Source organism: Sarcophilus harrisii, chromosome 4, assembly GCF_902635505.1.
Source record: "Sarcophilus harrisii chromosome 4, mSarHar1.11, whole genome shotgun sequence".
In the NCBI taxonomy this organism is placed as follows: domain Eukaryota; kingdom Metazoa; phylum Chordata; class Mammalia; order Dasyuromorphia; family Dasyuridae; genus Sarcophilus; species Sarcophilus harrisii.
Window position 1 is genome coordinate 416617826 of NC_045429.1, and position 144179 is coordinate 416762004.

At 40.0% G+C, this 144179-nt stretch overlaps 1 protein-coding gene across 7 annotated transcripts; it reads right to left on the bottom strand.

Moving 5' to 3' along the window:
• Positions 1-26301: 26301 nt before the first annotated feature.
• Positions 26302-94950, bottom strand: SYT6 (synaptotagmin 6). 7 transcript variants are annotated; one of them, XM_031967335.1, is made up of 8 exons: positions 93341-93520; positions 84076-84347; positions 81751-82309; positions 41129-41249; positions 37339-37510; positions 34493-34622; positions 29942-30008; positions 26302-27849 (listed from the first exon to the last, which is right to left on the bottom strand). In XM_031967335.1, the coding sequence occupies exons 2-7, from the start codon at positions 84336-84338 to the stop codon at positions 29991-29993; spliced, it is 1263 nt and encodes a 420-aa protein (XP_031823195.1). In that variant the 5' UTR covers positions 84339-84347; positions 93341-93520; the 3' UTR covers positions 26302-27849; positions 29942-29990. The 7 variants fall into 7 exon arrangements, with proteins under 7 accessions (XP_031823195.1, XP_031823194.1, XP_031823198.1 ...); XM_031967334.1 differs by having other exon boundaries at positions 34472-34622; XM_031967338.1 differs by having other exon boundaries at positions 84076-84430; positions 93341-93439.
• Between the last annotated feature and the right edge of the window lie 49229 nt (positions 94951-144179).

The window sequence follows — 144179 nt, forward strand, 5'->3', positions numbered from 1 at the left end:
ATTACTAAGTCTACAGATAGCAAAAAGAAGTAATCTGTACAATTCAATATAAATCAGCTGAACAACTGAGTACTGATTCTACTGATTCTCATGGGAGAAACAAGAGAATTATATTACAACATAGTCTTAGCTCTCAAAGAACTTTCAATCTTGTTGGGAAGTAAGGTTTACATGTAACAACTGGAGAACAATATAAAAATACCATATAAGACATACTCCATATCCTCAAGGAGATGACTAGACAAGATGATTAAACAGTCAAGGAATCAATAGAAATGCAGAGATAGAATAAGGAATAGCAATAGTCTAGTTCTAGCTGTATCATTAACTAGCTTGCCTTTCCTCATACAAATCATTTCCCTTGTCTGGGAGTCAGCCATTAATTCCTTCTCCTCTTCTTCCTCCTCATCTTCTGTAAAATGAGGGAATTGCACTAAATCACTTTCTAGCTCTAACATTTTGATTCAGTATAATTGTGAAAAATCAAGATAGTAGAGAGTGCTGAGCCAGGAGTCAGGAAAACTCATCTTCCTGAATTCTTGTATAACCTCAGTTGTTTACTAGCTGTGTGATCCTGGGCAAATCACTTAATCCTGTTTGCCTTAGTTTCCTGATCTGTAAAATGAGTTGGAGAGGGAAATGACAAATTAATCCACTATTTCTGCAAAGAAAACCCCAAATGGGGTTATGAAGAGTTGGACATGATTGAAAAATGACTGACTACACACACATACACACATATTGCATATGTGGATGTATATATATATATATATATATATATATATATGTATAATCTCTAACTTGCCCTTTCTCATCAGTATGTATAGGTTGGAGAAAAAGCTTGCTTAATCTAGAAAGGTATACTAAAGAAACTAGGCCCCATTAATGATATTGGGTGACTATTAGGAGGACAGAGACAGTTTCATCGATGTTGTTTGGAATATGAATTAGATAGGACATTGGACCTGGTGCCAGAAAAACACTACTGTGAATTCCATATCTCATACTTATAAGCTGTATGACTATGGGTTTAAACTTTCTGATCTTAAAATAAGAAGCATATAGGATCATAGGTTTAGAGTTGAGAGGAAATCTAGAGGCCACCAAATCCAACTCCCTCATTTTACCAGTGGACAAACTGAGTCACAGGGATTTTGAGTGACTGGCCCAGGATCGCACATTTCATAAGCATGAGACAAGATTTGAATGGTTGTCTTCCTGCCTTCAAATCCACCATATTGTACTGTCTCTTGTAATACCCATCTTACAGGGTTGTTTTGGGGTTCATATGAGATTATGTATATGTATATATACATACATATGATGTGCAATAGAAATATCAAGTATTATTCTTATTCTTATTTCTATTTTGGGTCACTCTGATGAAAAAATAAGGATAAGTCATAGATGGACTATGAGAAAATCAGTTTTATTGAAATGGGATGATTTAGGGATATAGTGGAGATAGTGGATTTGGGATCATGGTTGGAATCACGGAAAGCATTTTAATACTTAGCATTATATTTAGTATATGGAATTGCTCAGAAGTAGGAGACGACCTAGGTTTTAGTACTATCTACCATGAAGTATCTGAGTCACCCTGGCAAGTTCACGTCTCTCAACCTCAGTTTCTTCTTCTGTAAAATGAACAGAACAGTATATCATCATGCCAAATGATCTCTATCTTTCAGGTCCCCTGAAGCTCTTAAAATCTATGATTCTAAGTTAGAGAGTTTAAGCTTTTAAACTGTTTTCAGGCTTGGGCTCAAGTAAGCCTTGTGCCTTGTTTTGAGGACAGAATTAAATTGTTGTTTTGTTTTTTTTCCTCCAGACTGGCCCATCATCTTGCTGTGTGTCTCAGTGAAGGGCCCAGGAGCTCAGAGGCCAAATTCATTCTAGGCCAGATCAATTATGCAAATACCCTTCTAGCTTCTGGAGCTGCTGGGTCAGCACTTAGGGAGGTTTAATTCATTCAGAAGTACAGGGAGCACTTGACTGTTAGAAATCTGCCCCAAGGCAGTATTGTTTCTTCCTAGCTATTTGTTTTATGTTCTGTTTAGGGTGTTGGTTTTTAAAAAAAAAATCTGTACAAGGAGTGATACAGAAAGAGATGTTCATCTGTCACTGCAGACTTGATTAAAGAATTGGTTTGTGGGGCACAATTCATTTTCCACAATGAAGGATGGATGGATGGATTATTTACATGCATGGATGTATGTTGGATGGTGGTACAATGGGTTGGACAATGGATCAGACCAATACAAGCTCTGAAGGCTACCCTAGTCTGGCACAAACAGTCCATATGAACAGGAGATGTCTCTAAATTTGTGCACCTCACATTTCTCTTGAACTTCTGCAATTCTGCTTTGCTGACAGAACATCACACTTTCTTTGATGTGATCATTCTGTGCTGAATGGTCCTGTGCCAGTGTCTCCCACGTCTCATAATTGTATGTATGTATGACATGTCTATATGTATAAACAGCAGTGTAGTAAAATGGATAGAAAGCCCATGTTGACCAGGAAGTTCTGGGTTCAAATCCCATCTCTAAGACATACTAGTTGTATGACTTGGATGGGCAAGATACTTAACTTCTAGAGGGCCCTACGCAATTCCCCAAGACTAGTTGGAAAAAAAGTGCTGACCTACATTTGTAGAGGGAATTTCCTCATCTGGGAATTTTCTGTTTGTCTATACATGTGTTTATTGTCTATGTATTCTTAGCTAAGTAGCTAGGTACACAGTGCATACAGTATTGGGCTGATAGTCAAAAAGACCTGAACTCAAATTTGGCCTTCTACCCTTCCTAGTTGTAGGATCCTGGGCAAGTCATTCAACTTTGTCTGCCTGTTTCCTCATCTATAAAATTAACTAGAGAAGGAAATGGGAAACCACTCTGATATTTTTGACAAAAAAGCCCCAAATGGGGTCATAAAGAGTCAGACATCACTGAAAAATGACTGAACAACAAAACAAAGTTGTGCTATGGGAGCGAGATATTTAGATTTTTATAGACATGGGCCCTCCCTTCATGGGGAAGATTAAATAACACTCCTCTGTGTTTTTTCATGCTTGACCATGCCTTTTAGGACATCTTCCATGAAGGATCCAGGAAACAGATGCATTAAAAAACTTGCTGATTTTAGACTTATAGCTGGATGGGGCCTAAGAGATTATTCACCCCCCCTCCATTTATAGATGAAGAAATAAGCTCAGTGGTTAAGTGATCTGATGCAGGTCATTTTGAAAATGGCAGAGGAAGTATTTGAACCCAAGTAATTTGATTTCCAATCCAACACTGGATGCTGCATCACACCAGAATTCTTTCAATATCTCAAGAGTACTAATGTATATAAAACTGTTGATATGTTATGTAGCATCCTCCCTACATGACTGACCCACATTCATGTGGTGGTGGCCATCACCTACTTTTTGATGTTTTTCATGCCTTTCACTTGTATAAGTCATCTGCTTATACCCACCCTGTATCTTTCTAATGCCCTGTAGGCTGCTTATCATTTTCGTTCTTCTAAGATCATGGTGTTGTATGAGTCTCTCTCTCTCCTTTTCTTTTCTTTTTCTCTCTCTGTCTCTTTTCCTCTCTCTCTTTCTTTCTCTCTCTGTCTCTCTCTTTCTGTGTATGTCTCTCTTTCTCTCTCTCTCTCTCTCTCTCTCTCTCTCTATATATATATATATATATATATATATACATATATATATATATATATATATGTAATCAATCATTGCAAGCTCTGTATAATTTGCCAAATGCACTATAGAGACATCCTATTCAATGTCTAGTTCTACTTAATCACCTATTGAAGGTAATTATTGATAAAACTAATTCTATGAGGCATCTATCAAGTTACACATCACAGTCTGGGGGAAAAAAAATAGACTTTTCATCCACTTTGTTTTTTCAGTGTGAATAGTTAAATTGCTCTTCTTCACATTGTTGTAAAAGGAAAGTATCTCATGGAACAGAATTCCCTCTCTGTTGCTATTGTCTCAACATAGCCTGCTCACTTCCCCATGCATATTCCTTATTTGACTTGCCTTATTGTCCCCCTCACCCACCCCAAAATCATGTTGCCTACATCTATGAATCTTCTGTCACAAATTGTAATGGGCTGAAGTTTGAGTTGATGCACTGAGGTCTCAAGTACTTGAGGCTAAATAGTAATTGGGCTATACTCTATTAATATACATGATTGGATAAAGAATGGCCCCCGCCCACTCTCTGTGCAAGTCCTGATGTGTTGTAGAGGAAATGACGATTTTGGTGGGTGGAGGCAGAGAGAGACAGGAAGAGAAGCTGGGAGAGATTGGGCCTGGGTTCTATTCTCCTAGCTGCTGGTCGTGTGGCTGCTAATCTAGCTAGCTTCTTGACTCAGCTGCACACATTGCTATCGCCGATTCCCTTCCACCTCTGATCCTTCTTCACTGAGAATAAAGACTGACGATTTTCCCCTAACCTGAATTCCTGACTCCTGCTGATTTAAAAATACACGGTCTTCACAACAAATGATTTGAGGCTGCTGATTAGAACTTGCCTGGCATTCTGGTATAAGCTTAACTATTTATTTAACCGGAATAGGGTTAGCCCTTAGAAGTTTTTGTTTTTTAGGCAGTTAATTGAAGCCAATTCTGTGACTCCATTTAAGTTTTAATTGTTTGCCAGTTCCTTTTCCAGGTCATTTTACAGATGGGAAAACTGAGACAAACAAGTTTAAGTAAGTTGCCCAGAGTCACAAAGCTAATAAATGTCTGAGGTCAGATTTGAATTCAAGTCCTCCTGACTCCAGGTTCAACACATTATCTGTTTTACTATTTGGCTGCCTTTAACAAGACAAATGATCAATTAAACACCATAATTCCCTCTGGAGAGGTTGGATGCTCAAAGTCACATCCTTGTCTAGCCTCCAACTACAACACATTTGCTCTTGGAATGAGCCTGCTACTATCTGCTCCATACCTCACTGTCTATTTTGGGTCCTCAGAATTTAATGTTCCATGACATTTTCTTTCTGCATTCTACAATCCCTTACATTTCATCGCTACTTCTCACAAATTGGTACCTCCTGCTCCATATAAGACATCTATGAAGCTCCTTAGTAGTTTCTTCATTTTCACAATGAGAAAATTGGATGAGATGATTTCTAAAATCCCTTTCAGACCTAATACTCTAAAAGTCATAGAATCATAGACTCTCATAGTTACAGAAAACCTTGAAGGTCTCCCTATCTTAGTAAGAACTTTCTGACAATTGTGACATTTAGTCCTCCAGCCGTCTATCTGAAGACAGATTTTTGGATAATAGACACAAAATGTCATGAGGACCATACTCAAAGCCTTTCTAGCTTAGTTGAACTTGTTAGAACTCACTGTCCTAATTTATTTTTCTTAATATCTAATTAAGTATTTAAGGTTTCTCAGAGAAATTCCAAATGACCTGGCGGTCTCATTACTTGATTGTTCTGATTTCTGCACTTTTTTCTTAAATATTTGCCCTAGTCTCCTTAATGATCTATACTGTGTCACTTCAGAAAAGTGAGTCACAAAGTCCTCTACAGGACTCAAGTCCAGCTCCGACAGATAGCCAGGAGTCCTTTCCTAGTCTTAAAAGTCAGAAAAGGAACCAAGATGCTCTAAGGAATGACTGGCCTAATCCAGGGGAAAGACCTTTGAATTTGTGGAGTCTGGACATCTGGCTTTGACTCTTGGCCCTGAAACCTGATAATCATATGGACTTGGGCAGGTTACATTATAATCCTCAGACATGGTTTCCCCATCTTTAAATGAAGAAAATACAATTTGCAGTACCTACTTCATGGGGTTGTTACAAAGTCCAAATGAGATAACCGAAGTGAAGTAATTTACAAACATAGAAGTTAATCCACTTAGATGGAGCCTGACTCTTGGGTTCTGACTCTTTTCTACCCTACAGGATGTTGGTTGCCTACCCTTGGAGCCCTGTCTCCTTCAGGGACTTGCTTTGCTGGTCCTGTTCTGTGTTCTGGAGAAAACCTTTTACAGTTTTCCCAGTGAAGTTCTCCTGGCAAATTGACACCCTCTGTTTATTTTTGCACCCCTAATTACCCTTTAAACTCATTCTGGTTTATTTTTAGAGTTCTCCCTATCCACCTCGTTAACAGCTCCTGTCTCATATTTCTACCATTTATACCCTTAATTAAACACAGTGGCCTTTGTTATCACTGAACACTGGCCTTGTTAGAATTTAAATGGGCTTGAAACTACTGCCTGGATGATTTTTAAATATTTTGCACACTACCCCCCCCCCCTTTTCCTCCTTTGTCTGCCACAGATCCCTCATAAATCAGAGAATATCCTGTCCAAATTCCCTGAGGTTCTTTCTGTTCCCTCTTGGTCCCTTAGTTCCATCTTGATCAAAATATCGATGTGTAAAGAAAGGGTCAATTTTTAAGCTTTTGTGTCTAGCTGCTCTGTTTTTTTCCCTTGCAGGGGAGAGCCAAGCTGCAGAAACCCCCCAGGAGTTAGGAGGACAATGATTGGTTTTGATTTTTCAGGCTTCTCCATATATAGTGTGTGAACACATCCACACAGAACAGAGATATTTAATTAAATGTGCTCCAGGACTCAGATCCATGATCTTACACCTGCTGATCCTCCTATCTCATCAGAAAAGTGCTGCCTAATTACCTTTTCCTGCTGTCCCAGTTTATATCTAAACCTTCTTGGCAAGATTGGTCAAAATATTGAAAGGATCCATCACTGGCCTCCTGGCTCAACTGAAGTAGAATGCCTCAGATTAGGACAGAGTCAGCACTAGCTCCTTGTAAGTTGCTTGAGCAAAAGGAGAGAATTGTATTTATCTTTCTGTCTTTTTTAGGTCCTATCTCAGGGCCTTGGAAATCTTAGGGGCTTAATCAATGTTTTTTGGATGAATGGATGTTGCCAGAGTAATGGTCCAGCTTGCTTAGGATAGAAAGGGAATCCAATTGGATTTCTTTAACCCTTTAAATTCAATTAAACTCTCCAGACAACCCGAGTCATTATGCTAAGGAAATAAGGCATTTGTTGATCAACACTAACAATAGAGAGATCTTCGATCTTCCCAGGACAAGTATTTGGGATGTGACAGACATCTCCCAAGCTTTGTTGCTCCTGATGGCTATTGCTCACTTGGGATGATTCACAGTGGGGATAAATGATTCTAAAATATTACTAAGGATAATGATATCTTGCAAGAAACTGAAGAAGGATCTTAGGGGCCCTGGGGTATTTTCATCACTATTTCTAATAAAAGGGAAATTTTTCAGAAAAGGAAGGCAAATTGATGAATAACAAGCTAACAACTAGTTAAGAAGGTAGTGTTTGAAAGTGGGTTTTTAGTATCTGGGCTATAATAATCATAATAATATCTAGAATTTATATAGAACTTTAAGGTTTGCACAATACTTTACAAATATTTTGTCTTTGAGACAACCTTGGGAGGGAGGTGCTATTATAATTCTCATTTAACAAATAAAGGAACCAAAGCATATAAGAGGCAAAGGGTCATTAGGCTAGTAAATATCTCAGGCTGGATTTGAATTTGGGTCTTCCTTACTTTTGGTCTAGTATTTTATCCATTATGCCATCTAAATAGCTGTTATGGCTTACATTGTACAATATGGGAATGATAAACTCTTGGTCATGGATACCTGTCTTACAAGAGTGGATAAAAAAAAAGAAAAGAAATATTTGTTTGGGATCTTAAAAATCTATTTTAATGGACTTAAAACTCAAAAGGAAGGGGAGGGGAAGAAAAAATTGCCTGTGTATAGTTATCAAGCTGTATGACCACCATGAGAGTAGCTACAATGGAGAAACTAGAGACATCAGAAATTCACATAATGTTCAAAAAACATAAAGAATAAAACCCATTACCTTAGATGTACGTATATATATATATATATATATATGTATATACATATATATATATATACATACATACACACACATACATACAAAGTATATGTAACAAGCAAGGTAAGAAAAGTGGAAAGAAGTTAATTTGTTTTGATACCCTCATTATAGGATTAGATCCATGACTGGAGCATTATACATTATTCAAGGGAAAAGGAAAAGGACCATCAGATCATGATTTTACAGGTAGGGCACTCCCAGGCAAGGAAACTATAGATTGACACCTTCTTTGCAATTTATGGTCTTAGAAGGTTTCCCAGAGCACTAAGGGGTTAAATAATTGCCCAGGGTCTCACATCCTGTATGCATTTGAGGCATGTCTTGAATCCAGGCCTTCCTGTTTTGAGGCTGATACTTTATACCTTTCTGCCTTTTTTTCTTCAAAGGGAACAGGACTAATGGAAGAGAGTGTTGGGGAAGTATTATCACATATTAAGAAGATATATTCATATGAGAGAATTTAGGAACCAAGGTAGGAAAACATGGTGATGAGCATTTGGATGAATGTCAATAGAGAGAGAAACAGAAATAATATTGTCATTGAAGCATATTACAAATCAGTTGGACAGAAAGAGGAAATAAATGAGGAATTCAGGAAACAGATCACAATCCTGGCATGGAGGTCTAGTAGAGTAAAGATGAAGCACTTCAATTATCCAGACATCTGTTGAAGTTTTCTCTCTGCCAAAAGCAGAGCAGCCATTAATTCATTGGCTTGCTTTGATGATAATTTCATCCCTCAAAACCTGAAGGACGTATCAAGAGGAAGTCCTATTCTTGACCTTATCCTTATCAACAAGGAGGATTAGTTGCTCAAGTAGAAGTAATGGGAACCTTGAGATTGAGAGTAATGACTATCTCTTAGAATTTATGATAACTGAGAAGATAGCCAAGAATAGATTGAGAAACACCCTACATATCCCAAGAGTTCAAAGAAAGATAGGTAGGATTTTATCTAAAATTCTACCGGGCAAAAAGGTCTAGGGAAGGGAGATTCTTAAGAATGAAGTTCTGAACACACAAATATGATAAAATAAAATAAATAATAAAAATATAATATAATAAAAAATGACAAAAATAATTTTGACAAGGCAGAAAAATGGATGTTGTCTAAAGAAGACATATGTGGATGCACAAGGAACTCAATTAGCAACTAGATTTTTAAAAGTCATATACAGATAGAGGAAGCAGGGCAAGTAAGCAAAATACACACGATATCGTGGCACAATCCAAAACTCAGAATGAGTTGAGACTGGTGAAGAATTCTAAGAGTAATAAAAAGATATGGTGGTAGAGAAGGGCAACTATTATGGAACCAGGCTTTGAGACTATGCCATATGAGAACTGGTTGGTAGAACTGGGCATATTTAGGCTGGAGAAAAGGAAACTTAGGAAGGATATGATAATTGCCTTTAATTATTTGAAATAATCTCTTGTGGAAGAGGATCTGCACTTGTCCTACTCTTCTTTAGAGGGAAGAGCTAGGAACAATTCATTCTTAAGCACCTACTATTTGCCAGACATTTTTCTGATGGCCAGTGCAACAACTAACCCTTTCACAGGGTCCTGGAGAAAGCACCAGGGAACTAGTCTCCCTTTGGCTTGATCTCATGAGTATAAAATAATAATAAAACATTAAATAAGAAGGTGTTGGACTGAATTCACAAAATTACAGAAACAAAATCTCAGAGTTGGAAGAGATTTGAGATACCACCTAGTCCAACTTCCATTTACACCTTTATACCTTCCCTGAGAAGTGGTCATTCAACATTTCTTTGAGAACCTCTACTGAGAGAGAATATATTCCCTCCTGAGACATTTTTTTTGGGTTAGCTAGGTGGTACCATGGATAGAGCATGGACTGTGGTGTGAGGAGGACCCGAGTTCAAATCCAATCTCAGACACTCAGTGGACAAGTCACTTAGCCCTGTTTGTCTGTTTAATTTTAAAATGAGCTGAAGAAAAAAATAGCAAACCATTGTATAGTATCTTTGCCAAGAAAACCCCAAATGGGGTTTCTAAGAATTGGACATGATTGAAATAACTCAATAACAACAACATTTGAGAACTCTGCCTTTGTGAATGGTATCCCACTGTGGGTGGATTTGTGCTGGCTTTCCTAAACTGATCTAGCACAAGGAGAAGGAACGGGCACGGGGATTAGACCCAGTCCCATTGAGAAGGAGTCTTGATACATTTGGGAAGAATCCTCAAAATCTGATCTTCTTCCACATCCCCTCAGGTGTGGGTCTTACAGGATTGTGCTGCGAGGATGATGTAGGGTAATCTCAGGTTACCATGGTGATGTGGATTTTAGCCCAGAGGGGCAAGTCGGTGCTGCAAATCATCTCAAAGACATTCTCTCACAGGCTGAGACATTGAGGCTCAAGTAGCTGGAGGGACTTGAGTCACTGGGGTGGGCTGGGAGCAGTCAACCCCTTCGTGGGTGGAGATGAGGAAGCAGTCACCGGACCACGTTTCTCTGGGCCCTCCGGCTGCATTTGGATGCCTCTCTTCACTCACCCCCGGCTTGCTGCCTGAAGCAGATCATCTCATCCATAATCAACCTGTCAACTTCAATGTCCTCACCGAGGAGGCAGAGGAAGGGATCTGGCAATGGGGAGCAGATGGTTTGGCCTGCTGCAGCGAGGACAGCTCTCTAGTGGTGTCTGCTGCTGGACAAGGTCTCCAAGGGCTCAGCTCCTAGTTCCTCATGTCTCAGTCCCTGGTCAAGGTCACCAACTTCTGCTTACCTTGTTAACCACAAAGACTCTGCTAGATGGCTCTCAGAGGGAAGTCCCCTTAAAGGGACCCATAGTAGGTGGGGCATTGAAAAAATTCTAGAGACATAGTTTCTAGATCATTTCATTAATAAGGCTAGCATGTTTATGAATAAAGATGGTCATTTGGCCATCTCTCTTAGACCAAAGACCACTCCAGTGTCAGATTCATAGTTTATAAGCCCTTGGAAGAGGGTAGCAATCAACACTGATTGTTTAATAATTAATGAAAGAATGAGAGGCTGACATATATTACAATGAAGGTCTTAGGGTACAGGGCTTGAATCACTCAAATCTTGGTCAAAGAGACTTATCAACTTCCCTATCATCTGTTTAACAAAGGGGAGAATTGTGGCTTTTCCAGACCTGTCTAAGCAAACACAAGGAGCAGGAATCTTAGCATTAGCTCTTTCCTTCCTTCCTTCCTTCCTTCCTTCCTTCCTTCCTTCCTTTTCTTTTTCTCTTTCTTTCTTTTCTCCTTTTTCTTTCTTCTTCTTTCTTTCTTTTTTTCCTTCCTCCTTCCCTTCCTCCTTTCCCCCTCCCTCTTTTCCTTCCTTCCTTCTCTCCCTACTTCCTTCCTTTTCTTTTTGTTTCTTCTTTTTCCTTTTTCCTTCCTTCCCTTTCTTTTCTTTCTCTTTTTTCTTCTTTTTCCTTTTCCTTTTTTTCTTCCTTCCCTCCTTCCTTCCTTCCTTCCTTCCTTCCTTCCTTCCTTCCTTCCTTCCTTCCTTCCTTCCTTCCTTCCCTCTCTCCTTCCTTCCTTGCTTTCTTTCACAGAATTTCTTTTACTGTTTGATTAGATCTTAACCTGGGCAAATCTTTGAGCAAGATTTTTCCACACTGGTTGATTTCTGAACGAAGAAGTAGAAAAAGGGAAGATTCTTGGTCTTGATTCAATAATTAGTTATTAAAACACATTTCTTTCATAAGTCCTTGATGTCCTGCCCTATTGCACCTTGGTATAGTAGGGGGAAAAACCACAACAACAGGATTTGGAGTCAGGGATTCTGGGTTTAAAATTTTGCTTTATTGCTTGTATGACCTGTGGCAACTTAATCTCTCAAAGATTCTGAATTGTTTGTTAAATCAGAGGGTTAAGCTAAATAAGGTCCTTTCTAACTGAAAATTCTATGCTTATCTGCCCACTTATTATGAAAGGTATGGTTTTGTACCATACCTCCATCTTCCTAGATGATTCTGCTAAGTCAAGATTACCATTTTCACTCAGCAACACTGCTTAACTTCAACTCTGGAGAATGATATATCTCATAGCCGGTACTTTGTGTGCCCCCCATCCAACTTTCTTTTGTGTGCTGTCTTCCCCCACTAACTTGTAAGCTTTTTGAGAGCAGGGACTGTCAACTCATTGATCAAAGTCCAGCTGATAGTACTAGTTGGGAGGCAGCTTGGCATAGTGGATAGAGTACTGGACTTAGAGAAAGGATGAAGATTTGAATCTCACTTCATTTGCTTGCCAGCTGTGTCAAATCATTTAAGCTTGATTTACTTCAGTTTCTTTATCTGTAAAGTAGAAATTATCATAATACCTAAAGCACTTATCTTATAGAGGGGTAGTGATAGTCAAGTATTATATGTACAAAGCTCTTTGCAAACATTAATGAATGTATCAGTTGTGATTATGCCATATTAAATAGTATGTGCCACACTGGTACAGATGATGAATGAATAGATGGATGGATAAAGCATTTATTTAGCACTTACTATGTACAAGATATTATGTATTAGCACAGTGTGAGGCGGCAGATGGAAAAATAGGTAGGGATCAGGTCAGGAAGATTTGAATTCACGTACAACCTCAAATTCTTGGTTCTGATTGTTGTCCTTTAATCTTAAATAGAACCAAAATGACATCGGTATCTTAGAGTTGAGTTACATTGTGTCCCACTGTGGTTAATCAAACCAATGTGAGCTCAGAAAATTCTACCACAGGTCAGACAGAAATAGTCCATGTGAACATTTGGGGTGGATTCCCTAAATCTGCACATCTCATGTTTCTGTTGAGCTAATAGAACACAGCAGCTTTTAGCTGAATTTCTCCCATGTCTCCCATGTCATGTAATCAATTCCAAAGTTATTCAGAATGACTATGAGAATGTCCTTGTATAGCTTCTTTTGACCACTTTGTGAGTCTTTGCCTTGTGTGAGTTCTCCATAAAATAGTCTTTTAGGCAAATGTGCATCTGGCATTTGAATGACATGATCAGCCCATTGAGTTAATTTTTCTATAGTAGAGTTTGACCAAAAATGCTTAGCATTTAGCTTCAGTTTCCCTTTTCCCCAGGTTAATGACTGAAGGCACTGGGCCGGAGGCATGTTTATTCTCAAGGCTCTTGGGCTCCCTAGTAGAGTCTGGGGGTGATGGACAAGGTGGGGGTGGTGTGACTTGCCTGCACATACTGCCTCATTATGATATCCAGTTTAGTTCATAAACTACAGAATTGCCAAAATAAAAAAAATATATATATATATATATATATATATCCTTTATCTTAAATCTTCCCTGACCTGGGACATTTATCCTATAGAAGACAAGAGAAAATCTCCAACTCCTGGATCATAACTTACAGAGGAAGATCCTTCATCAGCTAGCTCAGTTTACCGAGAGCCATCTTCAGATATAATTGGATATTCCTAGTTCAGTGCAAACTCAGCCTTGGGAACCAGCCTTGGCCAATTTGACAACATTAAAGAATCATGGAGTCTCCGAGTTGGAAAGGATCTCAGAGATTCCATAATCCTTCCTAGCAAGTACTTTTCTTTTGAAGGAGGCTCTTTTCCTGAGAAGCCCATTTCTCTTTTGGACAGCTCTAATTGTTAGGAAGCTTTCCCTTACATTAAATCCAAATCTATCTCCCAGTAGTCTCCATCTACTGTTTCCATTTCTGTCCTTGGAGGCCAAACAAAGCAAATCCAATACCTGAAATATATAAGGAAATCTATTCCCATTTGACTCTCTTCTCTAGACTAATCATTCCCAATTTTCCCACCCAATTACTAGTAAAACATAATCTCCATGCCCTTTTCTATGGGATCGCTGAGTTTGGAGTTAGGAAGACCTGAGTTCAAATCTAGCCTGAGACACTTACTGTGACCCTGGGCAAGTAACTTAACCCCTATCTGTCTCAACTGTGAAATGAGCATAATAATAACACTTTCTTCCCAGAATTGTTGTGAAAATCAAATGAAATAATATTTGCAAAGTGCTAAGTGATTGGCACATAGCAGGCACTTAACAAATCTTCTTTTCTTCTTTCCTTCCTTTCTTCTTCCTCTCATCTGAGTACTTTCCAGTTTGTCAATGACCTTCTTTAAATTCTTCAGGTATAGTTTGACCAGGACAAATATTACAATATTATCAAGTCTCATATCTTGGACACTAGCCCTCTTAAAATTCATCCTGATATCATTCATTTTTTGAGTTGCCAGACAATACTATTTATTCTGTGGTTGTAAGAAACCAAGTATCACTGTAGGTAAGTTTGGTGGATCTCTTGGTCAGGAAGCCCTGAGTTTAAATCTTACCTTAGATATTTAGCTGTGTGACACTGAGAAAATCATTTAGACTTTCTCAGCCTCAGTTTCCTTATCTGAGAAATGGGGATAATAATAGCACCTACCTTGAGAGATTGTTGTGAGGATCAAATGAAATTATATATAGTGGTTTATCAACCTCTTAAAAATTCTATAATTATTATTTTAGTCTATTTAGAAATATCCCAACCAGAGCTATTTCCACAGATCATATGAAGTAACAGTAGGATATCTATCATGAAATACCCATCAGAAAGTTGAAATGTGGGTCTGGAGCTTAAGAAAGAGGTCACAGCCTTGGGTAGTCATTTACAATGATAGTAGAAGCCATGAAAAGGGGTGAAATGGCCAAAACAGAGTGAACAGAGAGAAAAATGGAGATTTGTGGCCTGTCTACATTTAAAGGGCTGGAGGAAGAAGACATAAAGCTAAAAAAAAGAAGTAAAGCTAATAAAATGGGCAGCAAAGGAATGGTCAGAGAGGGAGGAAGAGAATTAGGACAATGTCATGAGAACTAAGGAAAAAGGGCTTCAAGAAGTAGGTGGGGTGAGGGATAAGTGGATAACAACATCAAATGCTTCAGAAAGGTCAGAATGAATTAATATCGGGGGAAGTTTAACAAGTCAGGAACTCTGGATAGCTTTGAGAAAATAATTGGGACAGCGTCTAGTTTTGCTCAGCTTATTTAAGTGGGGTCCATTTTGGCATTTAGAGTTCTTTGAACCTGACTTTTAAGTCAGGAGTTGGTATTTGATGCTCTGGACAGACTGGACTGACTGTGTGAGGCAGCAGCCTTATCATTCTGATGTTGGAAGAATAATCTCTCCTTTAATTTATCACTGTTCTTGGCCCTATGAGCAGCAGTGCAGTGGCAAAGCTGATCTGTTAATATTTGTGTGGAAGGTGGGCTAAGACTGTCCTTCCCCACAGAGAACCTAGAATACAATGGTCCTGCTTTGGTCAGAATTGATCTTCTAACAGTGGAGGATTCTGTTCCATCCTCCTCCTTTTCTTCCTCTTCTTTCTCTTCTTCCTTCTTCTTTTCCTCATATTCCTCCTTTTTTCTCCTCTTCCTCTTCCTCTTCCTTCTCTTCTTCTTCCTTTTCCTCTCCCTCATCTCTCTTCTTCTCCTTCACTTCCTCTTCTTCTTTCTCCTCTTATTCCTCTTCTTTGTTTTCTTCCTTTTCCTTCTCTTCCTCTTCTTTTGCCTTCTCTTCCTCCTCTCCTTCATCTTTCTTTTTCACCTTCTCCTCTTCTTCCTCCTCTCCCTCATTTTCTTCTCCTTCACCTCCTCCTCCTTTTTCTCCTCTTTTTTTCTTCCTTTTCCTCCTCTTCCTCTTCTTCCTCTTCCTTTTCTTCCTACTCCTCCTTTTCTTCTCTTCCTCCTCCTCTTCCTCATTTTTCTCCTCCATCTCCTCTTCCTTTTCTTCCTCCTTCATCTCTTCCTCCTTTTCCTCCTCTTCCTCCTCTTTCTCTTCCTTATTTTCCTCCTCCCCTTTCTCTTCCTTCTCCTCCTCCTCCTCTTCCTCCTCCTCCTCCTCTGTCTTTCTCTCTCTCTGTCCCTGCCTCTGTCTCATTCTCTCAGATTTAATTCAGTGCAGTTTAAAGGGGCACAATCACCCAGGATATCCACACTAAAAACATCACATGACATCGTAAAGTTTTGATATGTTTCTTTTGGAATGGGTACTTTGTGCACTTTTATGACCAATAGTGTAGAATAACAATGGCCAGACTGGTAGACAGGAAGGCTGTCTTTTTCCTAAGCAAAGGAAGCGTGACAAAATTTGGGGGTCATGACATTGCATCCTTCCTGATTGGAATCAGAGCTATTGCCATTCCAAGAGTCCCAGGCTCTTAAAGACTATGGAATATGCTAACAAACTTCCTTGTCCTGGTCAGAAGCAGGATTTTGTTATTGTTGTTATTTGGGTGTTAAACCAGGCCTTGAAGCTGCAAGGAGAAGGAACTGTGAGATATTTGACATTTAACAAAGGCAGCTGGAATGAGTGAGATATCGACTGGCACATTCATTAAATGTCATCACTTTTGTCTCTCATCAACATCCAGTGCTTAAGTTATCCTAAATTAACTATGCATCAACTTGATTTATTCTTTACATCCCTCCCTGTGCTCATTCCTGCTTACTTTGGTCAAAAGAGCCTCATAACTCTACTTTCCTCCTTTTGTCTCTCCAGTTGCCATAGGATCATAGCGTCAAAAGATCATAAATTTCAAGCTGGAAAGCTCATAAGCTAGTAAGTGATGGAAGCAAAATTTGAACACAGATTTTCCTGAATCCACTACACTATGTTGAGAATCATAGGATGCCAGAGGTGGAAGAAGCCTTAGAATTCAATTAATCCAACCCCCTCATTTAACAGAAGAAACTAAGTCCCACCATAAACTTGTGAAAGGAAGACAATGATATTTGTGAATGAGATCACCTCATATTTATATAATTTTTGGGCTATCAAAATTCACTCATTTGAGCTTCTAAATCACCCTGTGATGCATATGGTACAAGTATAATAATCTCCCATTTTATGGAAGAGGAAACTGAGGCTATGTGAGATGAATGATCTGTTCAAGGTTACTCATCTAGGAAACAGGAGAGCTAGGATTGGATTTTCTTCAACTCCAGGGTGCTTTTTATTATATCTTGCTGCTTCTCAAGAAGAGAGATGTCACTCACAGTCAGAATACCTACATTTCAATGACTAGGAAATGTTTCTTGCACTCTTGCTAAATCTCAGCTTATATTCTAAGCCTGGAACTTTTGGTGCTGATCTAGTTCTGGGAGACTCTCCTTCCCCGGATCATTTCAGCTATGGCTAGTGGAGACTAAAGAGCAATGCATACAAGTTGGGTGATATAGGTATTTGTTTAGACAAGAGGGCCCCCTGGTAAGTCTGAAGGCTTTGAAACAGTCATTCAAATTAGCCCAGCCCCACAGGCCCAAATGTAAAAGAAAATAGAACAGAAGAAAATCAGACTCTGTGCGAGTGAGAACTTTAAGATCCACTTTGTGGATTAATACTGGCAAATGTTTCACCTCATTTTCTTTCCCTTGGCACTTAGCTACACATTAAGGCCATTTCCCTCCACCGTTAGTTGGTACAATTTCACTGTTAGTCTAAAATAAATATAATTAAGAATTCAATACTTGGAGGAACTGTGATTTCATTAGTGCAGTTATTATCTTTCATCATTCACATCATAAGCCTTCCGTGCCTTGATAGCTGGTCTTCGTGAATTGTTAGGGTCAAAAAATTCATCATTTTGTGGCCAACCCTTGGGGGATGGGTTCTTCTGAGCTTGTCTAGCTTGGTCAAGATACATAAGAGATCATATTTGGGTTCATCCAAGAAGTCTTTCCAGGTGTTAGTACCAAATTCCAGCTTATTCCCCACTGGCACAATCTGTGAGAACCCAGAATAATCTCCATGCCACGATATAGTATCAGAGTAATTCTTTCGTGAAAGAATTAAATTGGAATTTAATACATTTCAATACTTTGATGCAATAATAGTAGCAGCAGCATAGTAATAATAGTAGTAATGGTAGTAGTAATAGTAGTAGATAACATTTACATAGCACTTTAAGGTTTGCAGAATGCTTTACAAATATTAGCTCATTTGATTCACAACAATCCTGTTGGGGTAAGTACTGCTATTAGACAGGAAAAGCTGAGGGTTCAAAGACTTGTCCTATATCACCTAGGTAGTAGGTGTTTGGGGTAGGATCTGTGTTATTGTCCACAGTTTGCTTTCCGAAAGATCTATAATTAGAAATTCTTTCAACAGAGGAAGGAATAGTTGGGGGTATAGGTGGGGGTGCAGAGACTAGTCTGAGTACAGGACTGGCTGCCCTGGGAGGGGGTATGGTCAATGCTCAGAAGGGACAGCTCATGTTCCTGTAAATGTTGGAGGAGGTCACAAACCCCTAGGAGAGGGGTACCATGGTTACAGGATCTTGGCAACGGAGGCGGATAAGGATGCCCACCTTTGGTGGAGGACCAGGAGGCACTGGGATGGCAGTCTCTAGGCTCTTGTTGAAAGAAAGCATGCTCCCCTTGGATATTAGCAAACTGGAACAAAGCCCAGCTGGTCCACTCATGTGATGGCTCTGTTCTCTTCCATCAGCGTGGAATGGAATATAATTGAAAGTAAGGGAAGCTTAAATATGTCACCTCAAACATTTGTACGCCTTGTCCCTGTAGCAGAAGCAGCTCTGATAAGTAGGGTTCCAAGGCCTATCCTAATTCTACCTGGCTTGTATAGCCCCCCAGGGACTGCCTCTTAAACCAATCAAGGAGAATTGCAGAGGTTTATTTTGTGTTCCAGAGGAAGCTGACTAAAAGCCTCAGTGCCAGGGAAGGAAACGTATGACAGTTCCACCCCACAAACTACAGATCTGGAAAAGAGCAGTGAGGGTCTGGGGGCCACTGCAGATGGAAGCTGGCGCCCACAGCCTGGCCACGTACCACTGCCCCTTCCATAGAAGGTAGAGGGGTGGGGCTGGGTAGCTTCCATGAGGAAAATGTAGAATTTTTCCACACAGTAAATAAGACATGTTTGACCCATCTAGACGAGAAGCATATTTGTAATTTATGTGCCTGGTGAAAAGGTGACTTGGTACATGAAACTGCAGCTGGTCTTCCTCTTTGATTTCAGAACCAGTTTTAACTGCTCTGTATCACTGTCACTGATTTCTCCAGAGACATGAAAGGTGGTGGTACAAAGGAAGATAGCCCTTCAAACTCTGATTACCAAATTCTTTGCGTGCTTAGCAATTCAAATTTTTAGAAATAGTTCTGATAGCTTTTCCTTCTGAAGGTCACAGGATTTCTCAATTCCAATTCTTTAGACCTGAAAGGATCTCACTAACCTGGGCTTTTCACAGCATCTCAGAAGATGCCATAGAAGGAGAAATTGCACATTGTCTCAGGAAAGCCTCAGGCTGCCTGCCCACGTATGTGCGTCTTATGTCCTTGGTGCAGATATAGATAATCCTTGATATGTCACCAGATTTTCCAAGTCCATGTGAAAAAAAAGAGCCACCTCAGGGAAGAGACTCACAGCCCTCCCAGGTACTAATTTATTGTGAATTAGTCACCTCCAACTTGAGATAGCTGTGGGAGATTTTTGATGGGAAGCCAAAGCTGAAAGGAAAATAAGTAAGGTATGGCAAGAAAAGACAGCCAAAGGTATCATTTGTGTGTCCTTCTGAGATTGTTGATTATTCTTGGCCACGGCCCTCCATTAACATCATTCCTTCGGACCATTTCCCAAGCTCGATTTTTCTCTAAACTCAAATAGCACAAATGTATAATTGGGTACAACAGCCTTTCTATTGTTGTTCTCTAATAACTCCTTCCCTGTCTCCTCTTCTTCCTTAGTGCTTATATCACTCTATGCTGATGATTCTCAAATCAACTATTCTACCCTAACCTCTATGGGGTCCTCCAGTTTCATATTTCTAACTGTCCTTTAGAAATATGGAACTTGATGTCTGATCGATGTCTTAAACTCAACATGTCCAAATGGAACTCATTATATTAAACCCTCCCCTTCCTCACAATGGGGACTATTACTAATAAAGGCACCCCTATCCTCCCAGTTCCTCAGGTTTGCAACCAAGCCATCATCCTCAATTCCTCATTATCTCACAGCTCCCTATGTCCAATCTGTTGCCAATCTGTCACTTTTACCTTTGCAACATCTCTGAAATACACCTCCTTCTCTCTCCTAATACATCTATCACTCTGGTGTAGAACCTTATAATTTTCCTCTTGGACTATCGCAATAGCCTGCTAGTGGGTCTGCCTTCTCAAGTCTCCCCCCTTCAAACTATCTTCCATCCAGCCACTAAAGCCATTTTCTTAAAGGGAAAATTTGACTATGTTGTCCCCTTCCTAAATAAACTCCACTGGTTTCCTATTGCCTCCAGGATCAAATACAAAATGCTCTGTTTTGCATCTAAAACTCTTCTAATCCAATTATATCCTTCCTTTACAATCTTCTTACAACTCATTCCCTTCTATGTATTCTTCAGACTAGTGACATTGCCCTCCTGGCTGTTGGACAAACTCCATCTTTTGACTAGTCATTTTCTCTGACTGTCCCCACTCCAAGAATGCTTTCCCTTCTCATCCATTCTAACTAAAATCTTAACTTTTACAGAAAACTTTCTCCAACCCCTCTTAGTTCTAGTGTCTTCCTTCTGTCAAAGTTCTTAATAACAAGGACCCCAACTAAAAACTTTCCCCAACCCCTCTTAATTCTAGTGTCTTTCTTTTGTTAAAGCTCTTAACAAGGACCTAACCAACCTTTCCAGCCTTCCTTCTCTCAATATTCTGTTGCTCAATCTTTGTGGTTTTCTTGTTCTTCTTCAAATGTAGCATTCTATCTCCATTTACACTAACTATCCCTTATGCTTAATTCCATTTTTACCTCTGCCTCTGAGTCTCTCATTTCCTTCATACTTCAGCTCATGACTTCTACATGAAGAACTGTTGTCATTGAGTCATTTGGAATGTCTAACATTTCATGACCCCATTTGAGACTTTTTTGCAAAGATACTAGAGTGGTTTGCCATTTCCTTCTCCAGCTCATTTTACAGATGAGGAAACTGAGGCAGAATTAAGTGGCTTATCCAGGATCACACAGCTAGTAACTATCTGAGGCTATATATGAATTCAGGTCTTCCTGACTTTAGGTCCAACATTATTGTGTCACTTAACCACCCACATGAAGAATTACCTGATCCTTACAGCACATAGTGTCCTTCCTCCCCAAATTAGTTTGTGTTTATTTTGTGTATATTTATTGATTTATATATTATCTTTTGTAAAATAATGTAAGTTCCTTGAGGCAGCAAGGATGGTTATATTATTTTTTATCTTTGTAACTCCAGTGGCTAGGACTGTTCCCGGAATACTGTAGGCACTTAATAATGCTCGTTGATTGTTGGTAAGAAGTGTTAGAAAGTAGTTTGTTGTTGAAAAAGCACATGCAGAGCTGGCAGCACAATGGAGTGAGTTCATTGGATTTGGAATTGAGATTGGAACAGATTCAAATGCTGGCTCTGCTCATTACGAGTCCCTTCCTCTTGGGGGACTCAGTTTTTTCAGCTGTAAAATGAAGGAGTTGAACCAGAGGACCTCTATCTACCTTCTAGAAAGAAAATTTTCTAAATTCATCCATTTTATTCATTCTTTCCTTCAACAAACATTTATTGAATACCTACTATGTGCAAAGCTCTCAGCTAGATATTTTAATGGGCTAGTGATTATGCAAAGAAAAGCTTTTGACGATATGTTAGTAGACTTGAACTTGGTTTCATTTTTCAGGAATGATGAAGGTTTGCATCAAACCGTCAACACTTGTTTTTTCTCATATGGCACTCATTTGTGAGATGACTGAGATCAAGGGAAGCATCTTATACCCGTGGGTGTTTTTAACCATCAAAGGACAACTGACTCACTAAGTTGCAATGAGATTCCCAACTAGTACTAAGAAACCCATCAACTTTGATAAGGTGGGACATATGACCAAGTGTGGAATGGAAAGATACCATGGCCTGGTGTGGAAAGCACATTAGAACTGGAGTAAGAAAGCTAGATTTCTGGGGCAATTTGATGGGACAGTGGATAGAACATTGGCCAGAAGGAGGCCCTAAATTCAAATCCAGTCTCAGACATTTAACACTTACAAGCTATGTGACCTTGAACAAATTACTTAACCCAAATCACTTGGGTTAAAAAAGAGAAACAGATTTCTAATTCTGGCTTAGTTATTTGTTAGCTGTGTGATCTTGAATAAATCACTCAAACTCCCCTTAGTTTTAGTTTAATCATCTACAAAATGGGATTGATAAAATACATAATAAGATAAGGTTAAGAATCATCCAGCATTAGGAGTAGATGGGGTACAGTTTAAAATGGTGGAAGGCGATCTTTCTTGTGTAACAAGATAACTGTATGAATATGTATACATATATTGTATTTAACATATACTTTAACATATTTAACATGTATGAGACTACCTGCCATCTAGGGGAGGGGGTGGAGGGAAGAAGGGGAAAAGTTGAAATAGAAGTTTTTGCAAGGGTCAATGCTGAAAAATTACCCATGCATATGTTTTGCCTGTAAAAAAGCTACAATAAAAAAATAAATAAAATGGTGGAAGGACCCCATACCCACCACTGATGATATTATATAGATCAGTTGAAGGACAATACTTCATTCCCTATCTCATCAAGAGCTAAAGCATGTGAAGCATTGTTGTAGTTATAAATATTGTTACTGTTCATTTGGGAAGTGTGAATATTGTCAGAAAATTATTAGTATTATTAGAAAACATATGTTCAGCTAATCTGTAGAAGCATATTTCATAATCTTTTGTCTCTTTTTTCCCTCCTTTCATGATGGGGATAGCTATTACTATGATATTACATCTCCTATCTCTGGGACTTTGTATGGACTGTCCTCTATGTCTGAAATGTTCCCCCTCCTAACCTTTGCCTCCTGAAATTCCAACCTTCCTTAATTTGCCAGTTCAAATGCAACCTTCTATAAGAAGTCTTTCCTTATTTCTCCAGCTATCATCATTTCCCCCTTCCTACTCTAGAAATCATTTGTATACATTTTAATTTTACTTATCTATATATATATGTTGTTTCAAAACCCACCCCACCTTCAGAAGAATATTAGTTTCTTGAAGATTAGATGCTTCATTTCTTGTATTGTATCCCCAGGTATTAGAACAGTGCCTGGAACATAGTAGGTGCTTGTTGAATATTTATTGAATTGGATTTATGTCAAGGTGAGGGGCAGAAGTCCACACTTATGTAGTGTATTGAAGGTGTCCTATGCATCTGTACGTACATGTGATAATTCATCAGTCTATGTATATGGGACCATCAATTAAGTCTTCTAAATCTTAAAGACTACCAGTGGTTCTCAAAGTATGGTCTAGAAAATCCTGGGGATCTCTGAAACCCTTTTAGAGGGTCTACAAATTCAAAAATAGGTTTTATTTCCAATATGGTAAATGTCTATACATATAATCCAGATAAACAAAAACTCTTTGGAGAGATCCTCAATAATTTTTAATAGGATAAAGATACTGAAAACAAAAGTTTAAGAACCACTGGACTAGACCAACAAAACCAATCCCTAACAGGTCTGATTAAACCAGAAAGGCTCCCAGTTTGGCTGTAGTAACAGAGTGCCTGCTGTCCAAGAGCCAGCCAAAGTAGAGAGAAGCTCATTGGTAGGTTTTGATCCATAGGGGATTAATTTTCAATAGTCTTCAATACTGTATGGCCACTCTACCTATTTTCGCAGCGGCTATGGAATGATAGAAAAAGGGGCAGAGGAAGATGAAACTAAGAGTGATAGTTTCCATACAGTCTGCAAATGTTAATATAACTGTTGACACTTTGCCGAAACCATCTTACTGCATTGATCCAGTTGATATATCCCTAGAGAAACTCTGCTCCCATCTCAAAAGAGCTCAAAGAAGGCTTCTGGTATACTGAGTGAGCTCTCTATTGAAGGTATAATGGAAGATGTGATTGAGAATGGATGAGTTTCTATCTCTTCTGTGGGAATATTGATACGATCACAGATCTATTTAAGTATTGAAGACAGTGGAGTTTACTGTGATGCATCAGCAGATAAATCAAATTAGGGTCTCTTAATTTATTGATTTTATTGATCAGAATCGTTACCTATTAGGTTTACTTAAAACTTGGAACATCTACATCATGATTAATGTGATTTTTATCAGGAGCTTGCCCCTTTTGATTAGATTTGGGAAATTAGCCATTCGTTCATTTCTGGCTTCTGTTGATCCACAAAGTTTATGTTGTATCCAACAATTTTTTTGGCCAAAATTTCAGTGAATTCCCCACTGGACAGAGCTGTGACTATCATAAATAGGTCCTATTATTAAGATGTTTCTTCATATCAGTGGTTCTCAAGCTTTATGGTCTCAGACCCCTTTTTAATCTTAAATCTTAAAAGTCATTGAGGATCCCCCTGAAGAGCTTTTGTTCATGTGGGTAATATTGATCAATAATTACCATAATAGAAATTAAAACATCTTAGCATTATTAAGAAATTAGTTTTGAACTCTGGACTTAAGCACTTCCTGAAAGGGTCTTGGGGATGCCCAGGGGTCCCTGGGCCATAATTTGAGAACTGCTATTTCAGACAATGAAGATAATTTATTAGTTCAATTTCTTCAATATCTTCTTGTAATTTGAAGGCAGATGTACCCAAATGCATGTTTCTCTCAATTCTCTGCATAGTATATTTACTGCTAAATTAATTAAAAGTTAGGTGTGAGTGGAATGATGTTTGAGTTCTCTTATTTTCTCCTCTCTGTCTCGTTCCTCTAGATTGTCATCAGTTTCCACATTGCTGCTGAAGGCTTTGAGAGAGAAAATAGGATCCTCTTTCTCGGAGTAGAAAAAGTATCACATCTTACAGATGCAGAGTATTTGAGTCTTTTCCTCTGGGGAGTGCTTGGCATCTGGAGGGGCCTGTTTGTTGAGCTAAACAGCTGAGGAAACAGCAGGGTCCCACAAAGTGAAAGTGCTCCTGTGAGCAATACTTTAAAATATGCAGGTGAGTCTGAGAGCTGTGGCATTGTACAGGTGTTACCAGAACCAAAAAAAAAGAGAAAAAAAAATCCCAGTCCTTCTGCATATGGTCTGAGTAGTAACTTCTCCGAAATAAAGATTAAAAATAACAAGATTTCCCTTGTCCTGTATATGGTCTTGTCCACCTACTGACTTTTAAACCATTTGTATATAAAATGGCCAGAAAAATAAAAGCAAGAGATGGCACCTTAATTAAATTAAAACTCTTAGTAGTGATGGAGTTAGAAAGACTCAAAGAAATGATTGATGATAAGTAGATAGAGCACTAGCCCTGAAGTCAGGAGGACCTGAGTTCAAATCTGGTCTTAAACACTTAACATTTTCTAGCTGTGTGACTCTGGGTAAGTCACTTAACTCCAATTGTCTCAGCAAAAAACAAACAAAAAAAGAAATGATTGATGATATATTTTATAAATGATCATGTAATTAATAATGGAGGGCTTGGGAGGGGAGGAGGAGGCAAGAGGGGGCGTTTTCTGCACAAAGGCTCAGTCCTCTAGTTTGGAGAAAGGAATAAGGGCTCTTAGCTTAGTTCTCCGAATGATTCTTGGAGCTGTTTCTAACCTGTTTATTTTGAACTCGACAAATCCACAGGAAGGAAGATGGAGGATAGGTATTACCTAGTCCACTAAGGAATCAAGAGCTTGGTAAAGATTGAAATATTTCATCTCAAAACACCAAACTCAACTCCTTTCCTAAAAGGACTGAGGTTAAAACCAGTGATTGTCACCTGCCTGTGAGGGTTGGGAGAACATTAGGGAACATTAGGGATCATTACCAAAAAGAGTTGTGTTTTCCAGGAGTGTTGGGTTTTTGGAACCATTGCTGTGTCTTGTGTGACCAAGGGACTTCATTCTGCCTCAGAGAGATAATGTTGTTGATACTGAGTGTTGGTTACTTGTCAGCTCATTTAAAACATCTGGCTTTAAAGTTTACATCTTAGCGGTAGGGAACTAACTTAAAACAACTGGTCCCTCACCACTCATGACTTCGGTTATAGCAGTAATCCAGCCATAGACTTATCTCCTTGCTGTTCAACCAGAGGTTAACTACAAAGGGGAACTTTGATTTGTTAGTGCATAACATATCCCCCACCTTTCCTAGTCTAGGGGCAGGGGAAGTTTGAACTTATCTACATCTAATTTTTTTCAACTGAATAATTTTTCATTCACCTACCTCATTTTCCTCATCTGTAAACCGAAGGGAGTTGAATGAAATATTTTCAGGTCCCCAACAACTCTAAATCTGTGCTCCAATGCCCCCCCTAACTTTAGGTGACGTACTTTCTGGCACAGTCTCAGAAATGAAGGACACTTTCCAAAGGGATTCCAAAAGAGAAACCTGTTATTTCAGTTTAAAACAAGGGTTACTTTATTGATTTACAGCTCTAGTAGCATGTAACATGTATAAAGAGTGAGACACAAGGTTGGTGAATGGGTTTTATGTATTTGACCTTCCATTGGTTGATAATGGGCCTCTCTAGCTCAGCCCTGGTAAGCCCTAAATACGTTGATTTTCCAATTTTTGCAGTAGTGAGCTCTGATCTGGCATGGAGATTCGCCGTGGGCTCCAAATCCACCACTAACTCAGACTTAACAGAAATGTGGGTACAGAAGATTATCAACTTTTCCCTTGAATCTGACCTAAAGTAGATAGCTAAAGAAAACCCATTTATTAATATGGAAACAAATAACACAAAAGTACTTAGCAATTTACAGAATTAAAGTTGAAGATGAAAAGTATCTCCAAAGTCCATAGTTTGCCAAAGCAGATTAACTGATGACTTCAGTAGAAAATATGGGTCCCGCGGCAAGATGGAGAGAGGGTGGTACCCCAGATCCCAAAACTTACTATTCGGAAATTCATCTTTTATCGGGGTTTCCTTTTGGCCCATTTGAATGTTTTCAGCAGCTGTTTGGTATCTCATGGAAATTTGAAAACTATATATTACTGCGAATCATTCCCAAACATATGTTATATATGCCTTTCTTTCTTCATAATTAGGGGTATTTTGAGAACAAAGCTCCCGTTTGCAAACAAATGTCACCATTAGCTGCTGGGATCCAGGAAACATTCGGCGTGTTTGGCTTCAGCAAAACTCTTCCCTCAGAAAACATTTCTGCTTTCTCAAAAAGGCAACTTATTTCAATTCATGCGAAAAAACACACTTGGGGACTCCCCTCCCCCCTATACAAATCTCACCTCCCCCCTACTCAAATTTGGTCAAAATTTCAAAATGATTATACTTTTAAAATCCAAATCTCAATTTTATAAATACTAGTCAGCCAAGGGTTTGGATGAGTCAAGGTCACCCAACACTGGCTATAAAAGTGGTCCCCTTGGTAGGGAATTCTGAAAATGAAAGGGCTAGCCCAGCTCAGATTCCTTCCTCTTCAGGAGTGGGGTGACCTTGGTGGAGGCTCAGAATTTCAAAGCTTCACCACCTCCACAGAAAACACTACTAATCTAAACTTTATTTGACAAATCTTGGGGCACTCTGCCCTTTATTCCCCCTTCTTTGCCCCTCATCTTTTTCTCGATTGCAAATCTGGAAAAGTGAAAACCACCACAACATCGACAAAACAACAACGACAACAAAAACCCCAACGAATAAACAAATGAAAAAATCACCTTGGGAGACAGAAAAGACTAAGACAAATCTGACCACACAAGAAATTTCTCAGCCTTGACCTACGGCAGGAACATTTAAGACTCTGGAGTGAGTGACTGGCGGCTGCTGCAGGGTAACGCCTGCACTTAGACTGTTGAACAAGGGCAAAAATAACATCGCTTAGTCCCGTTGGTGTTCCATGGCCATGCATCTCACGGTGTTGGAGGAGGTTTTGGAGATGGGCAGGAACCCTGGCTGTCAAAGCTTGCAGCTCGGCCCTGCCACTGGAGAAAAACAAGAAGGTCTTGTTATTATTCTCATACCAGGAAGACTGGAGGCAGATTACTGTCAAGGGATTTGATCTTTTTAATATATGCCCAGCAGTTATTGGGTCCTCATGCACTGAATTCACCTTTCCCAGCTTTTATAAGCTTTCCTGAATTTTGCTGCAGGCCATGCAGAGAAGTAAAGGAAACAGCTTTACTGTTCCATTTTCAGATACCTGATTAAAAAAAAAAGACTTACAGAAAAAGTAATTAATGCTCTCATTTTCTATTGTTTGTTTGTGTACGCATGTGTTTTAATGAGGTCCTGCGCCTGAGACGTTCAGTCATTTTTCAAGCTGAAAATCGGATTATGCAGGTGGCCAAAAAGGCAGCCCTTACTGTCAGGAACCCGCAATTGTGAATTATTAGCAATTTGTCTTAAGAACTAAGATTGCTCTGCTCTGGGTTCTGATTCTACACTTCTGTTTTAGTCTTCATTTACACTGCCTTGGATAGTTAAAACTAACCCAGGAGGCCATAGACAATTTAAGGACAGGAAGCAAAAAGAAATGGGAGGAGATGCTGACTGGAAATTGTTCTAGGTTTTCATCTTTCAGTCCCTCCCCCAGTCTCTTTCAGGAGTCAGTCCCCATTCACTGCCTCCCACAAAAATTTCCCCCTTTTTCTCTCTATCCACCACCTTCCCCACCATTTCCCCAACACACAAACACATACGCGCAACACACAGCTGACTCATCTCTCTGCAGAGCGTGACGGTTATGATGAGTTGAGGGGTGGAAATGAAGATGGATGGACTTTGGTTCTACATGATTTAACCATTCCTTAAACTAAAAGTCAACTCACAGATGCAATCATGTCTTACTGTCAAGGATCTGACTTAATGGCTTAATTCTGATTTGCCTGGAAACCCTTATCATTCCAAAGTGATTTTTGTCTGAGCCCCACTCATAGAGCTGAAAGGGACCTTAGGGACCAGTTAGTCCAAATTTCTCACATAATAGATGAGGAAACTGAGGTCCAGAGAAGATGAATGATTTGCCTTAGATCACTTAAGTATTAAGCAGCAGAATCAAAGTCCTCTGACTTTAAATCTTTCCATCTCAAAACACTGGCTTTCTCCCAAACTGTGGTATCTCTTGTTTTCCCTGCAGTGCCCTGATTATACCATCTTGTCTTATTATCTACAGCAAGAAGGTGGAAATGATGATGAATTCAAGGATATAGGCTGTGTTTTTGAGCAAATTCCCTAGGGGTAAAATCTAGAGTTGCTGGAATCTCCTAGGGAGATAGAAGCTTCTCAGGGTGATGAGTCCTTAGTGACCCAAGTGTCCATTCTCTTCTTCTCATTTTCTTCTTCTTACCTGGTGACAGTAAGTGGTTTTCTCTGGATATAGTCCATCATCTCCAAATACTAGGGCCAAGCTTCCTAAGGAGTGGACTACTAGTCTCTGAGCAAAATTGACAGATGAACTCACCCATGAGATGGTGACAAGCTTCCCCAAATTAGGACCCCAGACCCCAAAGCCACTGAGACTATTGAGTTCTTCCTTTAAGAGTAGGACTGTGGACTCAATGATCTTGTCATGCAAGGCTTAGGTTTTCCCAGTTCTCGGGGTATCACAAGGACAGACCAGCATAAAGCTCCTGGGTGATAATGGGGTGCTGGGTAGACAATCAGTAATGACCACTAATCCTACAACCTAAAAGCACAAGGCTGTAAGACTGACTGGATTGGTATAGAGTAGGACACCAGCATCTTGGGACTTTGTCTTCTCTACAATATCATCTCAGTTTATTTCCAGATTCTAAATCTTTTGAAGTCATAGTGTTGAATAAGTATTACTTAAGGGATGTTAGAGCTGAAAGGGTCTGGAAAAGGGGGCTATCTAATGCTAAAGATCTTAGTAAAGATAAGTGACTTCCTCAAGCTCATGCAGCTAGTTAGAAACAAAATTAGGACTACAATCTGAGTTTCCTGACTCCCAAACCAGTACTCCCTCCACTTCATCACTATCTCTATTCAAGGCCAAGAAGACTAAAAATATACCAAGAAGCCCAGTCTTGTTGGGCCCACCCCGGTGGTACTTACTCCTAACTCCAGGTGACAGTCTCTGCTTGCAGCATCCACATGAATGAAATCACAATCGAGGGTTTCCCTGGTGAAATATTTTAGATAAATAAATTGTCTGGTTGCTGAGGGCTCCATGTGCCCATTGTGAAATCTGACTCACGTGCTTCATTCACCAAGAGGTGAAATAGGATTGCCTCTATTACCCCTTGCACTTAAAACACATTTTAAGACCTCTAATGTTTTTTCTTTTCTTCCTATAACAGCCTTTAATGTTGGTGAAAGGTATATTGAAATTACTGTCTTCTCCCTAGGTAAGCAATGCTACTTAATCCACTGTTTGATTGATAGACCAGGCAAGAGGAAGGGGAATTGAAATAGCCACGGAGGTACCTTCCATGCTGTTAAAGAGAAGTCACATTGGGTTTAATTGTCCAGCTAGGGATAATAGGGATGGGCTGATGATTCCCTTGCTATTTCTTGTTTGGTATTGTTGTCGGGGTTTTTTCCAACAAAGAAAGGATTGAGATTTTCTGGACAATGGCAAAGTCAATGACTGATTCAGGGAGGATGCTCCTAGAGATTCAGAAATGGTGAAGAAGTAGCTCCCAGCATGTACCCACATGAAATAATTGTGCAAGGATTATGGCAATTTGAGCAAGCGGCCTTTTGTTTGGCCTAAAATGGGTCAGACTCCAACAGGGACAATTGCCCCTGGCTGATGATCTGAACTTGGTCTTCCGGAGGAGGCCATTGAGTTGATCTAGACATTTGCTGTTATGGCTGAGACTTTATGTTTGGGCTGGAAATGGGAGGAAGGGGATGGTAGCAGTGGTAGCCACAGCAGCGGCAGCTGCTGCTGTGGGAGAAGGGAGGGATAGCTGTGATTTAATTAATTTTTATTCATGAAAAATTCCCAGCAGGGGAAAAATGTCTTTTCCAGATAATTTGTTCCCCCTCAACATTATTTTATGCTCAAAACAAGCAAGCAAGGATGGTGCCCTCCATTCTCATTAGGGAAAAAAATAATCACAGCATTCTAAGCTCCTCTAAGAAAGGTGCTATATAAATAGAGAGTGCTTCTTAGATACTATCTCATTTATCTTCCCACAAACTAGGAAATAAAGACCATTTTCTTCATCTTACAAATGGAGAAGCAGGAGATGTGAGAAGTGAACACTCATGTAAAATGGTCCAGGAAGTCAGGAGGGAGGGAGGAGCCAGAACCAGGGGTCTTGATTCACAGGTAAGGCTTCTCTTTGGGATGACTCCAAGGGCATTGGAGGTGATAATCAACAGCAAAGGACTTTGAACCACAGGAACACAGAAGAATTATTACTACCAAGCTGATGTTTTAGGTGTTTTTTTTTTTTTTAAACAAAGAACCTCCAACTACCAGGTGCAGAAATGTGGGTGGGAATTTCATGCAAATGAATATCAGAGAAATCCTCTTTGCTATTAAATATAACATTTTTTTCAGCTTTTTTGAAGCAGGGAAATGATTATCAATTGGAAAGAAATATGGAATGACTCCTAGGGGGCAGGAGGGTGGGAGAGAGGTCTTGGAAGCTGAGTGTAAGAGGGCAAAGAAAAAAAGTAAACTCATAAGATACAATCAATTTATTCTCCTTTCCCTCTTCTATACTATTGCTTTCCTTTTATTGTCTCATAAAATATTCATTTCTAAGATCTTGGGTTTATTTCATCTTTTTTTTCCTTCCCTTTTTCTTTCCTTCTTTCCTTCCTTTTTTTCTTTCTGTGTGAATTCCTTCAACCAAGTTCTCAAATAAATGCAATTAAACTCAATTATTTGACTTAATTACTTTTCATTCATCATGAAAGGAAGAGCCTCTGGGGTCAAATATCTCTCCTGTAGCACTACCAAATTCTGACCTCTTCAAAAGCCATTGTTTTACAATGTACCATGGATAATCTCAGCCTGACAGCTAGGATACAGAAGATTGGCATTTATAGAATATTTACTCACAGGGCTGATTTTAGAATCCTATGGATACCGGGTATGTAGAATTACAGATGCTTAGACCTGAAAGAGACCTTAAAGATTTTAGTGCCCTCATTTTCACAGCTGAGGAACCAGGAGGCTCAGAGAGGTTCAAGAATTTGTCCAAACTTACCCAGCTCTTTAGCGGCAAAGCAAAGAAGAGGATACCATTGCTCTTGGAAAGGACATCCCTAAACCATTCCAGACATAGAGGTACCTAATCTGTCTTTAATTATCTCCGGAATAGGGAGACAGTGGGGAATCTACGACCTCAGTCACATCATTTGATGCTTAAGTGAAAGATGCTGATCAGGAGAGTCTCACACACTTTGCTGAGAGAGAGGGTAGCACCTACAGGAGGATGAAAAGAGGAAGGAAGATGCATTTGTGGGATGAGAGTCTTCCTGCATGGAAGGGACTCCAGACAGTGGAAACACTGCTCTGCCAAAGACTGACAACGTATATATGGGGACATCAGGCAAACCCAAGTACACTAGAATGAGAAACACTTTGTTCCTCCTGCCTTATTCCCTCTTGGAAAATCCAAAAGGCAATCAGATCAGGCATGCTTTACAAAAAGAGAGAGAATCAATTAGCTCCCCACCTGCCTTCCCTATTTTCCCCATTTATTGCCAAATCTGGAAGCCCTCCTTCAAGTTATCTCAGTGAAATCCTCCTGATACGAACAAGCTGTACACAACAATAGCATCTCAAGGAGGGTGTTCTACTGTCAGCCCTGTTCCCATTGAACCAGGTGGAGAAAGGAAATGGCTTTTGGGGTTTCAAATCAAGGATAGTTGGAGGATTACGTTGCCAGAGATTTCTTTTGCTTCTTTCCTTTTTCTTATGGGGGAAGGTGTTGTTGGATTGACAGATGTGATGTATTTATCCAGAATTTTCCCAGATCTGAAGTCTAACCAAGATGAGGAAACAAAGTTTTTATGAATCTGGGGGAATCCCAGAACCTCAAAGTTGGGAAGGACCTCCAAGTATGGACTCTACTAGGCAACATCCCCGACAAGGGGCCATTCATCCTCTCCTTGAAATGAAGAGGACCAGCTTCCACCATATTTCTTTTGCAGGTTTTATTGCCCAAAGGCTTTAGGACGTTTCAACCTCTCTAAGTGAATGAAGAAGGAAGTTGGTATTCCTAAAGAGAAATCATAGTCTAGGGGTTAGTGGAAGGATGATTGTCTGAGAAGTATCTAGTCAAATTCAGTTAATTTCTTTTTCCCCTCTCAATTAATTTCTTAGGTGGAAAAAAAAATCTAACCTTAAGAGACTTGACCAAAGAAATGAATGAGGGGGCAGAGCCAGCACTAAAGCCCAGGAGTCTTGCTTTTTAGATCCTAGTGTTCTTTTCCCCCTCCAAATATGAGAGACACCTCATTTGCTATTATTAGAACTTGATCTTAAGGCCTTGGCCTGAGGGCTACCTAAATACCATGAGGGAAGCTCCATTTGTGATGCGGCTTATTGACTTGCATTTCTCTCCCTGGTGACTGTGAGAAACAAGATGTCTCTAGGAAGGGAGTTTTTCATGATTCCCAAAGCTGTAAAACTGCCAAAAGATAAATTGATCCCAGGGACCTTCTTTTCTATTTAGTGGGAATTTCCTATCTGGGATTTAACTTCCCATTCTTCAAGTCTTGTAGCTTTTCTCTCCCTCTCTGTTATTCTGCCTCCTTTAACGATGTAGCTCATGATGTTGAATTATGCAGTTGTGTGTGTGTGTGTGTGTGCGTGTGTGTGTGTGTGGTGATTGAGAGAGTTTTGTCTTCTTTTGAGGGGAACAAAATATGTCCCCTTTATCCTACGCACAATGCAAACGCAAATTGGCCATTAATCATGACTGAAAAGCCATCAAATATCTCTCCATATTTGAGGGATAGGTTAAGGAATGGAACCCTTCTTTCCATCTATTAGGACCTCTTTTTCGGAGAAAAATTATACCATCAACTTCATGTTGTTGTTAGATTGGGAGGCCCAGGAAGACTTTCTGAAGTCATATCAATGATTAATATAACAGGATTATTGGATCATAGATTTAGAACTGGAAGGAATCTTTGAGGTCATATAGATCCTTACAAATAAGGAACCCGAGTTCTAGAGAGATCAAGTGACCCAAGGTCAGACAAGTAGCAAATAGCAGGGCTGGGATTCAACTCCAAATTCACTGCTTTCTTTTTACCTTACTACAACATTATAGGCTCATACTTATTTTTCACTGTGAAAATGTTAATTGCTTTCCATACCTACCCCCTTCTGCTCTAAGACCTTTTTTAGGTGACTTTTCACCTTCATCTCAAGAAAGCACATCCTTTATTTTTTCTTTGCATTTTTAAGCCTTAAAAACAAAACAGTTGAAATCAAACAAACAAAAAAAAAAAGATGGGAGGAAAAACCCCATACACCTCAACACATGGCCCTCCACTGCCTTTCTTCCCAGGAAATGTCTTGAACCTAAAGAAAAGCTGATTGCCATTCTCTAGCCAAATGAGCCATGCACAACCCATGCAATCTAAGGGGCCAAGAGGGGCCAGACCCACCTCTTTGAAGGATTTCTTTACCTCCACCAAGGAATGCCAGTGTGCAATGGGCTTCCGTGGATAAGCCAACATCTCATTCCAATGGTCTCTCCCCAGGCCTTCGGCGCTGATCCCTACTCGGCAGACTCCAATGATCTCATTGTGACCCACTCTGAGAAGGAGATAAAACACAGAGCATTGCTGATCTGAGGAGCTTTCTTAGCAGTTCTTTGAAGTTGAGCTGTAGGGCTCCTATACCCTTGAATGGAAATTGGAATCATGAGTATAGTTATTCCTTGCACATTGTTGGGGTTAGGGATGCCATGTGTTATCTGGAAATCCACATAAAAATTTTTGGTCCTTTCTTCAAAGAGAAGAAATCTGAATTTTTTCTTTTTTCTTTTATGTGATTTTTACCATACCGTATTATAAAATTTGGGTTAACTATTTGGGCATAAACTCTACGTCATCTGTAGGCCTTTGTATATCACTATGAGTTTCTGCAAAACTCCCCGCAAATTCCCATTTAATTTCTTATCCTGATCCAAGCTATATTGAAACCTCATCGGGAAAAGTCATGATAGAGAAGGGACAACTGTATGTTGTTTTACTTTGTCAATATTGTTTGGGTATCTCAGAGGAGACTTCAAAAATGTAATAAATCAACCTCCTGGGAATACTTTCTCCCTGCCTGACCCATACCTCATTGAGCTTTTAAGTGTGGCTCATAACCCACTTCTAGGGTATTTTAGGGACAGAGTAGCATGTGCAATAAATAATGTGGTAGATAAAGTGATTTATTCACAAAACAGTGAATCAACAAATATTTAGTGATCACTTATTATATGCAATGATATGTAGTAAATAACTTAAAATGAATTTGATCTCTTACTTGTGCTTATTTTTAATTTCAATGACAAGTTTCTTGAATCCCCACCATGTTTTCAGCATTCACTAACATTGGTGATATGGAAGAATTATAAGATCCAATCCTCATTCCTGAGGAATTTATATAGATTGAGCAAACAATATTAGTACATATGAAACACAGAGAATAGTGAGGTACCAAACTAGAATTTAGAAAAGGTAGAGATAAGTTTGAAAAGAATAATCATAGAAAACTTCCTGAAGACTATCAATCAACAAACATTTATTAAGCATCTATCACGTATTAGACAGTATGTTAAGTACTGGCGATATGAAGAAGGCAAAAAAAAAAAAATAAATAGATGGGATTTGAATTAGCCATTAAAGGTGGTGTAGAGTAGAGCATTGGGCCTGAAGTCAGGAAGATGCATCTTCATGAGTTCAAATCTGACCTCAGACACTTATTAATTATGTGACTCTGAGCAAGTCATTTAACCCTGTTTGGCTCAGTTTCCTTACACACAGTTTATGCGTGTACAATCATTTTAAATTTATTTAGATATTAGTCATGTTGTGAAAGAAAAATCAGAAGAAAAAGGAGAAAAACATGAGAAAGAAAAAATAAACAACAAAAATAGTAAAAATAGTATTTTTTGATTTGCATTCAGTCTCCATAATTGTTTCTCTGCATATGGATGCCATTTTCCATCCCTCGTCCATTGGAATTGTTTTGGATGAACATATTGCAGAGGAGAGCTAAGTTTATCATAGTTGATCTTTACGTCATTTTGCTATTACTGTGTACAATGTTCTCCTAGTTCTGCTCAACTCACTTAGGATCAGTCCACTTCACCTTGTTTAATACTACAGATACATACTTGCTCCTCATCTATAAAATGAGCTGGAGAAGGAAATGGCAAACCATTCCAGGGGCTTTGTTTTCTTAAAACTTCAAATGGAATCATGGAAAGCTGGACATGATGAAAATGACTGAACAACAATAATAAAAGGGAAAGGGTAAGTAGATCTCAGGAATGGCTAAATAGTATGGAATTTAGGGCATGGTGAGTATATTCATGACTGAAGCAGAAGGCTTTTATTAAAAATGCTAGAAAATACAGTCGAGGGGGTAAAATGAGATCAGATGATAAAGAGGACTTTGCAAACTAAACAGAAATGCTTGATGAAGTAGTAAATCGGGAGCTATTGTAGGTTCTTAAGTTGGGGGTAGGGAATGGTGGGTGATAAGAAGGAAGAAGTATGTTAGGAAGATTAAGCTAGAGTAATATATAGTGTACAGGACAGATCAGAACATGTAAAGAATGGAAGTGGAAGACATATGTGATGTAGCCATGAGGTAGGTCATAGGTATGAGGTAGCAGTGGGCATGGTAAGGCAGGTATGAATCAGGGAATCCATTTTTTGAATGGAATAAAGACTGGACTTGGGGGAAAAAATGTTAAATATGGCAATAAAAGAGATGGAAGAGTTAGAGAAGACATGATGGTTTTCAGCCCAAGAAATGAAAAGAACGAGGATGTCACTGATGGATATGATATAGTAGGAAGAGAAAATTGATTTTTCTCTTTGAGAAACATCTCCATGGTCCAGGTTGCCACCTTGATTGGTTGCTGTCCTTGGTTCTTGAGGAGGACCAAACTGAATCACTATGTTGGGGTCACTGTTGCTGATCAGACCAATGATCTCAGAAGGCTCAAGCAGTCTATGTGTGAATGAACATTTGGAGTGGAACATTTAGAGTGATGTATTTGGTATCACAAAGGTCCGGTTCTGGGCTTTCGGAAAGTAAGGACACCAAAACATAAGCCTGAGAAACTCTAAAATTGGCTGAGCTTCTTAGGGCAGAGCTTATTCATCTAGGTTCTGTGAACTTAATTTAAAAAGATAACTATTTTTCAATTTTCTGGGTAATCAATCATATGTATTTTATTTAAAAATATCATTCGGCAAGGGGGGCTTCCCCAGACCTTCATGACATAGCCCCCATGGCTCCTACCTACCGATCATAATCCATCACAGAAATGAGCAGGCTGACTTGGTCCATGTTCTCTGGTGGAATGTCGAAGATGATGGCCTCATTGTAGATCGGATTGAGTGTATTCTTCTTTATGGTGGTTTTTTTCTTCTTCAGCCTCCGCCCATCACAGAGCAGGGACACTTTGACATAGGGATCTATGATGATGGTGGAAGTGGGATGGGATGTTGGGGGAGGGAAGGGAGGGAAGGAAAAAAAACTTGTTAAGCAGGTGTTCCTGAACCCTATTTGAACAGAGAAGGAATCTGTACACAAGACCTACTGTGACCTGTCAGATGGTATCAGTGGGTTGGTAAAAATAATAACGCCACCTTGTATTTATACAGAACACCTGCCTCCAAGGAGCATTCAGTGCTTAATAAACAGGGTCTCTTTAGTTTCCTGGCATCCTTGGGAGATAACTTAATGGGCTTTTACTAATGGGGAAACAGGTCCAAGAGTAGTCAAGCGTCTTGTCCATGGGTAGACAGGGGAGAAAACCAGGAGTCTTTAATTGCTGGCCCCATGCTTGGCTGACTGAAGGCCTACTGCCACAGGCTCAGAAAGGTGGTGAGGCTGAACAAAGCCAGTTTATTTCTTTTACCTATTTGGATCCCTGTTCTCTGGGGGTTTTGCCAGGACCATTAACCAAAGGAGTTTAGATTAGGGGTAAAAATAGAACCCATTTAAGCCCAAGAAGTAGAAATAAATGTGTCAGAATGAAATGAACAGGGACCAGCAGGACTCTGCTTCTGTCTTCCCTGGTTGACAGAAAGATTATGGGGTCCATTGTCCTCAATAATTACATTTTTACTTGGCCTAAAAAAGAGGGAGTGGAGGCCCTGCTTTTGGAATCCCTGAAATTTACTTCCAGTTTCCTAAAGGGCAGTGGGGCAGCCAGGAGGAAATGTCAAAGGTCTCTCTGTAATTCAGGGAGAGAGAGGATGAGGGAGACATATTCCTTCGGGATCTCTTGCATATTCTACGTCAGATAAAGAGGTTGGCTTCTGCCTCCAGAATAACCCTTGCTTCCAAGGGGCTCACTGAGTGGTCAGATAGCTATTTTTTTCTGATCAAAAAGGAAGAAAAACGAGAAAGAAAATAAAATTCAAGCAAACAAAAGAAGTGAACATATTATTTTATGATCCACACTCAGTTCCCACAGTTCTCTGAGAATGATGGTTCTCATCGCTACAAAATCACTGGAACTGGGCTCACTCATCTCATTATTGAGAAGAGCCACGTCAGATGGCTACTTTTGATCACTCTTTGCCTTCTCTTGCCGCACCTACCCCATCCCTTCTCTTATTTCCAACAGGGATCCTTCCATTTCATCTTTCTACGCTGAAAATTTCCATGCATCCAAGTGAACTAACAGCCATTGTCCCTCCTAATGCAGGTGTCTCAGGTCTCACTATAATTGTTATTTATGTTCAGCAGCTGAAGAAACAGGAGGAAAGCTCACAGGTAATAATAGCTTTTGAGCATCTGATGTTCTGAGACGCCCTCTTGCCTAGAAGCCAGGGCACACTTTGTCTCAAAGCAGGCACAGGCCAGAACAGCTGGCCCTCACTAGACCCACAATTCATGCTTCTGGCTGAACGTATATGTGTAGCAGGGACAGAAATCTCTCAAGCTCATTCTAGTGGGATTTTGGGATCACATCACCAGTAGTGAACAGAAAGAAGGTGGAAGGTAGAAATTATAACCTGAGATCAAAAATTTTAAGTTTAGAAGATTTTTACACAAATTTTTATTTTGTGTAAAATATAATTGCGATGGAATATTTATTTAAAAGTATTATTTTGGAAAGGGATCCATAGGTTTTACCAGACTTCCAGAGGGGGACTTGACACATGAAAATGACAAGAGCCATTACTAGGATTCATACGTATTGATCATAAACCATAACAGAGATGAGCAGCCTGCTTAAGAAACAACAGAGTTAATGGGGGCTCTGTCCATAACATTTAGTAAATGCCAGAGGCAGTATTTAGAATCAGGTTCTGTAAATCAAAACACTGTATTCTTTTTTTTTAAAAACTTCCTATTCTTCTACTTTGAACCCTGACATAAGGAAAAGGAGAAGTGTCAACTATGGAGCCTCCTGGGACCCAGCACCATTCTGTATATTCGTTTTTCAATATAAATGCCAACTCCTGGCACAATAAGGAGAGCTGTATTTTTTTTAATCAAGCCCAAATGTAATACCAGACCCTAGATCTCGGTGGAGAAGAGGTGTGAGTATAGAAGGAAAAAGCGAACTTAACTTAATATAAAAAGAAAAACCCTTCTGATTTGGAACAGCTTTTTACAGCTATTTCAGTAGCATTATCACAATCTAGCTTTCCAACACATCAATTTAATTACATCAGGGAAGATGGTGTAGGGACTTAGGCAGCAAAACCCTATTTCCCTCTGCAGCTTCAAGAGTCCTCAGTGAATTTCCATCCCTGGAACATACTTATTTTGATATTAAAATGAAATATACATTAGATATCTTTCAGGGAAGGAGAGCTGCTGCTGCATTAAGAGCCTTTTCACACCCCAGAAGTAGTTCTCTGAGCTTCTCTCCATGTCTTAGGAGTGGTAGAAGCAGTAGGGGAAAGGAGAGGTGTTAGGGCTGTCTTTCTGGGCTGGCACTATCTGGGGCAGACTTTGGCCGCCAGCCTCCACTGGAGGTGTGAGCCTATCAGAGACATTAGAGATTGGGAGCAGAATCTCAGTGTGATCCAAAGATTATATATACACATGTCTATGTGTGTTTGCGTGTGTGTTTGTATTTACATATTTATATATAAACACCCAGTTTCTTTTCCCTGAAGATCTGACACTTTATCTTTTCTCAAATGCCAGAGGCTGCACCTGAATACAGATGTTGGCAACTGGGATATTATTTCTCTCTGGCTGCTAGGATTATATTAAGCACACTTTTCTGCAAAGAAAAAAAAATCTTAAATTTTGTTTCATGCAAGTTTGGGATTCACTCCTAAATGGCTTTAAGTATCAAGCTTAAGGTATCAGAATGGGCTTGTTTAAGGTGGCTAGCTCTTGGTACTTATGTGGTGACCCCAAACTGAAATTTTTCCTGTTGGTCTTTTTTAGAATCTAGTTAAGGATTTCAGAGGCCATCTAATCCAATGTCTACCTTTCATGACGGGAACCTACAGGGGGGAATTCTCAGTAGAGTGACCCCGTTTCAACTCTCAAAGACTGATAGTTCAAATTGATTCAGAAAACGACTGCCAGAGATTCATCTGCCTTCTGGTAGCTAGAGCTTCAATTAATCCTCCCTTTCTAAACTCTTGTCTCTTGCTCCAAAACACTTTGCTGTGGGTAGGGAACATAATTGATATAAAAGGTCCCTCTGAGATGGTCACTGCAGAGATAAGAGTATCCTAAGAAGAAATGAAGGAATATGTGCCACAGCTGCCCTGTATAGTTCTCCTGAGGTTGAGACTGAGACATACAGAAAAACTCCAGTGAAAACATACAACTTCTGTATGAATCTATTCCTATTTGCAGAGTGGATGTCGTGCAGGTCTAAGGATGGAAAGGCAAATGTATGCATGATCTTCCTGCAGACTTGGTGATAAAACAGACCTTACCCAAAATGCAAGGGTTCCTATTTCCCCTTTCCTTCACTTTTTCTCCTTTTCTTCTCTTCCCTTTCTTTCAGAGAAGTGGTAATGTAGCCCTTCTCTCTCTCCTCCATCAACATCTTTTCAGCCCTATAAGGATTCCCAGTGGTCAAGAAATAAAAGAAGGGGCCATACCTGAGTAGCCCGTGATGTCCATTGCTTTGAGGTTACGGCATTTGATTACCGTTAGGGTGAGACGACCTGCTGTGGGCAGGTAGCAGAGGGAAAACATGATTTCTCCCAAGTCCACACTCTCCTGGAAAGAAGCACAGCACAGAGAGGAATCAGGGACAAAACAAAAGCAGCAAACACAATGATAGGCTTTAGATCTGGAATCAGTGATATACTGGTAAATGTTTAATAACTAGCCCTCCAAAATGCACATTTAAATTTAATATGCGTCATTCACATTTTCTCCATCAATTTCTAAAGTCTAGATGATCAACTAAACAATAAGTCAAACCCTGATTTCTAATTCAATTGTTAGTCCTCAAGAGTTGGTTCAAGTTGACTCCAGCACACACCTGGCTAAAAAGCACCACCTTGATCACCTAATACATAATGTAAATGAAAAAGCAGTAAAAAAGGAAGACACATTTTAATTAATTGTAAAAAAATAATCTAGGGGAACAAATATGGAAATATACCTCACTCCTCTCAGCAGAGAACTAATGGGCAGATTATTGTACATATTGTTAGACTTTCTCAGTATATTAGTGATTATTGTTCAACTGTTTTTTATTTTTATTTTGTTTTGTTTCAAAGGAGGATTCTGTGTGTGTGTGTGTTCAGAGCAGTGTATATCCAGAAATAATTGTGATAGAAAACCAAAATATATTAGTAAAACATTGGGAAAAATTAATATCATTCTCTTTAGATAATGCAAAAACCAAAGAGAAATTTAAACTACTTAGGAAGGTTTTTGAATAAGGGGTAGAAAACAGCACTAAAGTTCTGAGATTCCCTTATGTTAGGATAGATACCTTCTTGCATGATACCTTTTTTAATCCTCCTTTGAGATCCTCACTTGTTTATGGGAAGATAAATCCCAGACTTCATGCTTGGATCATGCATCTCGTATGGATCACATTTGGGCATGCACAATTCATCCCAATGTTAAGACACTGATGTTGCTCTATCTGCATCCATTCCCTTGACTACCATGTCCATCCCCACCCCTATTCTTACATTAGAGCTTCATGATCTTAGTCTTGGGGAGGTCAGGACTTAGGACAGCTCTAGCTTGAGGTTTGGCTAGCCTTTCTTAGTGTCCTGCTCCACTTCCCAAAGAGAAACATCCTCCCTTAGGTTTTTGAATATGGAATCACTGATGTGGTCTTGGGAATAAAGCTCTTGGGGTGTCCATTGATGAACCCCAAGGTCCCCACCTCCCCATCTCTCTGAACATGAGGTCTGCCTGTTCACCTCTAGGTGGCACTGGTTCCCTCCCTTTCAAAAGCCAAAGGCTTTTGTTTTTTTCCTAGAAGCCAATTAAATCTCAGAACAACAAAGTGGGGATCAGTGGATCAAGAGAAGACCTTGACCAAGGCCCCATCTTGTCCCTTTCCACATGTAATGATTCCTCTCATACAGCGAGCACAGCTCAACCACCATTCATTCAATTAGTCTATGATTCAGCAAGCATTTATTAAGTGCCTACTATATTCACTATTATGTACTGAGAGATATACAGAAACAGAAATGCAGATGGATGAATAGATCCTGTTCTCAAGAAGCTTATACTCTAATTAGGAGAAAGACAGACACATAAATAACGATGATACATGGGGCAGTGAGATTAGTACACAAGAGGGACATATTAACAGTTTACATTTCTAAAAGGTGTCAAGATTTACACAAAACTTTCTATATAACAACCCTGTGAAGTATTATTTTGATTTTATAGATGAGGAAACAGACTCAGAAAAGTTAAGTGATCCCACAGTTAATGGGAACCCAGTTCTTTTGACTGTATCCAGTGGTCTCCCCCACTTCACTGCATGAGTGGGAAGTGGGAAGGTTCAGGCCATGCACTATACCTGATATCCCTTCACCTGGGGAGCTTGTCGGCAGAGCCACGCTTCAGGGAGGAGTGATACCTTGGCTGGGCCTTGGAGAAAAGGAAGGACTTTAAGACACAGAGATGAGAGTATCTGAGAGTGTCCTGGGCTGTAAGCAAAGACTTGAACTTCCCTCAGCACCAAAGATATTTAAATGACTATTATCTCTAAGGGCACATGGGTTCTTATAGATCTCAAACTACAGTTTTATCGATGTTTCAAGATCTTGTCATTTTTCTATCCCTTGCATCGAATCTGTCCCCACCCTCATCCCTACTAGCCTCAGCCATTTACCAACTGGGTGACCCTGGACAAGTCACTTAAATTCTACCTCAGACATTAGCTACCCTGAATAGAACTGACCTTTCACTCTCCTCAGCCAGAAATGAGCCCTCTATTGTGGATAACTGCCATGGACTTTTTGGTCTGCTTCAAGCCTCCGAGCAAACCGACTTCTGCATATTAGATGCTCAGTAAATATTTGTTAAAGATGATGTCTTTAGCCTCCCAGAGAGAAGATTGTATATGGGGTCAGAAAAGGAAAGCAACTTCCCCTGAATCAAGATGGCACTTTGTCCCTCTGCTACCTATTCCTATACATGTCTCTGCCCCACTAGATCGGTGGGATCAAGTCTTATTCTTGGTTATCCATGCTTCCCATCTGCCCTCAACCCCTATCATAGATTCTTGAGCATAGTGAGTGCTTAATAAGATTTTTCCTGAATGAATAAAAGGGACATGAATGAGTTAGTACCCACAAAACAGTTATGGAAATCGGTATAGATTTTAGGTCGTTAGCCGCCCCCATTTCCGCCCCCACCTGCTCTGACTGAGAAACAAGGGTGTCATTTTATTCTCTTCACCATTGTAACTTCTGTTGGTTAGGTCCTAGCACCAATACAGACCTAGGAGGCAGATGAACCAGTTTCCCTTGTGACAGTTTTCCCTCTCGGGCCCCATACCTACCTTATCTACAGAACAAAGGAGCTGGTGATGATCTTTTGAGGTTCCATCTGATTATGATATTCTATGATCCCCTAGTCCAGTTAAACTAGCCTACTAATGCCAATGAGGTGCTAAATTTCCCATTTTTGTACCTTTGCACCATTCTCGTGTGCCTGAAATGCATTCTATCTTACAATTCCGGATTACCTTTAAGACTCAGCTTGAGAGCCACCTACAACCTGCTATTAGTACCCCGTGCTTCCTCCTCCATAACCTTGCATCTATTTTGTATATGCCTTCACTAATGGAGAAGCAATGTGCACACTATCTCTTCTTGGGAGGATGTAAGCTCTTTGAAGGCAAATGCAGGTGCACTTTTATCTTTGAATCCCCCAAAGCGGGCACATTAGGAGGTGTCTAATAAATCCCTGTTGATTGATTGAATGAATTATTGCTTCAAAGTGAAAAAGGACAGAGAAATTCTCTCAGTAAGCCATTTTAAAGATGTAAAGGGATTGCTTTATCATTTTGCAGATGGGAAGTTGAGTCTAGATTGAAGCCCTGGAAATATTTACCTACATGCTGCTTTCTCAATCTTAACTCTGGGAATACTGAATCACTATTTAGTTAGTCTCTAAAAATATAATATTCACCCTCTCCTACCAAGGAAACCGACAGCTAAGCATTCCGGATTTCTCTGGTGCCTTTGGGTAGTCAGAGGTTCTCTTTCCCCTGAAGCTATGCTTTGGGGTGATACATCAGTCCTTCAGAGAGGCTGCCATCTGACTAAATCTTAAGGTTTGGTGCAGAGGTCTTTCGGTTATAATTAAGACCCAAACTCTCTCTCCCCCCTTCTCCTCACCTTACCCTTTCCCATACATAATCTGCCTTTTTAAAACAAAACAAAATATTCTGCTCTTTTAATCATAGTGCATTCAATTCATCCTTTATCCCAGGTCCAAGGCAGACTTACACCAGACTCACATTCATGGTTTCTTTTAAATGAAGGGGGTATTTGTACCCACAACATGTAGGAGAAATCTAGATTTTGCTATAGGAATATAAAGAGGTTGATTTTTTAAAAAGTAAATTACATAGAGAAAAGGGCTAAACAAACTCATAGAGTCAATATTTCCTGATAGGTGATTCTCCTCTGCAAAGTGCTTAGTGCTGCCTACAAATCAGCCTCTCCCTCTGGCCCTTAAGCCTTTATTTTTTCTATTTTATTGCAAGTTCTTGCTCTTACCCTAACCTTCTCCAGAAGGTTTCATTCTCTCACATTCATTGCTTCCTCAGGCCCTGTACATTTTCCCATTTTTAAAAAATCCTAATTAGAGGTATTTGAGATTTCAGCCAAAAATAAAGCCAGGAGTCGAGAATGAATGTGTAGTGGATGCTATATTATTGCTATTATCTTTTACCTGGCTTCGACTGAGGATGGCCTTAGGATTACCAGCTGGTAATGAGGTTCTGGTGCTGGGGGCTGGGGATGGTCACCTTTCATTAGGAGAGGGTCAGAAACTAGCTTGATGCTCTTGGCTCCTTCAAGCTGAGGGCTAGTGAAGTGGACCTGGGCCGAGCAGCAGCTGGGAAATAGCACCTGCTGCTTCCGTTGAAGGGTGGGGGTAAGGGCTCTGTAGCTAGTACAAGAGGCAGGCAGCTGTTAGTTCCTCAATAAATCTTTCCTTGAGAATGGGAGGTCAGCTGCTTCTCTTGGATGCTCTGATTATGTTCTGAGTCTCCTCATATGCACTGGAGGAGATAGATCTCCCTCCCCCATTTCCTCTCTGAAAGAGTAACCTTGATTTCTCAGCATCCGAATACATGCAAATAAAGACTTTTTCTTACAGAAAACAAACAACAAATAAATATTTCCTTGAATAGCATGATAGTGGTGCAATGGTATAACATATTCCTATTTCTAATCTTTAAGTGAGGTCTGAATAGTGAGATTTTTAAGGAGCAGGACAGGACTAGGGATTGTGTTTGACTTGGGTAGTTTTGGTCCATTTTCAATATTTTTCTGTCTAATGTCTAAATGAGGTGTGTTAGACTGGGCATTAGCCTGGGAATCGGGAGATGTGAATCCTAATTCTAGCTCTGCTATTAAAGGCTGAATGACCTGGGCAGTTTATTTGTACTTAAGTTACAGTGGCTGGACCAGATGGTCTCAAAGGGTATTCAAAATAGGAAGGATCAGGGCAGTTCTCCCACCAACCATTTATAAAATTTCTAACTGGTGTCAATCCCTTGTGCCGAGAAACCCAACAGTTCATTTCTAAGATGCTAACATCTCACATTTCAATACTCCTTGAGATTTACAAAACATTTAGTTTGAATGCTTTATCTCCATTTTAAAGATGTGAAAAATCTAGGGGAGGGCGTGGAGAAAATTGGAACACAAGATTTTGCAAGGGCTCATGCTGAAGAATTGTCCAGACATATGTTTTGAAAAATAAAAAGCTTTAATAAAGGGAAAAAAAGGTGTGGAAATTGGATTATAGAGAGGCCAGGCTATTTGTTCATCATCCTGAAGGTAGTTAGTGTTAGAGATGAAATTTGGACCCAAGTTCCCCGGCTGAGAATCCAGTGCTCATTCCAAAACAATAAACAAAGCTGATGGGGGGAGGAAAAGCAAACATGTATCCCCTCTCCTCAAACTTCACTGCTTCTTCATAGCCCTTTGAAGAAGCTATGAATGGAGCCAATGTTGCCATTTTCCATCATGGGAATCTGAGCTGCGAAGAGCAAGGATGCTTCTTCCCTGACTCTCAGAGAACACTTTGGGTATCTTTATCTTTAAGTGGTTTGTCTGCATCTCTCATCATCATCTGGGAAGCATCCCTTACACTTTTATAAAAGCCACAGGGGAGACCAAAACCGAGTCTGATGCATTGGGCAGGAAGTGTAGCTAAGTTGCATTGTGTGGGTAGAGCTCCTCTAAGGAGGGCAAAGGACTGGATTTGGCTTGAGGGCCATCAGCCTCCTCCCATCTGCTGAGCCCTGCCCTTGGAAACTGAGCAGAAAGGGCATGAGGAACCCTTCCCCCAATTTTCTTTCTTTTTTTCCGAGTGACTGTGTGAGGGAATCTGCTGCGTACTAGGATGACGTGGTTTCTGTGCTTCAGTCCTAGTCAGCCCTGGCACTCCAGGGCTCGGGCGGTGAGTCTGGGGGCGGTTGTGTTTGGAAGGATGGCATCTGTAGCTATTGTGACGCTTGGGGCTCCCTGCTGAGAGCTCTAGGGGTACGATGTATTTGTTTTGTACTCCGCCTCTTGAATGCTTCTCCACCCCCAGGGCTTTGCGGCTTTATGAATAAGTGATGAGCCTAAGCGAGGTGTCTTAAGTGATACTCTAATAAACTCCAGCTCTAGTCACTGGGCAGGGGTGGGGAGAGAGAGAAAGAGAGAGAGACAGACAGAGGAAGAGAGCCGGAGAGAGACAGAGAGACAGAAACACAGAGACAGAGACGCAGACAGACAGAGACACAGAGAAAGACAGAGACAGAGAGACAGAGACAGAGAGACAGAGATAGAGACAGAAACAGAGACAGAGAGACAGAGATAGAGACAGAGAGAGGCAGAGAAAGACAGAAACAGAGACAGAGAAAAAGGGAGGGAGGGATTCCTGGAGAAAGGCTGGCTACAAGGGGGCTGGGTCAGCCAGGACCTCGGGAGAGCTTAGTTTGAGAGTGAGCCTCAGGTGGTAGAGTTCAGCTGTTGGAAACAAGTTGAGAGGCAAAAAGACATGTCAGCAGGGGGGTAAACAAACCCTTCCATTTCAAAGTATCTTCAGGGAAACAGATGGTTTCATTTAGGAAACTTTTCCTCAGCCTCTGCTTTGTGAACCTGACCTTGAAAAGAGGTCTGCTGTATCACACGCACCATTACTTTTGGGCAAATATTCGTGAGTCAGAATCACACTGGGAGGTACCAGATTTCCTCCTAATGACTTTTTAAAAGGTGGGAGGAAGGCTAGGGAGATTGGGGAAAACTGAGATTTCCAGTAAATCTGAGTAGGCTGAGAAAACAGGCCACTAATAAGAAACATCGGGACGTCCAACATTGTTGAAATAAAGACCATTGTTCACTGTTAGGAAATAGCCCAGGGTTCGCTGGTCTACTTGAGGAATGGTCATCCCATCAAGTATCTCCATTACGGAACAAGAAAAGGGAGTAAGTGGCATATTAATGGAGTTAATGAAGGAGAATCTATCTTCATTTGCTGCCCTGAACTCTCATGCTGTGTGAACATTGAACAACTGTTGATTTCCTCTAGGGAGAGGGAGCATCTCAGTGGTGATTCCCGCTGTACCCCTCGATGCATTCATTATCTGTAGGGGTTTGTAGAAGAAAGGGGGTGCTGACCCCAGCGGGACTTGTGGTATGTGTATATGTGTGTGTGTGTGTGTGTGTGTGTGTGTGTGTGTGTGTATGTGCACTAAAAACTTTCTCCTGCGACTTATAATGAAGATTTCCAACTTAGAACAAGGACTCCTGGGAACAGACACTCCAGGGACTGGCAAACCAATGTGGATTACAGACTTGGTGAAGGTTGTTCTTAAGACATTGGTCTTAAAACTCAACAGCTCTAGTCATTCTTCTGGCCCACAGCAACTGGAAATCTTCTCTCCTCTATTACTGTGCAGGGGGACTATAGCTACTGAGGTCCTTCCCATCTCTGGCCTTCCTATGCCAAGGAGCTCAGCAAGGAGAGGGCCACTGTCTATAAGTTATTAAATCAAAGAAATCTAGAGGTCAGATCCCACCTGTCCATAAAATAGGGGCCCCATTTTACAACTCTTCTGATAAAGAAGTGGCCATTTAGCTGGGGTAGCTGGGGAAAGGTCTCATCTTTTGTGAGTGTGCAAATTGACCTACCCATTCTCAGACCTGGACTTTTCCGTCGTGCCTCCCTCTCTTAGTCTCATTTTCTTTTTCCCTATTGGTAAGTTATTCTAAGAATTATTCTAAGGATAATTCTAAGAATATTCTTAGAATTCCATAACATATATGTATATGTGTGTATATATGTATGTATATATATAGAGAGAGAGACACACACACATATCCATCCATCCATATATCCATATATACACATACACACACATATATCTAGATCAAGTATACTTCTTTCTCTGGACTTCCCTTTCATTCCTTATTCTCCTTCTACCTTTCATGGCTCCTTTTCCCCATAGGTAAGTTCTTCCTATAACCTTTAATCTACTTTTAGGAATGACCTGGATTTTACCACCAAGTCTTCTATGGGTATCTCCCACTCCCATCTTTTCAGCTCCCCTCATATTATCTTCCCCCATTAGAACATAAGCTCCTAAGGGCGAGGATTGGTTCTTTTTGTTTTTATTTGTAACCCTAAGATGAGCCAGATACACAGTAAGTGCTTAATAAAGGCTTATTGTCTTTAGTACACTACCAGATACACAGTAAGTACTTAATAAATGCTTGTTGTCTTTAGTACACTGCCAGATACACAGTAAGTGCTTATAAAGGCTTATTGTCTTTACTACACTGCCAGATACACAGTAAGTACTTAATAAATGCTTGTTGTCTTTAGTACACTGCCAGATACACAGTAAGTGCTTAATAAAGGCTTATTGTCTTTAGTATACTGCCAGATACACAGTAAGTACTTAATAAATGCTTGTTGTCTTTAGTACACTGCCAAATACACAGTAAGTGCTTAATAAATGCTTATTATCTTGAGTCCTGGAGAAGACAAACACTAGTGGAGAAAGCACTGGGACTTGGAAGTATTTACTTTCCTTGTCTCTCTCCCTGCCTCCTCCACCCACTAAGAGAGACAAATTGGTGGTGTCAGACTGCATTACAGATTGCAAGAGGATCCATCTCCTGCTCACTCAAACCTGCCCGGTGCCAGCACACTGGCCCTAGACTGTCATTTCTCAGGAAAATGCCTGTTATGTCATCTTCTCACTAAGTGCTAAATTACTCCAAAGGACACTGCCTTATGGGAGGAGGGGGGTGGTGTTGGGAGGGGAAAGTAAGTCCAATGGGGGCAGAAGCATTGTTCCAGAAGAGCTAATTCCCTGAAGTATCAAGGTGGAATGACTTCCATTTTGGACAAGGGAGCCCACCTTCCCAGTGGAATGGAAGACCTCGCGTTCCCCCTTCACCCAGCTACCACTGGTCCCCTCATCTCACCATTATGCTCTTTGTCTTGTGTGGGGATCAGGGAAGAGAGGAGGGAGCCTGTATTCAATCAATCAATCTGTTAGTCAATATGCATTTATTAAAAGGCCTATTATGTGCTGAAGATCTAAAGATACAATGACAAATTGAAATAATCCTGGCTTTCAAAGAATTTACATTTTATTAGGGGTTATGGCATAGGTATGTACAAAGGGTAGCAGACTTAGACTCTTCTTCCTGCTTCCTTTTTCTTCTCTTCCTCCTCCTTCTTCCTCATCTTCCCCTTCCCTCTCTTCTTCCTCTCCTCCTATTTTCTTCCTCCCTCTTCTTCCTCCTTCTCTTTCCCCTTGCTTTTTCTCCTCCTCTGTTTTTCCTTCTTTACCTCCTCTCCTTTTCCTCTTTCTCCCCCTCTCCCTCTTCCTTCTCACCTCTTCTTCCTCCCTTTCCCTCTACTCCTCCTCTTCATTCCTTTCTCCCTCTCTTCCTTTTTTCCTCCTCCTTTTCTCCTCCCTTGTCTCCTTCTTCTTGGTCCTTTTCTCTCTCCTCCTCCTCTCCCTCCCTCTACAACCTTTCCCTTCCTCTCTGTCATCTTCTTCCCCTTTCTTTGCCTTCTCTTCCTCTCCCCCACCTAGTTTTTTTCCTTTTCTCTCTACCCTTCCGCCTTCCCCTTTTTTTCTTCCTTTTCCTCCTTCTCCTCCCTTTCCTTCTCCTTTTCTATCTCATTACTTTCCTGCCTTCATTCAAGATTCAGCTCCAAAATCTCCTTTTCTCATCCCCACCATTGCCAAGACCTGTTCTCTGAGAGTACTTTGCCTTAACACTGTAGAGATCTTGTATGTTGTCCCCCACATTACAATGTGAGCTCCTTGAGGACAGGAACTGCTTGGCCTTTCTTTGTATACTCAGCATTTAGCCCAGTGCCTGGCACGTAAAAAAAGTGCTTGATAAATGCCAGTTGATTGATTTCATTAGCGTAGAGAACTCCCAGATGAGGAGCTCTCTCTACCATGCAGGTCAGCCCCCTCTCTGTGACTTAGTTTTAGAGAGTACCAAAAACACTCAATAAATACAAGACAGGAGCATACAAGCAGATGGAGATTAGGGGTGAGTGGGATGTGAAGAGGAGGAATTGTTTTCCTTCCTATCTGGCTAGATAGCTTTGTGGGCCACTTCTTTTTTCTTTCTTGCTTCTGTCTAGCAAGGGGGTTGTACCTCCTTGCAGGCACCCTGGGGTGAGGAAGAGCATCTCACCCACGGTCTACTTCTCTTCATGTGCTGTTTCACTTGGAAAGGGAAAGCTGAGCTTCTTAAGGGGAAGAAACCATCAGATCTAAAGGAGTATAGAATCACAGATTTTGAGCAGGAAGGGACCTAGGCAATTACTGATTTCAGTTCTTTTTACAGGCAAGGAAACTGAGTCCAGAGAGATGACCCTAAAGACTTAGTCAAAGTCACACAGAAAAGAGTCAGAGTAGGGGGTTTGGATCTAGGTCTTCTGAGGACAAACTCTGGATCTAAAACTAGGAGGGACCTTCTCCATTTTATATGTAAGGAAACTGGGCCCTTGAGAAAGTGAAATAATTTGCCCAAAATTGCATTAATCATGAGACAGGATTTGAAGCCGGGATCCTTACCTCCAGGAATCATGGTTTGCCTCTATTCCATTCTAATTTTTCCTACCTTATTATATACACACTATTGGGCAAGAAGGCCTCAAACTGCTTTAATATTGGCTTACACACTAAAAACAAACAAATCCCTAAGTCTAGTACTCAGGAAGTCTCTTTTCATGTCTAACCCAAATAAATAAACCCAAATGGTGCAGTTTTAAGCCCTTCCCTCCACTCTTCCTCCCTTTAAAAAAGAGAGAACAGGTATGGGCTTTACTTATTCATGGCTGCTTCCTAGACTATCAGGCTGCTTTTTATTCTAGTCCACTGCACTGCCTCTTTTCTACAAAGATAAATTCACTTCAGTGAATGGTATAGTGGAAAAAACAATGAGTGTGGTCTGTATTTAATCTGGCTCCCCATGAGCATGACTCTGAGCAAGTTACTTTACCTGGATGGGCCTTTCTGTTCAACTTCCACCTTTTAGCCTTTGACCCTATATCAGTTCTTTTGTCCCTCTAACTTTCTTTTTGTACATCTAAAATTATGATTTTCTCTGGGACCCACTTTTACCTTCAGGCATGGGGTTCAGATCTGGGTATGATGTTTTATTAGAGGTCTAGTCAGAAGCTCTGAGTCTTGACTCCAGATGATAACAATAATTAATAATAATAATAACAGATATTTATATATTATACATGGACAGCTAGATGGCATAGTGGATAGAATGCAGAGCTTGGAGTCAGGAAGAATCCTTTTCCTGAATTCAAATCTATCCTCAGACTCCTACCAGCTATGTGATCCAGGGCAAGACACTTCACCCCGTTTACCTCAGTTTCCTCATCTGTAAAATGAGCTGGAGAAGGAAACGGCAAATCTCTTCAGTACCTTTGCCAGGAAAACCCCAAATGGGGTCACAAAGAATTACACAGGACTGAAATATCCAACCAGCAGCAACATATAGTGTTTTTAATAATTTAAAAAGTGCAGTACAAACGTCTCATTTGCTCTTCACCACAATCTTATGAGCTAAGTCCTATAGGTATTTTTATCCTATTTTATATGAGAAAACTGAGGTTAAATGACTAGCCCTTAGTCACATACTTAGTAAAACTTAGAGTCAGAATTCAAATCCAGTTATCTTTAGACCCCAAGTGCAAAATCTTTATTATTATACCAGACTATCTTCCTTTGGAAGGAAATGGGAAAGAGGAATTAGAAGTCTGCTATTCTGAAAATAAGGGCTAAGAATAGAGGGAGACAGGACTTAGAAGTGGAGGATGGGAAAATGGAAGAAGGGAGCCACAGACTATCATAGAATGCTAGTGTCAGAACTTTTCATGGACATCTGCAACATCAGATAATAAAATCTCATTGACAAGCCTTAGAGGAAAATTCTGAATATATCTATTGCTCCAATAGACTTGGGATGGAAAAATGCCAACTTTATCCAAAGAGAGAGGTGGAAACTGAATATGGATCAAAACAGCATTTTTACCTTTTTTTGTTTGCTTACTTTTTCTTTCTCACTTTTTAAAATATTTTGGTCTGATTTTTCTTGCACAACTTGATAAATATGGAATTATGTTTAAAAGGATTACATGTATTTAATCTTGCTGTCTTGGGAATGGGGGAGGTAGGGAGGGGAGAGAGAAAAATTAGGAACACAAAGTCTTACAAAAATGGATGTACATGTATTTGGAAAAATAAAACATTATTAAAATCTAAAAATAAATAAACAACAGAACACATCAATTGCAAATGCTCATTTTATATGTGAGAAAACTGAGGTCCTGAAAAGTTAAGAGACTTGCCTTTAGAACCTATTATTATTACTAGGTCAAGTCCCATACCTTCCCTAATAGATGCCTGGAGGTGAAGAACAACAGTAGGTCCCAAGGAAAGTCAAAGTGATCAATGGATCATTACTGTTAACTAAACAAAGGGCTGATTAACCTTTTTGATTTCTCTTACAAGTGTAAGATGATAGGATCCTAGATTTAGAACTTCAATGGACCTAAGTAGTCATCCAGTTTAGCCCCCTCATCCTTTTGCAAAAAAAGGAAACTGAGGCAGACAGATCTAGTGACTTGTCCAGGGTCACACAGCTAATAAGTATCTGAAGCAAAATTTGGATCCAGATCTTGATTCTAAATCTAGTGCCTAATCCAATGGGCCATCCTGTTGCCTAAGACTTAGAATTCACAAGATTCTCAGAGATAATTTATTTTATTTATTATCATTTTTTGTGAGGCAATTGGGGTTACGTGACCTGTCCAGAGTCACACAGCTAAGAAGTGTTAAGTGTCTGAGGCTGAATTTACATCAGTTCCTCCACGTTTCAAGATTGCCCCCTCAGAGATTATTTAGTTGAGGACTTTTAAACCATTTTTGTTGTTGTTCTTGTTATGGAAACCTCTGTCAATCTAGTGGAACCTATGAATCCCTTCTTTAAAATACTTTTAAAGTGCAAGATAAAATGCATAGATATACATAGGAGACCAATTATCCTGAAATGCAGCTATCAAAATGTTTTTTAAAGTCCAGAAATCTGATCCAAACTTGTTATTTACAGATGTGACATTTCAGGGAATCTAGGCAGTTTATATCAGTCAGAAGTAGAATTCGGGTCCTCTAACTCTAAATCCTATACTCTTTCCTCTCGATGGTACAGTTGCCCTAGGAATAATTCTGAGTTTTGTATCTCAGGCCTTTGTGAAGTGGTTTAGATGGACCTACCTCTGTATAAATGGAGCATTTGTCTGGTGGGCTATAGAATAACATCTAATTAATTAATTAATTTTAGAGGTATATATGGGGGAGGGGAGCAATCAGTAAAAAGAACTTTGACCTCCTGGTTTGGAACCACAGGGGCTGCCCTGACCCTCATCTTCTCATCCCTCCCTGGTCTTGTGCAGTTAGAATGGGAAGCCTTCTAAGGCTAGACAATAATGGGATGGAAGGAGGTGGGAAGATGGAGTGAGACGCAAGATAATGGGAGTAAGGGTGAGTATGGGAGTAGGTAGGGGTGATTTCTAGAAGCCTGGAGTGTCCCTAGTGTCTCTAGGGGAGCTGTCATCAATATGCAGCCTTGTCTCAGCCCTCCCTCTCTTGTCCCCATCGCTCCCCTGAGAACAAAATGATGAAGCTCCAAATGAGCCCCATTATTGTTACTTCTCTTGAAATAACAGACTGTAGGTTCTGGCCATGTCAGCTAACACCTCCCAACGCTGGCAAGGCAGCCAGCCCATGGGGAGAGATTAGGGAGCTCAGCAGAAGCTGCAACACCTTTCACTTAGCCAGGGGCCACACCTTAGCCCTTTGTGGCTAAGTGTCCTTAGTGGCAAGAACTCATTCCTGACCAATCCAACTGACCACCAAGGGTACAGTACAACTAACTGCAGGGAGAGTCCATTGGAGTCCAGATAACAGGGATCTTTGCCCACCTTGGCCATTACTAGTTCCATAACCAAGGACTAGTCACTTATTCACTGAGCCCCAGTTTCTCTACAAAACGGGGACAGGAAGAACTTCTATCCCCTATCTCACAAGGTTCTAGAGAGCTAATGTCCTAACCCTAGTGCCATTGGATTTAACATAAATTTCTACCATGTTTAAGATATATTGTACTACTTGCCATCTAGGGGAGGGCGTAGGGGAAGGGAGGGAAAATCGGAACACAAGGTTTTCCAAGGCTTAAAGAATTGTTCATGCATATGTTTTGAAAAATAAGAAGCTTTAATAAAAAAAAATTTAAAAGGCTTCAACTGAATAATTGAGGGATGGCATAAATTTTCATAAACATTTCAAAAGTGCTCCAAAGACAGCATCCCCCCGGTATTCAACCTTTGTCCATGGCAGAGACCTGCCTCTATAGGAACACAGGGTTTAGAGAAACCCAGACCTTGATTCCAAATTCAATGTTTTCCCTCCAAGTCATGATGCTTCTGGGGAGCTAGCTTTCTTTCCTTCCAGCATGGCCATTACTAGTTCCATAACCAAGGACTAGTCACTTATTCACTGAGCCCCAGTTTCTCTACAAAACGGGGACAGGAAGAACTTCTATCCCCTATCTCACAAGGTTCTAGAGAGCTAATGTCCTAACCCTAGTGCCATTGGATTTAACATAAATTTCTACCATGTTTAAGATATATTGTACTACTTGCCATCTAGGGGAGGGCGTAGGGGAAGGGAGGGAAAATCGGAACACAAGGTTTTCCAAGGCTTAAAGAATTGTTCATGCATATGTTTTGAAAAATAAGAAGCTTTAATAAAAAAAATTAAAAAGGCTTCAACTGAATAATTGAGGGATGGCATAAATTTTCATAAACATTTCAAAAGTGCTCCAAAGACAGCATCCCCTCTGTATTCAACCTTTGCCCATGGCAGAGACCTGCCTCTATAGGAACACAGGGTTTAGAGAAACCCAGACCTTGATTCCAAATTCAATGTTTTCCCTCCAAGTCATGATGCTTCTGGGGAGCTAGCTTTCTTTCCTTCCAGCATGCGACTAGATTTTAGGCTCTTTTTCCATTTGGATACTGAACTTTTCCCTCCCTCCTACACATCATTCATCATTTCTTTTTCTTTCCCCAATCCCCTTCTCACCTCTTCCTTCTCCCCTCCCCCTCCATCTGCCTTTCCTCACACACCAGACACCCACATTCTCTTGCCTGTGTCATCTGAGGCTGCTATTCCTAGGGGAAGGGAGGTGACTGGGCCACAGAATGGGAGCCAAGTTCGAATCGTCTGCCTCCTTCTCATCCCACCCAGTGGGGTCTCCTTTTTTTCTCCAGGCACAAACTGGCTCCTTTTCCCATGGCCATCAAAAACCTCACAAATCTAGAAGAACCAGAAAGCGACACAAGTGCCTCAGCAGGGGAGCTGAAACCCACCTTTGCCACTTAATCAGTAACTGAGTAAGTCATTGCACCTTTCTGGACACGAATGTCCTCCCCTATAGAAGGAGGGATTTGGGGGCAGTATGGCACATCAGAAAGAGCTGAAGCTTTGAAGTCAAGTCCCGCTTCTTTGTGTGACCTTAGACAAATACTTAACTTCTCACAACCCTTCAGGCCTAAGTCTACAATTCTATGGCTGGATGACCCCTAAGATGCCTTTCAAACCCAGATGGATGATGCTCAGCCATGCTGAACATGCTACTGTCCCCCATTCCCCCAGCAAAGTAACCAAGAGTATCCAGCATCATCTCCATCTTCCCCTAGCAAAGGAACTGGTGTTCTTGTACCTCCTCATACCTCAGAATGTAATCTATTAGAAGTCAGGACTCTAGAAGGGAGAACATAATAACTCACATTTCTGATTTCTAATTCTTGTGGTTGTTTAGTCGACTAGTCATGTCTGACTCTTAGTGATCCCATTTGTTTGTTTTTTGGGTAAAGATACTGGAGTGGTTTTGCCATTTCCTTCTCCGGCTCATTTTACAGATAAGGAAACTGAGGCTGACAGAGTACTACAATGATCCTGCCCATGTAACACAGACGCTGAAGCTTCCTCTCTGAACTAAAGAGAAACCTCTTGGGGACCCCATTTAGGCAGGTCATCAGGATAAATAATGACACATGTTGATGTAGCCTTGAGAATTTATAAGCACTTTCCTCACAATAGTTATGTGAAGTCAGTGGTACAATTATAATTAGCCCCATTTTCCAGATGAGGACACTAACTCAGAGAAAGAAGCGTTTTCTTCTTTTTTATAAAGATAATTTTTTAAAAATATGAGCACAGACAACTGATCTTGAGCATGAAGTCAAGTTGAAGACATAACCCATGGGGTAGGAGAAGTAATTCTGTGTTTTCTTGACAGTCCAGGCTCTGTCTCCTGGAGTCCATCCAAGGTGCAGGACCCAGGCAGGCAGTTTGCTTCTGACTGCCCCCACCCCCATCTCTGGCTCACGGTGACAGCAGGAGACCCGACTGTCACACCTTCTGGCCCAGACCACTTGGTTTGTGGGTGGTCTGGACTTGAGATGTCATACTGGAGGTGGAGGGTTAGGGTCCAGACTTTGCCATAACCGGGAAAATAGACCATGAGCTAGTTCTCACTTCTGATGAAGGCACTTGCTGGTTTTTCTGAACTGCCTGATGCTGTGCTGGAGGGGAGGAGGAGGGGCACGCTGAAGATTGCCAGGCTTTCTGCTTCCAAGCATCAGCTTGGTTTGGGAGCTGTTTTGGGAGCTGATTGCCTGAGAAGCAGCTCATTCTGACTGCAGAGAGAGCTGCCCGAGCTGGTGCCCTGAGGGAAAAGTCAGCCATTGAGAAAAGGTTACTAGTTCCCTAAGAAGTCAGGGAGGGCCTTGGCAAATCACTGAAACCTCCCCCCTAGGTCTCAGATTCTATCAGCTCTAAGGCTAAAGGCTGTTTATCTCTTTTTCCCTGTCTTATCCCACCTTCCATTGGGGTCTCCAAGGACTTCATGATTTATTAATCTATCAGTGCCCAGGAACTCCTGAAAGATGGCAGAATTAGCATACATGGGACTGGAGGAATAGGAAAGTTGGATTCTGGGCCTGGCTCCCATTCTGCCTTATGTCTGAACTGCACTCTGTGCTGAGCATGGGCCATCACTGTCCTGCAGACCAGGTCAGTTTTTCCTGCCCACCCCCTCCCCACCCACCATTTATCCTATTCTTTCCCTTGATCTTAAATCAAGGTTGATTCATTCTAAGAAAACTCCCTTAGTTAGCCTAGACTATACTCCAAACTCCCAATACTATCTCTGGTATATCATTTTCCTACAATGCCCTCAGAGAACTTTTTTTAATCACTTGCTATTATACCTCTAATCTGGGCAATTACACTTATCTAGTCTAATGAAAACAGCTCTTGACCTGGAACATAAAGCTTAGATTTGAATTCTAGATTTAACTGCCTGGCTCTATGTCTGGAAACATGTTACAGAACCTCACTGGGTTTATGTCTCTGTAAACCGGGGCTAGTAATCTTGAATTACATCTTTTTTATAAGCAATTTAAAATTGCATACTATATGACCAAAGTTGTGGTGAAGAAAATACTTTATAAACAACCATACTAGTTCACATGGTGGTTCACTGTATGATAATGGCCCTGGAGTCAGGAAGAATCATTTTCTTGCGTTCAAATCTGGCCCTGAGCAAGCCACTTAACTCTGTTTACCTCAGTTTCTTTATTTGTAAAATGAGCTGGAGAAGGAAATGGCAAACCACCTCGATGTCTCTGCCAAGAAAATTCCAAATAGGTCAGGAAGAGTCAGATATGACTGAAACAATATTATAGAGCTCTTTAAGGTTTTTAAAACACTTCACATACTTTTACATATTTCATTTGATCTTCAGGCCAAGCCTATGGGAGAGGTCCCAATAATATTCCTACTCACAAGTGAGACTCAGAGACTATCAAAGGGAGTTAAGACTCAGAAAGGATGAGTAACTAATCGGTGCAGAGACTAGATTTGAATTCTGTTTTTGCTTTTGTATTTGTAGTTTCTATGCTTGGCACATAGTAAGTACTTAACAAATCCTTTTATCATTCATTCAGTCCTTGTAAGTGTTTGGCACATAGTAAGTGCTGAATAAATGCTTTTTCATTCATTCATTACTGTCTCCAAGTCTGGAATTCTATTCATATTTTGCTATGCTGATTCTTATAAACTATAAGTTTATACTTATATGGAACATACATATATATTTTAGAACATATACTTGTTCTAAATTCCTCATTTTATAGATGAAAACACTGAGTCCCATAGGAGTTGAACTACTTAGGCTATCAAACAGAGCAGGAACTGTCTGGTTGAAACCCTTAGGAGGCCTATTTTATTGTGGTAGAAAGTGATGGAGTTGTGATCCTTCAAGTCTTTTCCTAGCTTAAAATGCAATGTTTTTAGCTGGGGTGGTGGTGGTTATAAGCACATTAGGTGCATAAGTTGGTACTGCTAAAGTACTCAAAACAGTGCCTTCCTATGAAACATTCCTCTCCCAACCTTTTTCTTATGACTGATGTGTTTAGAAACCTTTAAAACAAACAAACAAACAAACCAAAAAACCCCAACAGGTAACTCAAAGGCAAATGAGTTCACCAAGAGCTAAAGAATCAACTATTCTAAATTAATGAGATTTTCTTGCATATCTATGTTCTATCTCTATCCATCCATCTATCTCTCTAATTATCTCTATCCACCTGTCTATTTCTTTCTATGCATTTATCTATCTGTATTCATCTCTCTCTTATTTCTATCAATCTATCTCTATCATCTGTCTATCCATTCATCCATCTATCTATCTCTACCCATTCATCTCTCCATCTCTCTCTCTCTCTCTCTCTCTCTCTCTCGTTCTCTCCCCCTATCCATCTACTTACCTATCTACCTTCTTCTTCTCCACCTAAGCTTCCTGAAAATAGAGACTGTTTCATTTTTCTCTTTGAATTCTATGTGTGTACATATAGACAAGAACTTAATAAATGCTAACTAATTAGTTAAATATGATTTACTATTGTTATTGCTATTGGATCAGAGGATCCTTGAGATCAGGGACCATGTATCCATACTTTAATATGCATTCCAAATGGCAAAACTGTGCCAATCTATCTTGTGAGAGCTCAGTGGAAACTTTTAAGTTCTTGACTATCCAATTTGAAACAGATCTGTTCTTATTTCAATGTCTCAGGTTCTTTATCTCTAGAGGGAAGAAGATAAATCCATCTCTATATGGGAGGTGATGCTAAAAAGAGATACAGTACCACTTCCCTACCCACAAAACACTCCCTGAAAGAGATCTCCTCCTGTGGACTCCCTTGAATCTTTGCTCTCAAAATGTAGTTTCTTCAGGTGGCCCAAAATGCTATTCACTTGATGACTGAAACCCTTCTGAGATGTGTGACAGAAAATCAGTAGACAAAGCTTTTAATAGGAACTGAACTCTCTGTTTATCCAAAAATACTTAGTGTCCAAAGTTGAAGCACATAATCTTTTGACAGCATGACAGTGGGGAGAGGGGGCAAGGGGATGAAGTCATGAGATAAGGTCAGGTTGGTAACTTTGCAAGGAAAGTTCCCCTTACTGCTTCTTCGTAAGGGTCTACTGTGGAGGGAAGAGGCAGTGTGCTTAAAAGAATATCCTTTGAGGAGAGGAAAGAGAAAGGATAAAACATACCAAAAAACCTACAGGGAAAATATTCTTTCTTTTGGGGGAAGTCTCATTCTTTACCAGGACCTCAATGCCCACCCATCAAGAATTCATCAAGGGTATCTCAGTAGCTGGTATGATAAAAGCACCTGCCTGGTGCTTCCTTCCTCATCCTCACTTTTCTCCTTTGTCATCAAGAAATCCAAAGGCAGAGATGGCCGAGGACCAGGGATTTCATTTTCAGAAGTCTTCACTGGTATCACACTATTCTATCCTTAGGGCTCCCTAGAAACTATCGAGCCAGGGCCGATCCCAGACAAAATTGTGAAGCTTAAGTAATCTGGCCTCACCTCTCATCCATACTTGTCCAAGTTTGGTGCTTTTCCATGTTTCTCCATTCTCACCCCCCCCCCAACTTTTAGGTCCCCAAGCGATCCTTATTCTTTAATCCCCCCCCAATACACTCTGTGTCCTCCTTAAAGCTTACTTATTCTGCATGTGCTTCATTCCTCCAAGGCTCCTGCTCTCTACTATCCACAGTGACATCTCCTTAATATGATAGACTAATTATGTAGATGATTTAGGGAAATCTGTTCAGATAATGAGTTAGCACTTTAAATGGGGCCATCTTTTAAGATACTGCTTTTAACTCAAAGTGACTCTACCCAGGAGGAGAGAACAGGTTTGGTAAAAGAGATCTTGATGGATAGGTAATCCTTTTAGTGTCTCAAATCATACCACCAGCCCTGTCTTCAGCTAATGTCTCCTTTTCATGGAGAGAGACTACTCTTCTATCTGGAAAGGAAAGGGAATGTGAGACATAAGCGCTACCTTTGAAAACCGTTTTTCTACTCTTGCCCTTTACTCAAATATACATGCGACCTAACAAAAACATTCTTTGTATCAAAATATTAAAGTGATGACTATAATGGGAAAATGTTAAGATATTGATATGCTAGTTAGTTTCCCTGCTGTTGGCCATGTAGCTCATGAGTAACTGTAAATGAAGGTGTAACATTAAATGAATTTAAGATTCTTTAAAAAGAAATAAAAGTTGCCAAGATGGTTACAGTTCAGGGCAACATTGTATGTGAAAAGCATCCAACTAGGGACCAGTAGAACATAAGCTCCTTGAGCGCAGGGACTTTTTCTTTAAATTTCCTTTACCTAATGGAGTGGACAAAGGAGACCTTTAATAAATGTCTGAGCCAGCTGGGTTTAATTCAATAAACATTCATTTAAGCATCTACTATGTGTCCGGCATTGTGCTAAGTGTTGGAGATGTACATAAGAAAAAGAGGTTTTCAGTCTAACAAGGGAAAACGTTTTTACAAAGGAAAGCTGGAAAAAATAGGAAGGGAAAACAAGTGATATGTGGAGTTCAAACTAAGCAAAGAAGTAGATAGAAAGGTGGAACAATAGTTAGAGGACTAGAGCTGGAGTCAAGACACTGAAAAGACTCAGAAACTTACTAGCTGTGTGACCCTGGGCAAGTCACTTAATCTCTGCTTCACTCACCTGTCAAATGGGGATAAAAATAGAACCTGCCTCGAACTGTTGTGAGGATCAAGTGAGATGATATTTATAAAGCACTTAGTATGGTTCCTGGTGCACAGTAGATGCCTTTCTCCCTCCCACTGCCAATAGTATAAAATATTATCAACTTATGGCAGATTTACGTGTAGAACCAAATGAGGTAACATGAAAAGAGCTTTGTAAACCTTAAAAGTACTACATAAACACTATTACATTGTTGCCTGGGAATCAGAGACATCTTGTTCACTAGCTAATTGTGTGATCTTGGACAAATCATTTAGCTTTTCTAAGCTTTCAGGTAGAAGTTGCAGGGAAGGAAGTAAATTTAAGCTTGAAATGGAAGGGAAAATCTTAATGATTGGAATTATCTCTAGGTAGAATGGGCTGTCTCAGGAGCTAGTGAATTCTCTCTCCCTGGTGGTGTTCAATCACTCAATCAACAAGAATTAATTAAATACACACTATGTGCTAAGTGCTAGTGGTGTTCAATGAAATCAATTGATCAATCAACAAGCATTTCTTAAGTACGTACTATGTGCTCAATGCACAATAAAAGTGAGACAGTTCTTGACATGGAGGAGTTTAAAATCAAAATTTGAAAGATATTCATTATAAAATTCCATACAAAATAGATAGAAGGCAATAGGTGGGGGGAATGGCTGTGGAAATCAGGAAAGGAATCACATAGGGGGTGACATTTTAGTTAAGCCTCAAAAGAAGTTGGAGATTTCAAGAGATAGAGGCAATTGTGGAAAGCCAGTGTAGATACCAAGATGAGAGATGAAGTCTTATGTAGGAGGAATCAGAAGGTCAATTTAGCTGAATTATAGTGTACACGAAGGGAAGATGTAGATAAGGTCATGTTGCAAAGGGATTTAACTGCCAATCAGATGACTTTATATTTGAACCTTTAAGAAACAGGTTGCTTCTGGAATTTATTGTGCAAGGAAGTGATAGAATCAGATCTATACTTTACCCAAAATCACTTTAGCATTTTGTTGGATGACCATTTGGGCATGTAATGGAGGGGATTCTTTTGGGGGAAGGGATTAGACTAGATTTGGACTGAAGTTTCTTTCAGTGCTGAAACTGCATTATCCTGATTTGGTTAGAAGCAGTTAGTACAGTGGGTAGAGCTCTGGGTTTAGCATCAGGAAGACCTGAGTTCAAATCCAAATCCAGTCTCAGACACTAACTAACTGTGTGACTTCGGTCACTTAACCTCTGTCTCAATTTCTTCAACTGTAAAATGGGAATAATAACAGCACCTACCTCCCAAGGTTATTGTGAAGGTCAAATAAGATAATATTTGTAAGCACTTAGCATAGTGTCTGGCACATCATAAATGCTGGATGAATACTTATTACCTTCCCATTCTCTTCTCCATGTGCAAAGTGAGGAGGTTGGATAGAACACTCTCTGAACTTTTGAGCACCTGTGTCTAACCCTGGATTGTCATCTCTTTCCATCACTCCACTTTAATTGTCCTCCTATCACTAAAAGTTCCTGGAGTGTGGTCCATAATGCCACCACAGGAACCATGAGTAAACCCAGTCATAAAGAAAGAGTGGGGAGGCAGGTAGGTGGTGCAGTGGATAGAACGCCAGCCCTGAAGTCAGGAGCACATGAGTTCAAATCTGACCTCAGACACTTAATACTTCCTAGCTGTGTGATCCTGGGCAAGTCACTTAATACCAATTGCCTCAGCAAAAGAAGAAGAAGAAGAGGAAGAGAAAGAAGAAGAGAAAACCACAAACAAAAAAAGAAAGAGTGGGCAGTCTTCCTGGCAGACTCTTTCATTTAGGTTTCTGGAAAAAGACACCACTAGAGTCCTTCCCCCGCTTCTCCCCCAGGGAGACAAGCACACTTTTGTTCCTCCTCCAAACAATCTTTCTATCATAGTTCTATCAGAAGCCAATTTCATATCCATAGGAGGTTAGTACTACAATCGATCAATTCATCAACAAACGTTTATTAGCTGTTCTCTCTCCCCAGGAACATCCCTCCAACATGCTAGCTCCCTTCCCCAACTTGTGAGTTTCTTCTAAGAGTCTCCATTTTGGAGAGAAGCCCAAGTGTTTATGTTTCATTCCCCTCCCAGATATGCCTCTGTCTCTCCAAACTTTGCCATCACAGCCTCAAAGGGTACTCTCTATATTCTCCGTTTAGCCTGATTTTCTGTTTTCTTCTTCCTTTAGAATATAAGTTCCTTGAGGACAGGAGTTGTCTTCCTTTTTGCTTTTATCATTTCCCCAATACTTAGCACAGTGTAATATATGTTTGTTGCTTATTTGCTTGCCTTCTTGCTTACCATGTGTCAGGCACTGTGCAGAGTACCAAGGCCAAGCTGTAGGCATAAGAACAATTAGCCAGTCTAGAACTCTAAGAGGACCATAAGATTCATAAGATCCCAGAGTTTGAAAATTGAAAGTGTCCTTAGCAGCCGCCCAGACCAACCTATATCCAACAACAACAAAAAAAAACTCCCATAACACAAAACAAGTGATCATCTCTAGATACTAGATTTAGAATTGCAATGGTCTCTAGCAACTATTTAATCCAACTCCTTCATTTTAAAAATGAGGGGACTGAGCATCAGAGATCATTAAATGGCCTGACCAAAGTCCCATGGATGGAGAAGCAGGATTCAAATCAGGGTCCTCTGACTTGAAATGCAAAGGTTTTTTCACTGCATCAAGTGAATGAGAAAGCAAAATAATGTGGCCGTTATGTCCCAATCACGGGCATTATTTGAAGGAAATTGAGATGTGGAGAACAGGACCCTCTTTCACTGACCCTACAGGAAGATGTTAGGGATATGCACACCAATTTAGCTTTTCAAATCACTGGTTCGAAACCTCCCCTACCTATTTTCTCTTTGTGTTCAAGGAAAAGTGGAAAGGGTTTCTGGCTTCAGCTAAGCTTCTCTGTCACAGACAGCCTCTGCTGGGGCTGCAGACTTACCACAACAGAGGGACACTGCACTGTCACCAGGAATGAATGCAAATCAATAGGCAAACATAAGAGTAAAATGAAGCTGCTGCTGGTGGAAAATTGCTCAGGATAAATGAGGACCAGATGGACATTTAAGGGGAGCAACTGTGAAAAGCCAGAATACATCAGAGAGCCACCGTTTCTTGCATTTTTGCTAATGATAAAAAGCTATAAGCAATATTTTGACTATTCAATGAGACTACATCCCCTCTACACCTCCTCCTTTTCCCCATTCCTTACCTCTTCCAAAATTATAAATGTCCAAATACTTTTTGATTTGATGGTGTCTCTTCATACTTTTCCCCTGATAATGATTTAATTCCATTCATATGTTTTATGCCCATTCTACCTCTTGGTAACCTCAGAGAGAATATTTTCAGTAGCATAATAAGATTCGAAGCCACATTGTATGCGGATGATGAATAAGTAGGTGATAAGGAAATGGATAAAGTGAATGCAGATGACGCTTTATGGAAGTTTAATAATGAAGAGGAGGAGAGATAAAGGGTGATAATTTAAGGGGATGGTAGGAGAAACTAAGAGAAGAGGAAGGGAAACTATTCTAGTTCTTTCTCTTTGTTATATTCCTTTGGCATTCAATATCCAAGGCGGTTGGAGAGAGTGGAAAAGAATTATATTTAAAATCTAGTCTCTGCTGTTACTATTATAGACATGACTGGCAAGTCCCTTAACTTCTATATATCTTAGGGAAAACTTGGTTATCAACTAAGTACTAAACAGCTGTTTGGTTGGAGGAGTTACCACCATAGTAGTTTCCCATCTTGGCAGTGTCAGGAATTGTTCATGTGTTAAAAGTATGGTAATGACTATGGTATAGAGAAAAGGGGATTGCATTCAAAGAGTTAAAAGCTGATTCTTTTCTCTGCCACTAACCAACCACATGATCTTAGGAAAGAAACGATGTTAATGATAACTAACATACAATACCTACTATGTGCCAGGCATTGTGCTAATTTGCTTCATGCCTCAGTTTCTTCACCCGTAAAAAGCAGATATTACTTGTACTAGATATCTTGTAGAGTTGTTATGCTTTATAAACTCTTAAATGTTATATAAGTGTGACTTGCTTATTTCCATTTTTATATTATCCTGCTGCTTCCTATTTTCCTCTCACTTCTCTCTACCATGAAACTATGAGCAGATCTATGGAAATATAATAGTAGGCATGTCTCCTCCTCCTAAAAAAAAAAATCCTTCCTTTGATCCTGCTACCTCCCTCAAGCTAACTTCCTCTATCTCTACTCATTTTCACCATTAAATTCCTAAGAAAAAGTTGCATACACTCACTATCTCCATTCCTTTTTCACCCATTATACTCATCAATCCCTTATAATGTGTCTTCTGATTCTATAGTACTAACTCTAAAAATTCTATCTCCAAGATAACCAAAAACCTCTCAATTGACTAATTCAATGGACTTTCTTCAATTCTCTCTTTCCTTGTTCTTGCTACAACATATCCCCTAGTCTGGATACTTTCTTCTTTTGGTTTCTGTGATGCTGGGGGTTTTTGGTTCTTCTACATTTCTAAATGCTTTTTCTTAATTTCCTTTACTAGTACATTAATATTCCCCCCAAGAGTGGGTGTTCTTCAAAACTCTTCCCTCTCTCTTTCTCTCTGTCTCTGTCTATCTCTCTTTTTCTCTCTCTCCTATTTCCCTATCTATTGCTTTAAATACCTCAATGAAAATGGCTCTGTTCTATATAGCCAGCTCCAATCTCTCTCTAAACTTCCAGCCTTGAATTCTCAAGAGGCTGTTGAACATTTCTACCCATATTCCCCAGTGGCATCTCAAACTCATCATGTCAGAAATTAAACTTATCACCTTCCCGCCCCCCCACTGCTCCCAAAGTTGCCCTTCCTCCCAACTCCCTTCTTTGTATTGATGGCACAAGTATTCCTCCCATTCACTCAGGCTCACAATTTGAGCTTTCAGTGACGCTTCCTCACCATCCCTGGCAGCCAATCAATCAGATGCCAAGTCTATTGCCTCTACCTCCACAATACCTATCCCATCCAACATCATCTTCATGATTCTATCTGCTATCACTTTGGTTTAAGGCTTTATTACATTTCACCTGGACTATCATAATATTCTTATAATACCCTTACAGCAGAATCTTCTTGCCTTCAGCCTCATCTTTCTCCAATCCATCTTTTACACAGTTGCCATAATAATCTTCCTAATTATGTTAATTTTTAATTCCTAATCATGTTACTTACTAACTTAAAAATATTTAATATCTGTCTATTGCCATAGATGGTATGGTGGGTAAAACTCTGGGTCTGAAAACCTGAGTTCAAATTCCTCCTCAGGTATAATAGCTCCATGATCCTGGACATATCATTTAACCTCTGTTTGCCTCAATTTCTTCAATTGTAGAATGAGGATAATAACAGCACCTACTTCCCAAGGTCAAATGAAATAATATTTCTAAAATGCTTGGCCCATTTCCTGGTACATACATAAGGGCTTAAAAAATGTGCCTTCTTCCCTCTCCATCACTTAGAGTATGCAATATAATTTATTTACCTTGACATTTCCAGTCTGGCCCCATGTTTATTTGACTTCAATCACTCTCTGCCCAAGTCCCTCATTTTACAGATGAGGCCAAAAGAAAATCAAGTGACTGACCAAAGATTTTATGGGTTGTAAATATTAAAGACATATGAATCAGGGTTCTCTGACACCAGAGGCATCTAAATGTTGCAGTAGATAGAGGGATCAGCTTGGAGTCAGGAAGACCAGCTCACATTTAGTCTCAGACACTTACCAATTGTGTCACAGACTCTGTCTCCCTCATTTTCCTTGTCTGTAAAATGGGGATAATAACAGTACTTATCTTCCAGGGTTGTTGGGAGGATCAAATGAAATATTATTTGTCAAGTGCCTGGCCCATGGTAGGCACTAGATAAATGCTTATTCCCTCTCCTCCCTTCCCTTTTTTTGTGTTACACCACACTGTCTACCCTCCCTAAACAAATGTCTCTTGAATTGAATCACGCAGGAGACATGACAGGAGGTTAATGAGAAAAATCAAGGCTGAGAATTTGGTAAAAAGAACAATAACAACAACAACAACAAAATGAAAACAGAGCAGGATTGGAAGAAAATTACAGAGCTCTCCAGGGGCCTCTGAGCTCCCTGCCCAGGATGGCTCCAACTCTGCTCACACTTTGGCACTGTGGCCCCATTGCTCCAAATCACCATGAATCCAATGAGGTCATTTCCTCCAGAAGGAATCAGGAATACAATGCATCTACCACTCTGTGCAGAAGGGAGGTTTGCTTGTTTCCCCTGTGACCAAATAATCTTCTCCGAGAGAAAAATGTCACTGTTTGTTATCAGGTGATGGAAGCAGCAAGACAAGTGTATAGGTATTCAGGGGAAAGAATTGGGGGAAAAGTATAAAGTGCCTCATGTTAGAGAAATAGATTTTTGTTGATGCATGAGACTATGGCCAAATGATTGCCCATTCATTCTCTTGTGAGGAAAAGATTAGATATTTATACCATTGTGGTGCACAGAATACCAATGAAGGCCTTATTAGTGTGAGGGCATGCCGTTTTCTTACAATCATAGAAAGTTAGAAATGGAAGGGAAGATTTTGGTGATGATGGAATTGAATACCTTCATCTCCCAGAAGGCAAAACTTAAGTCCAGAGATATATGATGATTTTTCCACGGTCACGCAGCTACTTGATAACTTCTTTAAGTCCCAGATTCTTAAATTGTGGTTCATGACCCCATTTGGGGTCTTATAATTGAATGTAGAGGTTGCAAAATTATGATTTATTATCAGTAAATGTTTGATTTGTATACCTATTTTATATACCTCTATACTCGGGGTCATGTCAAAATTTCTTGGGGGAAAAGAGATCATGAGTGGAAAAAGTTTAAGAAGCCCTGTTCTAAGGTATCTGAAGACAAAAAAAAAAGAGGGGGAAAAATAATAGCTGTAGCCTCGTCACAAAAAAGAATTTGGATCTACAAGAACCCCCAAAGACTTGATGGATTAGTCAATATGTTTGCAAGATATTTTTAGGGTAGAGAAGAGAGAAGCGAAGGGTCCCTTCGTCTGTTTTGTGAGCCTATAAATTCAATTCCTTTGAGGTTCCAGAAAGAAGGATCAAGCTTCTGTTGTGAAAGATTTAACTGGGAAATAGTTAAGTGAGAACATTTTACTTCTGTGCTGGAGTTACTAAGTTCATCTGATGAGCACATAGCACTAATGAAGCCAAGGTCAGATCCTTTAATGGTCCAATTACCAGTACTTCTCCCAAGTCCTTCACGAAACCCCTAACTCTATTTATACAGATAGATATCCATTATTTCTTACCCAGGAAAAGACTGAGTGGGAGAATGTGGATCAACACAGATTTGGCAAATGCAGATCCATTCACTATCTGCAGAAGAATTAAAAGCACAGGGTCTACTACCACATCTAAAAACAATTCATTTTTCCTTGGGTAATCTTGTTGTTTAGTCATGTCCAATTCTTTATGACCCATAGACCATAGCACACCAATACTGTCCATGATAACTGAACAGTTTTGATGTGCTAAATCCATGAGGCTTTCTTGGCAAAGATATTGGAGTAGTCTGTCATTTCCTTCTCCAGTGGATTGAGTCAAACAGAGGCTAAATGACTTGTTCAGGATTACACAACTAGTATCTGAGGCCAGATTTGAATTCAGGACTGAGTCACGTAGTTGCCAAGTAACTTTAGAGAAAGGCTAATGGCAATGCCTTCTCCTATTTCACATGGATTTCTAGCTAAGTTCTTTCTCAGAAAAGTCGAGCACTTTTTTATTCCTTGGACCCAAAGCAACTGCTTCTAACTCCCAACCTCCAGATGCCACTGGCACTAGAATACATTTTAAGACACTGAATCTGGGCTTCAGTATGTGGGGAGCAGCAGATCCCTGGCTCACTCACTCTGAGATTAGGCTTTGTCCAACCTGCCAGGTACTCTGAGATCTTTCCTCCCTCCTGGTTTACTTCCTAGTTATTCCAGGGCTAGAGAAGACTACATGATAATCCTATTAGTCATCAGCAAAAGTGATTCATCACGTTGATGTTCCCTGCTCCACCAAGAAATGCCTTCACTCCTTTCTTCTCCCTGCCTTTCCTTGTCAATTAGGTAAGCAAAGGGATTGTCGCTGATTCCTGAGTGTTGCTCTTGACCCAACCCAGACCCAGAAGCTGCTGGAGTGTTTGCTACCTACAGCCTCAGTTGGCTCAGTTGGTGCACAGAATACTAAGGGTTAAGCAGTTTTGCCCACCCTCAAGTTATAGGAAGGAACTGGAGGAGCACTGTGCTGGAGCCAAAGAATAATGAAGATAATGAGCCCGGACTCAAGAGACTGGGGATAAATGAAAATCCAGGAAAGGCAATCAGGCTGCTGTACAGCTCCCTGCCAACTGGCTGCTAAAAAGGCTAATGTAGAAGTCCCCTAGCCTGACCCCAGCCCTAGACCTGACTGAGCTGAGGGCAGGGAGTGGCAACTGGCAGTGATCTGGGGGCAACCATGGTGGCTCATTCAGCCTCTGAGTTGGGTTGGGGCTGGTTTTACTTCATCTATTATTCAGAGCAGGCTGGCCAGGCAGCCTAAGCTGCAGGCTGGGAGAGAAATTTTCTCTCCTCTGGGCAAGCAGCCTGAGAACAGTTCCTGGTTTTCCCCTCTTGGGACTTGGCTCTGGATGGGGATTTGTCCTTTGACCTTTTAAAGATGACTTTCTCTGCTTGTACCTTTTTCAATTCTAGCTATGATCCTTTCTGATAAGACTTGTGATTTAATTGGCACAGGGAGCTCCTGTTGTGAAAACCTCCCTATATCCCCCCAATTTTACTGACTGGAAATTTATCAGTAGTTTAGGAATCTTGAGAGAGATGCTTCAAGGTACTGAAAGGTTAAGCTACATTGTTTTATGGATTTATATCTGGGGGAAAAAACCTCAGAGGTTATTTAATCCATTCTCTCATTTTTCACTTGAAGAAACTGAGACCAAAGGGGTTAAATGATTTTTCTGTCAGAACACATTATAAGTGACATATTAAGGACTTGATCCAGCACTCTTCCATCTGGAGCATGAAGTGACTTGCCTCTGCTTAGGTAGTCTGTATGTGCTAGAGGCAAGACTTCAATCCAGGTTTTCTTGCTGCTTACACTGTCTCAATAAGGGGGGCCCTATGGGTACAGTCTCAGAGTCAGAAGAGATCTCATAGGTCATCTTGCCCACTTATTCATGGACAGAAATCCCCTTTACAATATCCCTGACAAATGATTCACTTAAAATGTAAGTAACCAGGGGGTCAGTGTTGGCTCTGGAGTCAGGAAGACCTGAGTGAGTTCTAATCCTGTCTCAGAAACTAACCTTGTGACTCTGGAAGAATTTCTTAACCTTTCTCAATGCTAGCTTATTCATTTGTAAAAAGGAAGATTAAAATAGCTCCTCCTTCTAAGTGTTATTATAAAAACTAAATGTGATACTCGTATGTAAAATAATTTGCAAAATTTAAAGCACTACATAAATGTTAGCTGTGATTATGATTATTATTATTATAAAACTCCTTCCATATTGGGAAATTCACCACCTCCTGTCCACTTTAGGGACAGGTCTGATTGCTAAGAAGTTCTTATCAAAATAAGATCTTATTATGATCCTAAATTTGCTCTTCTGCACCTTTCACTTATCATCCACTAGGTTTCTGTCTTCTACGTTCAAGAAGCTTAAGCTTCTATGTCTTGGTTTGTAGAAGATCATAATAACCCTTCCCATGAGCAGTCTTGGGTCCCTTTTTTCAATCTGTTCTATCTCAGTGGTCAAAAGACCTGTCTTTCTATGGTGGGTCTGGTCTGGTTGATTTGTGAAGTCTCTTCCAGTTCTGGCATTGAGTTATTTTGTACTCATTCTTCTACATGGCAGCCCTTTAAAATCTTCAAGATAAACTATCATATTCCTCACTAAGTTTCCTCATCTCTAAATGAAATAGCCTAACTTTCTTCAACTGCTTCTCATAAGACATGGCCCCCAGATCCCCTTATTCTTCTCTGGATGTGATCCAGTTGTTCACTATCCTTCCTGAAATATAGCATTGTGACTGAAACACAAAGTCCCAGGTGTGTTCTGACCAAGACTGAATATACAACAACTTCCTGATCTTCAGTAAGTACAATTTTATTCCCATTTTATAGTCAAAGCTTGAGAGACTAAAGGACTTGCCTTAAATTCTAAATATTAGAGTCAGGATTCCGACAGCCAAGTTCTTATGGCTCTAAGACTAATGTTCTATTCATAATACCATGCCAACTATCAGCCTACCTTTATGTATTTAACTTTTATCTCCTATTAGTTAACTCCTTGAAGCTCCTGAGTCTGTCCTTAAGTATTCCAAGTCTGTCTGTCTATTTATTTACCTATGTTCAAGCCTTACTGACTGACTGAAGAGTCAGAGAAATTAACAGCTTATAAATCTTGCTCAGTTTCCCTCTCACCCATCCTGTCCTACTATCCACAAAGAGATAAAAGCTGAGAATCTTCAAACCTAAGCTTAGCACTTTGAAGGTGATATTTAAAGCCTCTAGTCAATGATGCTTGGAAAATTTCTATATCAACGTGATTTTGTGAGTCACAGCTGTGGATCTATCCATCGGTCAATTGCTGGTCTTGTGCCTACCATGTGAAGAAGTGTGGGAGCCACTACGAAGTCTCCTTTGACCTGAATAACTAGGAGTGAGAAAGAAACGAAGTTTTCTCCAAGCAAGCTTGTCCGGGGAAGCAAATTTCCCCTGGATATACATGACTGAGGTCAAATAGGACACAGTTTGTTCACCAGGGTGGCCTGGGGTGATGTAGATGCAAGTCTAGGTTTATCCAAAGGAACTTGTTATCTCTCTTGTTTCTCAGATTTTCAGCCCTGAGCCAAAGCTTCACTCTACAAAAGCTACTGAAAAAAGTAAGCCCCACTGCCTCTCTCTTTATTTTATCTCCACCCCCTGTACAATTATTCCAATCCTGTTCTCAGACCTGGCTCTGAATACCCCCAGGAATCCTTCTCTGATTAGTCCAAATAAAATCCTATTCACTGCTTTATACTGGCTTCTTTTAGCACAAACGAGTATATAATACTACTACAAATAATAATAAGCTCTAATATTTACATAGTGCCTACTATAGACTAAATACTATGCTCAGCATTTTACAATTATTATCTCGACAATCTTGGGAGGTAGGTGTTTTTATGATCCTCATTTTACAAATGGGGAAATTGAAGCAAATAGAAGTTAATTAACTTCCCCAGACTCACACAGCTTGGAAGTACCTCAGTCTGGATTTGAACTTAGGTTTTCATAACTTCAATTCCTGTGCTCTATCCACTGCTCAAGGACCCATTAGTTGGTATGTGTTTACATATCTCATTGGAAGTCTTCTTAAGTTATTTACCTATTAGCCTGGATCTTTTTCAGGAAGCAGTGCTATATCCTTATTTCTATCCCCATCCTTCAACCCCTCCACAATTCAGGACAGGGACCTGAGAATAGAAGGGTTTGGCTTAATACCAAGAACAACATTAGCAGGAAGAAACTAAAGGAAAAAGGCAGAAGGTAAGTGCTCATAACAGAATCCCATACTGCTCCTCTTGAGTGACAGGTTTCAGGAGGAAAAGGGAAGCAAAGGGACAGGACTGGATGGTCTCTAAAGTCTCTTTCCAGTTGTGATTCTATGAATTAGCAGCCTAAAAAGCAAAGAAGATACCTCCATCCCCAAATCCTTTGTTAAGTTCAAACACACAGGGATCCATTCCATGGTTGCCCTTAGCTGTGTGACCATATGCCCACTCTAATTTCCCACTAAAATTATAGATCTTCATTTTTTCCTGCTGAGCAAAGAGGGGGAGGCAGATGGTTAAGGATGATGGTCACTATTAAGTGCAGGGCTGTATCAAATGTAAAGAGGAAGAAAGCACTAGGCTTCATTAACCCCCTGACCTTATTGTTTCCTTATGTCAGAGTATGGACTCTCCCATACTGTGGACTTCCCCAGATCCCAGAAAGCAGTTCAGAATTCTCTTAAGGACTGCCATTTTTGAGAGGCCCCAGCCATATTCTTCACTTTATTTGTGGCTCAGCTCACTCTAGAGACTATTCTCTATTTTTACCAGCTGCCTCCTTCCCCTTATTTCTAAGCATAGGAAACCCTCTCTATACCATCTTCTACTTGCAAGCTCCCCTTCATATTCTATATTTCCTTATTACAATCTAGCTTTTTGAGAGTAGGAACTCCTTTTTTTCTTTTATTTGTATTGCCAGGACTTAGGTCAGTTCCTGACATATAACAAGAACTTAATAAATTGCCTATCTATCTATCTATCTATCCATCCATCCGTTTAGTTATCTATCTCCATCTTTTGGGGAGATTATATTTTACATTTTTTAAGAGAAGAAAGGTACACTGAAATGATACCCATCAGCCTGGCATTCTGGAGATTTATGACTATAATTAGAATCTATAGCTCATTTCCTTTTGTTGTTGACACTAACGTGTTTGGTGTAAAAGCCAGAGAAATAAATGCTCTTTCAAAAGCACCATGATGGAAGCAGAGACCATTTGAGCTGGAAGAGATCTTGGAAGTCAGTGCAATCCCCACACTTTACAAATAAGAAAACCCAGAGAAAACTGAAGATAATTACCCATGTGATCACATATACCTCCTAAGTAGCAGAGTAGATGCTAGATCCAGGTCTTCTGGCTCCAGGTTCTGTACTTGCCACTTCCCTTCCTTAAAAATCTTGCCTCCCTGCCCTCTTCCCTCACCTCAAAGCAGAAGGCATAGAGTGTGATTAGTACTGTTTTTCCCTCTAGCTACTGCCCCTTCTCCCTTTCTCATCTAACTCTGGACTGTTTGGGACTCTTGAAAAAGGCAGGAAGATGAAGAGTTCATTAGGGTCACCACCACACTGCGTATTTATGGTGCCAATTACACATTCTCATCCCTTGCCACAGAACAGAATCCACAGTAGGATTAGCCGTGCCGTACATACGAGGGTCTAAGGCCTTCTCAGCAATAACGACAGTATTACAGAGATGTTGGCAAACCTGGATGACGGCTTTTCCATTATAATGATAAATCTATAGCTTTATATAGAAATAATAAGACTGGGCCAGGGTAGGGGGGTAATGCAAAGGTAAGGAACAATCCTTATTTTTTGTCAATATAAGTATGTGGAGGAAGGTAAGAGGAAGCTGGGGAATGTGAGAAATAATTGGTGGTCCTTCCTGAAGATAAACAGAAGCAACATAAGCTGGCAAGGAGAGAGAGTCTTCTGCTTAGGACCATAATTGTTTGGGTGTCCTCAAAGCATGGAGAAAGATAATGACCACCTAAGAATTTGAGTTTCTATGATTCAGTGTATGGCAAAAGAGAACTGACAGGCTGAAGCAGAAGAATCAGTCTGCTTGTCTCTAAGCAATGTAGAGTGCAAATTCTAATTAAGCAGGCTCTGAATTTTGTGAGGGATGGGAGACTGAAGGTGAGTACATGTACCTTGAGGCTCAGTTTACTTTGCAGTCTAAAGGAACAGCTTTTGAAATTTTTATCTAAATGTCTACCGAAAACCACTTCTCAGGGTTCATTTTATTTACCATCCAATCACTGAAAATGAATGGGAGAATGACTTTATAATCCTGAACTTTATAACTGAGACTGAGGGGAATGCTGCAGAAAGGGAGAGGTACCGGTAGGCACCTGGTCCCTTCCTTACCTATTTGAATCTCTTGTAGCAATATCCAAAGAAGACATTTGATCCCAAAACAAATCTTCTCTCCTTCAAGGCTTCTAAACACCAAAGCACCCCCAAATCCCAAAGGCAACGTGAGACAGTCAGGAGAGTATTGGATTTGAGGGCAGAAGACGTGTCCAAATCTCAGTTTTACAACGTGTTGTCTGTACGGTCTTGGGTAAGTAGTTTCATTTTTTTCCTGGGACTCTATTTCCTCATTTCAAAACCAATGGGGTTATACCAGATGGTCCCCAAAGTCTTCCCCAGCATGAAATCTATGATTCCTATGTCACCCTTTTCCCCCTCATTACTTTGTCATTTCCTAACATGGCATTTCCATCCAACCACATTATCCTGCTTGCCACTCTCCACACAAAGCTTATCCATTCTAACTTCTGCTTTTCACCAAGCCATATTCCAATCTTCCTTCAACATCTGGTTCGATATTCATTGTATCAAGTGCTATGAAATATTTCCTTCAGGAAACCTTCCCTGGTTCTGAATCAATAGAATTGATTCCAATTCTGATCCTTTCCTTACCATGCAAGTGTTTTTAGTATTTATGCACAGCATTTTCACTAAATCATGCTGCATTCATCCATGGATTCATTCAAATGCAACAAATGTAAGAATAGGAAACCTGGTTTCAAGTCCCAATTTGGCTACTGACCATCAGCTGTGGGTCTTTGAATGAAGCTCTTAAGTTTTTTGACAATTGATTTCCTCATCTGTAAAATGGGGATAACCATACCTGCAATATTTACCTCAGAGAACTGTTTTGCAAATACATAAGTGAATTATTTTTGTAAGTAGCAGTATTAGTAAAAGGAAGGGTTCATTAGAATTAAAATACAAAGACCTAGGTGCAAGTCTTGACCCCACTGACTCTTACTAGGCTGGGGGTCTTTGCAAGTCCCTTGACCTTTCTAAATTTATTTTCTCAGCTGAAAATGGGAATAATTATACTTGTGCTTCATTCCTTACAAATATGTTGTGAGGAACATGCTTTAGAAACTAGGAAGTGGGATCCTATGTAAGCTTATGCTAGGGAGCCTTTTCCAGAGTGAGAAGTAATACGATTTGGTAACTATAGAACTGGTTTCAGAGTCAGAGAATGTGATGGAGAGAGAGTATGAGAGAGAAACTGCAAGAGAGAGAAATGAGAAACAGAGAGAGACAGAGACAGAGAGCAAGAAAGACTCACACACATACACACACACACACACACACACACACACAGGGAGATAGAACCATTTGCGGCATTAACAGGGAAAATAAGATTCTACGCAGGACATGATCCTCTGGGAATGTCCCAGTTTTGTTAGAGCAATAAGACATAAGTAAATTAATAGAATATTATACCAGGCAGGATATGATTATTTGCTCCAAAAAAGAGTGATATACAGCAATGATGTCAAAGTCCAATAAAAAAGGGGTCACCAAATTGTCCAGAAGGATCTCTGCAGGCCACATACTGATTTAGAAAACCACATATTAACATTTTATTTAACTCATTGAATATTTCCTAATTACATTTTAATCTGGTTGAGACTGTATTCAGGACTGTTGCAGGGGCTCATCATATGGCCCAAATCCATCTAGAGAAGGGGATGAAGGGAGATGAAAAGAGCAATAGAAAGGCCTCATGGGAGAGATGGGGGGAAGAAGACCATTGCAGGTGAGGGAAATATGAGATGAAGCCTGGAAGTGGGGATGAGCAGAGTGAGCTTGATGGAATGGACGAGTCTGGGTGGACAAAGGGTTTGCATCCAGACAAGGTTGGATGGATAGGCTGAGCTTACAGCACTGTGGAAGGCAGACTTCTTAAGCAGGAAATAAAATGATGAAAACAATGCTTCAGGAAGATTAATCAGGCGCACGTGCAGGAAGAAGGAGAATGGAGAGACACCACAGGCCAGTTCTTCATCTCTATCCATCCCCTCGGTAACAACTCCAGTTCTCTGGGTATTCCATCAATGCTACAGACAGGCTGACTTGGGCCTTCTAGGCCAGGAGAAAACTGGGATTTCTAAGAGTCAGCACAAACCAAAAAGCTTGCTTGCCCTCTCTGCTCTCCTCCCTCTTTTCCTCCCCAAAGTGGCAGGGGATGTATCTTAAGGCGGCCAGTGTGATCTGTTCTTGGAAGAGGCACCCGCCTTCTGCCAGGCTCACTTCAGAATAGTGAAACTGGCCAACATTCAGGGAAGCAGAGCAGATCTGGGGAATCATCCTTCCCAGAGGAGACCCTGAGACCTGCTGGTGAAATAGAATCATTCCTTCAAAGTAGGGGTTCTAAATCTATGGCTGTCTGGTGAACCCTATCTTAAAATAATGTTTTTAAATGCATAAAATATATAGGATTACAAAGGAAACCAAAGGTTAGTGAATGAAAGATATAATTGTTTTCCCATCCAAGTTCATAGATTCACTAAAATCTATCTACAGACGCCTTAGGGGAGTTAAGATTAAGAAGTAATGATGATGATGATGATAGCTAATATTTATATAGTGCCTACTATGTGCCAAGTACTGTTGTAAGATAAGAGGCTCATCTGATCCTCACAACTCTGGGATTTAATCTGTTATTACCTCCCATTTTACAACAATCAGTCTCTAATACTCACGACACTTACTAGATATTAACTTTCCTTCCAGCCTTACGGATACAGGATTCTGAAAGTGGGAGCACAGGCCTGGATTTCCAATTCTGGCTCTTCCATGACTTAGGGCAAGTCCCCTTAAACTCCCTAAGCCTGAGACTTCATTTGTAAAAAGAGGAGGCTGGACCACATGACCTCTCAGGTCCATCTCATCTTAAAGGTGATGATCCTACACTTCCGATGTTTCATCAGGGTGAGGCAATATCCCTGGGTCCTTGAAAGTTTAAGTTCTATCCAATCCTTCCAAAATATGAAAGCTTCTTCAGATGTGGGCCTGACTTCCTGGAGATGTGGCTAGGCTGATAGATAAAGATCAGCCCTACTTGTTTTTGAAGTTAGAATCACAGAACTTTGATACTGAAAGGGATCTGGGAAATTACTTATTCAAATTCTATCATTTTTCAGGTAGGTCTGGAGTCAGACTTAAAATCTGGCCTCAGATCCTTTCTAGCTATGTGACCTTAAGCAAGTCACTTAACCCTATTTGCCTCAGTTTCCTTATATGTAAAATGAGCTAGAGAAGGAAATGGAAAATTTTTCTATCTTTGCCAAGAAAATCCTAAATGAGGTCACAAAGAGACAAACATGACTAGAACTACTGAACAATTTTGCAGATGAAGAAACAGGGACTTAAAATGATAGTGTTTCTTACTCAAGATCACCCAGACAGTTAGTGACAGAGCAGGGACCTAAAGGACCTCTAAATTTAGTTTTGTTTCCACTGCAAGACTGACTGAAATCCTCTCTCCTCTCCCAAATCTTCTCCCTGACGTGGGAGCAGAAAGAGGGCAGACGATATTGCCTGGAGCACAAGTGACTCGCCATCCTGTCCTTCTGCCCCTCTGCTGGGGCAGATGCCTGTTGCCTCCTCTTGATTACTGTCCCCTGGGATTCTCCTGCAGACTGTATAAGTGGAGGGTGGGGATAGACTTTCTCTCCAGGATGTATACAGTCACCATAATGGATTCTGTCCCTTGGGAGACTGAGAACAAGAGCAGAAACAGATGTAAACTTCTAAGTGATTTATAGACAAGAGCTCCTGGGCTCTGGGCCGACTCTGATTTGCTGTTCCTTCCTCCTTGCCTTCCTTGCCTTGCTGCCTGTGCTGTTGGGGAGGCAATGTTGGGAAGGCAGAAGGAGCAGAACTGTTGGGAAGCCACATATGGCTAGACAGGAACCCTGGGGGTGGAGAGAGCCATGGGTCTTTGGGAAAACAAATGGACAACTCCAAGCATTCCTTCCTCCATGACTGGCAGCTGGAGCCACCATCAGCTCTGGAAGTGGTATGTGTATGTGTGTGTGTGTGTGTGTGTGTATTCATGTAATAGATTGATGCTGCCCCAGTGTAGAACAGGGCCACCTAGAAATTTATTGGTTTCTTCTTGTTTTGCCCCTTTCTCTGTGTGTCTATGTCTCTCCCCAATGGTTCTTTCCTTTCCCTATCGGTTAGGATGATTCCCAATTAATCAATCAATAAATATTTATTAGGCATTAACTACACACCAGATTCTTTGCTTTGTGTTGGGGATATTAAGCTAGCAATGAAAGAATTCCTGCCCTCAAGAAGCTTACAATCCTCTGGGATCTTTGCCAACTATACTTTAGCAGTTTGCTTTAGCTTGCATTTATTGATTATCTTTTATGAAAGAGGAAGAATTAAAGGTGGAGAGAATGTCAGAGGGACACTGGGAAAGGAAAGCCAGTAACCGCTAAAGGAACCCTATCCCAACCTAAGTGACTGGAGATGTTCACCTGCCAGCACATCCAGGTTCTCCACAAGACTTAACAACAACACCCATGTTAACCATATTTCACTCACCCTCTACCTGTATACACCAGATTGCACCAAAGGACTCTGAAGACATAATGTATACCATGCCATAGACACTCAGGAACACTTCTCTGCCACTTGGAAGAGTCTACCACCATTGTATAAAACTGACCATATTGGGGAAAAGTAGGTAGTTGAAGGTCATAGGGATCAGGACTAAAGCCTCAGGTCTGTGGCTCTTTGTGACTAAAAATCTCCTATCTCCTTGTCAATAATACCCCCTTCCCTATCTTCAATACCCTGTTTGAGAGTGGGTGCCAGAAAGCCTTCCCTGAATAATCTCAACTCATTAGAATCACTTTAGCCCCTTCTCAGCCCATATGTGTATAGCTCCCGACAGTTCTCCTAACTTCCCCATGTTTTCATGCCATTGTTCCCAAAGTAATCCATGAATCTCCATTTCCTATCAGACCTCAGAGCTCACCAAGAACAGAAGCCATGACTGTTCTTTTTTTGTGTGTGTGTGGAGGCAATTGGGGTTAAGTGACTTGCCCAGGGTCACATAGCTAAGACGTGTTAAGTGTCTGAGGTAAGATTTGAACTCAGGTTTTCCTGATTTTAGGGCTGGTTTAATATCTACTGCATTAACTAGCTGCCCCCATGACTGTTCATTATCATTTTCCTGACATTAAAAAAAAAAAGGCAATGTGATTGATCTCTGTGTATTGTTACCTGGTAGACTCTTGTCTCATAGGGTGCGTGAATTATACAACCCAGTTCTAAGATGGGAAATCAAGGCATGGTGGATACAAAGAAATCTCAAACTATGAAATGAGTAGGAACAAAGGCACTGATATGAATCAAAATTCCCTTTCTATGCTCCAACTTTTTGACTGTGTTTTGATTTCTACAACTTGGAACAGGTTCACATGGCACCCATGGGAAGAGTTTCCAATGTCCCTTGCTTCTCCCTCCCTATTTTGGAGGTTATCCAACAGACCATCAGAAAACAGACTACTGCCTTTCAAGAGCTGTCAGCCCTACCCCAAGAAACTGCAGGCAATAGGAAGAGGTACTCACGCTGGTGGCGTACTGAATGTCCTTCCAGATGGAGGTCTCTCGGGACAGGTCAGAAGCCTCAAAGAGGTTGTCCAAGATAACCTCCCCAATCATATCGTGGCGGGAAAAGCGGTCAAAGTCGAAGACGCTGAGATGGAGCTTCCGGTCCGCCAGCTCCTCATAAGGAACGGGGAAGTGGAAATTCTCGTCAAAGGTGGGGTTCAGGGTCTTGCGATGGACGCGGGTCTGCAGCTTGCACTTGCGGTCAGGCAGGAGGTAGATCTTGACGTAGGGGTCTGAGCTGCCACAGAAGTCCTTGGCAGGGAGGTCAAAGGCCTTCAGGATCCGGACCACCAGAGTCTCGTTCTCATAGTCGTACTTCAGGCTGAAGTTGATCTTCCCACAAGTCTTGGCGGCCTCGTTCTTGCCCTCCTCATCGTCGACAGACTTTTGCTTGTACAGCTCGGGCTTGATGCGGCCGATGCTGGTAGGCTGCTCGGCCGCAGGTGGGGGGTCATTGCCGTAATCCACACTGGAGACGTGCATCTGCCGGGGCAGGTGGCGCTTAAAGGAGGTGTGCCTGGGAGCGGGCAGGGAAGGGGAAAGAGAGGTCAGGGCTGCAGTCAACAAACAAGCACCTACTATGTGCAAGACTCTGAATTAGATACATGAAATGCAGAATTTGAAAAATGACAATTCTTGGGGCCGCTGGTCGGTGCAGTGGATAGAGTACCAGCCCTGAGGTCAGGAGGACCTGAGTTCAGATTTAGTCTCAGACACTTCACACTTCCTAGCTGTGTGACCCTGGGCAAGTCACTTAACCTCAATATCCTCAGTGAAAGAAAGAAAAATGACAATTCTTTGCCTTTAAGGATTCATAAATCAACACATTTCAAATCAATGAGCATATATTATTCCCTCACTGTGTACACAGCACTGTGCCAGGTGCTAAGGGAGATACAAAAATTTAAACAGAACATGATCATTGTCTTCATGGGGCTTACAGACCAGAAAGGAGATGTGGCTTCTACATAAATAAATCAAGCAGCTAGGATAGCATAGTGGTTGGAGTATTGGACTTGAAATAATCTGGAAAGCTGAATTTAAAACCTGACTCAAACACGTTACAAGTTATGTGATCTTAGGTAAGTTCACATAACCTCTCTGAGCCTCAGTTTCCTTATATGTGAATGGGGATAATAGCAGTAAGGACCAAAAAGATAATGTGATGATGATAAGATAATATAATAAATGAAATTTAAATAAATATCTAGATCAAGTGCAATATAAATGCACTTATGATCAGTTATACTTACTATTGGTAATAATAATAGTACAAAGCTGCATAAATGTAAAAGAGAAATGAAACGGGTTTTTTTGAGCACTAAAAAAGGGAAGGCTTCTCTACTGAGCAGAATTGGGAAAGTTGTACGTCAGAATCAATAGAGTACTCGGAATCAGGCCATTTGCAATCTGCTTGACTCTTAAAAATTCCTCAGTTTCCTCACCAGAAATATGGGTATAATAATCAGTGTACAACCTAGGTCAGCAGCATTGTGAGAAAATGGATCCCAAAGTCCTATGGAAATGCCTTTTTCCTGGAAGAGCTGGTATTTGATTTGGGTCTTAGACATTGTGTGAGCATGCCAGGAGATGGGAAGACCCATTAGGAGAACATTGCAATACTCCAGCTGAGTGGTGATGAACCTGCACAACCTATGGGAGGGGCCAATCCAGGTAAGGATATGATAAGGAAATAAAAGAGGTACAGCAAAAGGTGAGGAGAGATGGGAAGAAGCAGAGAGATCCCTTTCAGTTCGGGAAAAAGGAAAGCTTCATTCAGAAGGTAGAACCTGTGTTGGTCCCTGAAGGAGTAGGTTTTCAATGGGCAGGAATGAAAAGTTGGGATCCATGTTAGTTCTAGGGTATTCCAAGCCAAAGACACAAGGGTAAGAGAAGGTGGGATGAGACCAAAGCTTGAGAGAAAGAACTTTCAGGTGTACACAGTGATGAGACATTCCTCTCACTTCCCAACAACCCTCATTGATGAACTACTCTAATAATCACAATATTGCCCTTTTAGCTAACATACTCATCTTTAAATACCCCCAAGTCACTTTCAAAACTTTATATTTTTGTATGGTTAAGGAGAACTATTTTGTCTCATCTTCAAATGAGATATTTGTAAAGCACATAGCACAGGGTCCGGCACATAGTAGGTGCTTAATAAAAGCTCCTTCCCTTTCCCCTTTCCCTTTCTCTGTACCTTCTCAAAGACAGGTGAGGGGTGGGGTGAGGGGAAAGGGAGGTCTGTGTTTGCAGGAGGCAGGAGGGCAGACGCCTTACCTGGTGGATGAGGCCGGTTCCGTGGTCTGACGCTGCAGCCTTGTGTGACGCATGATGTGCTCCTTAACGGACATCTGCACTTCTGCCGGGATGTCCGGCGACGTGTGGCTGATCTTCACCGCCGCCTCCAGGAAGCCAAGGGCGTTGGGGTCCTTCACCTTGTCGGCCATCGTGTCTCTGGGGCTGAGGCTGGGGCTCTGGGGGGCCGCCAAGGTAGGGTTAGTAGAAGAGGGGCTGGAGGCCTCCTTGTTCCTCCAGGGCATCCAACACAGCTTCCAAAAGAGAAAGAAAAATACTGCCACCAAAGCCACGCCACACACAATAACTACCACAGCAAGGAGGCTGACGGAGGCGCCTACCAGCAGGGACAGGGCAGGCGGGGGAGACAGAGACAGACAGAATCGGGGGAAGGAGATGGCCGAGGGGGAAAGGGAGCCGGGGAAGGGGAGAGGCGTTGGCAGGAGAAGCAGAGAGGGAGCACACATGGGGGACAAAGAAAGGAGAAAAGAAGAGAGTGGTCATGAGAAAGCTGCCAGGTCAAAGGGAAAAAAAATTGGTTTTTCAGCCAACTCTCAATTTTCCATCATGTGGATTATCTACAGAAATGGTTTTGCCCCAAATGATGTTGCCCTCATCACCCGGTATACATACATCTAGGCTGCCTCCTCTCCCTAGTGACTGTTATGTTCTTGAAGAATGAAAAATAAATTGATTAATAGCTTAAACAACACATACACTCACTGAAGACTGAACTGAATCCTATACTTTGTCTATGTCACCCACAGCGCCTAACTTAGTGTTGATCAGGTGAGAGGTTTAATGCCGTTGACTTGAGTTGAAATGTGCTACTTCAGAATGTGGCATTTATTATAAAATAAAATGATAGACTCCCTCCCCCCTTTTTATGGTAATAGTAGGGATTATCTGCTATTTGAGATTATATTATTGTGGCTTGTTTCCATTCATGGAGATAATTGAGAGTCTTACCGGAAAACCTTATTTAGACGTTACGGCAGGTGACCTCAGACAGCACCCGAGAGTTACTGCTGACCCATGAAATCAAGTCAGGTGAATCCCTCCCTTCCTCCCTTCTTCCTCCCATCACACCTCAGGAAGAAATCCCCCCACCACTACTGCCAAGGAGGGGGCTTGCTAAGTAGAGTAAGGTAAAGAATGGAGATTATGTCCTAGAGACAATATTGACCAAACCACCCCTATTACCCCAACAACCAAACCAAGGGCATACCCAGCACAACTGGAGTAGGACTGACTCTGGACAGACAGGCTAGAGGAGACCCAGGACAGGAAGAAAATGAATATTTTCACCCTGCAAACCTCCATGCAGCTTTAAGGATTTATCAAAGAGCAATGGCCTTTGTTTCTTGTTCAAACTCTAGCAAACATCTACACTTGCAATGGCTCTCCATTTCCTCATATTTTTAGTAGATCATTGTTATGGTCCCTTTCAGCTTTAATATTCAATGATTCTATGAACCTGAGACAATAAATGAATGCTAAGACTCCGTGGGAGCAAGTTAAATAATCTGACACCATAAACCTAAAATGAGTCCTTCTCAGCCCTAAACTTCCTCCCCTGGAGTGTCTGGGGCTAGCAAAGGCCCTTCAGTCTGCAAAGCCCATTGAATGACTCAGAAGAGAGTAGCAAAGGTAGGTTTGTACATATGGTGTTATGATTGAGAGCATCGAGACAATCATAACACAGCTATTACACAGCCCTAAGTCATTATGTGAGGGAAATAATAAGATAACAAAACATGTGCCACAAATTCAGGGATAGGGAAGTGGGGTGATCGTTTGGGGAGGGCTACATTGGGGCAGATAGAGCCCAAAAGGAACTGGGACTGGCCTCTCCCCAAAGGATAGTCCAGCAGCCTGGGAAACTGATTTTCTGGTCCCTTTTAAAACCCACACTTTAAGTTTAAAACCTAAACACATCCAACAACAATTCAAGGCAAAATCAGCTAAAAAGCTGTCCTTATTTTAAGTAGTTGGGCGTTTCTAGATACTTCACATCTGTTCCCTGTTACAGTTGTTCTGGATATAATCCCTAAGAATATGAGTCACCTTAAAACACAAGGTATTTCTAGGGCTTCATTTCCCTTGGATCATGCCTTCTTTTCTCTGGTAATAATTTGAATTTTAATATGAATGGGGTGGGGGCAGGGAATCTATAGAATGGTAGAGTGCATTTAAATGTTCAGGCTGACAAAAACCTGAATCCAGATTAATTGATCTGGGTAGTTGCTATTTTGAATGGTCTCTGAAATACATGAATCCAGGCTGCTGCTTTCAGGCTGTGACTCAAAGCAAGTGGGACTTGAATATTAGGGATGATAACCCCAAATTGCCTGTTGGTTTTATGCCAACCAGAAGGTGTTTCTTTGGGGAGAACTTCTTCAGGGAAAAAGAGTGAAGCTCACAAATCTCGGCCACAGGCAGGGCTGTTTAGCTCAGCTCAATGTGGGAGAACAGGGTGATGGATTCAGTTCCATTCAAGGCATCAGAACTGAAATCCAGCCAGCCTTCTCACTATTGCCCCGGGTCACAAGAGGTTTGGGGTGACTGATAGCTCAAAATGAGGCTACCAGCTATACTGAGTGCCACCGACAGGCCCTCCTGACTTGTAACACCACCCACCAATGGACCTGCTACAGTTAACCCATTAGTACCCATAACTACCAATAGGATACAAGCAATAAAGAATGTTACAATTCTCCACTGTGGAGATATGGGATAAGTTTCTCTCCTCTCCTCCTCCTCCTCCTTCTCTGTCTCTCTCTTTCTCTCTGTGTCTCTCTGTCTCTGTGTGTCTGTCTGTCTATCTGTCTCTCTCTCTCTCTCACACACACACACACACAAAGTTTTTCTCACAACTACCAGGAATTTTCCTGACTATTGAAGGATTGTAAGAGACAATAATTAATAGATTTTGTATTTGAAGTCAGGTGATTGATTTGAATCCTTTCCGTGCTATTTACTACACATATGACTGCAAAGAAATCATTTAACTAATCTGGTCTTAGTTTCCCCATCAGAAAAAGAAGAAGCTGGATTTGAGAAGACCTGAAGATCTCTTCTAGTCCTAAATCTATGCTCTTATGTGGTACAATGCAAAGCCTTTGGGGAAACTTTCAATTTCCTGAGCCTAGAGTGGTTGGGAAAGGGAACCTGAGAAGCTTGAACTTCAGAAATTCTATAGGTTGGAATGAATTGATGACCTCTAAGCTTTCTCTTAGCTATGAAAGTTCTTGCTTCAGAGTACAAAAAGGTACTAAAGAGTTCTCACCTAGGAATCAGGAGACCTTACTTCCAACCCCAGTTGTGCCATTAGGTAGTCGTAGAACTTTACCTCTATGGGACACGATTTTCTTATATGTGAAAGTGAGAGGAATAGAGGAAGAACATCCAGACTTAGCCAGAAACCTAGACACAGGACAGATATCTCTGTGATTGTTTGTCCTTAGCTCTGTGAGTCCTGTGGATCCTGCTGTCGCTAGTCTGCTCAGGAACTCTGATTTTATGATTCTATCAGCTGTCACTATTTTGGGCTCTGTCTCTAGATCTGCAACTGGTAGAGAAGGTCCCCTCCACAGGACCCTGAATAGAATCTGCTCGACCCTTCATTTCCCAGATGTTCACCTGAAAAGGCGCTAATTCCTCCAAAGACTAACAGGCCAACATCTCGTTGCCATTCACAACAATCCCTCCATGGCCAGGCTGAAGGCTCTCTTATGACACTGTCTAGGGCCTTTCCCCTTTTTCTGAAATTACAGCAGGTTATTAATTAGCAGGCAAAGCCTTATCTCTCATATTGACACCTCATTTCCCCAAAGACTGGGCACAGATCACTTCCATTCTTGCCCTTAAATTTCATCATTCCTCTTATCGCTTGCTATTATTACCCTTTTTAAACTGGCTTCCATGTCAGGAAAAATCTATTTTGTTACAGTAATAGGCATTCTTGCTAACAGATTATAATTGAAAAGATAAGCCAGAGAGAGGAAGCAAAGGAAGGCTCCTTTTCTTGCTTTATTCCAGAGGTTGGGTGGGCTTGACAGGGTCTGAGTGGCTTCTGGGAGAATCTTAGAGAGAGACTCCACTCAAACATTAGAGACAGTTAATGCTGCCTCTGAAAACCAGTGCTCACAAACAGACAGAAATACCCGGAGACAGAAGTCAATGCAAAGACAATAGTTAGATATAGACAGTGACCTAAGGACCAGAACTCTCCAGCATTGGAGACACAGAGCTGAGAGGCATAGAGTGACAAAGATAGAGTGACAAGAGACACAGAGAAATAGATGTAGACTCAGAGCTAAGAGGCGCAGAAAGGTAGAGACATAAAAAGCAGAGGCCCACAGATAGAGAAATATAGATATTGACAGAGACACAATGAAAGAGAGAGATCTTGAATATTTTCAGAGGACAGTTCAGGTTCACAGTGAGAAGATACTTGGACCAATACTGTATAATTGTGCCCTTCTACCAGTCCCAGAGGCAGAGATGAGCCAAGAATTAAAGGCCAGGAGCAAGAGAAGATCAGAGAAGAGAAATTAAATCCCTGAAGCTTCCATAATCTTTCTAGGGTGGATTACCTCCATGTCCCAAGCCCTGAAGTCTTCCCATGGGGAAGGTCCACTTTCAGCTCCCTCCCTCCTCTGGGAAATCGAAGAGGCTGAAAAGCAGCTCACAGAACATCAGGCAATTAGCCAAAGGCCCTCTAGAATGGGCCAACCCTGGTTGCCTCTGAAAAGCAAGAGAGTATGTGCATATGTGTGTGTGTGTATGCTTTGTGTGTGTGTGTCCCTGTATGAAGGGAGCAGTAGTGTTTGGAAGAGCAAGGTTAGGGAGGGGGGAAGGAGGAGTTGTCTTATTCTGAGAATCTCAGATTCAGCTCATTAATAAAATGGTCCATTTGGCTTGTGAATTCATTAGGAGAACCCAGTGTAATTAAAATTCAGGGTTTTGGGGGGTTGTGTTTGCTCTTTTTCACTTCTTCCAGAGATCCAGTCCAGAGCTACCAATGGGGATAATTAGCAGAGTCCAAACAGAGAAGGGATGAAGGTTCCCCAATGAAGCTATGATGAGGAAAGACAATAGTGGGCTAATTACTGAAACACTGAGCTTTATGACTACATGCTTGCTCTCACCATCATTAAGGGGATTCATAGACAAATAGGAGACTAATGTGAAGAGTTATATTTAATAGAGTTCTGGCTGTAATTTAGTAATTATTAGTATTATTATTTTGGTAGTTTGCAACGAAAAGCTTTCTATTGGCTCAGCCACTGGTTGTAGCCCTAAAGTTGGGAACCAAGGGGAGGGGCAGGCAAAGGTGTGATTGAGAAACTGGAGGGGGAGAGAGAGAAAGAAAGGAAGGAAGGGAGGGAGGGAGAAAAGAAGAAAGGCAAGAAGGTGGGAGGGAAGCAAGGGACAAAGGAAGGGAAAAAGGAAGGAGGGAAAGAGGAGGAAGGAAAAGGAAAGAGAAGTAAAGAAGAGAAATATGGAACCAGGTAGGTGGTATAGTGAATAGAATGCTAGGACAGAGGCAGGAATACTTGAATTCAAATCCTGCCTCAGACATATATTAGCAATGTGACCTTGGGCAAATCACTTAATATTTCTTGGTTTCAGTTTTCTCATCTGTAAAATGGGGACAATAACGGCACCTACCTCAGTGGCTTGTTGTGAGAATCAAATAAAATAAATGCATTTAAAGCAGTGTTGAACACTATTACTAAAAATGAGAAGGAAATATGGAGAGACAGTGAAAGAATAATGTTCATGTCCTTCTCTGTCTGCAATTGACATCAGTGAGATAAGAGAAGTCTGTGTGGGTCTTTGGACAAGATATCAAGCAAAGATTTATTCTAAGAAGCCCCTAAGTCAAGGGATGGAAGTGTACATCAGGAACCAAGAGCTAAAGTTTGGACCCCCCATGACTCTCCTCCTCCAAAGTCTCATTTTAATTCTTAACCAGAAGAAAATGCACTCCTTAAAGCCTTCTTCTTTTCGAGACAGGAGCAGACAGAGCTTTGGGTCTGTTCCATCCATGACCATATCTTAATGATTGTCTTGGCATGTGACACCAACCCTAAAAGGTTCTGTCCCAACCCCTAACTATAAAAAACAGCCCAACCTACCCTCTGTAAATAGGGAAGAGGGCAATAAATGAAAGAGTTCTACAATGGAGCATTCTTTAGCCCAACATCCCTTGTGCTAAAGCAGAGGTTCTTAATCTAGTATCTGTAAACTTAAAATATTTTTTAAAGAATGATTTCAATATAATTGGGTTTTTTGGTCATTCTATGTTTTATTTTATGCTCACGACACATAAACCGTTAAGAAACCCCATCTTGATATTTCTACCCACCCGAAAAACAGAGTTTTTAGTCTCAGAAGAGTAGGTGTTCTCGAATATACCACTATTGGATTATAGGATCTAGAATTCTGGAAAACTCCTTCTGGATTAGGAACATGATTTCCAGATTCTCTAAGCTCCTGGCACTGGATCTCTTCTCTTAAATCTTCAAGAAACTATGATTTCATAATCCTGAACTGTTTCTCCTTCCTCTCCAGATGAACAGATAAGAGAGCTGCTGGAGCCAAACATATAATAAAATAAAACCTATATGGTAGATTTATAAATCTACATGATGAATTTAGGGTAGCTGGGTTTTAAACAGTAAACAATCTGTCACTAGAGTAGTACTTGAAGAATTCTTTTCAGTTTAGTAAACTAAAAGTTTTAGTAAAATCTGCCAAAGCTTGTGTTCACCTTTGTAAATCTAGAGTCCCCTTCATGCCATATGAGGTATATGAATAGGACTGACAGAGTTCCTTATTTCCACAAGGCAAAATTGAAATTGTCTTCCTGTAAGAAACTGACAGAGCTTCTGGTCATAAAGTTATGAAAATAGATATATGAATGTATTTAATGAGATTGTTTTGTATATAATTTGCCATCACCAAATAGGAAAAAGCTTCTCTGTTAGAAAGGGCCACATTCAAAGACAGGGAAGTGAATTAAAAGTTCTTTCTGGAGACATTAGACAAATTAACAAAAATCGCACTCTTCTCATTGTCACCAGCAGTTTACTACCAAATCCCAGTCTGTTCTCTCTGATGGAGAGATGGAGTTTCTAATGAAAACTGAGAAAGAGGCCTAAAGAATCAGAGGTAACCAGAAGTGGGAAGAAATTTTGAGATGGAAAGCTAAGCTCTAATAAAAATGGGAAAGCTAAGCCTTAACCAAGCCCCTTCCTCCAGTTCTCCAGCTCTGCCTGGGGCTGTCAGTGACTCAGCAGCCAAAGTTACCCCAGGGGGAGAATTCAAAGTTGCTTTCTGAATCAGCAAGGAGAATAATCCAGCTTCACCTTCAAAACCTCTCCCAAGTATTTGCCCCTTTGCCCAGCTCCCACCCCCATGAGTTTAGTTTTTAGGCACCTAGACAAAAGGGTGCTCTCCCTTTAAAGGCCTCCAGGGCCGAGCTAACACAAAGCATCCATCAGTGGCTCCTACATCCCATCTCCCCACTGTCAGCAAACTTTGACTCACATCCATCCCTCTGGCTGCTTCTAGTTCAGCTGCAACCCTCAGTGGATACAGAGGGCTGGTCTTTCTCCTCCGGAGAAAAATGGAAGTCAGTCATCCCTCAGCCTCCTCTCTCTGAGGAGGGTCAGTGAGAGGAAACCAGGTTCCAGAGGATGACAGGTGGCTTTGTGGAACAGGCCTCAAAGGGAGAGTGATTTTCAGAGGAAGCCTGCTATTGGAGGACTGGGAGGGAGGTACTGAGAGATTGTAGAACTGGTGGAGAAAATTGGAAGAATGTCAGGATGTATTTCTTGTCAGGATGGGGGTCTCCCCAATCCAAGGTACATCTCTGATCAGCATGCAAACTATCTACAAGCAATATAGAATTATCAAGTTCTTTAGGACCCAAGACACTATAGACAGGAAATGAGAAATTGAGTGAAAAGAGAACTGGTTTAGGATTCAAAAGACTTGAATTCGAATCCTTCCCTTGTCACTTAACAATCCATGGGACTTTGGAGCTCAGTTTCCTCATTTGCAGAATATGAAGGTTGGGCTAGATGCCTTCCAAGGTCCTTTTCAGTTCTAAATTTATGATTCTAGGACCCTAGAAGCTCCCACAATCTCCATCAGTATCATTATCTACATAGCATACTTTGTCTTGTCTGGTCGTTCTGCTTTACTTTATTGTCTAGAAGTTCTTTCTAATGTCTAACTTCAGTTCCTTCTGCAGCAGTATCAACCCATTAATTAAAGATTCAGTAGCTATGGAGAACAGCGCCCTCTTCCACCCACCCGAGCTGAACTAAGCTCGAGCTGACCCAAATCTTAGACGCAGCATCCCCTCCCAGTACCGAGTGAGCGAGCCCAGCTCTCAGCCCCCGGGTCTTTTGGGATTTCTCACCTTTGACCCAGAGGAAGAGAGACAAGTAACAAATGGCCAGGCTTCCACTCCTAGACAGCTCAGAACAGAAACCCGCTGTCACCCTCTGCTATCGAGGACGGGACTAGGGGTTTTTGGCTTCAATTTAGCTAAGGGAGGAGGATGGGGATGGGAAGCATGGGAATTAAATTCCAGCTTCTCTCTTACCCCTTTCCCCTCTCCCTGGCTTGCACCTACCTACTAGCGCCGTGTAGACAGACACTCATGCTTGTGAGGCCTTGAGAGATGTCCCCCACGGCTCTACAATGAGCCCCCCCCCCTCCAGGGACTTAGAAAAGAGGGCTGGGGAGTAGGGAGCACAGACAGACCCTAGTTTGCTTTTCATCCCTGTAGAATTTCCCGATACCCTCTCCCAGTCGACCCTAGTTCCATACAGAGAGATTCGGCTGCTTGCAGGTGGGGGGGCTGACCTCGAATCTAACCCCCTCCGAGTCCCCCTATCTCAGTCTTATACCCTGCTGTGCTGCCTCCCCACCAGATGTTGGAATCCGGACAAAGAATCAACATCTGCAGACTGCGAGATTGGAGGGGGGGGGGGGTGACTGCAGGAAGCTCATCAGGTCCTCGGAAACCCAGGTAAACGCCCCCTCCTACTCTAGACCCACTACTTCTCCCCCACCCCCCACCTCTGCCACCACAAAGTCCCCCATGGTGTCTAGATTGCCCAATAGCCACTGTCGCGACTCCGCCGAGCCACTGCGGCCGCGCGCCGGGCCCCAGCGTAGGGGCTCCGGGCTCTGGGCTCCGGGCTCCGGGCTCGGGACTCACCCGGCTCGGGTTCCCGCTTTGGCTCCGCAGCCTCTCCGGGGCCGGCTCTGAGTGTCGGGTCCTGGGGGCTGCAGGAACTAAGGCGCCCGGTTCGGAAAGTCAGAGAGGAACCGGCTCAGTCCCGGCACCGGCCCCGAGTCCGAGTGAGTCACGGAGAGAGCGCGAGCGAGTTATAGAGGTGGTGGTGGTAGGGGGTGGGACGGGGACGCGGAGACACCCTCCCCCCTCCTCTTCCCCCGCCCCCCGCGGGGACAGAGAAATAGAGCCAGAGAGAGGCACTGGTACACAAAACCCGAGATCGAGACAGAGTCGACGCAAGTTTCTCGCTATCATTTGGGGGGGCTAGTTGCACCTCCCGGGAGACAGGGATATAGAAATAGAGACGCAGACACAAACGTCTCTGCAATTGAGGAGGTCTGTCATCTCCTCCTCTGACCTTTCCCGGGGGATTTTGCCTTCTCTTTGTGGAAAGAAAATTTACCTCCATCCTACAGAGGGAGGAAACTGAGGCACAAAGGGAGCGCTGTTCCCCGAAGTTGCAAAGGGTCCCCGAACTAACCCCAAGAGTCTGACTCCACACTAGAGGCTTTCCGAGTCGCAGTATAACTGGGGAAAGCAAAACCCTCCCCACCTCCCCTCCCAGCTCCACTCCCCGGCACCCTTTTCGGCAAGATCCGAATCCAGAGCCTGGCACTTAGGAAATAGAGAAGAGCGGTCCGCTCCTTGTTTTTCAATCTAAGCTTTGCTCTAAGGGGAAGGAAGGGTATCAGAAAGAGAGGCTCTAGATTAGGAAGAGGGATTGTGGCAGGGAGAGGCGGGGAGGTCGCAGGGTCGCCCAGTTACCTGTATCAGCAGAACTTGGACTCCGTTCCGGGGGCTGCTGCTCGAAACTCCTACAAGTCTCCAAGTCCAGACCCTGGGGGGGCGGCTGGCCCTGACATAACGAGGCCAGGATCCCTAGTGCCGCCTGGCACCTCGCCTCCTCGGACCCCCCCACCCTGCTCATGCCCCGGACCCTCCCCCCTTCCCTGTTTAGTACTCTGTGGGTTTAGTCCCGTCCCGCCCAGCTCCCTGCAGCTGCTCCAGGTCCCTAGCTGCTGCCTGGCTGGGGCGGGACAGGGCGGGTCCTCTAGAAGACCCTCCCCCAAACAGCCCCAGGCGAGTCACTGCACTTGCAATCCCAGTCTAGGCTTTTAACCACTTCTCTACGGGGTCCCCGCCCCTCAGTGAGATACAGACACCAGAGAGAAATTTAGTTCCCTCTAGACAGCACCCTCATTACGTTTGGTGTCTGGCCAGATCCTAGTCCGAGCATGTGTCATTGAGGAGTGGGTTGGAAAGAGGGAGAGCCTGGTGCCATGGAGGCTGAAGAATTTAAAAAAGGATGGTGATTGAGTCTAGGACTAGTGGGATTCTAAGGGCATGTCATCTTAAGAAAAGAACCCATAGTTCCCAGGTCTCAAAAAGGGCAAAAATGAGGGAGGGGCTCGGACTTCTGAGAAAAGGAAGTTGGTTAAACTTGCAGTATTTTTTTTTTTTTTTAATAAGAGGGAACTCTATTCTAACCCCAGGACTATGGAGCGAGGATAGGGAGTAGGGTTCAGGGGCTTTTAGAGCCCCTCAATCCGCTGGTCGCGTCAGCCACTCGTTGCCATGGAGACAGAAGGCATCGGCTGTCTCTCTCCATGGCAACGGGAGGGAAAAGTTTCAGGAGAAATGGGGGTGAGGGGGAGACGACACTTCACCGAGTCGTCCTTCTTCGAGTCCGTTCCCCTCCCTCGCCATGGAATCGCACCTCATTTCTCATGTATCTTTGGAAGCTTCACCATAAAGATTGAAATGGACCCTATAGGATTTGGGATTAGACAAAACGAAGAACTTCCCTACAGTGCGAAGTGTGAGATGAAACACCAGCTAGCACGGTGGCTGAATGAGTCTTGGACATTTCCACCCATCTAGCCCACTTCCCTCTTTCTGGGGATAGATTTCTCAGTTCTGGAGAGATACACTCTGCGGCTGCCTGGAGGTATGGGCTAGGGGAGGAGCCAGTTTGTCCAGAGACAGGGGCATGGACAAGATGTGGTGCGCATCTCTTCTTCAGCAGAGTACGAACCATTTTCTCGGACTGCTAGCGAGGTCCGGTGCCCGGCATTTTAGCCATGGTCTCCACTTCCTTTGCTTGTGGTTGAAAGTCATTCTTTGGCGGTAGCATCCGGAAGCTACGGGTTGGCTTGTTCCCGGGCTGGTTGGGGGAGGAGGGTCTTTACTTCTAATTAACACACTAATTGGAAGTGGCTCGGGCGGTGACTCACGTTCCGGAGCTTTGAGATTCTCGGCGAGAGCTTTTGGCGGTAACAACTGCACGCTCCATCTGTGAGCCCCTTTATCCCCCACCCCCCCCCCACCCCAGACAGACCCTTTTGAAGTGTAGGCTCCCCTCCGTCCTTCCTCCTACGCCCATCAGAGCCCCCCATTTCCTAGCTGGGTATGCGGTCCCATCGCAGGGAAAAATACTTGGGTTGCATGCAAAGGACTAGAGAAAAAGATTTCATCTGGCTCTCGAGGTTTTCTGGTCCTCACCCCACCCGGGCCCTATCTCTGTCCAGGGTGCTGATAATCTCTCTCCTCTCTCTCTCTCTCTCTCTCTCTCTCTCTCTCTCTCTCTCTCTCTCTCTCTCTCCGGCCCCGCCCCCAGCCCCAGCATGGAGCTGAGTCCACAATGTGATTTGGCTAGCTAGGTACATGATGACTGGGAAGGGACCACACTTGGCTTTGGTGATAGGGATGAAAATGAATGTGGGGAGGGGTGGGAGGGTGAGTATAGGGATATGGAGGTACTTGAGAAATTAAAAGGAGGTAGTAGGAAGACTGCTGCAAGAAAATTGTCAATTCTAACCTAAAATATTCAGGGAAGTCTTTCTTCCTGAAAGGCAGATCTGGTGGCATTTTACTGTTTAAAGCCAGGCAAGGCCATGTGTTTATGTGTGCATGGTTTGGTGTTCAGGAGGGTGATCCATGCCTGTAGGTATTCCTAAGGCATGTCTAAAGTATTAAGAGAACCTATTTGCTTCTTCCCCCTTCAGACTCCAGCATACTGCTCATTAGCTTCTTCAGGTATGGAGTGTTTATATTTATGTATTTATGTAAAATAGTAATGGAGAGTAGCTCACCTCATGTTTATAGCAATGTTACTATTCTCAGATTTCTCCTCCCCCCCCCCTTTTACAGGAGAAATTGGGAGAACAAAGCTCTTGTTTTGCTTTTCCAGAGAGTGAAACAACACAGAACAGCACCAACAGCCAAAGGCCTGTGATGCAGGGAAATCAATATTTTGCTTACAACTAGTCAGGGAATTTGCATCTAAACAGAAGGCTAAGGAGCCTTTTTGGAGCAGAGCAGGCAGCAAGAGCCACAGAGAGCAGAGAATTAACAGATAATTTCTCATTGTTCCTGGATTCATCCCCCACACCAGGCAGCTGGGACCTGCAGTGTCTCCTGCGGTCACAGCAGCATCCAAGACCTGGTACTTCTCAGCTTAAATAGAAAAAAGCTTTTGCCCTGACACTGTTGTAGGAAAGGACTGAAGGCTCTGATGCTCCTATGGTCATGTCAATAGCTATTGAATCTGTGTGTGTGTGTGTGTGTGTGTGTGTGTGTGTGTGTGGTTGTGTGTGTGTGTGTGTGTGAGAGAGAGAGAGAGAGAGAGAGAGAGAGAGAGAGAGAGAGAGAGAGATGGAGATAGGCAGAGATCTCTGAGACAGAAACAGAGTTTGTGCAATAATTCTTGTGCACATTTTAAAAGTCAGTGACTCCAATAACCATAATTTTGTCAGGGAGATGACCAGACTACATGCATTGTGAAGAAACTGTGATTTGGTCAGAGTATGAAACTTCTGGTATGGAGACATCTTTCATTGAGACATATTAAAACCCATTAATGATTTATTAGTTGTGAGAGTGGAGTGGGGCAGGGATCCACACCCATCTACTTTGGGAGAATTGGGAGAGGTGGTCAGAGGAGGAAAAAAGAAATAGAAAGTAAAGATATGGGCCAAGAGGAGATTGGTGGCTATTTAATAGTGACTTACATTGGCCTAGAAGCAGCAGAATGGATATTTCAAAGCCTGGAGCATTACATCCCTTATCTCCTGTTTTCTTTTTCCCTCTCCCCCTCCCTTCATCTGCTCTGTAAATTGTTCACAAACATTTATTGGTGAATCTTTCTGAATCTCAGATTTGAAAAGCCAAATCCATCCAGGCATACTTCTGGAAAGTCAGTAGAACCTCCAAAAATTATTTTTGGAGATTGGGGAGAGAGAAGGGCAGCATCTTTCCCCCCCCCCCACCTTAACTCTCAGGTCTTTGGGGGGTGGTCCTCTGTTGTCTCTCTGGGCACAGAACCATCCAGTATTATGCTGTGAAGTTTTGCCAAAATAAAATAATATATTTTTTTAAATGGAGCCCAGGTAGATAATTGCTGCTGTAGTGGGTGGGAAGAACAGTTTCTTTGACATGAGCTGATGTGTCATATTGTCTTTCTCTCTCAATGCGATTTATAAATAGGGAGTCCTTACCCCCTCCCTCTCTCCCCTAGTTTAAGCCCCCAGCAAGGAGTTAAAGGGAGCAGTATCTGGGATTGTTTAACATTTAGGTGAGCACTCAAGCACACACACACACACACACACACACACACACGCACACACACACACACACACACACACACACACACTATTGAATTACACTTCTCTGATACGAACCAAAGGGAAATTCTGGTCCACCACGTGCAGCTTCTATGCTGCTATGGATGGGAATCCACCTCCATATCCTTATGGTGTCACACATACCAGCTACCTGGAGGCCATTTCTATTGAGACAGTTTTTTCTCTGAGAAAACATGTTTGTGAGACCTGGGATCTTAATGGTGGCAGTTTTAAGACTTATGGTCTGTATATGTTATTAATGCAAGCAGAAATGATTTTGGCTTCCTTTTCTGTTATGTCTCAACATTTGAACCTTAAAATCAATATGGAAGGCCTAATGTACAGGTGGAGCTCCTCAACTCCTCTTGAAATAATCCTTCCTCCATGCCAGTCTCATCCAATCAGAGGCATTCAGCAAAGCAGACTTATCAAACCCATAATCCAGGCTTCAAAGTGGGGTTTCCACAGACCCTTCTCTCCTCTAGACAAAATACAAAAAGGTCACAGAATTAACCTGGGAAATCTAGTTCTGGCTCTCTTCTATGAAGGGTCCCCACTTCTCAAGCCACACTGAATCACATTTGCCTGTCATTCCCCTGTTCTTCAATTCAGATGAGATCTGAATCCTCTGAGGTTTTGGTTTCTTGCCAGGCCAACTGCAGCCAGAGAGCCAAAGCCTCCCTCAGGGAACAATGAGAAAGAATCAGAAGATAAATTTCATGTAGATCACAGTCTTGCCTGTGGCTGGACTTGACTCTGTCTATTCCCTTGATTTGGGTTGATTTGTTTATTTGAGTTTTCTTTAAGAACGCATATTTATATAGTATTTTATAGTTACAAATCATTTTACTTATGTTTTCTCATGTGGACTTCATGATGTCCCTATGTGGCAGATAGTAGAAGAAATTATTATCCTTATCTTATACGTTAGAAAACTGATGCTAAGACAGATCAATATTTTTATTTTATAGATAAGCATACCAAAACTATAAGGACGGAAGTGACTTCCAAGAATTCAGAGCTAAGAATTGGTTGAAGCAGGACCTAAATATAGACTTTAGGATTCTCAAAGTATATTTTTTCAAGTTACAACACTCAAACACAGATCTTCTGCCTCTGAATCCTGTACTCTTTCCAGTATGTTATATAACCTCTCTTAATCTCAGAGATGGATGCACCATTCATATGAAGGAGAGCAGGTAGCCAGATCCCTGGGGTCCTTGCAGCCATGGTTCTGTAGTTCAGAAAAAGAGGACACTTGGTGACCTTATTCTTGAATGAGTCTTCTCCCATTGGATTGAAGTCCTAGAGGTTAGAGTGGTGAGTTGGGACTGGCATCTCTGGGTTGCTTCACATTGTCAATGTAACCAGTTTCCTGGAAAGGGCCAAGATGAAATTCTTGTAAGAATAAAGACTCAAAGACTGGAATTTTCCCTAAGGAGCAGGGAAAGAGTTTGCAATGTCAGGACTCTGGCTGCTCTGCTAATGAAAATAAACCAGATAAAATGCCAGAGCTAATTAAAGTGACAAACCTGGAAAGGCCCTGTCAAACTGAGAAAGTCTTAATCTTTGATTTCAGCAGAATTCAGGCAGCTCTGATGAAACAGACTTCTGATTGGTTGGCTTAATGGACCCTGGAGGTAAAGGAAAGCTGGGTCCCCTGGAAAGAGCAAATCTGCCTAGCCACTCAATCATTCCTGATTGTTCAAGGGTGAAGAACAAATGACTTCTCACCACCCAATCCTCAAATGTCCTTTTCCTGAGACACAAGCTTCCCGAGTTCCAAATTCATTGACTTTGAGATAAACAAAGGGAGTATGGAATAGTTACCCAAAAGCATTGATCAAGCATATCTGGTATGCAGAGCCAGATCCCAGGAACTGGAAGAAATAGATTATATGATTTTTGTTCATTAGAATTAAAATGAATTAATGCTAAGCCATGTATCATAAAGAATGATATCATTTGCATATCTGAGATGATTATTATTTCTCCACGCAACCTTAATTCCAATTTTTATTCATCCAGCCTGTCATTTCATATGATGTATTCTGCACACAAGTAAATAAGGTGATAATATACAACCTTGTCATACTGCTCTCTCAATCTTCAACCCAAATTAGTTGTTACATGTTCAGTTCTAACTGTTATTTCTTGACCTGAAATAGGTTCCTTAGGAGACAAGTAAGATGATCTAATATTCTTAGCTCTTTAAGAATTTGCTACATTTTGTGGTGACCCACAAAGTCAAATGCTATAGCACAGTCAATAAAGCAGAAGTTGATGTTTTTCTGGAACTCTCTTGTTTTCTCTGTAATCCCATTAACGTTAGCAATTTGGTCTCTGGTTCCTCTGCCTATTTCATTATTAGCTGGTAATTCTCAATTCACATATTGGAAGCCTAGCTTGCAGAATCTTAAGCATAATTTTACTGATGTGGGAAATGAGTATAATTATTTAGTACTTTAAACATTACTTGACATTACCCTTTTTAGGATTGGGATGATCTTTCCAATCCCAGTGGCCATTGCTCAGTTTTCCAAATTTGCTGGCATATTTAGTGCAACTTAAAAAAAGCATCAACTTTAAGGATTTTAAATAGCTCAGCTGGAATTCCATCACCTTCACTCACCTTAGAATTAGCAGTGCTTCTCACTTCCCGATTCATTCTTCAGGATGTCTGGCTTTAGATCAGTAAGTATATCTTTGTGGTTGTCAATGATGTTAGGATCTTTCTTGTGAAGTTCTTCTGTATATTCTTGCCATCTCTTCTTAATCTCTTCTATTTCTGTTAAATCCCTGCCATTTTTGTTTTTTATCATGCCCATTTTTGCATAAACTTTCCCTTGATAGCTCTAATTTTCTTGAGGAGAACTTTTGCCTTCCTCATTCTATTGTTTTCTTCTATTTCTTCTCTTTACTTAAGAAAATCTTCTCTCTCTCTGCTGTTCTCTAGAATTCTGCATTCATTTGGGTATATCTTTCCTCAGCTATTTGTAAAGTCTCATCAGAGAGCTGTTTTACTTTCTTACTCTTCTTTTTTCTTTGGGATATTTTTTTGTTGCTCCCTCCTGTAATGTTGTGAACCTCTGTCCATAGTTCTTAAGGCACTCTATCTACCAGATCTAATCACTTAAATCTTTTCATCACTTCCACTTCATATTTATAGGGATTGTGTTTAGCTCATATCTATATGGTCTGATTGTTTTGCCTACTTTCTTCAATTTAAGTCTTAATTTTGCAATAATAAGCTCATGATCTGAGCCACAGACAGCTCCAGGTCTTGTTTAACTGACTATATGGAGCTTCTTCACCTTTAACTGCAAAGCCTGTTATTCTAATTCTATCTTAATTTCCTACTTTAGCGTTTCAATCACCTATGATAGATGTGACATCTTTTTTGGATTTTATTTCTAGAAGATGTTGTAGGTCTTCATAGAACTGAATACTTAGACCTCTTCAACATCAGTGGTTGGAGCATAGGTTTGTATTACTGTGTTGGTGAATGGTTTGCCTTGGATTCAAACCATTCAGTCATTTTTGAGATTATACCCCAGTACTGGTTTTCTTCCCTGTTTATGGACTCTGTTGGCTACTTTATTTCTTTTAAATGATTCTTGCCCACAGTAGTATATGTAGTGATCATCTAAATTAAATTCATTTATTCCCATCCATGTGAGTTCATTGACAGCCAAAATGTTGATGTTTAATCTTTTCATCGCCTGTCTAACCACATCTAGCCCTCTTTGGTTCATTGATGTTACATTTGAGTTTCCTATGCAGTGTTGATCTTTATAACACCAGACTTTCCTTTCATCACCAGGTAGCTCTGAAGTTGCATTTTCTATTGACTTTGGCTCACTTGCTTCATTCTTTCTGGACCAACTTGTATTTGTTCTCTGCTCTTCCCCAGTAATATGTTGGATACCTTCTGATCTGAAGGTCCATATGTCCAGTGTCATATCTTTGATCATTTAAATACAATCCATGGGGTTTCTTGGCAAAGGTACTAGAATGGTTTATCATTTCCATGTCCAGTGGATCACCTTTTATGAGAACTCTTTCTCTTGGGTAACACTACAAGGCATGGCACTCTCTCTCTCTCTCACAGAAATTGGATTAAGGTTCTTGTCCTGGCTATCACCTAGGCAGTCACCTAGGCAGCTATAAAATTGTGGGCAAGTCAATTAACTTCTTTCAGTCTGTCTTCTTTAGTGTAAAATGAGGAACTAGATTGTTGCTAAGATTTATTCTAGCTCTGTCATTCTGAGGTTCTATGATATCAAGGTGAGGGAAAGTATCCATTTCAGTTTGTGGGAACAACCTATGCTAAGCATCTAAGGCAGGGATAAGAAAAACATGTGAGAGATATTGAACAGATTAGAATTAAGTCTGATAGAGCATGTAGACAAATGAGCTTGGTGACATAAGGAAACTATGGTTCTCATTCATTTAACCATCTTTTGCTGGGTGGTCACTGAACTATTCTACATGCTTTGGAAAGACAGATTGGCATAGAAAATAGTGTGAGGGTTGGTATAAAGAGCCCTGGACCTGAATTCTAGTCCTGAGTCCTGATTCTACCACTCAGCAGCCATCTGTCTGTTTATTAGGTACCTATCACCTTTGGCTGAAAGGGCACCATGATTTTCAATAAAAGGACATCCCACAATAGGGAGAAAGCTCTGGTGATCTAATGTTGTCTGTGATCTAGCAACACATATTCATAGAAGATGATGCAATGAAAGGGTACTGCTCTTGGAGCTGGAGTTCTTCTTTTGAACCTTTCCCATCACTTCCCTAACCAGATCACTTTGAGTAAGTGATTCAACTTTCCTTGCCTCAGTTTCCTTAGCATTGTATAGTGGGAAAAGTGCTGGACTCCAAGAAAGCCTGGATCCAAATCCTTTCTCGGACACTATATGACAAGCTATATGACCAAATCAATTAACCTCTGAGTCTCACTTTCCTCATGTAAAATGTATATAGTATGAGTTAAAATATATAGTAAAACTTTAAAAAGCATCATGGCATAGAGGACAGAGAGCTACTCTCAGAATGAAGAAGACTTGGATTCAAATCTCATCACATACTGACTATGTGATCTGGTACAAGCCACTCCATCCCCCCAGACACTTTTCTAAGATTATTAGTTAAACAGATGTGGCCACCTGCTTTGGTAGAGGAAATTCTACTAAAGAGTTCCTTACATCAGTGAAATCACAAGCCTAATAAAAATAGCAACCAATCTTAAAGTGCTATATAAATGTCAGTCATTATTATAAAATGGATATATGAATGCTTATGTGATCTACTGGGTAGGAGGCACAATGAATAATGCGGATCCTTCAGTCAAAAAAACCTTAGTTTAAATCCAGGCTCAGCTAAAAGTTGTGTGACTCTGGGAAAGTCACTTAACCATTGCATCAGTTTCCCCAAGTATGAAATAGGGATAAGAACAGCATCTTCTGACCAGGATTGTTTGAGGATCAAATGAAATATCTATAAAGTGCTTAGTCCAGAATCTGGCACATAGTAGGCACTATATAAATGTTTTCCTCTTTCCCCTTCTAGCTTAAAGGAATGTTGTGAGGAAAGCACTCTTCCATCCCTTAAAGGCTACATAAATATAAGCTATTATTGCTATAATATTAACAAATAAAAACATGGTATTTTCAGGCTTTAAAAGTTCTATGCAAGAATTGTATAAGGAGAGAAGTCCAGATATAAAATTAACTTTCAAAGGAACCTTTGAGGTTTTCTAGTTCAACTGAGCAATTTTTCAAAAAAGGGAGTTGAGGTGCAAAGAGACTGTCACTTCCCCAGATCTCCTAGAAAGTCAATAGCAAAGCCTGTATTCAAACATGAACACTTCGACTCTAAATCCCATTTTCTTTCCACTTCACCACTGAGATGGGTTGTACCACGCCAATGAATTCCCTTTTTATAGGTGAGTAGACTGAGGAAAGCAAAGATTAAGTTTCTTGTCCAAGAACACTCAGCTAATAAGGATCTGAGGTAATTTGAATCTTAAATACTGACTCTAAGTCAAACATGCTTTCCACTAAATCAATGCCATCACTGTCATGATTGTTGTTATTGACATTTACTATTATTGTTATTACCATTTCCCTGAAATCCTTCATTGATCATTTATCCTGAAACCTTAGGCAGTTTACAGAAAATTTCAGCCCATGACAGAGAGGAACACAGGGCAGCATAAGGAAAGCCATTCAGGAAATCCAGCCCCGTGGCTTCTGGAATTATTTAGCTCTGCCATGGGAAAGTTTAATTCCCCTCCCTCCATTCTGAAATAATTAGTTGTGCAACCATAATTTAATGGATTAATCCAGGCTGCAAGTCAATCCCAGATGTTCTGCCTCTCATTCATATACAGCCTGCAGGGCATCTCAAAATACAAGATGCTAAATACATATACTTTGGGTTATACTTCCCAGGGCTGTGGTTTGTTGCCTTTCAGATCATAAGATTTAGAGTTTAAAGAGATTTTAGAGATTATCTGGTAATTTGACACATTAACTTTCTAGATAGGAAAATAGAGTTCTGGAGAATGAGATCGATTTATCCAACCACATACAAGGAGTAAGTGACAAAATCAAGACTCAAAGCCAGAGTTTATTTTATTACACCACATAAATTTATCCTGGTTTCCCTAACCCGATAACACTGTTCTGATCTTGGATACATTAGTTAAACTCTCTGAGCCTCAATTTTCTCTTCTGTAAAAAGGAACACTCATTTCTGGTCTCTCTCCCTCACAAGGATTTTGTGAGGATATCAAGAAATAAGGTATATATAGTAAATGGAAGCTGACCTTCAAAGGAGATAGAAGACATTGACTTCTTCTCAAAGCTTGTGATCTCAAGACTGAAGTTAGAGGAATGAAGGAGGAAGGATGCTGAGCCATTAAAACTTTCTGTTCCCCCACCCATGAAGCTCAAAGTTGACCATATTAGAGCCAAGTTTTTGGTCTTGAAAAGTTTCCTTGCATGAGAAGAAATTGCTCATTTGTTCTGAAATGTCAGGCGAGTATCTCTGTACAAAGAATGAGCGTCTGCTGGGGCATCTGACTGTTTTCCCAGATACATTTCTGGTAATGATACAAAGGCATTACTGAGCAATTAGCTCTGTTAATAGGGAATGTTAAATGGGCACCCTTCTCTCTACCTTATGTTGCTTCCCCCCTAACTCTCTTTTTCAATATGTTTTATTTATTTTTTAAATCAACAAGTATTTATTCTCTCTTTCCTGTCCCCTCCCCCAATTAAAAAAAAAGAAAAACAAATATACACAGTCAAGGAAAACAAATTCCTACATTGGACATCTCCAAAAGTTATGTCTCAATCTATACCTTAAGGCCATGACCCCCCCATAAGGTAGGCAACATGTTTCATTATGAGTTCTTTGGAATTGTCATTGATCATTGTATTGATCAAATTCTTAAATCTTTCCAAGTTGTTTGTCTTATGATAGTATTTTTGTATAAATTGTAATGTTGGTCCTGATCACTTCACTGTAATAGTTCTTGCAAGTATTCCCAGGTTTCTCTGAAATTGTCTCTTTTGTTATTTCTCATGACATGAGAGTATTCCATTGCAATTATGTAGAATAATTTGTACAGTCATGCCCCAATTGATGGGCATATCTTTAGTTTCCAGTTCTTTGCCTTTACCAATAAAAATCTGCTTTAATAATATTTTTGAAAATATGGATCATCTTCCTTTTATTTGATCTCTTTGCCTCCCAAGCCTTTTTTATAAGTAGCATTTTTAAAATTTTCTTTCTTTTTAAAAAAATTTTTAAAGGTAATTGAGGTTGTGACTTGTTCAAAGTCACACAGCTAGGAAGTATTAAGTACCTGAGGACTTGAATTCAGGGCCAATGCTGTATTCACTATTCCATCTAGTTGCCCCCCAAGTCTTCTTAATATCACCTTTCAAGTGCAGCCCTAATTATGGTGAAAATGGTGACTTGGATCTCAGGTCTGCAAAATCAAGATACAGTACCTAATTAATGCGCCAGGGGAACAGAGCTAGAGAAAGTAGAAGATAAGAAGTAAAAGAGAAAAAATAGCAGATATTCTATGGAAGCAGAAATGACAGTTCATATTCACATGGCAAGTTATGACTACAAAGAGAGTTCACATCCATAATTACATTTGACATTCACAACATTTCAGCCAGACTAGATTCCCAACTGTCTCTTAATCTTATCCTGCCCTCTCCTACCTCTACTCATCCTCAGCAGGCCATCCTCAAAGCCCAGCAAATTCCATAACTAGACCAGTGAAAATCCTTTATTTTCAAGACTAAGCTCAGTTACTATCTTTTCTGTGAAACTGAACTTCATTCCATGCAGCTGAAAAGTGATCTCTCTGCTTTCATGTTTCTTTGTTTAAATAAAATATCTCTGATTTTTTGATTATTTATTTAATTTTTAATCTTAGATTTTTTTTGATGCCTTTTGTTTTCATACTACATTAATTTCTGACTATTAACCTTCCTGTACTGCTACCCAGTGGATCATCCCTTGCAACAAAGATTAAGTAAGAAAAAGGAAGGAAAAAACAACAATAGTTCAGCAAAAAGAAAAAAACATAGCAGAGAATTTGGCAACATATCCCATATTCCATAACAACATTCCATACTTCAGTACGTAAGAAGGATATACATTTTCTCAAGTCTTCTTTGGGGATAAACTTGTTCATTATAATTAGAGTTTTCTGTTTTTATCCTTTGTTTACATTGTTGTAGTTGGTATGTATGTTATTTTGTTGGTTCTGCCCACTTCACTATGGTCTAGTTCACATGTCTTTCCATGCTTCCCTTGAATTCTCCCTATTTGTTGTTTCTTATAGGACAATAATATTTCATTATTTCCACATGTCATGATTTGTTCAGGCATTTCCTAGTCAATAAGCACCTATTTTGTTTCCCCTTCCTTAATACCACAAAAGTGTATTCTGTGTATATGAGACCTTTTTTTTTCTATCTTTGAGTATATGCCTAGGAGTAGGATCTTTGAATTAAAGAGTATGCATATTTTAATCACTCTTTTTTTCACCTAATTCAAATTTGTTTCCTAGAAAATTTAGTTTCTTAGTTTCTCCTACAGTGTATCAGTGTCTGTTCCTGTAGCACTATGATTATTAGTTATTTGCATCTTTTGTCACCTTTGCCATTTTGCTGAATATGAGGTAAAATTTGATATTTGTTTGATTGGAAGAGCACTAAATCTGTACGTTGTTATGCACTATCATTATTGTTATTATATTGGATTGGCCCAACCATGAATAGCAAATATTCCTCTAATTATCACTCAATCAACAAGCATTTATTGTGTCCACTATGGACCAGGCACTTTGAGCATCAACATAAATATTGGAGTCCCCAAGCATAATTGCAAAGAGTTGGATAGGAAAGGAAGACAATGAACTAGGTGCTGAACTCCTTGAAAAAGAAAGGAGAATGATCTAGGACATTAATTTTTTTTGTTGTCTTATATTTTTTGAAAGAACATTTAGCAATTATTATTTTAAGATGAATATGATTGTTTCTTAACAGAATGATGCCCAGATGTTACATATTTTGTAGTTATTTTAATTGGAGTTTCCTTTTCTATTTGTTCTTAGATTTATTGTCTTGTGATTTTTTTTCTGAATTTATTTTGAATCCTGCTTCTTTACTGAGATAATTGATTATATCAATTATTTTGCTGCATCTTTGAGGTTTTCTAAATAAGCCATCATATCATGTACACATAAGGATAATTTTATCTATTGTTTTCTACCTTTCGTGTCCTTATTTTCTTTCTCTTGTTGTATTGCTATCACTGTCATTTCAATAACTGTAAAAGAATAGTGGAAAGAAGGAATATCTTTATTCCACGTTTATTGAAAAAACTTGCCTAGTTGTAAGTGCTTAATACATTTCTGTTTCCTTCATTTATCAAATGAATATTTATAAATTGTCCATGTACAGAAATAGTGGTGAAGTGGGGTTCCATGTACACAGTGAGGAAAAGATGCTATTTTTGTGCTGCTGGAGAGAAAGAATGGGCATCATCAGCTTCTTTTCCCCTTACCCTTCTTAGACACTTTCTTGTCAGGAGGAGAAACAGGAATGTGGCCAGAAAACACTTTGCTTTTCTCAGAGAAAAAAGGTACTTGGCTAGAAGTATATCTTTCTGCTCCCTTAAATATTGTTTATCTAAAGGATATGATCAGATTGTAATTTTGTGATCTTTTTAAAAGAGAAGAGCACCTGATTTAATGACTTGGTATAGAACTGTGATTGTATTGGTAAACAAATCCTTGCTGGTGACAAACACTCCTTTACCAATTGAAATCTGCATTTATAATCTTAGATAGTTACCCCTGGCTCTTAAGGGTTAATGACATAACCAAAGCCAAATAACCAGTTGGAGTCAGAGACAGAACTTGAATACAGATCTTTGGGACTTTGAGTCCCTCTCTCTGTCATTAAATCAGGTGTTCTTCTCTTTTAAAAAGATCACAAAATTACAATAAGTGGAAAACAAGCTTATGGAGTTCTCATCTTCTAAGCTGTTTTTACGCTCTCAATTGATGTTCAACTATTTAAAGGAATCAGAAATGTCTCATGGAAAAAAAAAAAGTTAAATGGGATTTTCTTATCCACATTTTTCCCTTGAAGGAAGTCCATCAAGGTATGGTTGGATTTGGAGCAGCTGACTTGGTATTTCAAGCTCCTCTATTTCCTACCTATATGACATTGGGTTAGTTTCTCCGTTTCCTGGTCTGGATCTGGATAAGGTGTCTTTAAAGACTTCCATCTTTGTATCTATGATCATTTTCTGCCTAGTCTCGGTTTTTATGAGTCACTGAGGATTCACAGCTTCCCTCTTCCTCCTTCTAGTTACACCTCCCAAACCCTCAGCAGTTTTCTCTAGGCTTTGAGTTAAGTGGGGCAGGATCCCCATGCTTATTCACTCTGGGGTTATAAAATGGGAAATTCTTGGCCTGTGAAGAGAGGGATCCAGGTTGCCTGCTTCCCTTTGACTATGCACAAGACTGCCCATAAGTAGAAGTCTCACATATAATCCAGAAATCCAGGGCTTCTAGAGGCCTCACAGGATTCATATTTTTAGTGCCAAGTGTGATTCATCAGCTCTTCCAGTGAAGAGAGACCTATAGTATCTAGATGTCAACTTTATTTAATCCTATAGACTCTTCCCTGCATTCTTAACTGAGGGAAACGAGGGGACAAAAGGATCAGAAAAATAAGAACTGGTGACAAAAGAGGAAAGATAGAAGAGGAGTTATTACTTGGGAGAGTTGTGGAAGGGGAGACGGCACAGTTGGAAGAATCAAAGGATAAAATATCAACAAGAAATACAGTCCAGATGTCAAAGAAAGTTATTTCTCTGGAGAGGGAAGGTGAGATGATGAGGAAGAAGGGATTGAGAAATGGATGGTATCATGAGTATCCCAAATCCTGGTAGGTGGTGAATTGAATCCTCTGACTTGTACTATTTCCAATTCTCTATGACTAGTGCATGAAAATTGGCAAAACCCCATAATTTTCCTCACAGCTGTGCTTACCTGGAGGGTGGGCATGTGTGTGTATGTTCATTATTCATTGGACTAAACTGAGCCAAACACCACAACAAAGGGAAGTCAGTTGTTTCCATTAAAAGTCATTTCAATTTCCTACATAGACCCAGGGATTGGCTGCCATGTAGTGTTTTGGTAACTTCAGAGCAGACTACAGGTAAAGTTCAGGGATCTAGGGACACCTGCCCAGCTCCTCTTTGTTCATGGATGCCTCTTACTTCCTAAACATAGCTTAAAACCCACCTCCTCTGGGAAAACTCACCAGTTAACTCTACTGGGCAAGATCAAGATAGATCTGCTCAGCACTTACCATCCATTATAACCTTTCCTTTTCCATTCCATATAAAGCTAGTAGAAGTACCCTTTCCTGGAGCACAGTCTTTCCTTGAATACCAACTTTTGTCTTCATGCTCATGAACCTGTGTTCCCTATCTATCAGCATTCTCAACTCCTCCATGACCCACATCTTTACTCCACCAGAGAAATGGACACATCTTAGGTCTTATCATTAATCATAATATTCCATGTGTCATGAATTGTGAATTTCTTCTTTTTCCTGTGTCTCACTTCTTGTATTCTTCAACCTCCACCCTGTCCTGTTAGTCTATCATTTACTCTAATTTTTCTTTCTTCCCTTTCTAGTCATCCACTTTTAAATCCCTTTGACCTATTGCTCCCAACATACCCAAGTACTGGATTCACACACACACACACACACACACACACACACACACACACACCCCTTCTTTGTTTATTTGAGAGCTACAAAATGATGCTATAGGAAGTCCAAAACTTGGTCTGCTACAAATTATTGCTATCTAATCATAATTAGTTCCTCACTGCTGCCTACAATTTTATTCTTCCCTAAATGACTGCCATATGTCTCCATCCATCAATCAATCTGCAAGCATTTATTAAGACCTTGTTATGTACTAGATACTTGACTGAATGCTAAACATACCAAGGCAAGGACATCCCTGCCCTCAAAGAGTTTACATTCCAACTAGGAAGATAGTTTATATTATGTCAATGGGTAGAAAAAGCCACATCCAGAGCAGAGATAGTAGCCTGAGGTGGAAAGGTTTTATAGTTGAGAGTCAAGGTTTCAGTTTTCAAGATCTTATACCACCTCTTCTCTTTCCTACACAGCTGAGGATTTCTTTTCATGAATTCATGAAAAAATAGAAGCCAACGACTATGAACTTATTTCTTCTCTACCTCTATATTATTCTTTCTTTGCTCATCTCTGAGACAGAAGTAGCGATGTTTTTTTTTTTTCTGAAGCTAACTCTTCTACTTATGCCTTTGATCCTGTCCTTTCCCACTTTGCCAAGGAACTTGCCTCCTCTCTCCCTCTCATAATTCCCTGTTTTTTTAATCTTCAATGCCTCCTACTCTGCAGGTTCCTTCCCTGCTGCCTACAAATATATCCTGATACATCCTTATCTATAAAACAAATTCACCTGACCCTCCTCAAATTATGGTATCTACAGGTGTTTGACACACTTAGGTTAAAGGTATGAGATCTTTTCACAGCTTGAACCACAGCTTGGGTTTTAACTATAGCTTACTATAATAATGCCACACTCTTTTTTGTTGTCAATTTACAACTGGAGTGCTCATAAATGGACCCATTGCAAGAAACTATCCATTATTTACATTACATTATATTTTAGTCTCCTTTATGTATTCTATATTTCAGAAATACTGGCCTCTTCACTGTTTTCCTAAAACAGAGCTTCATCTCTTGTCTCTTTTTGATGAGTTATCTCTACTCACCCATTCACCTCTCACTCCCAGTACCCCACATGGTATGCTCAATCCTTCTAGGTTTCTCTCACTTCTTCCAAGACTCAGCTCAAGCCAAGATCAAGAAGCCTTTTTGGGTTCTCTCCAGATGTTAATACCTTCCCTTTTCAATGTACTATTAATTCACTCTGAGATGTGTGTGTGTACATATGTGTGTGTGTGTGTGTATCTAGCTATCTAGTTATTTACATGTTGTTTACCTCATTAGAATGTAAGCTCCTTGAGTATAGGGACTATTTTCTAAATTCTACTTGCATTGCATTTTCAGTATTTAGCATTATATCTGGCAGTAGTATTTGTTTATTTATTTATTTATTTTATAGCTTTTTATTGACAGACCATATGCATGGGTAATTTTTAAACACTGACCCTTGCAAACACTTCTGTTCCAACTTTTCCCTTCCTTCCCTCCACCCCCTCCCTTAGATGACAGGCAGTCCCATATATGTTAAACACATTAAAGTATATCTTAAATACAATATATGTATACATACTTATACAGTTCTCTTGTTGCACAAGAAAAGTCAGATTTAGAAAGGTAAAAACCTGGGAAGAAAAACAACAATGTAAGCAAACAACAACAAAAAGAGTGTAAATGCTATGTTATGAACCACACTTATTTCCCAGTGTCCTTTCGCTGGGTGTAGCTGGTTCTGTTTATCACTGATCAATTGCAACTGATTTGTATCCTCTCATTGCTGAAGAGGACCACGTCCATCAGAATTGATCATTATATAGTATTGTTGTTGAAGTATATAATGATTTTCTGGTCTTGCTCATTTCACTCAGCATCAGTTCGTGTAAGTCTCTCCAGGCCTTTCTAAATTCATCTTGCTGGTCATTTCTTACAGAACAATAATATTCCATAACACTCATATACCACAATTTATTCAGCCATTCTCCAATTGATGGGCATCTACTCAATTTCCAGTTTCTTGCCACTACAACAAGGGCTGCCACAAACATTCTTGCACATATAGGTCCCTTTCCCTTCTTTAAGATCTCTTTGGGATATAAGCTCAGTAGAAACACTGCTGGATCAAAGGGTATGCACAGTTTGATAACTTTTTGAGCATAGTTCCAAACTGCTCTGCAGAATGGCTGGATGTGATCACAACTCCACCAACAATGCATCAGTGTCCCAGTTTTCCTGCATCCCCTCCAACAATCATCATTTTTTTTCCCTGTCATCTTAGCCAATCTGACAGGTGTGTAGTGGTATCTCAGAGTTGTCTTAATTTGCATTTCTCTGATCAATAATGATTTGGAATATATTTTCATATGAGTAGAAACAGTTTCAATTTCTTCATCTGAAAATGGTCTGTTCATATCCTTTGACCATTTATCAACTGGAGAATGGCTTGATTTCTTATAAATTAGAGTCAATTTTTTATGTTTTCTCAGCTTATTGCTTCCCTTCTAATCTTGTCTGCATTAGTTTTGTTTGTACAAAAGCCTTTTAACTTGATATATTCAAAATTTTCCATTTTGTGATCAATAATGATCTCTAGTTCTTCTTTGGTCACAAATTCCTTCCTCCTTCACAGGTCTGAGAGGTAAACTATCCTATGTTCTTCTAATTTATTTATAATCTCATTCTTTATGCCTAAATCATGAACCCATTTTGATATTATCTTGGTGTATGGGGTTAAGTGTGGGTCCATGACCAGTTTCTGCAGTAGCATTTAACAAGTCTCTCTCTCTCTCTCTCTCTCTCTCTCTCTCTCTCTCTCTCTCCCCCTCTCTCTCTCACACACACACACACATCCTCTCTCTCTCTCTCTCTCTCTCTCTCTCTCTCTCTCTCTCTCTCTCTCTCTCTCTCACATACACACACCATACTCTCTCTCTCTCTCTCTCTCTCTCTCTCTCTCTCTCTCTCTCTCTCTCTCTCTCTCTTTCTCCCTGCACCATTTTCCTTTCTCTCCCTCTCTCTATCTCGCTCCTCTCTCCCTTCCTTCCTTTCCTTCTCTTTCTCCTCTCTCTCTGTCTCTATATCTTTCTCTCTCTCCCTTTCTCTCACTCTCTTTCTGTTTCTCTCTTTCTCTCTCTCCCTCTCTGTCTGTTTCTCTTCTATCTCTCTCTGTGTGTCTCCCTATCTCTTTCTCTCTGTCTCTGCCTCTGTTTGTCTATCTGTCTTTTTCTGTGTCTTTGTCTGTCTGCCTGCCTCTATCTCTGTCTCTTCCCTCTCTCTGTCTCTCTCTTTTGTCTCCCTGTTTCTCTGCTTGTGTCTGTGTGTGTCTGTCTGCCTCTCTCTGTCTCTGTCTCTGTCTCTCTCTCTCTCACTCACTTATCTTTGTCTAAGGAAAGACTCATCCATACTTTATAATTCCAATTCCTCATCTCCCACTTACTTTTCAACCCCTTCAAATCTGGGTCTGACCACTCCAATCAACTGAAACTACCCTTTCTTTTTCTTCACAAATTATCTCTTTAACTGCTAAATATAATAGCCTTTTCATACTCTTCATTATACTTGACCTCTTTGCAGTTTTTGACAGTCAGACCCACTCTTCTCCTTAATTCTCTCTCCTCCTGAGGCCTCTGTGACACTTCTCATGCCTGTTTTTCCTGTAGTTTTTCTGACCACACCATTCCCTGTTGTGATCATCATCCATATGCTGGAGATATAGAGGTCCCTTAAAGCTCTATTTTTCTTTCTTTATACTTTCTTAGTGACTTATTTGAATTCCATTGGTTCAATTATAAATATCTAGATAAATAACTCCTAAATTTACATATTCAGCCTACTCTATCTCCTAAACTCCAGTCCCATATTATCAACTACCTGCTGGACATCTCTACTTGGATGCCTCGTGAATCAGCATAGCAAATTCAATACATGCCAAGTTGAACTCATTATCTTCTCTCTAATATTTTTTCTTGACCCTAAGAGGGGCTTCAGGGATCAAGCAAAGGATGTTGCATCTTCTCCTCAGGATAATAGGGAGTCACTGGAGCTTTTGAGGAATGGAAGTGATATAGTCAGAATTGTGCTTTAGGAAAATAAACTTGGCAACTGTTGGAGTCAGGGTCATGGTGATGGAGTATAGAGGGAAAACAGTGAAGACTAAGAGGCAAATAAAATAGTCCAAGTCAGAAGAAATGGGGACCTGAACTAGAGTTGTAGCCCAATTTATGGAGACTAGGAGATGGATAGGAGAGATATTGTAGAGGTAGAAACACCAGCTTTGTCAAGTAATTGTACATGACAGAGAAAGAAGGAAAAAGGGAAACTCTGAGTCTTCTTTACCACCCCAATACTGATTCATTGTGCCGAGTTCAAATCTTTCCTCAGACAGTAACTAGCTGTGTGACTCTGGACAAGTCATTTAACCCTGTGTGCCTCAGTTTCCCCATCTTCCTTCATAAAATGAAGATAGTAGTGCCTTCCTCACAGGCTTGTTGTGAGAAATAATATTTATAAAGCATTTTATAAACCTCAAAACACTATATAAATGCTAGCTCTTTTTTCGGTAACAATTATTTTATATATGTGTGTAAGAAAGAGCTTTGTAAATCTTATGTTGTTATATAATTGTGAGAAGTATTCTACATGTTGCCTCCATCCTATTAATACCACCCCTTCATATAGCTCCAAGAGTCTTGCTATTTTGGATGAAAGACTATGTGTGTGTGTGTGTGTGTGTGTGTGTGTGTGTGTGTGTGTGTGTGTTTCAGTGTGTTTGTTAATCAAGGTGAGATTATACAAACATATAAACGTGATCACTTTATTAATAAGATAAAAAGCACAGAGAAGTTTCAAAAGGACAGATGATTCTGGTCTGTTAAAGGGAAGATTAGTTGATTATGCAAAGGTCAGAGGAATTAGGCAACCCCCAAAGGATGCCCAATTCCTGGACTGGGATGTGACCTTCACCATAGAGAGAAGTTTCTCATTCAGCGGGGGAGGACAAATGGGCTAGCCCAGGATTAAAGCAGGAACCCCAGGACCTGCCCCTCATGACTGCAAACAGAGTTGGCCCCCCCCAGAGAACTAATGGAGAAGCACAGCCCACTCAGCAGCGGGACTAATTAAACTCAGAAAGGTCACAGATTCATAATTGATGGGAAAATCTTTTCTAAAGGAATTCCTTAGGCTTAACGGTCAGGGATTTCCATTGCTACCCCTAGACCCAGAAGAGAATAAAAAAGTTATCTGAAAGTCTCTGCAGTTGCTAATGTGGGCATCAATGACATACACACTTTATCTGGGGCCAAGTAACACACCTGAGTTGCATCCATTAGTCTAGTAGAGTGTTGAGACATGTGGCCAGTCCTAGATCATGGATATCACCCACATGATCTTTCACATCTAGTCCAATCAATCACTTTGATCATCTTCTTGCTATCCATCCTCTTATCTCACATTACGTTCTTTCCTCTACCTCTCCTATCCTCACTTTTCACCGGTTGCTCTGGACACAATAATCAAGTCAGTGCTAACATTGTTTCTGAAAAGGAAGTGTCAGTAAATTCGAGTACTGCTCCTTCATCATCCCTGTGAATTAAACCTGAGCACAGAGCCCCACATGTCATAGGTGCTAAGTAAATGTTTGTTGAGTGAATGACTGTGAATTCCCAGGTAGCAGCTAAGTGGCACAGTGGACTGAATTCTGCACTTGGAGTCAGGAATACTAGAGTTCAATTCCAGCATCAGATACTTACTAGCTGTGTGAACTTGGGCAAGTCACTTAAATCTCTATCTGCCTCGGTTTCCTCAGTTGTAAAATGGGATGATATAAGGCAAGCACCTGGGGTTGTTGGGAGGATCAACTGATATAATATTTGTAAAGTGCTTAATATACTTTCTGGCACATAGTAGAATCTATAAAAATGCTTATTGCTTTTTCTTGTGCAGAATGATAATTATGGAAATTTGTATAGAAGAATTGCACATGTTTAACATATGTTGTATTACTTGCCATCTAAGAGGGTGGGAGAAAAAAAAATTGGAACACAGGGTTTTGCAAAGGCGAATGTTGAAAACTATCTACTTATATTTTTTGAAAATAAAAAGCTTTAAATAAATAAATAAATAAAAATTCAACAATAAAAAAAGAAATGTTTACTATTTTCCTTCTCTTTCTCTTAGATGAAAATATTCTTCCCTGTTCACTGTATTGTTGTTTCTTCCTGTTGGAAGTTAAGTTCTTTAAGAAAAGAGACTGTCTCACTTTTGAATTTGTATTTCCAGTGTTTAACACAGTGCTTGGCACAGATTACACGTTCAATACATGTTTTAAATTCATTAATTCACACAGATAATATAACACTTGCGAAAGGCTAGATATCTTTTGATAAATCAAGGCAATCGCTCCCTTATTCTGAACACTGCCACGTGACTAACCCAGAACTAGGACTATGGATAATAATGATTGGTTGGTTGTTCTCTGCTTTCCAAGAGGATCAAAATGACATCATTATATTAGAATCGAGTTACAGTGTGTCTGACTGTGGCTGATCAGACAATATGAGCTCGGAATGCTCTGCCACAGATTGGCCACAAATAGTCCCTATGAACATTTGGGGTAAATTCTCTAACGTTGCACATCTCATGTTTCTTTGGGGCTAATTCCATTCTACTTTGCTCATAGAGCACAGCACCTTCTCTGATGAGGGCATACCATGTTGGGTGGTCCTGTGCTAGTATCTCCCTTGTCATACAATTGATTCTAAAGTTCTTAAGAGAGACCTTGAGAGGTCCCTTGTATTGCTTTTTCTGCCTACCTTGTGAGTGGTTTCCCTGTATGAGAAAAGTAAGACACAGAGAGGTTCAGTGACTTGTTTCTTCTATTCCTATTCATGAGCCATTGAAATCCTCAACACATGGAAGAAATAGAATCACTTTAACGGTCACTTTCAATACCAAGAAGATTTAAAAGGTATGGCCCAGAGAAATGACTATGAGAAACACTCAAGCAATATACAGATCTGGAACTAGTAGAGGCCTTTGACTTGTATCATGCTCCAGATCCCTTCTGAGTACAAGAGAACCCAACAGAAGGTACCACAGGGTACCCTCCCATTCCAATGACCCTGTTGGCTCAGATTGGATACTTTATCCACCAATAATAATCACAGCTTCACTATATCTTCTCATCCCATACAATTTTTGTTCATGTTTGCTTATAGGTCATCTGTAGAGGTTTTACCTACAATGCCAGATCTTGCCCTTTGACTTTTTGTATCACTGAACTTTAGTTCTGGTTCACCAATGATCTGTTGAAGATTTCATATGGGCTGTCACATAGACTTATTGAATTCAATATATCCCATACAAAACTCATTATCTTTTCCCATTAAGATTCCCCTCTTCCACACTTCTCTATTTCTGTCAAAGTTACTATCATATTTCCTGTGTATCAAATTTCTAATCTTGATATTTTCCTGAATCTTCACCAATATATCCAATCATTTGCAAAATTTGTTTCTACTTTTACAGTCCTTGAATCCAATCACTTCTCTTCATTCACAGAACTACCATTTTAATTCACACCATTATCTCCTCTCTATTTCAGCAGTCTCCTAATTGGTCTCCCTGCCTTTTGCCACTCTAATTCACCCTACACACTGATTCCAAAGTAATTTTCTTCAAATGTTGTTCTGAACTTATGTTCCTCCCCCTTCCTCAACTAACTCTAATGACTTCCTATGGCCTCTAGAATAATTTGTAATCTCCTCTGTTCAGTTTTTAAAGATTTACACAACCTAGCTTTCCAGCCTTATTGGGTATCATTTTCCTTTCAGCACACTATGATCTAACCAAACTATCCTTCTCTCTGTTTTTCATATATACTTTTTCATCAGCTCTATTTTGCTTTTACATTGGTTATCCCTATTCCTGGAATGCAGTCCCTTCTTCCTTCTGTCTCACAGAGTCTTTTTCTCTTCCTTTAAAGTGAGGGTCAAGTTCCTTCTTCTTTCCCAATCCCCTAAACTGCTAGCACCTTCCCTCCCTACTATCTAATATTACAACTAGTTTATATTTATATATATTTATTCACTTAACATTTATGCTATATGCAAATTTTTTAATGCAGTATAAACTTATAATAATAGCTACCATTTATATATAACCTACTATGTGTCAGGAATTGTGTTAAATGCTTTACAGATATCATCTGATTTAATCCTTGAATCAACTCTGGGAGGTAAGTATTATTATGAGAAAACTGAATCAAGTAACTTGAGATTAAATAACTTGTTCAGCATCACATAGTAAGTAGCTGAGGTAGGATCTGCCAACTCAATGTTTCTATAAACCTTAACATTGCACCAGTTTTCATAACACCCTGTTTAATTATAAATTATCTTTTTTCAAAATTGTTATTTGCCTATTTAGCATTTTTGTAATTATTCACTTTTTATTTATTCAACTTTCAATTACTTATTTTTTGTTTTATATTTATTCTCTCTCTCTCTCTATATATATATATTATATATATATTACATGTGTGGCTTATTATCTTCCTTATTAGAATGTAAGTTTCTCATGAGTAGAGATTGTTTCATTCTTTTTACTTGTATTCCATAGTACCTTGGGTAAAGTAGGACTTTTGTAAATAGTTGGTGATTGATTGATTATCCAGGGTCACATAGATAAATGGTGTTTCAGCCCCTCCATCTCAGTAGGGCATATACTGTGGAACTTCCCAATGAATAGAATACCTGGTGTTTAAATCTGTAACATGGAGATACTAATATCTGTAATACTCACTATATAAGTAGCAGCTATATAATTTCTTTTATTACTACCTGTACAGCAAATGCTTTTTAAAAACTGTTCAGGGAAAGCTCAATGAATCTGGACTCCTCTAGGTTGAGGGAATAGATTTCAGCAACCTGAGCTTATTGTAGTTGACAAGAGCAAAACATCCCAAGCCAACACCTAATTCAGAAGTGAACAAACCCCAAGTGAAAGGTAGATACACTGTTCAATTATAGTCAGCAGTGCTGGCTGTCAACATAGAGAGAGCAAAAGATTGAAAGAGTGCAGGCATATGGCAAAGGGAGAACGATCATATGGACAGTACAGCTGTTATCGACTCCTACTCCAATTGGAAATCATTAGCCTGAGCCTATAAAAATAAATGTCAGAGACACCTCTGATGCTAGCCATTTACATTGTTTTGTGTTGTCCAGGGAAGGCCATTACATATTGATGATTAGCCATCCCCTGTTTGGGGGGAGAACAATTCCCACCTCAGTAGAAAAACAAGGTCTAAGTTGCAATGAATACAAGCATAAACCAAAAAGTAGAAAATGGATTGACCGGACTGACTTTGGAATGATGAGATGAGGGGGAAAGTAAGTTTCTGGAGCAGCGATTCAGGCCAAGAGACCAAGAGGTCAGTTTTGGATATGAAAAAAAGTTAAGTATTTTTCTGATTCAACCTGCCTCTCCAAAGTTATTGTCTTTCATGGAAGCTCCTGGCATCCCTGTCCCTCTCTTATACCTGGCTTAGTCCTGAATCAGATATGCCATTCTCCCTCATATTTCAGTTCTGTTAGTAAGGACATTCATTCAGTCACTATTCTTCCCCGAAGAATGCTTCTCTAGACTTCAAGGTCATGGCTGAGTGAATGAATAAAATGAGTGAAACTCATTTGTTAAACACTTCAATCTATGAATAAAGCACCTTGGTGGGTACTGGGGATATAGAAAAACAAAACACTCTTGGCTTGCAAGGATTCTATGTTAGAGTGAAGAGAAACCATGTTTGGGAGGATTCAGCTAAAGGATAAAAGAAGATGCCTGGTGACTCTAAGGGTTTAGGGATAAAAAAGATGGTAAGATTCAGAGATTCTTAGAATATATTGACAGATCACGTGGAAGAGTGGGTGATCATATCTGCTTTGTGTGGAGGGAGTTAGAAGTATCCAGCCTACTACTTTTGGAAAAGAGAGAATTGGTCTAAGTATCAAAAGGGAGTGGAAACTCTGGATTTCCTCATGAAGGTAGGAAATAGGGAAAGGGTCAGTGTCCAGACAGGAAGGGAAATTGAGAATTAAATTTTGGGAGGTCTCCCCCTGTGTCTATTTCCATCAGTTATCCAGTGATCAGATGGGATTGGGTGAATGAGGCCTGAAATGGGGAAGAGGACCCTATTTCTGCTGGCCTTTTTTTTCACTCAGATGGGATCTGGTGGTAGGAAGCTGCCTGAGTAATTCCCATATCTGCTCCTCAGGGCCATACCTTTCTTCCATATATTGAGGATTTTTTGACCAATACTTTCTTGCCCATTCATAATTAGCAATGATAGGTAAGAACTTGAAACAAAAAGATTTGCCTCAAGGCAAGCTCATCCTAACAAAAGGGAATGAAACATGGGAGGTATTCAAGGAGTAATGAGGTTGGTACTAACCAGTAGATCATAGGACTTATCATCTGATTTATAAGAAAGGGGTTCAGCCATGATTACCACCAGCTTTCAGGAAGGTCTTTAGAATTTATGGGGAAAAGAATCAGATCTAATCCCCTATGTGCAAGGGTTTTCTATGGTTGCAATGGTGGCTAGTCTCTGGTGGTAGCTCTCTTTGAGCTGTATGGCAAGTCAATCTGGGTATCTTTTACCATTCTTAGATAGTTATTGACCACATGTCCTACAGTATGCAGAATGAATACAGGAAAAAACAGAAGGTAAAAAACAGATATGAACATAGTTCATATTTACATGAACTAAATAAATCATTTAAAAGAAAACCATCTCAAGCTGTAGCGTAATAGTCTGATGATAGTGATGATGATGCACAATAGAGATGTCGCTTAAGGATTTGGTCCATATTTTCTGCCTACTATTCAGAATTGTGGTAATGGTCATAGAAGGGTAAATCTTCACTTTGAGGGTTTTGAGATCAGAAGCCTAAGATCAACAGAGGACAGCAGCAGCAGTAGCAACAGTAGCAACAATAGCAGTAGCAATAGCAACAGAAGCATTAAAAGTAACAGAAGCAGCCGTAGTAGCAGTAGGAGCTGCAGTACTGCTGGTAGTGATATTAGCAACAGCAGTAACAGTACTAGTAGTGCAGCAGTAGTAGTAAAAAACAGCCAAATTATTATTATTAGTAATAGAAGTAGAAGTAGTAGTAGTAGTAGTAGTAGTAGTAGTAGTAGTAGTAGTAGTAGTAGTAGCAGCAGCAGCAGCTCTAGCAGCAGGAGCAGTGGTATTCAATAGGCTACGACATATAAGAAATGGGAATTCCAAGGAAGAATAGGTGTAAAATATTGTTTCCAAAGAATTGTATGATTAGAAATAAAGCAAATGAGGATGACTGCTCCCCTGGCATCTCTCCGATGGCAAAAGAAAGTAAGGAACTTGTTGGAAGATGCAGATGAGGATTTCCCAGGTTGGATAGGTAGGGATGGGCAGCAACTTGCCATATTTAGAGGGACCTTTTAAAAAAATCAGACCATATATCCATTTAAGTATTTGGTAATAATGATAATGTTTCAAGGTCAGTTATCACCACAAGAAATTACAAAAAAGTTGTCCTCACGGATCTCATACTTATTGATTAACACAGTTTATATAATGAAGTGGTGAAAGTTACACAATATATCGCTATAGGTTGTAAAATTTTAGCATCTAGTAAATATCTAGGAAGACACCTGCAAGTAGCCAGATTTACATAATAGAATATTGCGATCCTTTGTAAAATATCAGATGAAAAATTCTCATATTACAAATATAAACCCACAAATATACTTCAGAAAATGAAGTGTACTGACATTAGAGCAAAACTTCTAAACTGTGGGTTGAGACCCCATTTTTGACTGAGTAATCGAATGTGGAGGTCATGAAAAATTGGCAATAGTAAAAAGTATCAAATATCCTACCCAGATTTAATTCTTTATGTAAAAATAAACAAGCAAAACTATCTCATTATTTGCTTTTATCTTTAAAAAATGGTAAAATTATATGTATGCCAAAGAATTGTTTTAAAATAAATTTCTTTATAATTTATTACCAGTAAATTTTGATTCATATACCTATTTTATATGCTGGGATCCAATAAGAAAAAAAAAAGAGAAAAAGGATTGAGAGTTGAGAAAAGCTTAAAAAGCCCTGAACTAAGCATGATTACAAGCTTATTGGCTACAAATGCCTGGACATGGCATTGTATATCACTCCACCAAAAATTATATGGAACAATTTTTATTAAAGCTTTTTATTTTCAAAACATATGCATGGATAATTTTTCAACATTGATACTTTGCAAAACCTTGTGTTCTAATTCCCCCTTTTCTTCCCAACCCCTCTCCTATAAGGCAAGGAATCTAATATTCATTAAACATGGTAAAATATATGTTAATATATGCATACATATTTATACAATTATCTTTCTGCACAAGAAAAATCAGATCAAAAACAAAAAAATGAGAAAGAAAATAAAATGCAAATAAACAATAATAAAAAGAGTGAAAATGCTATGCTGTGAACTATCAGTTCTCATGGTCCTTCATCTCTATAGCTGGCTCTCTTCATCACAAGATCATTGGAACTGGCCTGCATCATCTCATTGTTAAAAGAGCCAGGTCCATCAGAATTGATCATCATATAATCTTGTTGTTGCCATGTACAATGATTTCCTGGTTCTGTTCACTTCACTTAGCACCAGTTCATCTCTCCAGGCTCTCAAATCATTCTGCTGATCGTTTCTTATAGAACAATAATATTCCGTAACATTCATATACATGAGACAAATTTTTAATAGATGTCTCCATACTGTATATTCATCATCTATAAACTTCAGAGAATGAAAAACTTTAAAATATAGGCAATGAAAGACATTAAAACCATGTGGGACTAAGACAGAGAACATAACATTTCTGTGGTTCCATATGTTGCTTATTAGAATTATTCTAAGGATATTTTCAATGATACTATAGAAGATGTAAGCTTTATATCCTGCTATTCTTATTCAATTACAAGATAGTAATTTTATCCACTATCAATAATCTGCAAAACATTCGATACATAAGAATAATAGCAGGATAGAAATTTATCCTTAGAGCGTTTTTATTTGAATCGCATCAAAGCCCAGGTCATCATCCATATTATGGGAAAATTATAAAGTGGGCTTGTGGTGGAGAACGATGGGAAAATAAGATAATAACAGCCAGGAGGATTGCAGCCAGGACTCTGGGAGCTATAATATCTGTGGAGCTGTGGAGGTCTGGTGGGAGCTTGGAAATGTTGGTAATGGACTAGGAGACTTGCTACCTTCAAGTATTTGAAGGACTGTAACATAGGAGAAGAATCAGACTTGTTTCATTTGACTCAGAGAGCAGAATGAAGAACAATGGGTGGAAGTTATAAAGAGACAAATTAAGGTTTGAAATAAGTAAAAAACAAAAACAAAAACAAAACCTAAACAAAACAGAAAACACCTCCCTATGCACGCCCACAGGAGTAGTAAGAAAGCTAATAAATGCCTGATGATCAGGCAAATGCCAGAATAGAAGCATGATCTTCTTGTCTCTTAGGAAGGGACAAGGTCCAAGTTGGTACATATATATATATATATATATATATATATATATATATATATATGTATATGTATACATATATATATATGTATGTATGTATGTATATGTATACATACATATACATATATCAAGACCAGGGATTTTTGTAAAACCAAAATCTAGTGATCTAAGTTAGGTATAGAAATTCTTGTTGCTAAAGTATGAATTAAAATTGAGAAGTTACAGGAAGCAAGATAAGGCTATGTTGGAGAAAGTGACCATTTTTATGACTTAATCAAGACTTTCGATCTTTCTTGTTGACTCTTTGGATTCTTCAATGGAGAATTCCTCTCATTTAGTGTTCAGATTCTCTCTCTCTCTCTCTCTCTCTCTCTCTCTCTCTCTCTCTCTCTCTCTCTCCTTCCCCTCTCTTTTTCTCTCTCATTCTCTACCCCCTCTCTCTACCGGCCCGTTGAGTGATTTTATGCTTATGTCTCTGAGTGAGATAGCAGAGAAACATATTCTGTTTTAAGTTTGGGGAAGAGCAAGTACCCCTGGGTGGAGGCTCTGTTGGTCTGTATCTGCCTTAAGTAGCAAAATAAAACCAATAAATAGCCCCATACTAATCATATGACTTTGAGGGATGACTATTGATGATAATTGGCTAATCAGGCTTCTAAGACCAGGTCTCTATGGTACCTTCTGTCAACATTTCAGGGAATGACACATAGGGAAAATGATAGGATTTTTAATAAGTCACCAGATCCAGAAGCCCTTGGGAAGAGAACTGGGATGAGAATTGGGGTATTTAGATACAATGCCTAATGATGTAACAGAAGCAAAAATAAAATTCCAGAGTGACTCATTTTGAGGAGTCCTTTTGTCTCACTTGGAAAAGGTACATTATTCCCACAGCCTTTGTTCTTTTGCTGTGACTTTTTAAATGAAGTTCCAGGATGATTTTTCTTCACCAATTCTTTAGTTCTTTTTGCTGAAGGAAGACCATCTTTATTCTGTTTGCACTGTTGACTGAACAGTGACATTACATTGTTTCTTATTTATTTATTTTAATACTATTCAGTACAAAACAAAATGCTGAGGGCACTCATCGAGAAAAAAAACAATAGAGCAATGGCTGCAGGAAGCATTGCTGAAATATCCTCCTGTCTTGTATTTTTGCTCCTGTTTTTCCCCAAGACTTTCATAGACACAAAAAGGCAAGGAATTTATCACAAATGGCAGAAAATTGCTTCCCATTAATTCCAGAGCCTTTGGCTACGACAGCTCAATCTGCAAGAGCTGTTACTGCAAGGCTGTTCAAGGAAACAGAGCACGTTAGAATAAAAGCTATTTTGCTTATCGGTTTCATATTTTAGAAGAATATGTTTCAGCACATTATCCAGAGAGACTTTGCAGAGCATCCCATTGGTTTATTGAAAATCAGCATCACTGTACACAGGCATTTCAAGTCCTTGACTTAAACGTGGAGATGAGATGAAGCTCCGAAACTGCTGGAAAGAGTAAAAAAAGTGCCTTCCTCACCTTTCTGGCAAGGACCAAATTGAGAAAAGTTAAATTGTTTTTCAGAATGAAGTGAGAGGTACTTAAGAGAGAGGAAATTAGAGAAAATGGGATTTTTTTTCTTTCTTCGTTTCTTTCTATTGACTTTCTAGGCCTTCTATTGGCTAAAAAATATTAAGTGTTTGTATGGCAGTTTGGGTGGTATAGAGAAACAAGAATAGTCAGAATAAGGAGACATGGGTTTGGATTTAAGTTTGGACACCTATTAATTACATGGCTGTAGATGCGGATCTAGATGTAGAGGCCTTTTCTAGGCCTCTATTTCTTCATGTGTAGAACATTAGAACTATCTATTCCAGGGATTTGTGGTTTGTTTTGCAAACATAAAAAAGCTATGTGAATCCATCCTACCAAAACACCCACATTCAGTTAGAATCTATTTGGGCTCACCATAAATATGTCACTACCAAGAGCTCTGCTTTCCCCCTCTAAAACTGTACTAGCCAACCAGGATTAAACACATGACACCATAGCAAGGTTAAAAAAAGAAAGAAAGAAAACTTTTACTTAAATTTTTTCCTTGAAAGAGAAAATAGCCAAGTGTTTTTGCCTCTCTGTATACATACTACTTAGGTCATTGCATGGTAAATAGTAAGCGCTTAATAAATGTTTGTCGACTATCTGATAAAGTCTCCCCAGCACTATTTCCAGACAAAACAAAAAGGCTATCACCTTCCATGTGTCTAAAGGAAATAACTTGTTATTGTTTGTCCATTCTCAAAGATAACCATGACATCAGAGAGATGATACCATGGTATACAAGTAAATTGAATTTAAGTGAGGGAGGGCTATACATAGTCACAGCCTCATTTTCTCCTCTGGAACCATCTGTGTCCAGTGGCCAGATATAGAACAGGATGACTGGAGATGGCCCCTGGATGCAGTGAGAGACTTTGGCCAGTCTTTAACAGGTCTCAATTTGATTGAAGTACCCACCCATTCAGTGACTAAGGCTAGGTAAGAAAGAATGAGAAAAAGAATGGCCTTTTTTACCTAGTCAAATATATATTATACACATCACACACACACACACACACACACACACACACACACACACATACACAATTGGTATTAACATTGACTCTGAGAAGATCAGGACTCAAACAATGACCAAGTAGGTCCTGGGACCTACTGTTGCAAATCTATGCTATTTTCTTTCCTCTTTCCACTTTCTTTTTCCAATTCCAATTTCTCTCTTTTCATCTCTAATTCTTTCCTCAAACCTTCCTGAACTTTTCTTTCTTTTTAGAGGTATCTACCTGGTCTTGCAGTGAAAACTATATTATTTGTGGGCACATAGGGGAATGTTGGATAAACAGGATAGAACTTGTTTATATAAATATGGGGGCTCTCTGTTTTCTCTCCAAAAAAAGTTAAAAACTAATGGTTTTGTGTTTGAATTTGATTTGATTAGAATTTATTAAGTCCTGAGAATTGTCCTTTGCTTTAAATTTCTTTTTAGTGCAAGAAAGTGAGTTTCCTAGAAGTATGCTGGAGCCGCTCTTACTGGTTCTGACAGTTTATTGTTAAAATTTCAGTGTGAGTATTTACATCTTTGAAAATCAGCAAATACTACAAATCAGGGATTGATTTATTGTTTTGCTGATTATCTAGCGTTAAAAAAGTGATGGAAAAATGCTAATAATGCATATTAAATTTTAAAATGTATCCTTCAGGATCAACAAGGTAGTACAGTAGATAATACGTTGGTCCTGGAGTCAGGAGAACACGAGTTCAAATTTTGCATCAGACATTTACTAATGTCTGGGCAAGTTACTTAACCCCAATTATCTCCCCCAAATGTGTCCTGCATATAATTTTTTTAGTCAACTGGATGTTAAACATTTACCAGCATATCCTTGAGTTATCATAATTCATTGATGTAACCATAAAAGACCTACTATGGTCCTAATGAGGTGTTCAAATGCTTCTATGAGATGCAAAAAATGAGTCAAAAAGGGAATGATAGAGATTGGCTAAAGAAATAAATCAATTATACCTCTATGGGTTTTAAATAGCTAAGCCTTGAGGAATTGAGACTGAGGCAGTCAAAAGTCAGAAGAGTTGTGGACTGGGACTCCTTGGACAGAGATGGAATTTTGCTCTTCCCTTCCTTTCCCATAAGTCATGGCACGTAGTTTTAAGAGGAAACACTTTATCCAATAGTTCAAAATTTCTGAGACTTTGAAAGGCTAGAGTGGAGGAAACATTCTACAGAGAAAGAGGAGGGTAATGAGCCAGCAAGAAACTTTGCATATTTAAGGGAGCAGATAGACATTGATAGGCAAGGGATAGTCACCTGAGGGAGGAAGTAACTTGGATTTATTGAAAGGAATAGACCCTAGGAACCCAGCGTAAGATTCTTTGAAGAAAGAAAGGACTTAAAACCTTGTCATACTAAAAGTTATGATTTTTGTCTTTGCCATTCTCACATACATACTCACTATTACTCAGATTTAAGTTTGGGATACTCTTCTCATGAACATAGCATACATTTTGTGGGAGATTGAACTCCAGATTAGGAGGGAGGGATTTTTATGCCTACTGTTCTGACTTTGGCATCTTTGTAACTGCCTTTGCTAAGAGTTAATTGTGTCTACCATCTAATTATTAATGGAAAGCATACTAGTAGAGGCTTGTGAGCAAAAATGTTAGGACTATAGAGCCATAAGGATAACCCTAGAACCTGAAGTAACAGCCACCCTGTGGGACCCAGCTGGCAAATGGATTGTTTCTTCCCAAACTAATATTAGGGAAGCAGTTTATAGGTAGTACTATAATAGAATAAGAGGAAACTCTTTTTAATTTTTAATTTATTTTTATTTATTTTATTAAAGCTTTTTATTTTCAAAACATATGCTTGGATAATTTTTCAACATTGACCCTTTGCAAAGCCTTGTGTTCCAAATTTTCCCCTCCTTTCTCCCATCTCCTCCCCTAGACCCAATATATGTTAAACATGTGCAATTCTTCTACACATATTTCCACAATTATGCTGCACAAGAAAAATCAGATCAAAAAGGAAAAAAAAATGAGAAAGAAAACAAAATGCAAGCAAACAACAAAGTGTGAAAAATGTTGTGATCCACACTCAGTTCCCACAATCCTCTCTCTGGATGGAGATGACTCTCTTCATCACAACAGCACTGGAACTGGCCTCAATCATCTCATTGGTTTTTTTTTTTATATAGCTTTTTTATTTACAAGTTATATGCACAGCATTGACAATTGCCAAACCTTTTGTTCCAATTTTTCCCCTCCTTCTCCCCATCCCCTCCCCCCAATGGCAGGTTGACCAATACAAATCATCTCATTGTTGAAAAGAGCCACATCCATCAGAATTGATCTTCATATAATATTCTTGTTGCCATGTACAAGGAGCATCAGTTCATGTCTGTCTCTCCAGATTTCTCAGAAATCATGCTGCTGATTGTTTCTTATAGAACAACAATATTCCATAACATTCATGTATTATAACTTATTCAGCCATTCACCAACTGATGGATATCCACTCACTTTCCAGTTTCTTTCCACTACATAAAGGACTGCCACAAACATTTTCGCACATGTGAATCCCTTTCCTTCCTTTATGATCTCTTTGGGATATAAGTCCAGTAGAAACACTGCTGGATCAAAGAATATGCATAATTTGATAAGCCTTTGGGCATAATTCCAAATTGCTCTCCAGAATGGTTGAATCAATTCACAATTTCACCAATAATGAATTAGTGTCCCACATCTCCTCAAACATTAATCATTATCTTTTCCTGTCATCTTAGACAATCTGAAAGGTATGTAGTGGTACCTCAGAGTTGTTTTAATTTGCATTTCTCTGCTCAATAGTGATTTAGAGCACCTTTTCATATGACTAGAAATGGTTTCAGTTTCTTTATCTGAAAACTGTCCACATCCTTTAACCATTTATTAAGATAAAACTCTTAAGAAACTTTATAGAGAGTTATTCCCACTAAAGGAGAAAAAGGAATTTCACATTGACCAGGAGAAGTATGAGAACACAAAGGAACTTTCAACAGAATTGAAAGTTCAGTTAATCCAAACCTTTCTACATGAGGCAGGAACTTCTCTTTAACTCCTGCCAGTATTCTTCATAACTGGTCATCTCTATTTCAATGTCTTCAGTGTTGAAGTAGTGACTCTCACTATTTCATGAGATAGCCCATCTTATTTCTTTAAACTAATTATGAGGAATTGCTTATGTTGTCTCTTTATAACTTTTACTTAATGATCCTAATTCTCTTCTCTAGAGTAAAAAAAAGAATGTCTAATATTTCTTCCATATGACAAACCGTCAAATATTTGAAGAAAGAGATTTTGTTCTTCATCCCACCCATCTTTTACTCTGCAGGCCACCAATCCTCAATTTCTTTAACAATTTAATATGAGGTGGTTTCCTAATCCCCTTGTCATCTTCATTGTCATCACCAATAGTCATTGAATGACTGTTCAATAATCAGAGTTGGTAAAGTCTTGAGAAAGTATCTAAGCTAGAGGGTCTTAAGCTAGAATCCATGAACGATCTTAATATTTTAACTATTTTGACAATAGGATTGGTGTCTTTTGTAATCCTCTGTATTTTATGAAGTTAAAAATACTATTCTGGGAGACTATCCATAAGTTTCAAGACACTATCAAAAGTGTCCTTGATACAAAAAGGTTAAGGACTTCTAGTCTAATTCCATATATACAAAAATAGGAATTCCCTCTACAATATGCATAGAGGATAAAGTCTAGTATATGTTGGGATTGTATTTCTAATAACCTAACTTTTCAGCTTTTCTCTTTAGTTCTCAATCTGCTACCCCTAGGATCCCACAGACCTTCTTTTTGGAAGCCTTCTCACCAAAGCAGAGTGTGTTAACCCTTCTTATACCCAAGATCTCCCAGGCCTGAGAATTAGCACAGGATGGACTGCTGCCCTTCCTGGCCATTGCCATCTCCCAACCCACCATAGAAAACTCAACCCTAATTCCTACCCAATCATTCTTCTTTTCTGATTTTTCTTTCTACTGTACCTTCTGAAACTTTACTCTATAAATTTTGAGAGCTTTTCGTATCCTAATTTAGAGACCATAGGGGTTCAGTACGGTGACATCTATTAAAAACTGTTCTTAAATCTTTGTTGATCAATATTATATCCAGATTTTTGTGGGCAACACTTTTGTTTGTAATAATATACTGGCCTAGGGCAATTTATTTGTTAAATTCTTAAGGATATTTTAGAGTCTATATTTGTAGTAAAGAGATTTTGTGTCTCTTAAATTTAGGGGAAACAGAGAACTCCAGGTATATATTTCAGGACTTTTGATCATATCTTTTAAAGTATTAAATAGGTGTTAAGTTTTGTAACCCACAGTGACATATTAGGCAGTTTCTATTATTTCCACTGTAGCAATGGAACTGTAACAAGTAGTGTTAAGTCCAAGCTCCTTAAGGATTGATTTTCAATAATTCCTAATCTTATATTGCTATCAAAAATCTCTTCACTTCTAAAAACAAAATCTGCTTGATCACAGCCATTTTTCTTATGTTTCTTTGTGGATATATTGATTGATTTCCTGTGCTTGTTATACTTTTGGTTCTTACTTGTTTCATAGGCTTCAATTCAAGGTAAACCAAAATACGTTACAACTGATAAAGGTCACAGGCATATATCTATCATCCTGCTTTTACTATTACTCCATGAAGTGGTTCTTGTACATTTTTGATTCATTTATTAGGCAATTGGAAAAACATCTATTAATCCTTTTCCTCTTTTTTTATGAGACAGATTTAATCTTTCTGTAACTGTCTTAAGAAAGCAGATTGTGTTTTGTTAACATTATATACTTTTTGTTTAATATTTTAAAAATACATTGTCTTACATTTTACTTTTGCTGTAGATAAATCAAATTAGTGTAGGTAAGGAATCCTGAGAAGTAGTTGCACTATTCAAATTGAGCTGGAATCAATTATCATAATATATGTGTATGTGTAAGAAGTGTACTATATATAATCTTATCTTCAGTCTAATTGCATACTTTATATATCATTTTTACTTTAAGTAGTACAGATGATGATGATGATGATGATGTAGCAAACACTCCATGGGACTCAATAATTGGGACCTAGCTGCTATTATTTGAATCTTTTATGAGCATTAATTGAGACTAAGTTGCTAGTCTTAAATATTATACTCATCTCACTGTTATTGTTATTATTTTTGAATAAGACCTGATCATTTGAAGCATATTCCTCCTCCTTGTCTGACCCTCCAATGTCAAGCTCCTTTTAGCAAGAAATGATTCATAGGACAAAATTTTTAATTGAGAGTTTAGAATGGATTTATGACGCATCCTGTATGACCCCAGTCTAGGATCAAACCATAGGTTCACATGAACTACCCTTTCCACACAGTCCTCTTCTTCACAGAAGTACTTCTGGTTGGTTGGGTCTCATAGGAAGCTGTACAACTAGCTCACAAGAAACTTTCCAGGAAGGGCTTTTTCCCTGCTCTATTATTCAAGCCCTACCATGGGGCACACATGGTGATTTCCCACAGCTGGTGTTCCTTCCAAAAAGCCATTCCTCCCTCAGGCAGGTGAAATTGGGAAGTGACTCTGCCTGCTAATGAAGAGATGATGTTCTTCTAATGAGAACAGGACATGGTGCTGGGAGCCCACTATGGATGAATAATTACATCCTAATTAAATGCCGCCTTTTGTTTCCTACTCATTTGCTCAGCATTAAATGTGAATGAAGTTTCCTGTGCACAAGACTTTCAGGCTCTGACGAATTCCCATGAAGTTGCTAGGGAGCTATATCTCCCACAGTGCTCATTACACCATTAGTTTTTATCAGGATTTATATATAATCTTTTAAAGTGCAAAAAACAAATTCCTGTTAGCTCCTGATTATCTTCATTATCTGAATTACAGTTTATTCAGGGCAAGCCTTGTTTTCAAGCTCTGTTGACATTATCACCACCTCTGATTAAATAAATTCTTTGTTGACATCATTACCATCTCTGTTTACTCTTCCTATCCAGACAGTCTAGAGAAGGAAGACAAAGTTGCAGAAAGATCTACTTAGGTGAGTGCTTTGTATCAGTCTGAAAGGTGATGCTGTCTATTCTCAGAATAGGATGGGGAGAAAGTAAAAATTGACTAATGGTTTAGTTGGAGAAAACAGATAGCTTTACATTTCCTCTCCCAGCAGTTCCTTACATGTGACTTCAGCAGATGAATTAAACAAAGTAGGGATGATCTGGGAAGCCCATGGCTTGGGTTAGACTATGGCACTTCTCAGAGAGCTGTACATGCACTCTGGTCCTTTGTTTCCCCATTCTCTGCAGTAATGGTTGTATACAGCAAAAATAAAAAGATAAATCCCCTCTTCCAATCTTGCTAAAAGTCCAAGGGGGAGAGAATCCAAAGGAAAAGAATGCAAAAGAAAGTGGAGCCTTTTACACAACCTTTATATATTCTAGAAAAGGCAGCTCTTTCCTAGGAAAGTTTTCCTCTTGACTCATTCGGCAATCAGCTCCCAAAGCAACCATAGTCAATGGAGTCTAATAGAATAACCTGTGTCATTCCATCAAGGAGAGTGTATGTCTCTCAGGAAAAAGCCGGAGTGGATAGCCAACCCCCTTTGGAGGTGCCCAAAGTCTACCCTCAGAAGTTCCTTTATTCACCTTTGCTACATAAAGTCTTGTAAAACCCTTGAATCTTAGACACATTCATATTCAAATTTATTTCAAAATGAAATGGTAATTACTTCAAGATTCTCCTCTATTCTTTAATGCCATTCAATTTAAGTTCTAATTAGAGTCTAGGGCAAGAGTTCTAAATCTGAAAGTTGACTTTGATTTCTTTTTTAAATATTGAGATTCATATTTCAACATAATTATTTTTCTTTGTAGACCTATGTATTGAAAACATTATCCTGAGGAATTCCTGGACTTGATCAGCTTACCAAATATCTATGATGCATCAACCTTGAAGTCAGAAAAAAAACTAGGTTTAAGTCTTGCTTTGGAAACATCATGGTTATGTGATTTTGGACAAGTCACTTAATCTCTTCATGTTCTAGGACATTCTCTAAAACTAAATTACAGAAGAATTATTGATTGATATTAGTGGTGTAATTTCCACATAGGTAATTTCTCACATAGATGAAATTATAAATCCATTCCTCTCTCTCAATTTGCATGATAGTTATTTGCATACTAGATGATAAGCCCTTTGAGTGCAGGCACTATATATATCATAAGAGCATAGGATCTCAGAATCTCAGAACTGGGTAAACTTTGAAATCGTCTAGAATGTGTTTTTTTTTGTTCCTGATTTTTTGGGGTCAATGCTCATATCTAGCATTGCCGTGTTTTTCCTTTGTTTTTAAAGGGGACAATGATATCACCATCAATGTCTTGACTTAAGTATGAATTGGATGTGAGACAGAATTGCACAGTTGTTTTTCACTCTCTCTTCCTGAGTCATCAAAGTCCAGTAGTAAGATAAAAGTCAGAACAACAGATGGCATCTTCAATATCTGACCATGTTCTAAGAGTTCTACAGTGCCCACTTCAGCCACCTCCATGGCTTTTGAAGCAAATTGTTCTCATCCACCCGTCCTTTGGGGAGACTTCATATGCTTGGGGTGGACATCTGCCTAACCTACCAACAGGTTTGAAGCCTGTCAGTTACCATCAACCTGGTTTAGCCCATTTGCCAAGATAGTTTACTGGGCTGTGGCCATTGCACATGCTACAGCTTCTTGGAGCCATGAGAGAGAGCAGTGAGAATTCAGTGGATGCCAAAGCTGGATGAGCAGCCCTGGAAAGGTTCACCAAGCCCTCCCACTAGAGGTGCTAGTCCTCCTAAATATGCTTTATACACAGCAGCTGCTAAATATCAGTTGAATTGAAATATTTATCTAAGTTGCTAGTGATTCCCTCACTGGTATGTTCTTTGTCATCTCAGATGTGTTCCTAAACTACAGAAATATTGCAAAAGGGAAATGAAGGACTTAACAACTGATGTAATGGTTAATATGGACATAAGAAAAAGTGAAGAATTGAGGAGGACACCTGGCTGACTAGGATGATCATGATGCCCTTAATGGGGTATTACTTCATGAATTTATTTTCTGTTAAATCATCTCTGCTAGACATTGCCCCTGGTCTTTTAGTTACTGGAGCATCCTTTGTTTCCATTTGCTGGGTTTAAACTATTCAGCCTCATCAGGGCCACCTGCTGCCTTCTCAGGAAAGATGGACTGGAGGTATGTTTAACTATATGTCTGAACCACCATACCCAAGTAGGGAACTAACAAAAGCCCCCAGACTAAAATTAACTGTTGCTTAATGACTTCTGCTAATCTGTTAAATCTCTGGCTTCTTCAATATAACACTTAACTGAATTATGGCCATAAATCCCCCTTTGTTCTTATCATACTCTGTGTGAAGCTGATGGGGAAACAACTTTCAACTCTCCTTCTCTAACCCCTTATGTTCTAAGCAAATCACGGAGACTGGAATGGGTAGAGAAGGTTGAAAAGACCTAGTAAACTTTGCCCTACTTCTCTTAGCAACAAAATCTTTGTCTTTATTACTTGATGCTTTTATGTACAACATCCTAGCTCAACAACAACAACAACAGCAAAATTATACACACAAAAACACAAAACCCACCAAAAAACTCTCTACAACTAAAACTAAGATATTTGATGAGCTAGCATAGACACTAAAAGCATAAGCCAACAGTAGCATCAGTCTTTATTCAAATTTCACAAACAGAATCAGCAGCCCGGTAAGTTTATTTCTATTTATGTTGGAGAGCTGATCCATCTCAGCACTATACTTTCTAAATTAAGATATTCTAGGATTCTCTTTTATATGGCATTCATGGGGAAACCTTCCATCAGAGCCTCTTGACTGTACCAAATTTGACTTATAGTGGGCCAAGATAAGGTCTTTGAACATTGTTAATACATCACAGACATGAAAGTTCAGCTTCTAATGTGAATGCTAGTCAGGCAAGCAAAGAATTGTCATCAACAGAGCCAGCAGAACATAGGAATTGCATATTCCACAGTGCATTGACAATTGAGACATATGTGCTTTTCCCCAAGCAGAAGAGGGAGGACTAATCTGGCACTTGGCTTACAGGGTCAAGAATGGAGAGAGCAGATTTTGAAAGAGATTTATGGGGTAGACATCCTACCTCACCAATAGGTATGAGGCCTGTCAATTATCCTCAACCTGGTTTAGCCTATCTGCCAAGATGGTTTACTGGGATGTGGCCACTGCACATGCTATGGGAGCCACAGTTGAGAGTTTGGTGAATCCAGTGATAAAAAATCTATCAGAAAGAAATTCAAGAACTATGATAACAAATTTAAGTCCCTTATAAACCAGTGATCCAGATTCATATGGCAGTTAGGCAAAAATTATTTCAGATTAAAAGGGTCATTGGTAAGATGGCTCAGAATCCTACCATATTCCTGGCAGTTCCCTTCAGAATTTCTACAGAAAGAGGCATTTTGGGGTAATGAAAAGAGCTTTAGAGTGGCCATCAGACAGTCTGAGTTCTATCCTGTTAAATATAAAATAAAAAGAGGTTGGACTAGATGAATGAAATTTAAAATTCCTTTTAGGGCTAATATTCTATGCATCAGTAATGGGTGAACATAATAATAATTGACATTTATATAATGTCTCAAGTGTTACAAAGTACATATAATCTCACTTGACCCTCACAATAACCCGATGAAATAAGTTCTTCAGGCATTATTATCACAATTTTATCTATGCAGAAATTGAAATTTAGAAATGTTAAGTGATTTTACTCCCTGGCACTCAGCCAGTAAGTGTGTCAGGATATAATCGGGGTCTCTAGGTGATAAGATCATACAGTTGGGGCTTGAAGGGACATTAGCAATCATCTAGTTCAATTCTCTCATTTTAAAATTGAGGCAACTGAGGTCCAAAGAACTTAAATGTGTCATTCAAAGTCATACAGGTTGTAAGGGGGCAGAGTTAGTATCTGCACTCTTGAATATAGATCCAGCATGATTTCTCTGCCCTGCCATCATTGAAGTGCATGATGCTACCATCAAGATATTTTCTTTCATGTTCTCTTACTAAAGTTGTTGAAATCCCCATGGATTTTTTAAGAGCCTATGGGTCACCTCTTCATTTCTGGAAATATTTCTACAACTCGAGGCAAGTTGCTTTTCTCAAAGAGAAAGCTGTCTCTTAAGAAGGAACTATTTCATTCACACCACTAGAAATACAGTGTTCACACCATTCTAGAAAGAAGTAGGTGACAGATTTGGGTTTCTCTACTCCATGGAATGAGGAGTATATCAAAGGGAATCAGGGATGTTCCATCTGGATCTAAGCCTGGTATCAATTAACTTGAAAACTAGAAATGCATGTTTTGCTCCAAAGGAAAATCTTAAAGTTGAATTTGATCATCTGGTGAAATTAGGTATCCAGAAGCCAACCTGTATGACATCCATTTTTCACTGAAGTTGAATGGCAGATGTGACCCTGTGGACAGTGAAGATACACTGGGTGAAAAGATATTTAAGTTGTAGCTACAGCCAATGACCCACATACAACCAGTCCTTTGCTTGACAAATCACCTCCTTGATACACAATGAATACATCTGAACATCAATTCCTTGTTCAAAAATCATCAGTGACTATAAAGAGGCACTGCCTAACCTTTCATCCAAAGCCTTCTATCCTCTAGTTCTAATGTCAATTTCCAAACTTTTATACTTCACTCACTTTATAATGAAAGATATCAAGTCAAGAACTGGAGCCAAGAAGACCTAGTCGATGGTGATAGCTTCTTTTGTTATTCAGCTTCTCAGGCTAGTGTCAAATACTAGTCTTAAAGCTTATAGTGTGTCTGGAAATAAAATGTAATTCAATTATATTTGATATAAATACAACAAAATAATATAAATATAAAATAATACAGTAGAACATAGATAATATTAATAAGTGATTTTCTAAATCAATATGTAGCCCACAAGAATACTTATCTATGGTTTAGTGATTTATTTCTATTTGAGACACCACTGTCCAGGAAACTTTCTAAGATTAAAAGTTAATTACAAAGAAGGTGCTGACCTATATTGGGAGAAAGAGCTTCCTAATCAATGAAATTGCACGTCTTTATGCTTCTTTTCCCTTTTTAACACTCTAAATTCTAGTCAAACTACACTGTTAACTGTTCTTTGAAGATGACATATTGCCTCTTGCCAACCAGTCACAAATGTGTTCAGAATTATGGTCTTTCTCCATCTCTGCCTTTAAGATTCCTGATCTTGCTTAAGCCTCTTTACTCAGCTTCTCTGTTTGGTCTGCCCTGATCCTGCTGGGTTATCGCTGATCGTTTCCCTCTTCAAATTCACCTCTATCACTTTGTCATACTTTGCCTGTTTCAGTATGGTGTAGTGAATTGAGTGCTGGGCTTGCTTGGACTCAGAGAAACCTGGGCTGCAAACTTTTATCAGAAACTTACTATTTATTCCCACAATACTAACTTAACCTCTCTAAATCTCTGAATCTTTTTCAGCTCTAAAATGAGAATAATAGTACCACCTCTATCCCAAGTTTGTTGTGAGGATTATATGAGGCAAAGTACTTTGCAAATCCTAAAGCCTTAGCTACCTAAATCCGATGAGAAGTTCTGAAACAAAAAATGAGCAAAAGATGTGATCAGGGAATTGTAAGATAGAAAGAGATAATGGGTCAATGGAACCAGTTTCTTTCAGCACATTGAATGGACCCCCATGCTGAACTTGTAGGAGGGCATGGACCAGAGAAACAGAGAATGAGTAGACATGGATAGGTGGTAGCTACATCATTGGAAGAGATGCCGACATCAATAAGATCAGAGATCCATTTGGTTGACCCTAGTGCCTGGAACTGTGCTCTCCACAGAATAGACACATGATACTTATTTGCTGAATCTCATAAAATTGAATTAGTAGGTAGAAATTTCTTTGCAAAACTCTATCGCATTCAAGCTTACCAACAACTGATGGAAGATGATGCTCTTGCAGATATCCAAGTAATTATTATGCAAAAGAGATATCCTGAGCTAAATGCATTCATCTGGGGATTTGTTGTCTCTAGAATTTTCTATTGCTTCATGGAGACTGATTTCTAGGAAATATGTAATATTATACTTCAATAATGTTCTAACTATAATCTGCACATGAATCTTTGCCATCAGGCAGAGATGCTTTTCCCCCTCCAACCCAGAGACCATGCAGTGGAGAAATTAACCCTTTCAGCTCTGTATTCCCTACCACCATCTCAGGTATTCTGCTCTACCTCCAACCCATCCCCATCAGTGTGATGAGTGTCTCGTATACTGCAGCCCTGTGGGCTGCCTACATATAGTAGGTCACAATATATAAGCTCCCACTCTACACTGTGGTTCTTTCATTAGCCTCTTTTGCACTATCTCTCTCTCTTACAATTCCAGAACCTAAGCAAATTGATACTGTCATTACTATTAAGGGAAAAAATGTGTCAACCTACTCCCTTATTTTTTGAATTAACCACATCAGGAACTTTCCAAATCAAAATATCCCTCCCTGGCCACCATTCCCTTATATGTATTGTTTTATCGTATTGGAAAGTAAGGATTGTCATTGCTTCTGTATTTGTATTCCCACTATTTAGCATGATCCTTGGCACATAGTAAATTTAAGGGAATGCTTTTTCATTTATTCATTTATGCATGGTACCATTTATACTATATGTGCCCAGCAGCTGGAGGCCAACTTTGCGCCTTATTCCACTGTATTTTATCAAGGTTCAGATTATTTGCATAGTCTGGTCGTGGAGGTAGCTGATGGGGAACAGAAAAGCAAATAAAAAGGGCATGGGAGGGTTTAGCCAAAACCGGCCAACAGAGCATGTATATTTTTTTGGGGGGGGACCCCACTATCTATCTGCTGGAGAAAGATTATAATGAATGGAACCAAATCACCCACAGTCTAAATTTTAGTTGATCAACAGGTCCCCCTCCACCCTCCACAGCTGCTTGATGGATCATTTTGAGTTGATAAGGCTGTAGGAGATCAAAGGTCAGGTGATGCAATAAAGTGTCACAAAGCCACCAGTGTTGCTGTTGTTGCTATTGTTCATCCTTCACTCTCAAAAGAGGACCAATGACATTATCAGGTTAACGTCTTGACTTGCAAATGAACTGGATTGAAGTGAAGCAAATTGTCTCTCTCTTCCATCCAGAGTCACAGAAGTCTAGTGGCAAGACAAAAGTCATGACTACTGGTGAGGGCTATTTCATAGCAGTGTGATCCCAGGCCAGTCATTTAACTTCTATCTCATCTCCTTCAGTTCCTGATCTGCAAATTAGGAATAACAATAGCATTTATAGCTCAAGGTTGTTGGGAGGATAAAATGAGATGACAGTTGTACAAGTGTTTTAAGCTTTCAATGCTATTATTATTATTATTATTATTATTATCAGAAAAGTACTACATGTACAAGAGGCATTTGACCCCAGACCTGCCAGAAATGCTTCAGATAGCCTTGGGGAACATTAGCACCAGTTAGCTCCCTTTCAAAGAGCTATAAAGCTTCCCTGAGAAAGAGGGCAGAGAGCAAGAAATGACAGCTCTGGTAGAAAGAATTGTTGGGAGTAGAAAGCACTGAGAGGGGCAGCAGCACAAGCAACAGGAGGAGGGAAAGGAGAGTGAGATCTGGGTTGTCTGGTACTACAAAAACAAGACCCAAAGGAGGGGCTAGTCAAGAGATTCTGATACGGCAGAGCAATCCTGATCAAAGATTTTCTCTGGATGATACAAATCTCTCCATGTCTCCTTTGGATATGGGATAGTAAGTTGAAAGGATTGCTTAGGTATCTCTCTGGAGAAAGTGGGGCCAATCAGAAACCTTTATTCCTTTTTTTCCCTTGAGGCAATTGGGGTTCAGTGACTCACCCAGGGTCACACAGCTAGGAAGTGTTAAGTGTCTGAGGCCAGATTTGAACTTAGGTCCTCCTGACTTCAGGGCTGGTGCTCTGTCCACTGCACCATCTAGCTGCCCCCCAAAACCTTTGCTCTTCAGAAAAGCTGTAAGGATAGTGGAGTGATCAGGGCTTTGTCCTAGAAGATGATACCTGTGTGAGGAGGGAAGGGATAGTGCTACTTTCCTATGGTGGTTCATTGGGTTTCAATTCTTTGCTGAACCTGCACCATGATATGTCACTAGCTCTGCTGGCTAAACTCCCCTTTTCTATTCTCCGTGATGCCTGCTCCAGTAGCATCCCTTTGTAAGTGCCCCATCAATCTCCCTCACTATCATGCTCATTTCCTGCTCCTTTTGCATGATGGAGGTCTGGGCTAGACTGTCTCCAGGATAGGCTGTTTTCTCTCCTAACATGATTATACAAGACTGATTGATAGAGTTTTAGGGGCATACCAGCTAAGATAGGGTCCTGAGATATTTTTTAGCATCTCAGTTAAGCTTTCACCATATTAGCCCCATTTGACTCCCTCTTTAACTCTTCTTCCCAATAATAGAGTCCCAGAGTCTCTCTCTTTCTTCTGACATCATCTTTTGTTACTAAAACAAGGGCTATCTTCAGGTCATTTCCTTGTCATCCCCTATACCTCAGTCTATCCAAAGCAGCAGGATTCTTGGTTATGGCTCAACTTCCTAGAAAGCATGAATTTTAGAAACAATATAGATGGCCACATAGGATTGTAGTAAAATCTGGAGAACCATGAAACATTCTGTGGGACAATGGATACCAAGTCATAAGGAAATGACAATTTTGTTTTTGTTTCTTTAAAAAAAACCAGCTGTGGATTTAGTTTTATGTCCATTACTGTGTTCAAAAAAAGACAGCCTTATTGTTCGATGTCTTTGTTAGCCTGAATGCTTCTAGGAGATTGAGGGTACCCCCTTTGGGGAAATGTCAGGTATTGATTTTATAGGTGCCATCTGGGATGGGCATAGGAAGTGTCTGATTAAAAAAATACACCTGTTCCCAACACAAGGTAAAAGCTTAAAGCTTTCAGGATCTGCTGTATTTCTACCATGTTTTTCTTGCTCAAAAAGCATTCTCATTACTTAGCCACTTCATTGCCTCCTGAAAAGTGGGTTTGCCAGCATGAGAATGCTTTCTAGAATGTCAAGCAGTTATTGACTTCTGAATTTGTGCCATAAGACAAACTGCTACTTTTTACCACCAATGCTTCACCTTATGGTGCTGGAACTGTGATTAACCACAGAATATTAGGTAGTACTCGAGAATAATAGCATTTAGAGGAAAGAACTGAACACAAATTAACAAAGATCTCTTTGTTCTTATTAAAGGATGCCACAATAACCTCTAGATCTCTGTCTTCACAATTTCTGCAGATAATGAGCCTCTTATGGGACTGTTTTTTAATGTTATGTCTATGTCCTGAAAATTATCTTATATTTATTGATACTTTCTTGTTTTGACATATTTCCAAATATATCTCAACCCAGAAAGCTATGTTTCATAATGAAAATTTTAAAAGTACAGGGAAGGAGGAAAAGACAATTCAGAAAAGTTAATCAATAGAGGAACAATATTTGATAATATATAGAAAGTTCATATCTATGAAGCACCTATCATGTGTCAGATGCTATGCTAAGCACCGGATAAAGGAAAATATAGTTCCCGCTCTCAAGAAGCTCATATTCTAATGGGGGAGACAGCAGGCAAACAATTGTGTATAAACAAGCTATAGAAAGGATAAATTAGAAATGATCAACCAAGAAAAGGTTCTAGAATTAAGGGGGATCTGGAAAGACGTTTTGTGGAAGGTGGGATTTTAGTAGGGACTTGAAGAAGTCAGGAGGAAGAGGTGAGGAGGAAGAGTATTCCAGACCTGAGGGACAACCAAAGAAAATACCCTCAGGCAGGAAGGGTCCTGTTCAGAGAAAGTCGGGGGGCTTATGTCATTATAATTTTCCACTTCTGCAAGGAAGAGAAGGAGACACCATTTTCTCACCTCTTTTTCTGGAGTCTTTGGTCATTATTGTTTATTATTATTGGACTTTTCTCTTTTGTTTTGTCAGGATTCTTATGGCAAGGCCACATCTTTTTTTTCTTATTAAGAGACACCCTGTTTTCCAGAGCTAAGGCTCAGCAAGCAAGCTATGCCCTGACCTTGGCATATCAACAATCCTGTGGACTCACCCTCTGGAATAACTCAACCACAGCAAAATCCCAGAATTGTTTCATACCAGCACCATTTGGTTTTTGTACTTGGATACAGACCGTGTTCTAGTCATGAGGTCCTGCTCTGGATTAAACTTGTCTATTGTTTCTATCACATAGCCATTGATATAAGTATTGATATTTATCTACACTAGAGTGGTCCTCCTCCTACGAGAAAGCCTGGCACATATATGTCTAGTTTCCTTCCTCCAATGAGATAATGAAAACTTTTTGCTTATGATCTCTTTAGTTTTGTTTATTTTGACTTTATTTTTGGAGTTAACTGTGGTTTTGATCACCTATATCAGCTCTCTGTTTATTCCTTAGAGTTAACAGCAGTTGCAGAGCTTCTGTGACTCTTTGATCATTTAATCAGAGTTGACAATTTCATTGTTCTTTCCATTTCCCTTGTTGTCCATACCCTTAATAAGTCGATCAATAAGCATTGTGTACTATGAACAACTTAATCATTGTGCTATTACAAAAGAGGCAAAAGACTCTTCCTACTCTCAAGAAGCTTACAATCTCACCTTATAAGATCTTGAGTTGGAAGGGACCTTAAAGAGTTTAGCAAAGTGCCTGGTATATAGTAGACACTTAATAAATGTTTATTGAATTTAACTGAATTGAAAGATCACTCCATCCAATTCCATCCCAATTTCATAGAGAGGAAAAAATGAAACCAGAAGATGCACCCTAACTCATATAGATAGTAAATAACAGTCAGAATTTGAATCCAAATTCCCTATAATGATGTGACCCTATGTATATAATGTTGGAGTCTATTACTCATCCTGAAAGAAATGAAATATCAAATTTCATTCCACATTCATTGAGCGCCTACTTTGTGCAAGGGATGAGGTTGGGCACTGAGGAAGATTCAAAGCATTAGATATAGTTCTTGTTCTTTAGGAGTTTACAAGGAAATATTAAAAAAAAAAAATTCAATTCTGTTTGATGGAGAGAGACTGAGGGATTGAGCCGGCAGAGATACAGTACAAAAGCTAGAGTGTTTTATACTCTTGTCACTGTCACTGACAGATATACATAATAAAGTCAGCAATGTGGCCCAGCAGGATAAAAGGTAATAATCTTGATTTCTTCTCTTACCTTTTGCTATTGTTCAAGGTTTTCTTGTCAAAGATACTGGAGGCACTTCCCATTTCTCTTCCTTTTACAGAGGAGGAAACTGAGACAAGCAGGATTAAGTGATTTGCCCAGGATCACACAGCTAATAAACAAGTGCCCGAGGCTGTATTTGAACTCAAGAAGATGAATATTTTGGACTTCAAGCCTCTATCCACTGCATCACCTGGCTGTCCTGTTAGCTTTTACTCTTTTTCAGTTTTATTTTTATACAAATCAGAGGAGACATTGAGAGCAAGTGGGTTTTCAAAGCCTCAGTTTCCACATA

Coding starts and splice junctions, on each gene's coding strand:
- SYT6 (XM_031967333.1), bottom strand. CDS start 84,338: ATGCCCTGGAGGAACAAGGAGGCCTCCAGCCCCTCTTCTACTAACCCT. Junction 41,250..81,750: donor ACATTCAGTACGCCACCAGC/GTGAGTACCTCT, acceptor GCTTCTTTCCAG/GAGAGTGTGGACTTGGGAGA. Junction 27,850..34,471: donor TAAAGAAATCCTTCAAAGAG/GTGGGTCTGGCC, acceptor GTTTTTCTCCAG/TGGCAGGGCCGAGCTGCAAG.